The 139,574-nt window shown below is 31.8% G+C and overlaps 5 protein-coding genes and 1 long non-coding RNA gene across 7 annotated transcripts; 4 read left to right on the forward strand and 2 right to left on the reverse strand.

The window, feature by feature from the left end:
* The first annotated feature begins 20,747 nt into the window (after window positions 1-20,747).
* LOC123222641 (ATP-dependent RNA helicase DEAH11, chloroplastic-like) lies at window positions 20,748-28,905 on the forward strand. The gene is made up of 3 exons (XM_044645518.1): window positions 20,748-21,693; window positions 22,621-25,750; window positions 27,569-28,905. The coding sequence occupies exons 1-3, from the start codon at window positions 20,872-20,874 to the stop codon at window positions 28,774-28,776; spliced, it is 5,160 nt and encodes a 1,719-aa protein (XP_044501453.1). The 5' UTR covers window positions 20,748-20,871; the 3' UTR covers window positions 28,777-28,905.
* A 125-nt stretch (window positions 28,906-29,030) lies between these two features.
* On the reverse strand, window positions 29,031-29,603 carry LOC123219344. The gene has a single exon (XM_044641286.1). It carries the CDS (start codon window positions 29,601-29,603, stop codon window positions 29,031-29,033), a length of 573 nt encoding a protein of 190 aa, XP_044497221.1.
* Window positions 29,604-44,453: 14,850 nt separating this feature from the next.
* Window positions 44,454-46,167, forward strand: LOC123194888 (RING-H2 finger protein ATL52-like). The gene has a single exon (XM_044608387.1). It carries the CDS (start codon window positions 44,617-44,619, stop codon window positions 45,886-45,888), a length of 1,272 nt encoding a protein of 423 aa, XP_044464322.1. The 5' UTR covers window positions 44,454-44,616; the 3' UTR covers window positions 45,889-46,167.
* A 16,208-nt stretch (window positions 46,168-62,375) lies between these two features.
* Window positions 62,376-69,973, forward strand: LOC123192028. Of its 2 annotated transcripts, XR_006496815.1 has the most exons (8): window positions 62,376-62,434; window positions 63,479-63,575; window positions 63,715-63,732; window positions 63,995-64,094; window positions 64,312-64,408; window positions 64,613-64,698; window positions 68,032-68,133; window positions 69,743-69,973. It is a non-coding gene; the product is annotated as an uncharacterized LOC123192028 (long non-coding RNA). The 2 variants fall into 2 exon arrangements; XR_006496816.1 differs by lacking the exon at window positions 64,312-64,408.
* A 3,556-nt stretch (window positions 69,974-73,529) lies between these two features.
* LOC123230386 (transcription factor bHLH96-like) lies at window positions 73,530-74,799 on the reverse strand. The gene is made up of 3 exons (XM_044656575.1): window positions 74,265-74,799; window positions 73,787-74,179; window positions 73,530-73,666 (listed from the first exon to the last, which is right to left on the reverse strand). The coding sequence occupies exons 1-3, from the start codon at window positions 74,670-74,672 to the stop codon at window positions 73,538-73,540; spliced, it is 930 nt and encodes a 309-aa protein (XP_044512510.1). The 5' UTR covers window positions 74,673-74,799; the 3' UTR covers window positions 73,530-73,537.
* Window positions 74,800-115,213: 40,414 nt separating this feature from the next.
* Window positions 115,214-117,310, forward strand: LOC123194876 (nuclear transcription factor Y subunit B-9-like). Its single transcript, XM_044608361.1, has 2 exons — window positions 115,214-115,315; window positions 116,473-117,310. Exons 1-2 carry the CDS (start codon window positions 115,258-115,260, stop codon window positions 117,120-117,122), a joined length of 708 nt encoding a protein of 235 aa, XP_044464296.1. The 5' UTR covers window positions 115,214-115,257; the 3' UTR covers window positions 117,123-117,310.
* The last annotated feature ends 22,264 nt before the right edge of the window (window positions 117,311-139,574 follow it).

Raw genomic sequence — 139,574 nt, forward strand, 5'->3', positions numbered from 1 at the left:
GACAATGCATTTACAAATTATCACCAACCAAATGTCTGATGCATTTGTAGATTTGGTAAAAGTGACAAGATTACACATACCAGTTGTCAATGCACTAGCAAGAATTAATGTGACAACTAAACAATCCATTCGAGCTATAACTGATCAATCTACTACACGCCAAAAGCATGGTAGATCTACTAGATTGAAGGTTCCTCGAAAAAAAAAGATAAATAATCAAATAGATATCAATCATGATAATCCTAGAATGAATGAAAAATCTACATTCTCTAATGTTCTTCTAGAAGAGATTATGGTTCCTAAAGAGACTTAAGCCCTTCAAGTGGCACAAACCCCTGAAGTGGTATACAATCCTGAATAACAGAAAAATGATAATATTGAAATATCTTTAAATTACGCTTATACACAAGAGATGTGAAATCGTGAAATAGTTAACATTTATGATATATTCTCATTTGCAGTAGCTATTAAAACTATGAATGATGATGATTTTGAACCAAGTACTGTGGCTGAGTACAAACAAAGACATGATTATCTTAAATGGGGAGAAGTAATTCGAGCAAAATTAGCTTCTTTAGCAAAACATCAAGTGTTTGGACTGGTAGTTCTAACACCTCAGGATATACAACCCGTTAGATATAAATGGATATTTGTGAGAAAAAAGAAATAAAAAAATGAAATTGCTAGATATAAAGCTAGACTTGTAACCCAAGGCTTTTCCCAAAGACCAGGTATAAATTTTGATGAAACATATGCACCTGTTATAGATATAATCATTTGCAGATATTTAATCAGTCTAACAGTCTCTAAAAGATTGAATATCTATATAATAAATGTAGTTACTGTTTATTTATATAAAAATTTGGATACTGAAATTTATATAAAATTCCCTAAAGGATATAAATTGTTTGAAGCAAAAAGGGTCAATTCAAGAGGCATGTACTCGAATAAATTACAAAGATCATTATATGGATTAAAACAATCTAGAAGGATGTGGTACAATCACCTCAATGAATATTTGAAAACCCTATATGTCTATGTGTCTGTATCAAAAGGTCAGAATCGAAATTTGTCATTATAACAGTTTATGTTTATGACATAAATTTAATTAGGACTCTTGAAGAGCTCTAAAAACCATTGAATATCTGAAAAAAGAATTTGAGATGAAGGATTTAGGAAAAACAAAATATTGTTTTGGCCTACAGATCGAGCATAATTCAAATAGAATACTTATCTATCAATCAACGTATATTGAAAAATTATTAAAACACTTTAATATGGATAAGACTTATCTTTTGAGTACCCCAATGATTGTTTGGTCTCTTGATCTGAAAAAAAAAGACATGTTTTGTCCTAAATAAGAAAATGAAAAAGATATTCGATCCTGAATTACTGTATTTTAATGTCATTAGAGCCTTATTATATTTTGCCCAATGCATTAGACCGGATATATCCTTCACAGTCAATTTATTAGCTCTGCACCAACCCGTCACCACAGGAATAGGATCAAACATATATTTCATTACCTATGTGGAACTAGAGATTTGAGCTTATTCTATTCTCTTTAATCTCCTAAAAATCCTAGTTTAGTTAGATACAAATGTCAGTTATCTTTCTGACCCCCATGAGACTTATTCACAGACAGAATATGTTTTTACTTATAATGACATAGTGATATTTTAACACTCCACCAAACAAACTTTGGTTGCAATGTCTTCAAATCATTTAGAGATTTTAGCTCTCCATGAAGTCAGTCGTGAATACATATGGTTATGGTCTATCATCAATCATATCCGATATACATGCAATCTTCTTTTTACAACAGACACTCATTTCATATTATCTGAAGACAATACGACACATATTGCCCAAATTAGAGGTGGATACATTAAAGGAGACAGAACTAAACATATCTCACCAAAGTTATTTTACACTCATAAGCTCTAGCAAAGTAGAAAGATTGATGTCAAACAAATCCGATCTAGTGAGAATCTTACAGATTTGTTTACCAAGACATTATCGACATCAATATTTGAAAAATTAGTATATAACATCGGTATGCGGCGGCTGAACAAGCAACCAAATTAATCTCATTACAAATAGGGGAAACATTCATCAGGGAGAGAATTTATCAAGGGGAGCAAGTTTTTAAGTTAATCACATTTTGGAAAAATGTGCACTGTACTCTTTTTTCCTTTACTAAGTTTTGTCCCATTGGGTTTTCCTAGTAAGGTTTTTAATGAGGTAATTTAAGCACATCCAACTTTACTTTACAGGATATTAAATAATTACATTTTTCTGCTTTAGTTTTTATTCTATTGAGTTTTTTCCTTAACAAAGTTAATATAATTATCTATAAGTAGTAGAAATCCAAAGGTGAGTGTTACGTATATTAATGGATTTCCAAAAAAATTAGCTTACTTAAATGTGATTTCATTTAAGAAATGGTGGTTGCAAAATTATGCTAAAGAAAGAAAGTCTTAGTGAGGATGGAAAATTGAAGAAGAGCATTTAATGCTTTTTATGTGAGTAAGTTAAAGTGTGTAAATATCTTAGAATAGTTCGTGAAAATTCTTGTATAAATACCTCTTTATCCCTCATATTTATAGATACACTTCTCCGGGAAGGAAATTAAAGAAAATGTTCACTCAAAGATACACACTCCAAATTTGCATCTCTATTCTTCTTCTATTTAATCTTTCTTTGTTTATCTGCATATATTTTTCAATATATTTATAAAATGTTTAATATTAATCATGAGTACGGGTGGATTCGAGCCCAGCCTGTTCGAGCTCGATAGAGAGTTTGCCTCAAACGAGCCCAAAATGAGTCAGAAATTAATGAGCTCGAGCTTCATGAACCTATAAGACCTAGCTCGAGCCCGAGCCTGAGCTGTAAATCGAGTAGCTCAACTCGGCTTATGAGCCGTCTCTTTCTCACACTCAAACAGTGTGGTTTTTGGTTAAATGAAATTCTAACAAAATTTTGTGGCTTTCTTCAATTATTTTAGTCGTATCTTTCTCTAATCCAGTTTCTAGTTCCATAATACAACTGTCAAATCTTCAGTTCTAGCCTTTCTTCTCCGTCGACAAGGATTTCTCACAGTGGAACGGTTCGTCAATTCAAATGTAGTCACATGCCAATAGAAGATTTTAGTGTTGGAACAGCACACTTGTGTCTTCTATTTGTCTAGCGATCGGGAATTCGATGGTGACAAGTTTAGCGATGACAACGACGACGGACGACACAAGAACATTTCAGGTTTGTGTTTTTTCATTTTTTTTTACTTTAAACTTGTTAATTTTTGGCTCAAATTTACTGAACCCTAACTTTGGAATTAGGATTTCTGAATTGAGGGTTACTTTGAATTTGTTATTCAATCTGTTTTGTTGTTAAGGTTAAACTTTAAAGTAATTAAAATTAGTCTATATTGAATAAAATTCCTAAAAATAATTATTTTTAGTCATATAATTTATTTGGTGTTTGAATCTTGTAAGCATAACAAGCAAATTACAGATGGTTTGATTAAATATATTATCCTGCATAGGATAGCTATGTTATACCCATGCGATATCCTGAAGAGGTTCATATTTTTTATTTTAATTTTTTTTGAAAAAATCTATAAAGAAGAAGATGAGATTCAGGTGTGGAGTTCATGTTCATGTTTTAAAAAGAAAGGGTATGGTGGATGCTTTTGTGGATAATGCGTTGGTGAATATATATGCCAGTTGTGGGCGTATTGATGATGCTATTGCAGTTTTTGAAGGACCAGAGAAGCTGGACTTGGTTGCTTGGAGTTCCATTTTAAGTGGGTATAAAAAAAGGGGCTTGAAGAAGAAGTTGTTGAATGTGATGACTTCACTATAACTAACAACCTTAAGGGGGTGTTTGGTTCCAGTATTTAAAGATTACCTTGGTAATCTATCTTTTATTTTTTTGTTTGGTTTGTCAGTAATAAAAGATTACAGTAATCTTCTATTACCAATGTTGACATGACAGGTAATATAGGTGGTAATCTGATTACCTCATTCACCTTAGGTATTTAAAGATTACTAAGGTAATCTTGATTTTATTATAATTATATTATTATTTATTAATTTCTTGAAACAAAAATAAATTTATTTTTAATTAATATGCAAATAATATAAAAAATATTTAAAAATAATTATATTCAAGGGTATTTAAGTAAAATAATTTATTAGTAATCTTTTATTACCTTTAACAAAACACAATAATTATTTATACCTACCAAATTTTATCAAACATAGTAATCATTTATACTCAGTAATATTTTAAGTAATCTATCTTCAAGGTAATCTTTCTATTTTGGTAATAAAACATTACCCAAACCAAATGTCCCCTAAGGGTTTTAAGACAATTCTAATGCACTAGTAGTCGTATTGGAGGACTACGACTATAATTATTGTAAACAACATATTAGAGGAGTAGCAGATCATCCAGTCATCATGCCAAACCTGACATAATGACACATTTTAGAATCAAATCAGCCTGCTTCAATTCTAATGAACTAGTAGATCCAATGTGATGACTTCACTATAATTATTGTAGTTATAGTGAAGTTTCTTCAATTCTAATGCACTAGCAGTGCATTAAGACTACTAGCAGCCTTAAGGGCCTTAAGTTAAGGCAATTACAAGTTTAGGCAAATTGGATCTTGGCAGAGAGGTTCACAAGCATTTTATAAGAGTTGGTTTAGAATGAAATCAGTATATGGTTGGTTCTCTTTTAGATATGTACGTTGAATGTGTTAACTATGAGATCTTCGATACAGAGGTAGACCTTCCTCTGAGGTTATTCTGTCTTTTATCTAGTGGCTTCGATCATTACCACAAGGACTGCTGCCACATCATAACTACACAACCCACTCAGATGATTAGTCTATATCATACATACATTAGTAATTAAACTTATCCAATTAGAGTCTATACTTCTTGTAAATGACTTGTTAGCCATAATTTACAATAATCATCAAATTGCATAAAATGGAATTAATAGCAATACTTATTGTAAAATTGATTATCATCCAACATATATAAATGTAGTTTATGCAAGATTATGATATGAAGTCATTTAATTTGCTCTAATAGTTCTAATTCCACTAACTTAGAAAATAGTTAGTGCTATTTCTGCATTACCATGGTGCTGGTAGGTAACAAAACGTACAAAAATTGAGAGAAACTACACCTTTTCTTCACTAAAGAAACTGGTTTAATTTCATACTTTTTTAGTCATATTATGTATGCAACTTAAATGAAACCACATATCACCACTTTTATTTGTTGATTATGAATTAAAAATAACAATATCGATTGATAATTCAAAGTTTGAAAGTGAGTAACTTTACTATCTTAAATAACAGTTAGTTGATTCCCTGTCAATTACTTATAAAAATGAAAAAAATGGTACTTGATTCATATATTTAGATTAGGGTATAACGGTGATGACTGTTAATTGCCAAGTTGGGAATGAGAAGAAAAACATGAAATGAACATACACATAAAAATACTAATAGCAAATTAAACAAAGAGTATAAGATTATGTTTTGGTTTATATCTTATTTCAATCATCTTTGCAAGGATCTTCCATCAATATGTGTTTTGACAATAGGTCATACACCTAACCTAATTCAAAGAGAGACAAATGACCCTAACCAAACAAGAAACTTTCTTTCCATTCAATTAAACATTGATTACAACTCACTCATTATGCTTTGTGGTAATGTGCGTCGATCTAGGTGACGTAACCAGGAGAGTATCTTGTGGTAGCCAAAAGAGCAAAAATCTAGTCACAATGGTGTTATCACCGCATATATTGCAGAATCCCAACAAAAACCTCGTTTTATGTTGCACGAAGTCGCACTAAATTTGAGAATTAAGAAAATTTCAGAAGCAGAGAAAGGTTATAGAATAGGGGAGGGAAGCTTAACATGAGTTTTGCACCAAAAAACTGAATATTTTCATTATTCTTTCATTATTTAAGACACCAAAATCCACTAATGGAACGACATCGTATCAGCTAACAATTACAATCAACAAGCAAGACAACGACATCGTATCATGTAATTACGTACAATTGAAAAGCACCAAGTAATGAAACATAATTGCAAAACGACATTGTCCTTATACCCAGCTAACTTTTTTATTTACTTCATATTTCCATTTTCCCTCCATCACCCCATAAGTGCCTCTAAATTGTTCAGTCCGCAACAATTGCCCCCTCCCTAGCTTTCTTGTCCTCAAGGGAGAAGTCAGGAAAGCGTTGTCTAATCATGTTGGCAAATTCCCAAGTAGCAGCTTGAACAGGTTCCCCATGCCACTGAACCAACAATTTAACAGCTGGAGCATGGCCACGCTTGATAAACTTCCTATCAAGAACAGCCTAAGGAGATTTTGGAACTTGTTGAAATTGAGGAGGCAAAAAGAGAGAAGCCGATACTCGAGCATAAGCAGGTCGTAAAAGAGAAACATGAAATACATCATGAATCATGGCCTCTGGAGGAAGTTGCAGCTTGTAAGCAACTTTTCCTACAACATCCACAATTTGATAAGGGCCAAAGTATTTTGGCTGAAATTTGGAATTGCCCTGATGAACAGTAACTTGGCGATAAGGTTGTAGCTTGACATAGACAAAATTGCCAATCTGAAAATGACGATCAGTCCTCTTTTTATCTGCCAATAACTTCATACGATGCTGAGCTAGTGCTAGGTTCCGCTTAAGGATCTGGATGGTAGCTTCACGAATTCGCATCATTGTGTCAACCTTTGGCATGTTGGAATCCTTAGGGAAATAAGGAACATGGATTGGAGGAGCATAACCATATAAGGCCTCAAAAGGAGACATGTTTATACTGGAGTGATGATTGGTATTGTACCAATATTCTACCAAAGAAAGCCATCGAAACCAGCAACTAGGAAGTTCACCTGCCATGCATCTAAGGTACCCTTCTAAGCATCTATTCACCACTTCTGTCTGACCATCCGTTTGAGGATGGTAGGCAGTAGAGTACTGAAGAGAAACACATTGCAAACGGAAGAGTTTTTTCTAGAAATTACTGAGAAAAACCATACCACGATTACTAGTTATTGTAATTGGGTTGCCATGCAGCTTATACACATGATCTAAAAAGAGTTGAGCCACCATCTGTACTGAGAAGGGGTGACTCAGGCCAATAAAATGGCCATATTTTGTCAAACGATCAATAACAACAAAGATAACAAATTTCCCTACGACTTCGGTAAGCCTTCAATAAAGTCCATGGTTAAATCAGTGAATACTCCTGAAGGCATTGGAAGAGGTTGTAGCAGACCAGGAGAAGCCACATTTTCAGGCTTATATTATTGACAAGTGGAGCAACTACGAATGTAATTCCTTACAGCCTTCCACATCCCTTTCCAATAAACCACATGCGCTAATTTTTTCATAGTTATAGCGATCCCTGAATGCCCACTAATAGATGAATCATGAAACAATTGTAGTAGCTATTCTTGTAATTGTGGACAATTAGCTATCACCAGCTTGCCTTTCCGCTTAAGATGACCATTCTGCCACTCAAAATTGCTATAAGCCTGAGGATTCTACTCCTTAGTAGTGATAATATTTCGTAAGTGATCATCATGCTGCCAACCTTTTGTGATTTTTTCCATCAACTCAGCAGGTAAAATGGTAGCAGTTAAGCTATGAATTTCTAATGCAGGCACTTTGGACAATGCATCAGCGACTACGTTTTCTTTTCCCTTCTTGTATTCAATTGTGTAATCGAATTGCATTAACTTCACAACCCATGCTGGCTGCGAAGGAGTGGTCACTCTTTGTTCCAACAGATACTTTAAACTTTGGTGGTCAGTCTATATGACAAACTGTTGATTCTCGATATAATGCTCCCATTTTCGAATGGCAAACAAAATGGCAAGCATCTCCTTTTCGTAGGCTGAAAGAAGTTGGTTCTTGGGGGAAAAAACCTTGCTAATATACGCAATTGGATGACCATCTTGCATGAGGACTGCTCCAATGCCATTGTTGGAAGCATCTACTTCAATAAGGAATGGCTTGGTCATGTTAGGAAGGGCTAATACTGGTGCTGTACTCAAGGAACATTTTAGTTGCTCAAAAAAAGCTTGCGTTATTGCTGTCCAATGAAAGGAATCCTTCTTCAAGAGTTCCGTTAATGGTCTAGCAATCTGCCCATATCCTTTAATAAACCTTCTATAATAACCTGATAATCCCAAGAATCTTCTCAACTGCTTAAGAGTCCTAAGAACAAGCCATGCTTGCACAACTTCTACCTTTTTAGGGTCTGTTGTCACCCCTGCAGCACTAATAATATAGCCAAGATACTCCACATGTGATGCTCCAAAAATGCACTTACTTCTCTTAGCGTATAAGTGGTGCAACTCTAACAACTTCAACACCTCTTCTAAATGAAATAAGTGATCCTGATGGCTTCTACTATAGACCAATATATCATCAAAAAAAACTAAAACAAATTTCCGCAAGTGAGGCCTGAAAATCTCATTCATGATGTTTTGGAACATGGACGGAGCATTAGTGAGGCCAAAAGGCATCACTAAAAAGTCGAAATGGCCTTCCTGAGTCTTAAAGGCAATTTTGTCAATCGACGAAGGATGCATTCAAATCTGCCAATACCCCGAACGAAGGCCAATTTTAGAGAAAACAACAGCTCCTCCTAGCTCATCGAGTAGCTCTTATATAAGTGGAATAGGGTATTTATCTTTAATGGTAACTTGGTTGAGTGCTCTATAATCGATACACATTCTCCAAGTCTCATCTTTCTTCTTCACCAATACCACTGGACTTGAGTAAGGACTATTACTGTTTCGAATCACCCCCGATTCCAACATTTCTTGAACCAACTTTTCAATTACATCCTTCTGTATTCCACTGTACCTATATAGCCTCATGTTAATTGGTTGTGCTCCTTCTTGTAATAAAATTCTGTGATCCTGAAGCCGCACTGGTGGTAAACTTGTAGGCTCTTCAAAGATGACCTGATATTTATTCAACAATTGATCCAACTCTTGCCAAGTCCCAGCCTCATTTTCTTCACACGTCTGAAGGTTATAAATGTGCATTTCAGCTCCTTCATTACTAACTATTAACAACTGAATAAAGGCCAATTGTTGTTGCTTATGCAGTAGTTTGCCTAACTGCTCATCTCTTATAACACTAACCTCTCGATCTGTATAACCTTTTAAGAAGTATTGTTGCCCTCCTACAAAAAACCTCATTGTTAAGGCCTCAAAGTTCCAAACGATGTCACCAAGTCCGACTAACCATTATGCTCCAAGAATTAAATCATAACTACTCAACGGAAGGGTATAAATATCTATATAAAGAATTTTGCCTTGTACCTTAATCTCTAACTTTTCACATAGGCCTTTGCACTGGAGCTCTTGACCATTGGCAACAGTTACCTGAACACCTTTCACTTCTGTAATGACACATCCTAATTTATGAGCTGTGCATTCACTAAGGAAGTTATGAGTACTTCCTGAGTCTATAAGTATAAAAAGCTTCCTTCTACCATGCATACCACTAACCTTCATAGTTCGAAACCCCACTGAACCATCTAAAGCCTGGAGAGAAAGTTGCATCAGTCCAGGTTCTTCAATTTTGACTTCTGATTCCTTCATTTCATTTCCTTCTTCCTCATCAGGTTCGACATGCAATTGGATGACAAATGCTTGCCTCTTCTTACACTTATGGCCAGACACAAATCTTTCATCACACCAAAAGCATATTCCCTTAGCCCTTTTTTCATCAAACATTTTACTTGTTGCTGTCTTTTGAGAAACTGGTGATGGTAACTTAGGAATATTTGGTGTCGGTAACAAGCCTGCAGTTGTATTCTACTTTGGAGACAAGTTATTATTAGCCCAACCTTGGTACCCAGGTTTATTAGCATAAGGAACCTGAGGTGTCTTAATAAGCAGTTTAGGCTAGTTCTTGATGGCTACCACCGTAATCTCTTATAGTTTAGCAAGTGAATAAGCTTCGGATAATGTCCTCGGTTTAAACATCCTCACTAGCATCTGTAGCTCATCCACCAATCCAGACAAAAAAAAACTCAAAGTCTGGTCCTCTCTAATGCCAGTTCTTGGATATAATGCATCAAATTCATCAAGATACTTCTGCAATGAATTTACCTGCTTAAGATTCTTCAGGTCGGCCAAAGGATCGTCGTACGCAAAATTGCCAAACCTAGCCCTCATCGCTGTCGTATATTCTTCCCAAGAAAGAATCACATCACCTCTAGTTTTCATAAACCCTTGGTGCCATTGCATGACTCGTCCTTCCAAATGTAATGCTGCAATTTTAATTCGATCATTGGCCGGAGTATCATCTACCTCAAAATAATATTGTGCTCGCAATATCCAATGGTCAAACTCATCACCATTGAAGTGAGGGAAGTCCAATTTAGTTGCTCTTCCCCATGGATATCGTGATTCTTGAACCACTCGAGATGTGTCTTCATCTTGTCGTGGTGCTGATTAAGCAATTACCTCCGCTTGTTGAATGTTCAATCCACGTATTAAATTCTGCAAATTCTCCATTGATTGTTGAAGACGGTTTTGTGATTCCTTAAGTCGATCTTGTTGTCGTTGCTCAGATTCAGTCACCGTCTTAGAGATTACTTGTGTGAGCTCTCGTCGCAATTCCTGAAGACGAGTTCTGTTCGCCATGGCCAAGATGATGCTCTGATACCACTGTTGCACGAAGTCGCACTAAATTTGAGAATTAAGAAAATTCCAGAAGCAGAGAAAGGTTACAGAATAGGGGAGGGAAGCTTAACATGAGTTTTGCACCAAAAAATTGAATATTTTCATTATTCTTTCATTATTTAAGACACCAAAATCCACTAATGGAATGACATCGTATCAGCTAACAATGACAATCAACAAGCAAGACAACGACACCGTATCATGTAATTACATACAATTGAAAAACACCAAGTAATGAAACATAATTGTAAAACGACACTGTCCTTATGCCCAGCTAACTTTTTTATTTACTTCATATTTCCATTTTCCCTCCATCACCCCATAAGTGCCTCTAAATTATTCAGTCCGTAACATTTTGACCATGCAAGAAGTGTCGACTCGAGCTTCTTTAGCAGTGTTGATGGAGATGTTGCGGTAGTGGGATTGCAAACTGCTATAGCTTTGATTTAGATGTGAGAAAGAAACACAGAGGAAAGAAAGGAGAAGGATAGAGAAAATAATAGGAAAAAAAGTTGAAAGAGAAAGGGAGATAGAAGATGACGGAAAGAAGAAAGAGAACAGGATGGAGAGAAGGGAAAACACTAAAAAAAAAGGGAAATTATATTAAATGTTCAAATTATCCATCCATTAAGCAAAAATATTCAATTTCCCTATTCATAAGCAAAAATACCGAATTTTCCTATTCTTAAGTAAAAATGCCCTAATTTTTTTTAAAATATCAAAATTACCCTTTACCACATCTATATAAACTCTCTCTCTCACTCTTATTACACACATTTCTCATCTCACTCAAATACTCACTCTCACTCTCATTTTTACTCAATATCAATTAGTACAAGTTCGTTCGAATGGAAGAAGTTCGTATTTCTGAATTCAAATAAAAAAAATGTTATTCATGAAAAAAGGGTATTTATACGAATCTTAACCTAAAAACTTAATTTTATTTGTTAAATCTAGTTTATATGTCATGTAAAAGAGGTACTTGAATATTAGATAATAATATAGGGGTTAAATACAATGTTAGAGAAATATGGGGAGTATTTTGATAATAAACAGTATATAAAGGATTTAAATAACATGTTAAGAATAGATAGATATATTTTGATACAAGATAACATACAATAGTGTTAAATGAAGTGTTAGATAATTATGGTGGGTCAAATGAAATGTTATAAAAATATGATGGGCATTTTGATATTAAACATTATAAGAGCATTATAAATGAAATTTTAAGAATAGATAGATGTATTTTAATATGATAAATACAATGTTAAGTAATTATAGGGGGTAAAATAAATATTAAAAAAATATATGAGTATTTTTATATTACATAATACATGAAGGATTTAAATAATAGATAGATGTTTTTTTATACAAGAGAACATAAAATAGTGTTAAATGAAAGGTTAGATAATTATAGTGGGTTAAAAAATGTTAAGAAAAACATGGGGGTATTTTGATATTTCATAATATATGAAGGATTTAAAAATATATTAAGAATGAATAGATGTATTTTGATAATAAGAAACATACGAGAGTATTAAATGAAATATTAGATAAATATGAAGGGTTAAAAGAAATGTTAAAAAATATAGGGGGTATTTTGATAATAAATATTGTAAAAACGCTTTAAATAAAATATTAAGAATAGATAGATACATTTTGATACAAAGTAACATAAAAGGTTGTTAAAAAATTGTTAGATAATTATAGGGGGTTAAATGAAATATTAGAAAAACATAGAGGGTATTTTGATATTAAACATTGTAAGAACGTTTTTAATGAAATATTAAGAATAGATAAATACATTTTGATACAAAATATTATACAAGGGTGTTAAATAAAATATTAAAAAAATATAGGGGGTATTTTTTATTAAACATTGTAAAAACGTTTTAAATGGAATGTTAAGAATAGATAGATACATTTTGATATAAGATAACATACGAGGGTGTTACATAAATTGTTAAATAATTATAGGAGGTTAAATAAAATATTAAAAAAATATGAAGAGTTTTTTTATATTAATAATTATAAAACTGTTTTACATAACTATTATATATTTTTTGTTATAAATGAATAATTCTTTCCAAAAACTTGTCATTGTAAGATTGATAATTAAAATGGATGGTTATGCATCAGTTCGTTACCAAGAAGAATAGATTCAAGGTGACAACAACACAATGAAATATGTTAGAGGATCCAAACAATTTATTAAAATTCCTTATTGAACAACATTTGAGAGATTTATTGAGCTTTTGAAGGAGTTTTGCGGTATTAATCCAATAAAAAACTACCTTCAACTATCAATGAAGCTAAGAAAAATTGAACTCGACTGCCCCGTACAGATCCAAAATAATGAAGACAAGCTGGGGCTCGAGCTTTAGGTCAATTAATGAGGTCAAAAGTTTGTGTTAATTGATCGAATTTATCGGCCTAAGGAAATAATTGTGGACATCGTCAGCCGATATAAAATTGACATTTCATTAAAAGGCTCACCGGAGGAATCATTTATGCTCTTACTAGATTATTGTTATAATCTATAGTGTACTAATCCGAGCACTGTTACTACTATTGAAATGGACAATGACTATCGATTTAAGAATTTTTTCATGGTATTAGGATGTTCCATTCGTGCATTCAGAGAATATCTCCGATCTGTTATTTGCATTGACGTTGTTTTCCTTAAAGGTCGATATCTAGGACATTTATTCATTGTGGTGGTTCTTGACGGTAATAACTAGATATATCCCATTGGTTTCGGTGTTGATAAAAAAGAAGATCATGACACGTGGTGTTGGTTTCTCAGGAAGATTAAAGAATGCATCCATGACCTCTCTTAGTTGGCGATAATCTCATATCGACATCATGTTATATACTCTGCAATGGCTAAAGTCTTTCTAGATGTCCACTATAGATGTTGTTGTCATCATCTTTTGTGTAACATACGGGCAAAGTATAAACGAGACTCAAAGGTAAAATGTTTAAACAAGTTTTAAAATTTCTTCATGTTTATCTTTTTCATACATTTTGCTTATAAAGTTCTCATATTTTTTACCACCTTGCAGGTTGTAGGTGTATATTGGAAAGCCCAAAATCATACATAGAAGCAGAATTTGAGGCGATGATGCGATCTCTTGATTCGATGAACCCTCAAGCTAGAGCTTATCTACGTGAGGTCAGATTTGAGCGTTAGAGTAGAGCACACTTTTCGAGAATCGATACAACATCATGACAACTAATATTGCAGAATCATTTAATGCCCTTGTCAGACATGCATAGGGTCTGCCTATCACAATGCTCGTCGAGTTCATTCATGGTACCATGCAATGATGGTTTTACAAGAGGAGAAACCATGAAAGTAAGTATCCAATCATTAATAATTAAAAGTTTTTGATCATATACTTTTTCTCCTTAGTTTTGGTTATTAACAAATGTGTTGTTAATATTTTTTCAAATTATAGATGAATGCCCTAACTTTGTCACCCTTTGGATGAAGGAGAAGATCAACAGTCATCTATCAAAGTCTGTACACTTGGAGGTTCGGCCAATTATACCTACTCGGTATTAGGTTGTTGGTTTTGGTGGATACATGGATATTGTGGATTTCGGTGAAATGTCTTGTACGTGTAGAAAGTTTCAGCTTTCATGTATTCCATGCAAGCATGCCATTGTTGTTGTATAACACATGAGGCTCACAAATGTCAATGCATGGGTTCATCCATTCTTCCACACCGAATTTTACCGTGTAATATATCAGGAACCTATCAATCCTCTTGGAAACCAATCAGAATGGTTGCACTCACCAGAAGAAATAGTTATTCTACCCCCCGGTCCCTAATAGTCATCCTCCGAGTCATCCTTCCAATAGAAATCGACGTCCTTCATAAGGAGAAAATGTTACACCCAGGATTTGCAGTCGTTGCCATGAACCAGGACATATACAAACCCAATGTAAAAGCCTAGCACCTGTCCCGAGCTCCTCCCCATAGCATTCATCCAGAAAAGGCAAAGGGTCGAGATCTTAACAAGCTTATATTTAGTTTTGTTAGTTATATGATTCATCATTATTGTACTTCAATGATATGTAACCGATGTATTTTCATTATTGTTTCAAATGTGTAATTGTATTCACATGTAATGTAATAACTTTAGTGTGAATACTTTTTTCATTTCATATTTGTTGGAATGAGCTGTTTGAGTATTTTTTTATTTCATCTCATGTTTGATAGTAACATCATTCAAATCATATATAATTATTTTCATGACAAGATTATTTAAAAAGTAAAATCAAATACATATCCATATATAATGATAGATAAAATACATCTTACACATACGCACATACAATAGATATATACATAAGAACATATGAAGAACGATAAATAAACAATAAGCTAACTAAATATACACCCGTGATCTACTCAATATAGTGGAAATATAACTACGACACTAAACGTCAACGCATAGAGGTAGATGACTCTCGGGGAAAATCAACACTCCATGACAATGTCAAACACTAAAAAAAAAGTAATATAAACATGCTACAACACCGAAGCCTTCCCCTTGTTGAGGGACATCCATCGCTCGATGTAACACGAGGGGATCATGTAGTGGAGTCTGCCCAAAAGCTGTCTAGAAACTCGTCGCCTCTAATAATGCAAGTATAAATGTCGTGTATAGTCGCATTTGTCGCTCTAGAGACCCCATATTCCCTGAGTATGATACCTCCGAATCGTCCACCATAATTAACCATTCAAGAAAATCTATAACTCTAGCCACCCAATGTGCGTAGTCGAAGTTTATAGGAATGTAAACCTATAAGCAATGACAAATTAAAGTTGATTATAAACTAATTCAACGTAAAATGTAATGAAAAAACTATTATACTATACCTTATCGATCATTCCCCATGGTTTGTAAAACAACCTCGGGGTATAAGCTACCTTAACCATCCTCGTGAAGAGCCCCAAAAACAGAAACTCCTCATCCGATGTGGTCTGCTAACTCTTCCAGACCATTTCAACATGTCCTACAAAGAATGTGTGGGTAGTCATCCAGCGCTGTGAAATAGTCGAGTGGTGATCATCCTGGTACCGATGTAATATAGCAAAAAAGGAATCCATATGCTGAAATGGTATAAACAACTTCAAATGTGTTAGTTATTGATGAGTATATCAAACTTTTAACCAAATTATAAGTACTCTGCAGATACTTTCTTTCGTCGATCATTCCTTAACAGCATCATATGAAGACAGTACAACAAGGCCATCTTGACGACGTCAATGTCGTCATCCCCCCATAGCCTGACCAGAAAAACACGCTCTATATTATGATATTGCACCTTCAGATAACCTCGAAAGTATGTATCCTTGATCCTATGTTCGAAAGAGTAGGGAAATATATGATGAAATAGCAGTGACTCGACTAAATGAAAGCCCTGTAATCAAAGCAAATTCAAACGAGCTGAATCTCACGTCAACTGGATTAACCCTAAACCATAACTCGTCTCTGACGGAGGGCCGATGTAGCTGTCGTAAGAGAAATGTATAAACCAATATCCCAGAAAATTTGGTTTCGAGTAGATGAAGAAGATGTCCGAAACATGTTTTCTCAAACAGTCGGAGCTACTTCAGGGTCAGTGTAGATGTAATCTTGGATAATGTGGTGTACTGTGCACGACATATGACATCTGTCTGAAAGTGTTTGGACTTATCGGGGATTCGTAGCTCGTTTTCAATACATTTTCTTTTACGAGAAATATCATGCAAAAATTTTAAAAATTCGTAAGATATTCATACAAAAAAAAAAGTGTAAACAAATGTAGTAATGAAAAAAAACATAGAAAAATGAAAAACAGGAAACAATCAAAAAAGGAATGACAAAATTTAAAAAAATAAGATTTCATTATCTTAAAATGGTGAAAATAAAAAAACGAAACTGAAATTCGAATTCTATACGTTGAAATACCCTAGAATGTCAGTAATCAAAAAATCGTTCAGAAATCTGAAAAAATACGAGTCGATATATTCTAAAACTGTGAAAATAAAAAAAACGGAACTGAAATTCGAATTCTATACATTAAAATTCCCTAGAATGACATATGCTAAAAAATCGTTCGAAAATATGGAAAATACGAGTTGATATATCGTAAAACCGTGAAATTCGAAAAAATGGAACTCAAATTTGAATTCCAAATGTTGAAATACCCTAGAATGTCAATAATTGAAAAATCATTTGGAAATCTTCAAAATATGAGCCGATATTTTCTAAAACGGTGAAATTCAAAAAAACATAACTGAAATTTAAATTCTAAACGTTGAAATATCCTAGAAAGTTAATAATCAAAAAATCGTTCGAAAATCTGAAAAATACGAGTCGATATATCCTGAAAAGGTGAAAATTAAAAAAACGGAACTGAAATTCAAATTCTATACTTTGAAATACCCTAGAATGTTAATAATCGAAAAATCGTTCTTAAATCTTTAAAATATGAGTCGATATATCCTAAAACGGTAAAATTAAAAAAAACAGAACTGAAATTCAAATTCTAAACATTGAAATATCTTAGAATGTCAATAATCAAAAAATCGTTCGAAAATTTGGAAAATATGAGTCGATATATCCTAAAACGGTGAAATTCTAAAAAACAGAAATAAAATTTGAATTTTATACGTTGAAATATCCTAGAATATTAACAATCAGAAAATCAGTCGAAAATCTGAAAATACGAGTCGATATATCCTAAAAGGGCGAAAATCGAAAAAACGAAACTGAAATTCGAATTCTATACTTTGAAATACCCTAAAATGTTAATAATCGAAAAATCATTCGGAAATCTTCAAAATATGAATCGATATATTCTAAAACGATGAAATTCGAAAAAATGAAACTGAAATTCGAATTCCAAATGTTGAAATACCCTAGAATGTCAACAATCAAAAAATCGTTCGAAAATCTGGAAAATATGAGTCCAAAGTCGAGAAACCCTAGATATGAAAAATATCAATTTACCCCCTGAAGAAATTTCTACTACAAACAGGTTGAATATTTATCCCTTCCTTCCTCAACAATTTTCTAATCTTTTAGTGCCCCTGTAGTTTCAAAAAAGTAAAGTTCCCCCCAACCCACGGTATTCACGACATTAGCCCACTGTCACATGGCGAATTTCAGAAACACCCCCTGTGGACTAACCACTTTTCGTCAGCTCCCTAATGTTTTGAAAATGCTACTTAACCCCCTAACCCATGGTCAATCTCTCATGACTGTGGGAGAATTCATCCTGACCGTGGGATACACTGTTCCCACGGTCGGACTGCCGATCTCTTTAAACCCATTTTTTGACCAAAAATTCGTCATTTCGACCTCCAATTTTAACACAAATCAAATTTACATAGGTTATAACACAAAACCCCTCAAGAAATTCAATGAAAACAATCAAGAATCAAAACATTTTAAGCATTGTTCAAAATCGAAATCCTAAAGTTTCAAACCGTAAAATCTCACACAAATCTCAATAATATGAACAATAACTTGATTCAAACAAAAGTAGAGAAGATATGCTAACCTTCTTTGCCATTTTCGATTGCTAGAAAACACGAAAATTATCGGAAATCTCTTCGTTTGTGGGATGACCTTGGAGCAGAAAATTTATTTGAATTCGCACAGTGCTACCGTGGGAAAATAAGAAAATTTCTTTGTTTATATATAGGGACAGTTTGGTCATTTTACAACAATGAGACATTTTTGCTTAAACCTGATTATTTTGGGTAATTTTGTTTAGACATCCTTAATTTTGGCTATTTAATGTGATTTTCCAAAAAAAAAGGACGAGAGATGGGAGGGAGATGAAGAAAGAGAATATGGACACAAAACTGTCAAACTCCTTATAATAACCATACAGTGGCTGGGTGCCCAAGGCTTCCACAGTTACTTCAAAAATTGTTTTATTATTAAAATTAAAAAATTATTTTAAAATAAATTATTTAAAAAATTATTAAATATAAATAATTATTATATTTGAGAAAATTTAATAAATATAAATAATTATTATATTTAATTAAAAAATAAAAAATTAATAAATTATTTTATTTAAATATTACTAAATAAAATTATTTTAAAATATTTTTACATTAATTAAAAATAAAATTATTTGTATTTAAAAAATTATTAAATAAAAATATAATTATAATAAAATCAAAATTATTTTAAAAACTTTTTAATATTTAAAATGAAAATAATAATTAAATTATTATTAATATTATTTATTATATCATTATTAATAATAAAAAATTATTATAACTTTTTATTTATGATAAATCAAAATAAATAATATAATTAATAAAAAATATATTAACAAGAAAATATCAAATGATCCCTTAATTCTTTCTTAATCAAAATTAACAATGACCAGGGTGAGTTTGGAAGTTCGAGAAGGGAGTCCTTATGCCATCAGTGAAGCTCCAGAATTGTGTCGACCGCCAAGTAACCACACGTATGAACTCAAGTAATTTCAGTAGACTATCATGCAACAAATATTAAAGGGCTGACTGCTATGTTTAGGGCTAGATTCGAACCGAGTCAGCTCAAGCTCGAGCTCCAGCTTGGCTCGATCGAGCCGAAACGAGTTGATCTTAGTCGAGCTCGAGCTTGAACTTGAACTGCTCGTCAGATTTTTTAATTAAAATTTTTGATACAAAACGACGTCGTTTTGACCAATATGTATTAAAACGACGTCGTTTTGATAACGAAAAATAAATCGAATCGAATTTGAGCTTAGCTTTCATGAGCTCGACAAGTTCTAGCCAAGTATATGTGAACCGAGTCGAGCTCGGCTCGGCTCAGCTTAAATCCAGCCCTAGCTATGTTCCACCTAACTTTGATAGAATCACATTTTGACCCTTTATGTTTAAAAAGTTTATTTATTCATCCACTATTGACTTCCAATAACAAAAATTGTTTAGTTTTAGGATAACTTATTAATTTTTCTTTTTTAACAAAATTACAAAACTAACTTGAATATTTAATATAAATATCCATTATCAACCCCTTTTTTAAATTATGAAATTATCCTGAACTAATCTCAAATTTTAATTTTAATTTTAATTAATTATTATATTAATTTTTTCAATATCTTTATCTTTTTCTTCATTTCTTTTTTTTTTTCCCTTTAGGATTAGTGTTGTTCTGACTTTCAACTATAGCTAGGCTGCCACCTTGTCACCACTCACAAATCCAATGTCTGTTTATACAGAAGTATTGACTTTTTATAACACTGTTTTACCCACAACACCAAATTGACTATAGCTTAGCTAAGTCTTCCATATCATGTCAACCAAATAGTAAATTTTGAATGATTTAATCTGGTTTTATAATTTGAATTATTTTCACACACTTCTAACAACCCTTTTATTTTGGTATATCATTGATGCGAAACATTAGAAAGACGTGTGATGATCACTTCAAAACCTTTGTTTACTTTCAGGTATTTGGAGGATCACGGACCATAAATAACCAACTTAATCTTGATCTTAAAAATATTCGTTCACTTTGAGATATTTGGAAGAGGAGGAAGTTGAGGGTAAGGGGAAAAAACAGGAAGAGAGTAATGAGAAGAAGAATTGCTTGCATGAGGGTGACGATTGTGAGGAGGAAGAAGAAGAAGATGACTATGAGGAGGAAAACTGTTTGGATAACCTTTCATTCAATTGTATGCTTTTTAGGTTTGTTCTTTGCAAATTAGAATGTTTTTTTTTTTGAGTTTCTATCGGTTCATTAAATGCTACATATTTTTTCATTTTTGAACCACAAAAGCTTTTGTTTTTTTAGGTTTAACTTTTATTCCTTCAATTAGAAATCTGTTTTCATTAATGGTTTTGGGAAGCAACGATAGGTACACTTATTTCCATTAACAAAGTAGACGACAAAAATGTAGGAAAGATGATAGATCGACTATTCAATCTTTATGGGCAACAAATAATTTAATCAAATTACAGGAATCAGTCACCCGGCCACTATTAAACACTTTTAGCTCTCCCAATTTTCTAAATACCCTCTCTACTATTACTTCACTTTCTCAGTCTCTCTTTCCAAGTCAATTCGATTCTATGCCATGAAGAAATCTTTTCATCGTAACAATCCCTACAAGCCATTGCCCAATTGTAAGTACTACTATCGTCCCAAGTTACAGCCCACTTCCGGCCGTCCCCAACCCCCTCCGGCCGCCACTCCGAACTTTGTTATTCACCTTCCTTTTCCGTCCAATTTTTCCAGACGTCACGTCCAAAGTATTCTTTCCAAGCTCAATTTATGTCAACAAAACCCAGACGTTTCTCCTACGAGATGCTCTTTCATCTTCTGCCAGTGGGTCGACGCCCTAAACGCCATGGTGAGTCTGTGGGATTCCCGCCTCAACGGGGTCCACAACTTGACTCCCCAACTCGTCGCGAACGTCATCGTTCCTTCTGACAATGACGAGCTGGAGGAAAGGTTGAAGCTTTTGTTCTCTGGTTATATCAAGCGTTTGATGGAGGGGGAGAAGGTGAAAAAGTTGCAAAGGAAGAAGGATGAGAAATCGGATGAAATTGCCGCCATTTCGGCGAAGATGAATGGTAGAAATCGGATGAGTTTGAGTTTGTTTAATGAGTTGATTGAGGAGAAGAAAGTGTTGTTGCAAGAGAGGGACGTTATTGTGAGACGAGTGAGGGAGTTTAAGAATGCTATGAGATGTCTGTTGAAGTGTATTGGGTGTCAAAGTGTGGAGGATGAATGTGGTGAAGTGGGTTTCGGTTTTGAGTTGTTTAGACTTGAGGATGAACGATTTGATTGGGGGAAGATTCAAGCTTTAATATTTAGGGAGTGTAAAAGGCTTGAAGTTGGGCTGCCTATTTATGCTCACAGGCAGGAGCTTTTGAGGAGAATATATAATAAACAGGTATTTTATTTATTTTACGTTATCTTTTTTGTTGAGTGGTTAGTGGTGTTCTTGTGTTATGAGTGGTTGGTTTGTGTCTGGTGTGTTTGCTATAACTGTTAATTTGGCTATTAGTGCTAAGTTTCGGAAGTGAATATAACAAGGAAAAATGATTAAAAAAATAGATTTTATTCATCTTCTTGAGTTTTGGTTCAATTACTATTGACCCTGTTGTGTGGAGAATAGGCTGTGAACTATTTTTATGACAATGGGGTTTTGTGCAGTATTTGTGCACATGAACAATTGGAAAGTCACAAGAACCCTGTTTGTCCTCCATTCTTGCACATTTGTTTCTAGAAAGTTGCGTGAATCCCCTTTTGTGTGCTATTCATGCCTGCAGGAATGGGCACAAGTTGTTGTCTCCATGCAACGTTGCAGTTATCGGGCTTGTGCAATGTTGCACAAGTAGGCACAAGATCATCTGAAAATGCATTTTTTTTTTCTGCATAGATTCATTCAAAAACAAAGCAAAATGCTATTATAAACCTTAAACCATGCAAATCAGATATTGGTACATCTGTCAACAGGTGGTGGTTCAGAATTTACTGCATACTGTCTTTTGTGAATATAAGGGAATCTCTGCGTAGCTTTCCTCCACATATGGGCACTCATACGAAATTGAGTGCCCCTCAACTCCACCCTGTTTGCTCCTTACATTTCCATTTACATGCTATTCAACCTGTTTATCTGTCTGTGTTTCGTATTGTTTCTTTTATCATGAATCTTACATGCCTATCAGTAAGGTAGTGTTTTTTGTGATATTTGGTCAGTTGATCATCTTTTCACCATAGTAATTTGAGAACAAATCGATTCTCCAATATAAACATGCATCTGGACTTTTTTTCTCTTTGTGCTTCTTAATCTTTCTTCTGAATGTTTTCTGTACAGATAATGGTTTTGATTGGAGAGACTGGTTCTGGAAAGAGTACACAACTGGTTCAGTTCCTTGCTGATTCAGGAGTAGGTGCTGATCGGTCCATTGTTTGTACTCAGCCTCGGAAGATTGCTGCTGTTTCATTAGCACATAGGGTCAGAGAAGAAAGTAATGGGTGTTATGGGAATGATTCAGTCATATGTTATCCCACTTTTTCATCTGCGCAGCAATTTGATTCAAAGGTAATTTATATGACAGACCACTGTTTACTGCAGCACTATATGAATGATAGAAATTTATCTGGGATTTCATGCATCATTATTGACGAGGCTCATGAAAGAAGCTTGAACACTGATCTCCTTTTGGCATTAATTAAAGGTTTACTTGGCTGGAGGTCTGACCTAAGGCTTGTGATAATGTCTGCAACAGCAGATGCAAACCAGCTCTCAGATTACTTCTGTAATTGTGGGATCTCTCATGTGATGGGTAGAAATTTTCCAGTGGATGTCAGATACGTCCCTTGTACTACAGAGGGAACGTCGGGTTCTGGAATTGTCGCATCGTATGTTTCTGATGTTGTGAGGATGGCTACAGAGGTTCATAGAACAGAGAAAGAAGGAACAATTCTTGCCTTCCTAACTTCTAAAATGGAAGTAGAATGGGCTTGTGAGAAGTTTAATTCTCCTTCAGCTGTTGGTTTACCTTTGCATGGTAAGCTTTCTTTTGAAGAGCAGATTCATGTTTTCCAGAACTACCCTGGGAAACGAAAAGTTATATTTGCTACAAATGTTGCAGAAACATCATTAACAATTCCTGGGGTCAAGTATGTGATTGATTCTGGTGTGGTTAAAGAGAGTCGTTTTGAACCTGGCACTGGCATGAACGTTCTTGAAGTTCGCTGTATTAGCCAGAGTTCTGCTAATCAGCGAGCTGGTCGTGCTGGAAGAACGGAACCGGGAAGATGTTACCGACTATATAGCAAGTGGACTTTTGAATCAATGCCTTCCAATCAGGAGCCTGAGATCTGCAGAGTTCATCTTGGTGTTGCTGTTCTGAGGATACTTGCATTAGGAGTAAAAGATGTAGAGAGTTTTGATTTTGTGGATTCACCCACTCCCAAAGCCATTGAAATGGCAATTAGGAATCTTGTTCAATTAGGAGCTATTAAGCTGAACAATAATGTGTATGAATTAACAAAGGATGGTGTATCCATGGTGAAATTGGGCATTGAACCTCGACTTGGTAAATTGGTAGTCAGTTGCTTTGATAATCGCTTGGGCCGGGAAGGTGTTGTTCTTGCTGCTGTAATGGCAAATGCCAGTAGCATATTTTGTAGAGTGGGTAATGATGATGATAAGCTAAAGGCTGATTGCCTTAAAGTGCAATTTTGTCATCAAAATGGTGACCTCTTTACATTGCTCTCTGTATACAAGGAATGGGAGTCTCTCCCAAAAGAGGAGAGAAATAAATGGTGCTGGGAAAACAGCATTAATGCCAAATCCATGCGGAGATGTGAGGAAACAGTCAAGGAGTTGGAGATTTGCTTAAGAAGGGAACTTAATTATATTATTCCGAGTGACTGGCACTGGGATCCTCAAAAATTTACTGAGCATGATAAATCATTGAAAAAGATTATACTCTCTGCCCTCTCCGAAAATGTGGCTATGTACTCTGGGTATGATAAACTTGGATATGAAGTGGCATTGACCGGAAAATATGTTCAGATTCATCCATCAAGTTCATTGTTAATATTTGGTCAGAAGCCAAATTGGGTTGTTTTTGGTGAACTTCTTTCAGTAACTAATCAATATTTGGTTTGTGTTACTGCCTTTGATGTTGAAGGTTTGTCTACCCTCTGTTCTGTTCCTTTGTTTGATGTATCTAAGATGGAAAAGCATAAGTTGCAAGTCACTGTGATAACTGGTTTTGGAAGTATCCTCCTCAAGAAGTTTTGTGGGAAGTCTAGCAATAATGTTCATTCCCTTGTATCACGTCTTCAGACTTACTATATGGATAAAAGAATTGGTATTGAAGTCAATGTTGATCAGAATCAGATTCTTGTATTTGCCTCTTCACATGACATGGATAAAGTTGTTGACCATGTAAATGATCTGTTAGCCTATGAAAAAAGATGGTTGCATAATGAATGTGCAGAGAAGTTCTTATATCATGGAGCTGGTGTCTCACCATCTGTGGCATTGTTTGGAGCTGGTGCTGAAATCAAACATTTAGAACTTGAAAAGAGATTTTTAACTGTTGAAGTATTTCATTCAAATGTAAATATCCTGGATGATAAGGAGCTTCTGATGTTCCTTGAGAAAAATTCCTCTGGTTGTATCTGTGCTATCCGCAAGTTTGCGGGCGGTGGGCAAGAGAGTGATGAAAATGGAAAGTGGGGAAGGGTAACATTTCTTACCCCTGATGCTGCTAGAAAAGCTGCAGAGCTGAATGAAGTTGAATTCTGTGGTTCTCTGCTGAAGGTACTACCAACATGGACAACTTTTGGAGTTGATAAAACTTATTCATTCCCTGCTGTCAGGGCCAGAGTTTCTTGGCCTCGTAGGTATAGTAAGGGCATTGCAATTGCTAAATGCAACTTTCATGAAGTTAAATTTTTTATTAAAGATCTTGCTAATCGGGAAATTGGAGGAAGGTTTATTCAATCTGAAGCAAGCACAGAGCGTATGGATTCTGTTGTGATAAGTGGACTTAATAAAGAACTTTCTGAAGATGAAGTTTTAGATGAATTGAGGAAAGTTACTGCAAGGAGATTTCTTGATTTTTTCCTGGTGAGAGGAGCTTCTGTAGAATGTCCACCATGTGATGCTCTCGAAGAAGCACTACTAAGAGAGATATCTCAGTTTATGCCTAAAAGAAATCCTCAAAGTAACTGTGTTCAAGTCCAGGTTTTTGAGCCTGAATCAAAGGATGCTTACATCAGAGCTCTTATCACTTTCGATGGAAGATTACATTTGGAAGCAGCAAGAGCTTTGCAGCAACTGGAAGGCAAAACATTGCCGGGATGCCTTACATGGCAGAAAATAAAGTGCCAGCAGTTGTTTCATACCTCCTTATCCTGCCCTGCATCGGTTTATTCTGTAATCAAGGAGCAGCTGCATTCTCTGATTTCAGCCCCCAAAAAAGGTGCTTTTACTTGTTTTTATAGGTCCAGTTACACACTCACCCACATATGACTAGATGTCTGTAATATGTTGTATTTGTTTATCATTTTTCTTTAAATATTACATTTTTCCTCAAATTTTTTCATTCTGCTGGACTTAGCGGCAGAGCTAGGATTTTATTTTGGGGAGGTGGAGAGGGCAAGTTTTTATTTGTATAATGTAACATGCACACCTTGGCTGACAACAAACTATTTAAAAGAAATTATGAAATATATATATATATATATATCTAATTATGAGAGTAAAGCATAAAATTTTATGTATGATTTTGGACTATTAAAATAAATCAATTGATAATTAAGTTGGGGAAGTGATTCTTGGATAAGAAATTCAATAACAAGTGTTTTTATGAAGAATAATGACTAGTAACTGGTTATTGTATAAACTTCAAGCCAAGAATTAACAAAATCTTTCTTTTGTTGAGATTTTACCGTGCACAAACAAGCACTGCATAGATCATATAGTTATCTAGAAAGTGATTGTTTTGAGTTTAAATTTGTCTCATGAGTTAATTCAATCGGTGTAATTGTATTGTTATCTAATTCCCCTGTATTTGAGTCAAGTTTTCTCTCTTTTGGTTTATTAGTTTAAATTTTGAAAACTTTTACCTCCAGAACCCTTAGGCTACGACTATTGGATGGGATAGGACTACACATGATTATAGTCTTTGGACTGTTGTTTAGGAGACTGGGACTGAATTATATTTAGTTTTATTCTCTTCATACTGTTCCAAAAGACTGGGATTAGTAGGCCAATGGTAAGCATGGGTCTCCTAGTCCCTAAATTTTTTTGCATGTTACACTCAAAATATACATGTTATATTTAACTCAGAAGTTATATTATTAATATATTTTATTGATATTATAATATCATGATTGATCATATCTTAATGAATGATTCTACATGATTCATACTTCCCCTAGACATCTCTTGCACCAGTGACTGGAATGTAAAAAATCTTCTGCTTTCTTAGACAGTCATGTTCTTGAGCCTTTTAAGAAATGCAAAAGTTCAAAAATATGTATTCATATTACCTTACATTCCCTTTATATATACATTTGCCATAAATAGATGAGGTAGTTTAAGATATCTGTTACTCTCTGCTAATTTCCGTCCCCTTATGATGATATTTTATCTTTATGTACTATTTTAGTCTCTTACAAAATAAAAAAGAAAAAAGTTAGCTATCCTCTTAAAATTTTTGGGTAAAGATTCCAACGTCATCAACACAATAGAGGACTTTGTAGTTGGACTTGGGAATAGGTAAGTCTGTGTTGTCATAGCATTTTGAGTCCATGGTGGTTCATACGAACTTATACAGTAATGTTGGATAACTGGGTAACTTCATGGGAACTTGTAAGTTATCATCATTGATCCCCGATTGCCCTACTTTTGAGTTGCTGGGGATGTTCAAATTTTGTGTAGACTGAAGATCATGTTACTGGATAGGCTGGAATCCTTTTCTAACATTTTTCTAGTCCATTTTTGTTCAATATTAGCTTGATGGTTCAGGGAAATTCTTCTATCTGATCAAGTGCTGTATGGTACTATTACTGTTTGCCCTCTTTACGAGTTTAGTTTTTGAAGGTTTTTGTTAGGGCTTCAATTTGAGATTCATGTTTTGGTTAATTCCTATGAACAGACTTATTGGCTGACTGTTACATGGTTGTTCAATTGCCATCATTTTGATTTTATGCATATTTAAGCAACTTCACTTGATGGAATTCCATTAATGTTTCTGAAATATAGAGAGATGACGGTTGAACTTTTCTATTTGCAGGCGCAGAATGCCGATTAGATAGAAATGATAATGGTTCCTATCGAGTGAGAATATCTGCCAATGCCACTAAAACTGTCACAGATATAAGACGGCCTATAGAAGAGCTTATGAGAGGGAAGACCATAAATCATGCAGATCTTACACCATCCATTTTACAGCATCTGTTCTCAAGAGAGGGCATCATTCTGATGAAGTCACTTCAGCAAGAGACAAAAACTTGCATTATCTTTGATAGACATAACCTTAATGTAAGGATCTTCGGTTATTCAGAGAATATTGCTATTGCTGAGCAGAAATTGATTCGATCCCTTTTGGCTTTCCATGAAAGCAAGCAACTGGAAATTCATCTCCAAGGTGAAGTTCTTCCTCCTGACCTGATGAAAAGAGTTGTTAAGAAGTTTGGGCCAGACCTTCATGGTCTCAAAGAGAGGCTTCCAGAGGCAGAGTTTACTCTTAACAGCCGCTGCCAGGTCATTATCATGCAGGGTGACAACGAGTTGAAGCAGAAAGTGGAGGAGCTAGTTTATGAGATTGCCCAGAAGAGTGATGGCACAGCTGTGAGAGTTGACAATGAATATGCCTGCCCCATTTGCTTATGTGAGGTTGAGGAAAGTTACAAGCTTGAAGGTTGTGGGCATATATTTTGTCGTTCATGCCTGTTGGAGCAGTGTGACTCGGCAATAAAAAACTTGGATAGTTTTCCAATTTGCTGTACTCGTGAGTGTTGTAAGACTCCTATTCTACTCGTTGATATAAGGCGTCTCTTGTCTGGTGAGAAGTTGGAGGAGCTGTTCAGAGCTTCATTGCGGGCATATGTGGCATCAAGTGGGGGTACTTACAGGTTTTGTCCGTCTCCTGATTGCCCCTCGATATATCGAGTTGCAGATCCAGAAACAGAAGGGGAGCCATTCTTCTGTGGAGTGTGTTTCGCTGAGACTTGCACCAAATGTCAGTTGGAGCACCATCCATTCCTATCATGTGAAAAGTACATAGAATTTAAGGAAGATCCAGATGTATCACTGAAGGAGTGGTGCCAAGGGAAAGAAAATGTGAAGACTTGCCCTGTTTGTGGATACACGATTGAAAAGGTTGACGGCTGTAACCATATGGAGTGCAAGTGTGGGAAACATGTTTGCTGGGTGTGTTTAGATTACTATTCTACTGCTGCTGACTGCTATGGCCACCTGAGGACCATTCACAACTTATGAAATTAAACTCACCCCTCATTATATTGTGTAATCTATGTTTATATTTACTCATCTAGTCATTGTAAATATCAATTGCATGCTTGTGTTTATAAGATAGATAAAATTAGTGGAGAGTTTTAATTTCTACAAGCTTGTTTGATAGCATATACAAACATGTCTTTCTTTTTTTTTTTCAAATTGCCCCATAGAGTCTCGTCTTTGAAAAATGTTTATAATTACTCTGTCGAAGATTAACAAACAATCAAAAGCAAAATTCAGAACAAATATTTGCACCCAATTGCAAATCCAACACCAACTATGCCTAAACAAAATGCTAAAGCCATAAATAATGACACCCCAGCTCCATCTTTGCCATCATCATCTCCCTCTTTGGCGCCACAACAACACAACGAATGTCTCTCTGTTTTCTGCAACTTTGAAGCCTGAACTTCAAGCAATCTCACCCATTGTCGGTAAGCAAATATCCGCAATGAATCCTGCAAGAAAATACTGTACAGAGTGTCTCTCTCTTCTGCAAAACTTGCAGCTTTCTTCTCGGCTTCTCTCGCACGCGTCTGCGACAATCTCAACGCCTTCAAAATCTCCAGCTTTTCGCTTTCGCAACTTCTGCAAGCCTCAAAATCATATCTGTCTTCCTCTTCTCGGTCCACCATGCCACATATCCTATTCATAGAAGATATCACCATCTTATCCGACCCAGAAAAAACCTTGGTCGGAGGCGGCAAATCACAATTCTGCATGAATTCAGTTCCAGATTTTTGAGAAGGCAAATGAGCCGTCACCATATCATTGTGATTATTTGAAGATATTGATAGCCACTTAGCCATGGGAGATGGGTTCATGCATCAAGTACTAGGGGTGGAATTGTTAACAAAAGTTTTGATCAAACAGTTGACATAAGAGAAGTTAATTAAGTTTAAGCGTGGAAGACAAGGTAGTTGGTGAGTTGGGAGTAGTTGTTGGATTGAGAGAGAGAGAGAGAGTGGCGCAAGCAACGATTGCGTATTAAAAAACGATAAAATGGGAGGCATCGGGTAAGATTTAAAATGGTAAAAATGTCATAATGGAGAAGAAAGTCTTTCTCTTTTTGCTGAGGAAATTCGTTTCTTGAGTGTTTAGGCAAACTTAACCAGTGCTTTTATTGTTTCAACTTTCAAGACAAACTTAACAAATTCTTGTTGGACAGTCCTCATGCCTTTTGTGTAAATTATAGGGTGCACAAGCGAGGGTGGATACTTTTCCTAAACTTGATTGTCGTATAAATTGGCGAGATGGTAATTTTGATCTAAATTTAAACTCTTTGATCCTCTGACCCTAACAAGAAGATGATTTCTGATAGAAACATAGATCAGAATAAAAAAAATTCTTATAATCAAAGAAAAAAATATATGCATCTAATCCCCGCCCCTTCCCACCCCTGTCCTTATCTCTATTTTTACCTTTTTATATTAATATTTTTATATAAAATATTAACATATTTTGATAGTTTTAGATTATTTATGTTTTTAAAATTCATTTATGTTTTTTTTATGCATATTAAAATAGTTAATATATGATATTTGTGATATTTAAAATAGTAAGATGACTTTAATTTTACTTAATTTTGTTATTTAACATATTTATGTTATATTTAGAGGATATGAAGAGAAGATCTTTTTTCGCGGTATAGAGAGAGGACGAAGAATTCTTGTCATCTTTGTAATGGTGACTAAGATTGATATCCTGGGGATAAAGACAAAGATATTAATCCTCTCTCCGCCTCTCTCTATTGTCATCTCTAATAAATTGTGATAGTCCTTTAAGAGAAGATGACTTAGGTTTGATTCTTTACAAACCTTATCCGATTGTATCTTGTTTGTGTTGACCTTTAATTGGGTAAGTTACGCTGAGGCTACTCTCCGGCCTTCTTTGTGAGACTTGTGATTTTTTTGTTTATTAATATATTTGTTTATTTTAAAAAAAAAAATAAGACAACATTTTAGATTGATTTAAAAGAGTTTTTCGTTTGAAAGTAGATCTAACAATTTTGTGTTAAGAGTCTTTAATTCTAATGTGACCCGAATTAAAATTGTATCAAAATTTTTTAACCTTAACCTAACTTTTTAATATACAAGTTGACCTAACTGGATTTAAATTGATCTGAAATTATTTATTAATTTCACTTTTCAAAATATATTTATTGTTTTAATTTTTTCACCAAATTACCTTAACTTACTATTAAAAAAACACACAATATAATATTTTGTTTATTGTTTTCACTCTTCAAAATTTATCATGTTAATTTCTTCACCAAGTTACCCAAATCTACAATTAATAAAACACACAATATAACATTTTGTGTTATTAACAAATGGTTTAAAACACGTCAATGTTACATACTAAAACTTTAAAACACATCAATAATATGACTAATCAAATCGAATTCTTACTATTTAATAATAAAAAATATTTAAATAAAAATAAAAATAATATGAATAATTATAATTATACAAAGACACAATTATATACAATCTGCAAAGGTTTTAAATTTTTACTATAAAGATACAACATATAATTATAATATGAGTAAGACATTTAAAACACATCTATAATCTGAGTAATTGAATCAAATTCTTATTATTTAATAATAAAATAAAATATTAACATAAAAATAAATAATAATATGAATAATTATAAGTATATAAATATACAATTATATATGACCTAAAAAAAAATTCAATTGTTGTTGATATTGTCTTTTATCATATCTATAATTTATCTTTAACAAATTTTATTAAAGTAAATTTTTTTTAAAATATTCGAATTGATTCAGCTCATATTGAGTAACTTTTGTAGGAATTCTAACATTATCCAATTTAATTTTAACTCGTATCAAATTGATCTAAAATATATTTAGTATAAAAATACTCAATTTTATTTTAATATTTTTATATCCTATCATATTAAATTAATAAATCATATTAAAAATGGTTAACCCAAAGAAAGAGACAGGCTGGAAGTTTCTTTCTACTGTAAAAAGTTATTCTGTACGAAAATCTGAGGTAGGATGATTAATATATTAAATAATTTAAAAACATTAAAGTTTGATATTTGGTAAGATAGTTGAAAAATTGAAAAAAAAAATAGCAATTATTATTATGTTGTCTAGTCTACTCTTATGAGAATTACTTCAAGGGTGTCCATTAAAAGCCTCCAATTTTAATATAAAGCTCTCCTTTTTTTTTTTTTCATATGAATTTCAAAGTTTATTTTTTAAAATTTTAATGTCTTTTCCATTTAATTTTTAGTTAGTAAAATTTTAATGGTTTAAGTGGTCAAATTGCGTATCAGAGACTATAAATGATAATTTTTAACATGCCGTTATTCTAATAAGACACGATATAAAAAAAATCAGGGTAGAATTAAATTTTTCTGACATAAAATTTATTTTATGTCAACCTAATAGGATACTTAAATCAGATATAATTAGAATTCACACAAAAGTAATTCGATACAACACAAGTTAACACAAATATTTTAGAAAAATATTACTTTAATAGAATTTGTTATGAATAAATTACGAGTAATATTATATGTATATACTTTTGACACATAATTTGAGTATATAAATAATGTGTATGTGTCATCATGTGATTGATGTTACTTTATATTTAATTTAAAATTATCCAATCACATGATGACATATCATCTGTATACTAAAAATATATATGCATAGTTTTATTGATAAATTATATAAATATTGAAAGATAATATCAATAACAGTTAAAATCTTTATAAAATGTATATAGTTGCATCTTTATATAATTGTAATACTTATATTATTTTTATTTTTATTTAAATGTTTTATTTTATTATTAAGTAAAAAGAATGTGATTTAATTAGTGAAATTTTAACCTATTTAAAAAGTTTTAGTATGTAATTTTTAAATCATTTATAAAAAAATAAAATGTTATATTGTGTGTTTTATTAATAATAGGTTAAGATAATTTAGTGAATAAATTAATATGATAAAAAATTTAAAAAGTGAAAATAATTGATAATTTCGAATTAATTTGAGTTGGATCGGTTTAACTCGAATATTAAAAGATTGAGTTAAAATTAAAATTTTTTAATATAATTTTAATTCATATTGAATTAAAGTTACAAATCTTTTGATATAAAATTTGATTTTGTCAAATTTTAAATAAGAATTTGATTTTGTCAAAAATACTGAAATAATCATTTTGGTATATTGGTATGAATATTTTATATGATAATGATGAATAATTTTGTGTGTTGTTATAAATATTTATAACTTATAAAAACCTCAAATTATATTCTTTCTTCAAGTTTATTTTCAACAAACCCATAAAATAATAAATAAATCATACTTAGAATAAGAAATACACAATCAGAATTAATTTGTTGTACAAAATGTTACCGGAAAGGTGGTAGAGGGAGCTATGACATTGCAAGATAAAAAAATGTTGAACATCATGAAGATCACAATGAAGTAACAAGAGGGCTACAGTCAAATGACGAGCAATAGTTTAATGGAGATGTGAAACGCAACTTTGGGATACTACAAGATCAAAATAGTAGATTGTCATGAAGATATAAATGCAAAGAGATGAATATTTTTTTTTTGAATTTTGTTATTCAATGTTTGGTTATTTGAATTTGGTGATTTAAGTATGGACCAGTTTTACTTATTTTGGATACGTTTTGTTTATTTTGAGTGGATTTTATAGTTTTTATGAGGGAAAAGAACTATTTTTCATCCAAATTTTAGTCCAATCTCAAATCTATACCCACGGAAGATGAAAAACTCAAACTCTCACCCATAACCAAACTGCCAAAGCATAAAACATAAAAACTTTTGGATAAAAAAACTTTTAGTTTGATATTGCGAATATTTCAATTGCTTTTATGATTGTATAATACAATTTAAATGATAAAACAAATAATTTTTCTAATATAAGCCTTCTTTTGGAGGTATTACCATTGGTACAGATAAATTCTGTACCATTTTCACTAATAATTTCAATGTGATAACCATTATTTCTTATATCTTTAAAACTAAGTATATTTATTCTAGATATACTTTAATTTAATGTATTATTAATGTTTAATTTGGTCTTATTTTTTAACAAAATTGTGGCTTTTTCAAAGCCTTTAATAAGATTTATTAATCCTAATATAGTATTTACTTTAACTTTAATCGGTGTTGAAGTTAAGAAAAATTTCTTTTCTTTGATAATTATATGTATTGTTGCAATATTCATCAAACACATGTCTCCATCATCAGCTTTTGAAATTAACGCTTCAATTTTGGAGTCCATATTCTTTCATTTAAAAATTATGTTAGTCATAGCGTACATGAAATATTGAAAAGAAAAAGAACATGATAATAAAATACAAAATAATATTTATAACTCTAAAATACTTATATATGATGGATTTTAATTATAAAAATCTTGGATATTCATGTCACTAGTCAAGTGACTCATATTTTATTCTTGAAAGAAGTTTTGAAACATCAAGATTCATTAGATTGACAAGATCTAAATCGTTAAAAATTTAATTCTTATAAGTGCTTAATATAGATCCATCTAATGTTTGTGTATATTACAAGTACACAACTAATGACATTTATGACCACGTCTATTATTTTGTGGTTTACTCTGTATTATTCTTTATTTCATTTCTGTCATAGTCCACTTATAGTCATATGACTGAGATTTTCTATTGTATCCATCTTCAGATTGAAAATTATTTCATCTATGATCTTACTCACACCTATGATAACTACTTCTAATAGTTGTGTTTACTTCAAGGAATGATGCAATACTTATGGGGCAAGTTTAATCGTCTTCCTAAAATTTTTTCCAATCGCATAATCACCTAGGAAGAAAAGGAAATCGAGAGTTGCATAAGATTGTCAGTGTGCAAATTCTTGATCTACTTGAGGGAAGCAGAGTTTAAGTGTGGGAGAATTTGTTGCATATAGGGTCAAATTGGTGTCTAAATATTGCATTTAATAATAATTTAGATTAAGATTTTATTTATTGATTATTATTGATTAGATATTTTATTAGATTATATCCTTTATGCTTTTATTTTGTTTTGTAGGAAAATAATTTTGAAAAAGGAAAGACTGCTATAAAAAACTTGAAGAAATCAGGAAGCTCTTGAAAAAAGGTTTGTGGATTGCATACAAAGTAAACTGACATAGATAGAAGAGAAGAGGAAATAAATCTAGAGATATCAACATCAAATAATTATAAAACCCTGATTTGGTAGTAAAGAGGAATTAGGAAAAGATTTACAAGGATTCCTGAGTGCATAAGAAAAAAGGAGATATAAAAAGCACCTAGAAAAACATCTATAAGAAAGGAAGGTTCAACAAATTCGTAACTTGCATTCTAAGAACCATGAGGAACTTTTGACAGCAGAGGATAATAATAGAGATAATGATATCAACCTATTCAAAGCATGCATCAACACATAATACGAGTTTTATATTTTTGATATGATATTTCAAAATTGTTATCGTATGCCTATATTTGTCATGAGTGGCTAATTTTCCTTTATTCTAGGAACTAAGGAGGCCTCGTTAACCGTATAAGTCTATATTATGTTATATTATATTATTATTTAATAAATTGTTATAGCTTGCTTTATTGAATTGTTATTTCATACCTATGATAGAGATTTGGGCTCGTCTTTACACATGTTTTTAGACTCATGTAGATTATCGAAAGGTAGGTATTGAATTAGTTCATGCATTCTCTGAATTTGGATCATTGATACTAGAGATAGATTAGGCCATCACGAAATAATTAGAGTGACAGATGCAATGGCTAGTTGATGATTAGGTTATCACGAAAGTAGAAACTTATTTAGAAACTATACATTTAGTTGACCTTGCAAGAGGAATGAGGTTAAATTAGGATATCTAACTAACAAATTATGCCAATTATTTTAATAGTCTTAAATAAACTACAGGTTTATGCACACATTATCAGTAAACCTAAAATCCTAGAAATTTGATATATATGAATTCTTAAATCAATCTCGTTGCTTTACTTTTGCTTAGTTGTAGTTTAGATTTAGTAATTATTTCTTATATTCAAGCATACATTCAGTTTTAAAAACAAACTCCTTAGCTAAAATCTGAGCCCTATCTTATTTGGTGGTTGGTTTTCTAATCATTGTGGGATTAATATCTATTATACTACTTGTTGACTTGTGCACTATTGATTGGTACGTAACACTAAGCTTGAGGAAATGTCTAGGGTACATATCTTAACTCTTAGATTAAACTATGTGTTGCTCAGTCACTGAAGAACCGTTATTCAAATTCCTTTTTGGTATGAATATAACTTTGCTCATTTGAAGCACCATCATCTGAAAGTTATACTTGAAATTGTATACTAGGCCAATCGTACCAGATTGAATATATGGATTTGACACTTTAGCTATATGAGTTATCTCTTGATTCTACTATACCAATTAGGTCTCACTTGAGCTCTATTACGAGTAGGTACTATATTACAGGTATGATATCCTACTTTAGACTGTGTAGGGAATGTGTATTCATAATACCCTCTCATACTGATCTTATGATGTTTAGTATGTATACGTCTTGAGCCTAAACTCAACTTAGCTTACTCTTGCTTTCACTTAAAGTATATCTTGTGCCTTGCTAAAATTCATCTCTTTGGCACATAGGATATTACTATGTACCTGAGATTTTTATATTGTCTCGTAAGACAACCCTTAATCTTTAGCCTAATTCTTTTGCTCTTTTTCTTTCTTCTACCCTTTATACATAGGTGTGTGTTTTTTAATACATGGTTGTGTATCCCTTTTTACTCATACACAACCATCTTCCTCATGGCCTTTCCTCTTGTAAATCCTTTTTATATAAATGGTTGTGTGACCCTTTTGTAAATTAATGCACTTTATTTTCTATACTTATATCAACTGCATTACTTCTTAGGGGTATTCTGGTTATTTCACCCTATACATGATAGTGTTAAAGCTATACAAAGGTAGTCCATGTGTCTTAATTAACCACTCAATGGTCAATAACATCCAATGGTTATCGAACCAGTAAAAAATCCAACCTAAATTCTAGTATTCATGCACGTAATCATGTGTACTATACCACATAATCGTGTGTCAAACCTAGAAAATAGACTAAGTGGCCCAATTATGCACTCTTTTTAGATTTAACGTGATTTCACGTATATACACATATAATTTAATAATGTAACAACATAATATTGTCATCAAAATCATCATTATTGAAATATAATTAATCTAGCATGTGGAACGAGTTTGAAGGCACAAATTCCTCTATCATGATACCTAAAACATAAACCATAACATCCAACCTTTCAATCGCGTCAACATCATCTAACATTCTAACAATTCATAAACAACACTCATATCATCATTTTAAAACTGTCAAATGACAACTATAATCAGCTACAGTAGCAAATCAAAATAGGACATAATCTTGTTATAATAAAAACATTGCCTTATCAACATTCATGGCATAGATAAGATTCAATCCTTATAACATAACAATACATACAATCCTAAACAAAGGGTAATATTCTTCATTAATCACAAGAACTCACATCTCCTTTTTAATGCAATCCATCAAAGTAATAAAGGTAAGCCAACCCTATTTACCTCAATCTCACAATAAATAAAACACATAAGTAGGCCTTTTTCTTTCTAGCTTTTCTCCTTTCCACATCATTTGAAACAATTGCCAAAACTTCCATCAACAAGCTAGATTATTAAAACTTTAATTCTTTCTTTCTCAAAAGGAAAAGTGTGTGCGTTTGGATAGGGATTGTAATCTCTAAAATGCAGCCATGATGCCTTTTTAAAAGTTGAAACTGCATATGTCATATATAGACATGTACTTACTATACACGGTTATGTATCACTTAATTCAAATTTTATGGGAAATCACCTCATCTAGCTGATGTGGCAGCGATACATGAGCGTGACCTTCTCATACACAATTGTGTGTCCCCTAAAGTTCACATTTGAACTTTAAACTCACTTAATATCATGCATAAACATACAAAATGACTATTGTGCCCTTGAGATGTACTTGTGGGTATTATATTGTGGTAATGAAAAAACTTAATATGTTCTAAACAGAAAAAGTGTTTACATTGCAACTATTCTTGTCTAACTAAGTCTATGAAAAGTGAATTTGTCCTAATGGTTTGAACATCTTTTTCATTTAAAAACATATTAAGTTTTTTTCATTACCAAACTATTCTAAAGAAAAAAATAAGTAACAAAATTGTAAAAACAAAATGGAAATTAAGTTGTTAAATATTTAACAAATGGTGGAGTAGTAGATTAAGCAAAACAACGAGAAGTGACACTGTCTGACGATCACACACACGAGTTTCTTGGTTCTTCTTATTGGCAGAGCATATAAGCAAAACTATTGCGAATCAAACATTGGGTAAACCAAGAAGAAATAGTTAGAGAAAACAACTCCCAACGTAGTGTCATTGATAAAATAAATAGTTTCTTTTAATTAGAATACAAAAATAGGTAACCAAAAAATGATTTTACATCATTTAAAAATAAATATAGGATATGGTTTGAAGGATAGCCCACCATTTATGAAATATTGTCCTTGGTTGTATTAATTTGAAAGTAAATATAATAATTAATTTACTACTTTATTATTTGATTAACTCGTATACTTGTGAGTCATAGGCAACAGTAAAAGCATAAGACGCATAAAAACAAGAAATAACATAATGGCCCTTTGTTGCTCATGGTTGTTGAGACCTCACACCGCTACCACCACTTGGTCCTATTTTATGCAAAATAGATAAAATAGGAGATCATGGATGATAAACACTCAAAAAGTAGGAACATAAAATAAACTTTATTAAATTCTTATTTTGCCTTTATACTCAGTTCACCTGGATGACATAAACCCTTGACTATTTGAACCTCGTGATCTACTAGGCCCTTTATAATTGCCTCAGTAACTTGATCATCTTTTCACATATCTAATGATCCCTCGAGATTCTATTTTCATTTGAAACTTTACAAGTAAGAGCTCATTTAACTTTAAGCTAAACTATAACTGATTTACCGATCAGAGTAAGCTAAAGTAGGGATTTGACACCTTGTCCATATGAGTATTATAACTTTGTAGTCCACTCCCTACATCACTATTGATTGCAATCTATCTTGAGCCTACTATGACCTTCCACACCTTACAGTGGGTGATCGGGTTCTACTATGAACCATTGCCTTATTAGGGATACTGCCTTATTATGGGTAGTGTAAAAAGTATCTCACTGGTGCTCTTTCATAACGACTCATAAAACTCGTATCTTTGGCTATGATATGGTCATTCTATGCATGCATGCTAACTCCAGCTACCTGATTATGAACTCGTAATGCTTTCACCTTTGTTGTTCTATATCTTAGACTCTTGAGGTAGTGTACTATAATATAGATCTATTGTTATACCAATAGAGTTCTCAAGATTCATGTCTTGACTCATATCTTATCATTTGCATTAAATAAGTTTGTTTGTACCTAGTGAATAGTCATTCGCTACTTAGAGGTGATGAAGGGGCATTCATGATTTGGTGAATGGACGTTCATTCCCCATCAATGAATGACCATTCTTATACACCATAGTCATTCATAAGTCTTAAGGGGTATTTAGTCATTCTATGCTATGCACAATCATTTATATCTGATGAATGGTCATGACGCCTTTTCTAAAGTTGATGAATGACGAACAGTGCACATGCACGTTCATCTAACTCTATTCAAAAAATTTATAGGACATAAACAAGCATTCATTTCCAAGTGACATCTGGAATGTTTAACACTTACTATTTTCATAGCCCAAAGTAATCTAACTTTTTTCAATGTTACATCACTAATTTCTAACAATGTTGTGCATATCCAAACAAAATTTTAATTAAAAAAACAGACAGATAACATCATATATATTTAGACAACCCAAGTTTATGCAAATGCTCTTCATTTTATCTCATCCTTATGTCTCACATGTATAGATTATAAATCTTTGATTAAACACTTTTTCGCATCAATAGAACTTTATCACCATATGCGAACTTCATTAACAAGTAACATATTGTACTTGAATTGCATGAAGATATATTTTATGCCCTAAGTATGCTTTTAATAGATTCAATACCTAACTAAATCATGCTCATCATTGTATCAAATTAACAACACCGATCATCATCAAAATAACTCAATAAATGTGCTTGGACTTTGCAATAAGCATTACAACAAGAAATTATCACATACACACAAATAGTCAAGTATAAATTCATACACATAGAAGTCTTTACATATTTTAAATAAGCAGTACCACTCAATTAATTTGAAAATAATCATCATTATCATCACAACAACATGATCATAGCAAATTAATAAAAACCATAAGTGGAATTTCCTATTTACTTGATTAAATAAAAACGTAGAAAGTTTATTAGTGGATTTTCTTTCTCTCTCTATAGTTTTCTTCCTTCTATTCTTGTCGAAAGCTGCTACTTGAAACTAGAGTTCGAAGTGTTAAACTTCCTTTTTCTTACGCACACACCTTTTAGGGTTAAACTTTTGTGTGCGTTTAGATAATCCTCCTCAAAATAATGAAAACGTGTCCATTTAAAATGTAATTTCCATAACCACATGAATAAGTGTTCACCTTATGTAACACCCCGTGAGTACATCTCAAGGGCAAATTAGTCTTTATACATGAGTTTAATTAATACGATTTGAAAATCAAAGTATGAGTTTTCAGTGACACACGACTATGCATAGTAAGGCCATGCCTATGTGTTGTTGCCACGTTAGCCAAATAAGATGATTTCGTGTAAATTTCAAATTTAAGTGACACATAATCATACGCCTTAAACACATGCCTGTATGTGTTAAAAATGATTTCAGTTTATATATGACATTATCATGATTCATAATCTCTAAACACACAAAACCTCTTAAATAGAGAGAGAGAGAGAAAGAGAGAGAAGTCATATCATTTGGCTTGTGTGTAGTAGCTCTAACAACCTAATTTTAGTGACATGGCGACAAAGAAAGAGAAGAGAAAAAAGCCTTGTGTGATCAACTGGCAGCAAATTCTTCTAGGAGGTAAGTAAGGTTTATTTCACTCCTTATCTATATAAATTCTATGTGATTTGAGGAGGTCTTCCTCTATCATGAGATTGTTTATAGAATTATGTTAATATGAATCCATGGGATGAATGATGGAATTGGGGGATTGTGTTTGTTTATGTAATGATAAGTTGTATTATTTTTGTATTTTTAATAAGCTGATGATGAGACTTCTATTGATGATTGTATATATAAAAGTGTGTGTTTCAATTATTAGAAGTGGTGAATGGTATAGTGATATTGAGTAGAAGAACCTTGATATGTGTTTATACACTGTGATGTTACTCGTTAAGTTTTGAATTTCTTGGAATTAATGATTAATGATCACTTGGTTCCTTATTTGTGTATCAAGTATGATTATGATGAAGTGATGATCATGAATATGTGCCATTGAATGTTGAGGCAATGAATTCACGTATAAACATAACTTAGTGATCAAATTTTGGTCAATTCAGTCAATTTTCTAGGTTCACCATATGGTTGTGTGGTATGAAATACACATCCATGTGTGCAAATTCTAGATTTCAGGTTGAATTTTTTCAGTAATTTGATGATCGTTAACTAGCTAGTATGACTGTGCATGGGGAAAAATGATCGAAATACCCTTACAAAGTGATGCAGTTGAGGTAAGTGTTAGAAAAGAAAGTAAAATAAATACCTAAAGGGGCACATGCCCGTGTTAGTAAGAACATACATTTATGTTAGTAAGAACAAATGCTTGTGTATACAAAAAAATATTACACAAGAAGAGGCCATGAGGAGGTATAGGTGATCATGATAGTTACGAGATAAGTGGTGATCAACGGGCGTAAAGCTGCGAGGATATTTTAGTCATTTCTGTTTTATTAGTTTTTTTATTATGATTTTTATTTTGACTATACATATTATGATTTTTAGTTTATGTTTATGAGATTTGACATCTTTTGAATGCTTCTTGTTTAGTTTGACAAGGTTATTTCAATAATTTTATAAGTTTTAATAAATGAGGTTTTATTCAACTATTTCATGAATTTATTACATGTTTTAAATTAAATATATGCTCGAAATAGTAAATGTAGTAACCTTTCCCTTTAGAGGGTAGTACTTTTAAAGGGCGGTGTTACACCCTACAATTGAACAGTCATTCATTGGTTTAAAATTGTGTATGTGGCTTATCCAGCTTTACTAACATTGAGGATTATGCATGAACATTCATGGGCTCATGAATGGTCGTTCTTAAGCTAAACTTAAATGTTTTCATTTAAATTCAACCTTTTTGGGTCCACTGCCAACATGGATAAACCCAAAACATATAAAATAACTATTTATACTTATTCTTACTTATAGGTGTTGCAAATTTCCTTTGGCCATTACATATGATCAACCAATACAAACATCATCCTCAATATGTATTCTGAGTATCCATATGACACAGTTACAAGCAGTTATAACCTTCTAACCTTATCACTCGTGCATGCCATCTACATTGTTCATGGAGGCATTTGATCACCCATATAGAATTCATCAACTTATAAACTTTGTGTTGGTATCCATTCACTATAACATGTCATCTGAGTGCATCTTGCAAACAATTTTTTCTGAGAATATGTCAAAAAAAAAAACATTGTCTATCTTTCTTCACTCATAGGGTATTAAACTTGGACAACTGGTCAAAAAAAAAAAAAGGTAACCAATGAAATGAACCTCGAATATTGTAGACCTCATGTGGAACATTAACAAGCATTAGATTTGCATGTTGGAAAATACTCATACCTATTGTACCATAAGTAACAAGGGTCTTTTCTTCGAACTCAAGTTCCTTCATAGAAATATCATTCATTTCATCCTCATGATCAAAGGCACCCTAATATAGAATTTTTTTTTTTTATTGTCACGTGCCCATTCCTCTGTAGTTTCCAATACATCAATATCATACATATTTGTCAAGTCATCATCTTCAAACTCTTGTTTGGAATTGAACCCAACATTTTAAACCCCATGTAAACCTTCATCTTTTACATAATTATACAATTCCACTCCTTATAAACCATCATCATGTTGTATATCATTATGTAGCTCCAGCCTTTGTAAACCATTATCGTCTTGTAAATCATTATATGGTTGTTGAACATCATAGGTGGTGGTTTTTGAAGAGGCATTTATAGAACTATAGGTAGTTTTCACTAAAACTAGAATGCATTCTCTCAAGTGGACAAAAGACCAATAAAACAATAAAATTCTTGATCATCTACGATATTCATAAGCATGTTACTGTCAACACTTCTTGGTTTTATGTTTATTTGAATATTGTTTTGTTTTGATCGATATAGAAAAGTTTGCTCAACAATCGAATTAATTCCTAGAATGTAGTGTTTGTAGGGATTTTAACCACCTTCTGTTGGCCTCTAATATATTACTTTGTATTATTATCTTTTTGTATCAATTCCCCTCCATATTGAACCAAAGCATAACTAATCATTTTGATCAATTCTACAATAAAAATATTCATAATTAAATTTACTAAAAAATTTCAAAATTAAATGTACAAATGTAATCCCAAAAACTATCAATTTACCCCTTGGATGGCTAAAATATCAATTTTAGGGTTTTAAGAGTCTAGATTTAAGGTTTCTAGGTTTTACGATATCAATTTACACTTGGTATATTAAAATACCAATTTACTCTTGGATGATAAAATATAAATTAAACTGCCCCACCTGCATGGTAAATATCTATTACAATGATTCTAAAGTTTTTTATATATCACAATTAAAGGTACAAAATGTACTCTTAATTTGACACGAAATTTGACAAATATCAATTACGTCTCATATGATAAAATATTAATTCATTTCTACATGGTAAATATCAGTTTACCCTTGCCTAGTTAAATATTAATAACACTCCCATCACATAGTAAAATATCAATTTACTCCTCATATAGTAAAATATCAAAGAAGTTCCCATATGGTAAAATATAAAAAAACCATACATTTTTCTATCATTTTTTTTTTATTTTGAAACACAATTCAAAACTTTTTTGAGTCAATATTAATATGAATACCTTGATTTAATGTCCTTCCTTGAAATCTAAATCGTGATATTGGAATTTGAGTGAAAGTGTGAAAAAGTAAAATTTCAAAACTTATAGGGTGTGATTGTGATGCTATTATTGTTATTATAGTTATTGGGGTAATTAATATAAGTTTAGGGTTTATATAAGAAGAAGTGGATAGTAACTTTTGTATTAAATTAAGAGTTTTGATCACATCGATTTAACACAATAAAAGTTTATCAATTTAATTAATTTCCTTTGAAAAAAAATAAATCCCATTAATTTATTCGTTATAATTATAATTACTATTTTATTAGTGTTTTTGTCAAAATATGTTTTACATTTAACCCATTAAATAAACAAAAACTTTAACGATAAGAGATAACGCGTAAACCACACAAGACGGTAAGACTTTCAGTACCAAAGCAAGGCACGAAGCTACCAAGTAAATGCACCAGACTCTTAAGTCTTCCCTTTGAATTGACTCCTCTCACTCCCAAACAAAACCTACTGGAAATTAAAACTTCTTCTCCCATTCTCCTCCATCACACAACACATGGTGTGATTCTTAATCTCCATTTACATCTTTTTCCTCCGTCTTTCTGATGGCTTTCCCTCTTAGAAAATTGTTATTTAAACCAACTCTTGATCTTAGTGTCCACGGCAATCCTGTTGTCTTATGTTGTTGTGAATATGGTAATGAGCAAAGGTGTGTCGTTTCAGATCTTAAGAACTGCCCAAATTATATTAAGTGCTTTATTTTGCCTCCTTCTCCTCCGCTGCCACGAAGGCTTCCACCGGCGACTCCGCCTCCGCCACATGATCCCAACACAGGCCTTAGAGAATCAGCCATAGCCGCTCTCGCTATCTTGGCTTGTGTTATAATTGCTGTACTTTTTTTTTGTATTCTTTGTGCACTTGGAAGAGCTTTATACTTGAGGAGGAGCAGATCTAGAGGAAGAAGAGACCCCCCAATAATTTTTGATACACAGGAAGATTTTTTTGATGAAGATCTGGGACCTCAAGTGCATCATCATATTTGGCACATCACGACGGTTGGTTTACCGCAATCCGTAATCGATTCTATTGCAGTTTTTAAGTATAAAAATGAAGATGGGTTAATTGATGGAACAGAGTGCTCTGTTTGTTTGAATGAGTTTCAAGAAGATGAGAGTCTTAGGTTGTTACCAAAGTGTAGCCATGCCTTTCACATGCCTTGCATTGACACTTGGTTAACGTCACACAAGAATTGCCCTTTGTGCCGCGCTCCTATAATGTCCGGTGCAGTTGTTGCTCAAGGCAGCGAATCTGGGTCGAGTTCTAGCGGATTAGATTCGAGAAATGAAAATGTGGTGGAGAATTTGGGCGATTATAGTGGTGATGGAAGTATTGATGTGGGACAAGGTGAGACTAGTGATAATAGTGGTACAATATCGAGTGATGAAGATGCATCTGAAAATTCTAACAAGGATTTGCCTCTGAATATCAGAAATAATGAATTTGATGCTCGGGTACTTAGCGATTTGACTGAAAATAGTCGTGTGGTTGAAGACGATTTGCAACCAATGAGGAGGTCAATTTCTCTGGATTCATCTTCCGCCGCGATGATTTACAATGATGTGGCTGGTGATGTTGTTCAAAATAAGCAAAATTCTGGTCTAAACACTCGGATAGTGAACGCCAAGAACTTGAAATTGAAGAGTGTATCAAGACGGATCAGTGGAACTTCAGGCATATCCAAATTGATGAAGAGTTATTCGATTGGTATGGGTTCGTCATTGCAGAAGGGGTCGATTTCGATGAAAAGGTCAGGGTCATCTGGTGGAAAATCTTCATCATCAAGACATGGTAGACGCCACTCAATCCTTTCACTATGAAGGTTATGTTTTGATCGTTTCAAATTCAGAATTTCATGCCTGATTCTACAATCTAGGCAATCTGTAGGACCTTTATATTTTCACCAAATAAAATAAATATAAACCATGAGCTGAGGTAATTGTATAAATATCATAAGTAATTTTTGCATGAATCGTTGTAGACATAAAACTTCCTTCCAACTATGTATTTGAAATTAAGTCTGCTATTTGTGGTTTTACCTTACCAATTTGATACTTGAATACAGGTGTAAGATTTCATCATCAAAGTTTTTTGCTCAATCTTGCATTATATTTTCATTTATTCTGCTTGGTTTGGTTTGGCTTGTATGATATGATTATGAAAGAGTGAGAACTTCCGATAATACAAGTACTTGGAGGAAACAACATTTTTCATTACAATTTGAGTATTCACTGCATTCTAAATTCTGGGATATGGATTCAGAGATTTCAGTATTTAAGAATTTAGTAAACTAGTTGCTGGACAGCAATATCAATGAAACTATGATTACACGTTTGTTTTAGATATACAAATAAATTAAAGATAAAATAATATTTAATCACATGTTAATATATATTAATGTATATGTATCTATTAATATATTCAAAAGTGAACATGTATAAAATTAGGCTGAATTGTGTCAAAGGTACAGCTCAGGTTATCGTTGATTGATATTAATACACCCCTAATGGTGCTCTTCTCTCTGGTGTAGATCTTACACATTAAAAGCTGTATCATGATATGTACAACTTATAGTCAAACTTACTATGTTATATTACAATTCATGGCGTATATTAATTCAGTTGTTATGATTCACGGAACCAAACTAATGCACTCGGTTTGACAAAGTGCTTGTTGGAGAAAGGTAAAGAACATTCTGTCATCCACTTCGCATACCATTTCCTTCTCACCTCAATCAGTAACTATTTAACACTATAAAAGTATTACTGTTATGAATGATCCAAGTTAGTTATAATTAAGGTTAAATTCGAATCGAATCTAGTCTGAATATAATATGACTTGGTGTTGGCTCATCCTTTTAGCTTGTGAGCCTGAGCTTCGGCTCGAGTTCACCGACAAATAGTCCAATCAATTTTTAACTTGTCAAATTTTTTAAATTATTTAGTTTCATAATTATTTTCAATGAAATTATAATACTATATTTACCAAAAAAAAACTATCCTTAATACAAACATCAATTATTAATTTATCCTTTTTTTAATTAAAATTACAAAATACAAAATAGTAATTTTAAATATTAATTATAATTAGTTATTTTCACATAAAGTTGCAATCATATAAACAGTACTTCGTTGGGCGTGGTTCTCCACAAGGTGTTGGTTGAACTTGAATCCAACTCGCGGAAAAATCGTGGTCATATAGTCAACTGCGTGAAACTTCACTCGTCTCTCTTCCTTATTGGTTGGCCAAACTGGTCAAATCCCGAGAGAAACAATTCTTTGAAGTGAAATGAAATGAAATGAAGGAGCCTTTCGTCTCTCTTCCTGTTTTTTTAACCAACCAACTTATTCATCTTTTTATAGTACATGCGACCATTAAATTTCATTTTGGTGAAGTAGAGTTTGATGTGATACTAGGTCTGATTCATACCTAATGGATGAGATCTCGTCATCAGAGAAATGTAAGTATGGATCCCGGCATTAATTGCCACCAACGATTTATTTAACCATGAATACGCTATTGTGAAACTAAACCCCTTATCCAAAAACTCTTTCACTTGTGCAGTTGGATTTAAATTTGAAATATTGCCTTCCCTTGCTTATTATGTGGTGATTGTGACTTGGTTTTGTGAGTACAGGAGGTTAAATGGGATTTTTTGGTTGTGTTTGGTAAGGTGGGGAAGATATGGTAATGAAGAGGCCATAGTTTTAGGAGTTTTTGAGGGAGACAGAACCAAGCAAAGTTGAATAGATAGAAAAATGGATGCTACTATAGTTTGGCAAAAAAATGGAGGAAGAAGAAGACGAAGCAGTAGAAAGATAAAAAGAATATGTAAAAAGAAAATGAAAGAAAGAAGAGGAGAAAAGGAAAAAGGAAGGGAGAAACGTAGAATTTAAAAAAAAAAATGAAAAGGGAATTTTAGGAATTCTTTAAATGAAGTAAAATCATTATTATACCTTTATATATATATATTAGAGTTAAGCTTGTTAAAATTCTAGGTAAAATGGGTTTTTTTTCCTTTCATATAATAATTTATACTAACGAAATTAAAAGAGAGATAAAAAACAAATTTTTTAAATTTAAAGGGTGAAAAATTATTAATAAACAATTAACAATAATTAGGTTTCTAGTTAAGAAAGGTTAATTTGATCTAATAAATATTAAAATATTAGATCATAACTGTTTATTTAAGAGAATTTGAAAAATGTGTTATATTTCATTTCACACTAAAAATTAAAACTTAATGAAATATTTTAAATATAATTTTCAGATGAAATCATTCGATAATGACGAAACACATTTCTTAAAATCCAAATTAAGGATAACCTCACATGCGCGCCTAACAAACGTGGTGCCACTGAAGGAGAGCTTGGTCTTGAATTTCAAGGGTCAAATTCCTTTATAGCTGTATGCATGATTCTTATTAATTTTCCCTTGCGTGATACATACCCGCGACTGGATATTTGGTTGTAATTTTGGAAAGTTTGAATTTTCAACTTGCTTCTCAATACTTCTTCTCTTGTTATTATTTTAAGTAGTTGGCAAGCTAAGAATATTTGAGCTCACATTTAGTTCTTGTCTATACACATGTATCGTGCTATATATATGCACATGGTTACACTTTTGTGTAAACATTTGGACGTGATTTTTCATTTAAGTACAACCGATAGCTTCTTTTGCTTGTATTTGATATTATTTTTTGTTGTTAAAGTGTGTTGTTATGAATTTATAAGAGTGTCACTTTTAGGTTTACCCTTGTTGGATATACACTCTGCGTCCTTCTATGAGATATGTAACCTGAATTTCTCGAATTTTGGCATTGATTTTTAGGACCTTATTCGGTCAAAATCATATTATTTAATGCAGTCAATTATTGTGTCTATTCTCCCCCTTTTTTATTTGGTTCTTTATCTTGATCATAGGATGCTTATTTGTGACTGTTTTGAAAGGATTTTGAGACCAGAAACTTAAGAGATTTTAGTTTGACTATTCAACGGGAGCTGATACAACCAAGAGGGATACTTGAGGTATTTAACATCTGGGTAATAGCTACTTATTTTAAGAGAGTTGGGAAATTAATTTAGTATGTTAATTACTAATGTGTAACAATAAAAGTGTTTACTTTGTATGCAAATTTCATCCTTTTATCTAACAGTTGAATGTATTGTTTTGTGAATAGATTTAGTTGGACTTAGTCTAATGGATGTAGCCTAAGTTGAAAATTAGTTGAATTATGTAAAAACTGGGGTCTCCTTTGCTTTTTACACTTGTTTTTATATTTTCAAATGTGCTATGTGAGAGAGAAGTGAGCATGATTTCGTTAGCTCAGTCCAAGTCAAAATGACCAATTGCTTTTAGGTAACTCTTAACTCAACACTAAAGTAGCCACCCCTTGAATCACTTTGCAGGATCTTTATACTTTTTTCCAAATTGCTTCTCTATTTGGTTTTTTATTTTTTGAACTTATCAAAACATTCAGACTTGTGTTTTATAAAAAACACATAACCATATTTATAAAATTATCAATAAATGTGACAAATTATAAGTGTTTGTATCTAATTTGCACTATTAAAAGTCCATAAATATCACTATGAATGATGTCTAACAATGCAATCACCCTTTCATTGTGTCTAATGAAGAATGAGTGGATCATTTTGCCTAATAGGCACAATTCACATTCATCAAATCATTAGAAGTCAAGTGATTGCAAATCTGCATCCTTTTGGAGTTTTGATACGTAGATCATATTTATATGACCAAGTATGTAATGTCGTAGATACATGATGTTCAAATCTTGACATTTAATTCTTTTATCATTCACATTTAAAATTCTGTATTTAAGTCTAAAACATACAATTTATTATTCAAATGTGTAGTTCCATAGAGAATATTACTCAAGCTAATAGTTATAATGCCAAAACAATATCCCTCTTTTTCTAAAACAACCATAGAAAGTTCTTAGAAACATTTGGAAAGTAACAATATTTATTAAGTATTAATACAAGCCCAATGGGCAAACTTAAATAATAAATTTGTGCAACTAAGGCAACAACGTGTGCTATCTTTCCAACTTGTAGGTTGACTTATCCTTTGACAAGCTATCTAATGTGCTTCAGTTATTACACATTAGAACAAATATAAAAATCACATCTTATGGCTATAACCTAGGATTGAGAAGGAGAGAAGTTAACTCAATAACATGAATAACTGAAGTTGGTTGAAGAATCCAACTTCTTCTTCTTGCTTTATAGGAAGGTCTTGTTGTTAGTGTATACCCTAAAAACCATTCATGTTGTTAGTTTCAAGGGTTTTTCAACATGTATATGTATATTTATGATTTATTAAATAAAAAAAGTATTCTTTTATTCATATACGTAAATTACTTCCTTTATTTGTTTGAACAAAAATATGTACGTAAACTGTCCAGATAATTCTTTTAATTAGTAAAACAAGATTATTAAATTGTTCCCCATGGATGTGATATTGGTTAGACAACGATATCACACAGTAGACAGTTAATACCTCTGTTTAATATCATAAGATGATATTAGTGCAAGTGACAATGAAAGTGATGTCATTAGGGCATTAGTATAAATTAACACTCACTGAATTGTTTTATGAATGTGACCAATTATGATAAGACACATGATCATTGTAATGTAGTCAATGACTTAATGTATAATTGTACTAATATATAGAGTAATCATTTAGCTTGAGATATCATAATCGGATCCGATACGGATATGTATTGTTTATATAGTGTATAAATATAGAGTCACTCATGTTTAATACGATAAAGCCAAGTTAGTCATACATTGTTCGTATACAAAGACAAATAATGATCAAAAGAGGATTCGTTGACTTAGAGTTATTGGATTTAGAGTATCTACTGACTCAAGAATTATCTAGTTTCTAGTTTTAGCATGAGCATCGATAAATATTGAATACAAAATCTTTTGCTAGAGTGTTCAAGAATAAAGTAGAAAAACAATCTAAAAAGAATATTAAGACCTTACAATCAGATAGTTGAGGCAAATATTTGAGTATGAACTTTCGAGACTATTTAAAAGAAAATGAAATCATATCCCAATTGACTCCTTCATATACGTTACAACACAATGGTATATTAGAAAGAAGGAACTATACCTTATTAGATATAGTACAGTCTATGATAAGTTTTATGAACCTATTGGTGTCATTATAGGAATATGCCTTACTTTCTACTGTGCATATTTTGAATAGAGCACCATCCAAATCCATCTAAAATACACATATGAAATGTGGTATAGCAAGCCTCTTCGTATTAATTATCTTAAAGTCTGGGGATGTCCAATTTATGTCAAATTATTTAAAATTGATAAGTTGGATGTCAAATATGAAAAAGGTCAGTTTATAGGATATCCTAAAGATAGTTTATGATATTATTTATACTTCCAAGCTAATTAAAGAATTTTGATTACCAGATATGTGCACTTTTGGGAGAAAGAGTTCTTATAAGAAAGAGATGTACAAAGCAAAATAGAGCTCAAAGAAATGTTTGAAGAGTCTTAGATTGAACAAGTTGAGCTAGAAGAGTTCTCTTAACAAACCTCTTCATATGATACACCAATTCCAATTCAAAAATTTTCTATAGTATCGTGTCCTCTGGACACATATGGATTTGTTTGTGAGTAGGATTTTGAATCCTTTTTAGTTGAGAAATAGATTATGATGATGATCCTAGAAGTTATGAAAAGTTATACTAGACACTGAATCAAGTAAATGGTTGGAAGCTATGAACTTTGAAATAGAATCCATACATGTTAAACAAGTATAGATACTTATTGATCCACTAAAAGAAATAGTTTCTATAGGTTATAAGTATGTCTTCAAGAGAAAGACTGACAAAGATGGAAAGGTAGAGATCTACAAAGCTTGGCTATTAGCGACTGGTTATACTCAGAGAAAAATTGGCAAGGATGGGCGTGTATCTCTTTATACACGAGTGTGTGCTTTTCTCAAACATAGTCATTTTCACACACCTTGTAAGAAATGACTATTTTGCCCTTACCAACACACATGAGCATATGAACTCCTTCACACGATTGTGCACACCCTAAATCACATATACACAATTAAACAAGAATAATTAGATGAAAAATGATGAAATTAACCTTGGACATACATGCAAGTGTTATAGTCTAGTAGCCTCAAGTTGATGTATCACATGTATCACTATTTATTAGAAGATATATTCCACAGATACTAGAACAACCATTTATATGGACTCCTTATTGTGGGTCAATCTAGTGGACACGTTAACACAATGTGCATCTCATTTGTTGCACTAAGTTGTGTTTAGACAACTTTGACATATGAAATTTGTCACTACCTTTCATTGAATTTATTCAACACTATGTTAGTCCTAACTATATTATCTGTGTCTTTGGTTAGGATAGTATCAGGACTAAGAACTTTAATGGAATGACCAACTTATGTTAGCATAGGGTTCTCATAATCAATTGATATGCACTAATTCCTTTGTCATGAATCTACTATTCTAAGGATATTTATCTACTCAAAACATTATAGATAAACAAATAATACAGTTTTTTTATTATTTCAAAATTATTATGACAATTAATTTCAAGTTGTAATGATTGTTTTTAGAGCACCTACTCTAATAGCTACTATCCCACAAACCAAGAAAGAATAAGAGAAGACCAAGGATGTTCTTATGTATCAACTAGGAACAATACAAACCACAACTTCTAGGAGACCCTATACAAAGAAGAAAACTACTCCAATCCAATGGTCTAATGGAAACAAGTTTGTTAAACTAGAGAACAAAAAAAGGGAGGAGGTTTTAGTTGGGTAAGCCAACTAAGGAATTTGGGCATGGTTTTAGAAGTACTTGTTTGCAAGTTGCATATTGCAAAAGTTGTAGGGGAGTTTTTGGCATAACTGTTAAGTTTGTTTATTGATGAAACTTTTAATTTTGATGAACTATTTGTTTGCTAATTTGCTGAACTATTTCATTTAATTTGCTAAAATATTTGCTTGACCATTTGAATGTTTATGTGAAGTTGATCTACTTGTATAAATATGTAGGTGTCAATGAATATAAACTTTAAAGTTAAACATTTTATTGATGAATTTTCTTATTAAATAGTTGATCTAATTGTATTAATTGGAAGTGTTATTTGAACACAAATTGCTTTGAAACTGTATGAGCATAAGGGTTTGAATTATTATGCATGATTATCTTTTGAACTAACTTTTTAGCAATATTAGTCAAAATATTGAATTTTATTGACTATTTAACAAAGTTTTGATGGAAGTAGACTTTATAAGATCATTATTGTAAGTAGGGTATGATTTGCTAGAGAGGGAGTTTGTAAATTTTTTTTATTGGCAAACTATTAACATTTCTAGTGAACAACTTTTTTTCATGCACACATTTTATAGATTTTGTGATTACAATACTTTTAAAAAAATCTAAGTGAATTAGTTTTATAATACACTTAAAATACATCATACTTTGTATTTTTTCTATATAGGTGGCAAGTGTATTAATTCTGATTTAACAAGTGGCACAAATTTATGACATGAAGTTCACTATATAAACTAATCTTTTCCTACCATTTTATTGAACTTAAATATTATTCTTTATTCCCAAGCTTGTACCATTTTTGGGTTGTATTTACGCAACTTTCCTTGCTAATTTTGTTTCAAATTCTTCTTGAAAAGAACACTTTAATACAAAATCTAAAGTTGGACAATGACTAAAGGTTGAAGAGATTTAAACCTCACTTAACCAAAAGGATTTCAGTTGTACGTTTAAGGGGATCTCAAATATTTTCATCTAAGCTAAAAACTCAGTAGAAAATGAGGAGGATGTTTATATCTATCTTTGAATATGTATAACTTTATGTTAATTTTTTTTTTTTAATTTTTTAGTTTATGCTTTATTGCTTTTCTGTAGAAAAATTTGGTTATATTGATTAATTATGTTATAATGGGTCCGACAATTTTAGATTTGGTCCCATAAATGTAGGTTATGAGTATAACTAAACTATGTAAAAGTAGTTTTGTTCCTTTTATATTTATTGACTTCTTATATTTTCCATTGCATGAGTTATTGTATAAGTAATTAGTTTACTATGTATGCAAACTGTATTCACAAATTGTGACTATAACCAATATGTATCATTTACCAACATCATGTTTGACTTTTATTTTAAGTTGTCTTTTAAGATTTCCCTTGGCAATTAGACCCCCTCTATGCGTTATTCCTTAGTTAGACCTAATAGGGCATAGTTGTTGTATGCTATGGGTGAAAAGTAGAGGGTAGATGTGCGAAATCTCAATTATAAGTAGATTTATGAAAAGGAAGTGAGCTCTATAATAGTTGATGTAGATTCTAAGTTACTAAAGAATGAGATAGTGGTCCTTAATAAGGCTTTACAAAAGGTGTCTAAAGACCAAATGGAAAAGTAACAATGGACACCTCTACAAGCAACTATTGATCCTAAACAATAGATAAGCAACAAACTAGTTTCTACTTCTACAAAGAAGTCTTAACATCATACTTTTTAGCTTACATTAGACTTAACAACTTTTTAGCCTTCTTTATCATCTTCCTCTACAAATCTAGTAGTGTTATTTTTCCTCAAACTCTACAAAGTTTCTACCAATGGTAAGTTCAAATACATAAGAGATAAGGTTAAGACTTTGGCTAGAAGGTAAAGATTTGTTGAATTTAAAAGCTTAAATCAAAATAAGTATTGTTTATTAGTAAACATTGTTAATAAAGAAGGAGAGCAATTTATGGTAATAAGAGTAGTGTAACAGTAGCAACGTCATAGGAGTGTTGAAATAAGTAGCTTGGTGATCGTTGAAATAGGGAAAGCAAACCAAACTTGTTTACGTGACTTGACTTGTTTGCATCTTAGATACTTTTTCTTGATGGACTGATTTATTTGTTGGAAAATATTTATTCTCTGCCTTGACATTTTGATGCAAGATTGAACTTATTTTGATTGTAGATTAAATATTCTTCAATGATGATTTAATGCAAGATTTAACTTGGATGATTAAAGTTAATTGTAGGATTGAACTGCTTGAACTATTGTTTATTTTCAATTTTAATACCTTAACTATAGTTGTTTAGTATTGACTTATTGGATTTTTATGGACTTGTTGGTTGTTTGTATAATATGCGATTAGTATCACAGGTTTGTATGTTATTGTAGATTATTGTTTTAGAATGAACATGTTCATTGTTCATAAGTTTTCCAATAGGAGAGATTATCAATATTTGGCTAAATATGAACATTTGAATTGGTGTTTGTGTGCACTCATTTGTCTTACTTTATGTGTGCGCATTGTTACTATTAGAGCATTAAACCTTTAAGATTACATAATCAAATAAAGAACATGCAAAAGCAACACAATATTTACTTGTTTAAATTTCATGAAGGAAATGCTACATCTAAGGCAAATGATATCCTAAAGTCAATCCACTAATAAATGAAAAATATAAGCTTACAATATTTAATCACTCATTCTAATTAGCCAAAACTATACATTATAGACAACACTGAGAAATACAAGAAATTTACAGTAAGATTTTTTACCAAAACAACCAAGTCAATAGAGAATATGGAGAGAAACCAAAACCCTAAATTGAGAAAGGGAATAAGAGACAGGGATAGATGCATTCTCTTAAATTTCTCTTATCAAATAAACCTAGGTTTATATACCTAGGGTGAAAATGTATCTCACCCAAGGAAATGACTATGCTAAATATAGATCAAGTGTCACTATAACAGACAATATTAATTTCATAGAAAAATGTTTGACAACAAGTGAAAATACTTCATGATAATTAATACTGCTCTACGTATGAGAACCTTTGTTATTACTACTTTAGCATTAAATCTAACTATTTTAATACTAAGTATTCCTGGTTTTTCTCTTAAAAACCCATTTACATCGTATTACTTTTGGGTTATCATGTGTATTAACTAAGGACTAATTATGCTTCTTATCAAGTGAGCACATTTCATCTAACATAGCTCTTAGCCATTCATGCCTATATTTACTTTGACAAAGCCAGTTTAAAGTTAATTGGTTCATAGTCTTTAATAACATCGCTAGTCTGAAAGGCATGTGAAATCAAATCAACTTGTGCACACCTAAAGGATTAGGTGTCACACCCTTAACTATCGAGACCTAAATATGAGGCCAAATGTATGAGAAGTTAGTGTAAGGTGACAAGACAACGTGTGAGCAGGCATAAACATAAAGGTGCAGATATGTGCACGGGTGAGAAGTAAGTGTGTAGGAGTAATGCATAGCTTGGGGCATAAAGGCATGTAAGTGTGTGTGAAGTAAGCATACAAAACTTGAGTAAAAGCAATGAAGCTCCATGTATAGGCATGTCAGGATGATGTGTGAGATTTCGTCATTACAAGTTCGCAGATGAGTCAAGTGTGATGAAGAAATGCTTAAAATATTATTTTAGACATTTAGTATTGATAGAGATCTAACAAAGACTATATTGGTGAATTAGTATATAGGCGCTAAATAAACAAGAGCAGTTACATAGAACTAGGGGCATAAGATGTGCACAATATAGTGTGGTCGGCAAAAATGCGGAGCAACATAAAATAAAATGGAAATAAACCTTGTAAAAGGAAAAGTAAGCAACTGATTACATTATTAGAATGAATGGAATGAGTAAAGGGTCATTAGTCAAGTGCCATCAAAGTACGGTATATACAAGCAAACAGTGAAGTTTGTTGAATAATAGTTAGAGTTAGATAACCGTGAGAGTTATTGGATATTGATAAGCATAATATGATAAAAAGTTAGGCTAGGAAGTTGCATAAGTGATTGGCATTATTTTGGATAGGGGAGTTATTTGGACATAACTAACCAAGGGTGATTGTGAACGATTATGTAAGAAAATTACCTATTTGAATTCAAATTTTAGATGGTTGTAACTATTGCATCTTTGCAACTATCAAAAGGGTTAGAAACTTCCTTTGAATGATTGTGAACAAGAAAGGACATAAAGGCACAAGTGGGAGAATATATGTCATGAAGGTGCATCAAGGTGCATGTGGCAAGAGCATGCATTTGAGTTGGTAACATAAGGGAAGTGCAAACATGTGTAAGGGACAACATATACAAATGGGAAATGTGTATTTTTAAGTGTGTAATGTGATACATGTAAGAATATTGGGTGTGTGCATTAGTGACAGAAAATGCTTACAAAAGTGGGAAATGTATGCATGGGTGATTAATGCAATTACAAGGGTGTGTGGATGTGTGTAAATTACATTCATCTATAGGAATGTGTAAATATGTTGAGTGTACATAAAAGTGATATAAGTGAATGTGTCATATTGAGCGGATTAGGTGTTACATAGTGTGTGAATGAACATGTGCGGGAGTGTGTACATTGTCATTTGCAATTTCCTTTGTTGTTATAAATAAAGGTTAGAAGTATTTTCCTGTAATCAATATACACTGAATGTATGTTTGTATTACTTAAAATCAGGCTTGTCGAATTAAATAAAATGTTGAAGCATTGTGGTGATGATATGCGATAGTAACATGTAACAATGTTTGAGTCATGTTGAGTCAAGTAAGGTGCTTGGTTGCATCATGACAGTGTTTTTGCTTGACAAGCCTAGGGAAAAGTTACCCTTGTGATAGTTGTTATCAGAGAAAGGATTAGGTGAAGAGTTGGTATTAGAGCCTAAAAATTTATAAGAATTGGTATCAAAAGCCACAATGGAAAAACGTTATTTGGATTCAAATATTAAGGAGAAATCACAACCTTTTTGTGTGAGCGAGATGTTTGGAGTCGACGCAATGTCACACTCTAACGAAATGTTTGTGTGATGCTCATTAATCCGTTGTTTTTTAGAATTAGATGAAGGTTCAATTGCCTTGCATTTTTTCAATCATAGGTGCAAGCTAAATATTGGAGAAATTTTGCTGTGAGGGTAGTAGTTATGTGATACTTCAGTTGGTGCTAAAAAGAAGTGCAAGAAAAATCAAAATAAAGCAAAAGAAAATAGCAGAATATCCAAGATTAAGAATGTTTTCTATGATAAGTGGGACTTGACCTAAATGGAAAACTATTGTAGTGTTTGTTTGATATAATTCTCATAGACCTAAGAATTACTAAAGAGTTAATGTTTCTATTTTATTGTCGTTGAAGTTTTGATTAAATAAACAATATATGGATCAAGAATATTGGTGTTTATACATTCTAGAGGATGTGGTTCATAGATGTGAGTGTCCATGTATTGTGTTTTGGTAAAAAAAGTTATGGGGATTACAATTTGGTGGCTGAGTTGAAAGCCTGGTGCTAGATTTCCAGTATTGCCTCATTGATATTATGGTGCTTACTGCTATTTCTAAGTGTGGTGTTGGATTTGTCTAAAAGAACGGAGTAGGATCTTTTCAAGTGTAGGGAGGTACACTTCAAAAGGTTACAAAAGTGAATGTAACTTAGTTGAGTTGACTGATGGTTAAAGAAAGCATTCAAGTTTATTAAAATTGGCTTACAAGTCAACATTGCCAAAAAGGTTAAGAGTAACGTGACGATGGTGCTAGGTGTAGGATCCTAGTTGTGTTTTCTTGTCATTTAAGAGAAAAAAGAATTTTGGATTGTATGGTATCTAAGGTATACGAGACCTTGAGTGTACAAAGATATTGTGTTGATGTATGTGAGAATTGGGGCAAAGATGCATACAAAGGTCTAACGAAGCCATATTTGGGGTTCAGGTCCAAGAGGGACACCCAACTACTCAACTAAGCAGAAGGCTTTCCATGACAAAAGAGGTTAATTGACGTGGAAGATGAAACATGGCATAGAAAGAATGGGCAACATATGTTGGCTTAGACATGCATAGGTGCACACAGACGTTGGTCTAACTTGAGATAAATTAGAGTGTATGGTGACATCAACGAGGACGTTGATTCTTTTTGGTAGGTGAGGTTTGTCACACCCTTAATTATTGAGACTTAAAGATGAGGCCAAATGTGTGAGAGATTGGTGCAAAGTGACAAGACAATATGCAAGTAGGCACACGAGTAGAGGTACAGACTCACGCACGAGTGCAAAGTAAGTGCATAGGAGCAACACATAACTTGAGACTTAAAGGCATACAAAGTGCACAAAGTAGGCATGTGAAATTTGAGTAGAAGCATTGGAGTGGCATGTATAGGCATATTAGGACAATGTATGGGATTTTGTCATTACAGGTTTGCAAATAAGTCAAGTGTCGTGAAGAAATACTTTAAATATTATTTTAGCCATTTAGCATTGACGAAGGCTGAACAGAGTGACATTAAATAATCTAGTAACAAGCCTTGTGAATTGCAAAGTAAATAACTGATTGAGTTATTAGAGTGTATGGAATGAGCACGAGTTCATATAGCACGTATCATCAAAGTACAGTTTGTGTAGGCAAGTAGTGAAACTTACAAGACAATAGTTTGAGTTGGATGATTAAAAGAGTTGTTGGATAGTTGGACTTTGATAAGCATAATATGATAAAAAGTTAGGTTAGGAAGTTGCTTAAACAGTTGGCATTGTCTTGGATAGAGGAGCTATTTGGACATAAATAACCAAGGGTGGTTGAGAGAGGTTATGTAAGAAAACTACTTGTTTGAATTCAAATTTTGGATGGTTGTAACTGCTACGTTTTTGCAACTATAAAAAGGGTTGGTGACTTCCTTTGAACGATGATGCATAAGTGAAAGCATAAATTTCCAAATAAAGGAATATATGTCATAAGGGTGCATCAAGGTGCATGTGGCAAGGGCATGCATTTGAGTAGGCTGCATGAGGGAAGTACAAACATGTATAAGGGACAACATATACATATAGGAAATGTGTATGCTTTAGTGTGTACTGTGAGATGCACACAAGAATTATATTCATGTATAGGAATGCTTGAATGTGTTGAGTGTACATAAGAGTGATACAAATGAGTGTGTCATATTGAGTAAATTAAGTGTTTGAGTGATAATGTACACAATGTGCGAATGAGCATATGTGGGAGTGTGTGTATTGTCATTTGTAATTTTCATTGTTGTTATAAATAAAGGTTAGGAGTATTTTTCTGTAATAAATATGTATTGAATGTATGTTAGTGTTGCTTAAAATTGAGCTTGTTGAATTAAATAAAGTGTTGAAACATTGCAGTGATGATCCGCAGTAGTAGTGTATAGCAATGTTTGAGTAATGTTAAGTCAACTAAGGCACTTGGTTGCTTCATAGGGGTGTTTTGTCTGACTTTTACTTGGTAAAAAGTTACCTCGTGACAATAGTCTAATGTTTCTTTTAACTCTATCTCTAAATAGAAGATTATTTGAAAGATAAATGTTTTAATCTCATTCTATTCTGGATCCAACTAAAGCCTAAGATGATCCCTGATTATTATTTTTTCTTCATGCTTTGGAGTATAAACTTGATTTCAAATTGAATCAGGTTTATCATCCGACAACTTTATTTGGATTTGATTAAAGGATATTGATTTCTCCACCTCAATTTAGACTTGTCCAAAAATTTGCATACCTTTTATAGTTGTAAGAGATATTATAGAACATTAACTCCTTAAAAATAACTTTACTGATGAAGCTTTTTTCTCATTTATTAACCAAATTTTCTAACCCATTTGTACCCATAAGATACCTTAAAAATAGCTTGAAGAGCTTTAGGGTTCAGTTTTCCTTGGTTCAAATGAATATAAGTTTGATATCCAAAAGGTTTTAAATGATGTAACCGTGGAAGCCTATTTATCCTAAGTTTCATAGGTCTTTTGCAATTCAGAGATGAAGAGGGAGATCTATTTATTAGATATAAGCAATAGCAATTGCTTTTGCCCAAAATTTTTTACTCAATCTAGAAACAACTAACATATACCTAACTTTGTTTAAAATGATTTTACTCATTCTCTCAATGTTTATGTTGTTGAGGAGTACTAGTGAAAGTTTTATGTCTAAGGATTCCATGTTTACAAATGCCAGAAGATTGTTTGTTACAAAATTTCATATCATTGTTTGTTATTTAAACCTTTATATTTTTATTTGTTTAATTTTTAACTAGTGTTTTCTATTCTTTAAAATAATAAAAAACTTGATGTTTTTGTTTTAAAAAATAGACCTATATGCTCCCAAAATAATCTTCAACAAGTGTAAGAAAATAATTTGAGTTTAAGTGTTAATTTGGTATCTATGGAGAATCCTATAAATCTAAACAATAAATTTTAATATATGTGATTTATTTAAGATACAATTTTCATAGAAATCCATAATATTTACTCTCTTAGGATCTAATATTCTCTATTCACATAATTTTGTTAGGTCTACATTAATAATGTATCCTCATCTTTTATGCCAAAGATTTGTCTCATTAGTTTTATCTAAATTAGTTGCCATTGAATCCACTATTGTAGTACCTTCAAAAATGTATAAACCATGTAATTACTTCTTTTTCATTACAACTAAAGCCGCTCTCATTATTTGAGGAACTTCATTTTCTAACTTGTAATTATATCCACAAAAGTCTAACAATTATAACAAAAGTTAATGTGATTACTAAATAATTTATTCAAGTCAAACTTAATTAATCTACTACACGTCAAAAGCGTGATAAGTTTGTTGGATAAAAGGATATTGTTCCTTAAAAACAAAAGGTAAAAAATAAAATAGATATATATTAAGCTTTAGGCTACACTTAACTTAGCTATGGTTTTTAAGTTGTTGCTTAAAATAATATAAGCTACAATTTTAATACTGTTGTATTAAAAAATTAACAATAAACAATGGTTGAAAAAAATCGTAACATTATAATAAATAAAACAATGAATTTAATAGTATTGTAATAAAAAATTAACAATAAACAATGATTACAAAATAAACCATAACGTTATTAAATATAAAACAACAAATTAAACAGAATTATATTAGAAAATTAACAAATTCAATTTAATAATGTTATATTAAAAAATTAACATATTCAATTTAATAATATTATATTAGAAAATTAATAAAAAGCATAAGATTTAATAATATTGTATTAGAAAATTAATAACAGATTTTATACCGTTATGCAATATAAGTCCATTAGACAATATCATTAATTAATTTAAGTTTGATTTGAGATTAAATATAATAATATTATTAAAATAAATTAATAAATATGATATAATATAATAATATTATTAAAAAATATTATATTAATAATATTATTATTTTAAAAAATAAATATAATACTCATAAATCGGTAAAGTTAATCACTTAGGCACGTGGGTATAAAAACCCATCTTCCTCGGCAGCTCAACTCCTCCTCCTCGGGTACATCTTTGTCTTTTTGTTTTTTCTTATTTTGTCTACTCTATTCTTATGTGATTATATTCATTTCATTATATTTTGTCAATTAGTCATTATACTAATGTGGAATTAATTATTTGCATGAACCCTAGAATATCAATTAGGGGTTACAGGGTTTGTTTCAAATTTTCAGATTTAATTAATTTTTTCGGTTTTAGATGAATCGTTGTTTAGGTAGTTGAGTGTGTGTCAAATTGTACTACAGAAAAGAAAACCCATCTCCATGTTTTTGTGTTTGCTGCCTCAAAGTTGGAATCTGCGACTCAAATAGGACGTGGAAAAGACTGACAAAACTATAGGGTTAGAGATGGAACAAATGACACGTTTGAGGGAAAGTGTGTGCCAAAATAATTAAGCTTTCTTGGATTGGGTAAAGATGTTGGCAGGAATTGTTCTTTTCAGCATCAATAGTTAACGCACCTAAAACTTTTGTCTCTTGGATGATGTTAATGTTATACACACAAACAAAATCGCTGTGGTGGGTAAAAGAAAAATTTGCTTAAGATGTAGAGTGAGAATCATATACTTGAAATACAAAAAATGGACACCGAACAATGAAGATAGAGGTACATTTTCACACTGATCAATGAACAAAAAATGGACATAAAAAATGTTATACATATAAACGAGTGGAGGAGAATCATATACTTAAGATGTCTTACTCAGAAGCAGGTTCTATTTTGCTTGGTCCTATTTTAAAGAAGTTTACATTTTACATGTTTATGTTTAAGTTTGGTGAGTTGACTATGTTTTTTTCTATACTATGAAATATTAATCTCTTTTCTTGCATATCAATGCTTTATTCAGTTGACCATAACGACCTCTGTTTCATTCTTCTTACATCCTTTTGTTTTACTTTATAAATTTTAAAGCTTATTTTTGGGAATGAGTTATTAATCATTGTATTGACATCCTTGATCTTAAATATCTTTGATGTTTTGCTAAATTGTTATTATAAGTTAATTTGTACCATTTTTTCGCTATTATATATTGTGGGAAATCTGATAGATCTATCGTGAGAGGAGCTATCAATTGCAAAGTGGTATCCTGCACGTACGGCTTTGTGCAGATGGTTAGGAGTTTTGTTGTCTAGAGCATGAACCAGGTATTTATTTTGGAAAATGCCCTTCAGACTAATGTTTATCTTTGCAAATTGTGATAAATAATATAACATATGTCCATGAATATTCTTGAATGTGATGTTTCGGTGGCTGATGCTGATATGTCGGATACAACTAATGAAGACAAGGAGTTGGCATTGGGTAGGTTCTTTTCTATCATAGCATGCATCTTAAGTTACGTAGAATGTACAAGCCATTGGAAAATGCACAATTCGGCCTCCTTAGTGGATGTCCATAGTGTGAATTTATTTATTAATTTTATGCTTCTTTAATTTAATTTTTGTTTTTAGTATAAAGTTGCTAGTTACTTGTTCATCATTATTTAATGTCAGTCTAAAAAGTAGGAAATAAAAAATGAACTTTAGATTCAATTTTTCTCTAAATTCTTTGCTATATTATGTAGAAATTTAACATAGGTATTGGAGGCAGAACAAGAAGATTAAGGGACATTTCTAGCTGTACCATTCCATTACATTGAGATATCCAAACTTCTTTTTTGACCAGTAAGCATTAATACTTTTATTTTATGATTTCAGTGTAACATCATCCATTATATTAAACAATGTTGAACTAAACTGTAATTTTGTGGATGGTAGTGCAAGTGAAGACATTCCTGCAATATGTATGGACAGTTTTTCTTTTTTGTGTGAGTGGTTGAAGGTGAATGCTAGTGTTGATCTTTTCACTGGTTGCGGAATTTCATGTGTTTTGTTATTTTAGGTTCAAATTCTCATACCCTTTCTGGTGCGGGCCACCCACTTTTTCAGCATGTCATTCATTTGCTATGATGTCTGCAGTACTTGTGTCTATGGTTGAGGTATATATTTTCTTGCCTTAAGACACTGAAATTTTATATTGTCTAGTGTGCACCACGTTCTACAAGATGATTTTCATATGAATATCTCTTTGGTTGTGAGCCTTTGTTTTGTGTTTCTATACAAAGTATCATGCTAATAAATGCTTAATGGCGTGCTTCTGGCATTGACAAAATTTCATCTGAATCTTAAAACGCTTTACACAGTTAACATGGGCATTTAAAGCAACATCTCGATTGGCAACTGCCACTCCACCTCCCGCTTCTGTATTGACCCATGGTTTGCTGGGCAGGTGAGTGACTTGATGCACTTATAATAGCATCATGTTAGTGTGTTGAATTCATTTTTAATTGATTCTGAATATATCAAATTTAGTTGTTATTTGACAAATTGGGTTAGGGGAGTTAGTTTATTTTAAGGTGTTTCAAGTACACAAAATAACGAAAGGTAACAATATTATTTTCTTTAAAAGTTCGCATAATCTATCTTATAGAATAATTATGATAAACATGTTTGACGATTATTTAAATATTTTCTTATAAATTTTTTTCAATTACAATTTAACTTGAATGTACTTATGGAAAGATGTAATGCAATCGTATTTGTTTTTCAATTTTGTTATTTGTTGTAGTGAAATTTAACTATAATGGATCATATATATGAGGAGTTAGTTTTTATATTCTAATATTATGATAAATCTTAATTACTACTATTTTTTTGGTCATATGTGAGCACATAGTGGTCTGTTAATTTATATTCTAATATTTGATTAAATAACAATTTAATTGATTATTTTCTTTTTTGTTTAAGAATGGTGATTGATGATGGTAGAAAAAAGTGTGGGCATTTAACTTCATGATTATTGAGGAGATATGTGATTTAGGCATCTTTTGAAAATGTCTTTTATTAAGGACTAAAATCCTATTTTTGGATTATGTTAAGATGTGTTAAAATTGTATATGTTCAGTATCTATTATACAAATTTGGATTACTTGACTTTGAATTGAAAAATATTTTATTAAAATATATGACTTTGTTTTTTTATTTTTCTATCTCTTAGTTGATTATACCTATTTTAATTTCTTTAGGTTATTTATTCTTTATTTAAAATAGGGTAAAAGTAAAAAAATAAAACTAAACTATTGCATTATGTACACAAACTGTTGTATTAAATACATAAAACTGATGCAACAAATATACAATTGTTGCTTTAACCATTAAAATTGTTGACTTTATAAAACCACAAACCATGGCATTAGTTAAACAATCGTTACTTAAAAATGAGACAATATATTGCTTAAAATATGTAAAATTGTTGTCTAATATTCTTCATAACCGTTGTCTTAGCTAAATTGCTATTGTCTAAAAATGACACAAGTTATTACTTAAAATAGCTTATAATCATTGCTTAATGTTCCCGATAACTGTTGGCTTAACTAAATAGTCGTAGTTTGAAAATAACACAATTTGTTGTTTAAAATAATTTATAATTGTCATCTAATGTTTCTGATAACCATTGCCTTTACTAATTAAAATTGTTGCATTAGGGACTAAACAAACTGTTAGTTTAGATCACACCAAAATTGTTGTATTTGGGTTACTAATGTAGCGGTTATTTTTACCGTTAGCTAATCAAATATAAACCATTGTCTATTACCTAATGCAGAGGAGACATTTGTGACGGGTGTGATTTCATTAACTAAAGTCTAAAGTCGCAATTTTTTGGATCTTTAGCAACAAAAATCAATTGCTTTAGACAATCTATAGTGTAATACCAACCATGATGATACTAAAATGAATAAAAATCTATACCCAATGTTATTTCTCCAGAAGATATTATGATCCTTGAAGCAACTTAAGCTTTTAAAGAGGAACGAACCCCCGAAATACAGAAAAATGAGAATATAGAAATCTCTATAAATTATGCTTATATAAGAGAAATGTGGAACCTTGAAATGGTTAACATGGATGGTGTATTCTCATTTACAATAGCTACTAAATTATTAATGTTGATGATTACGAACCACATATTGTGGATGAAAGGAAATAAACACATGATTAGCCTAAATGGGAACAAGCAATTTAAGTACAATCAATCTCTTACAAACAACAAGTATTTGGGTCCATAGTCCAAATGTCTAAAAATGTCCAACCCGTTGATATAAATTGATATTTGTGATTTAAAAAAAAAAAAAAGAGAGAAAAATGAGATTGCTAGATATAAGGCAAGACTTGTGGCCTAAGGTTTTTTCTAAAGACCAAGTATAGCTTTTGATAAAACACACTCACTTGTGATGTATATAATAACATTTAGATATTTGATCAGTTTAATTGTCTCAGAAGGATTAAATATACTTCTATTGTATATAGTTACTACTTATTTGTATAAAAACGTAGATACTGAAATTTATATAAAATTCTTTGTAGGATTTAAATTGTCCAAAGCAAAAAAGATCACTCCAAGAGACACGTACTCAATCAAGTTACAAAGATCATTATATGGATTATCTTAGTGAATACTTGATAAAAGAAGACTATATGAATGATTCTATATGTCTATGTGTCTTTATAAAAAGATTTAAATCAAGATTTGCAATTGTAATAATATATGTTAATGACATAAATTTAATTGAAACTCTTGAAAAGCTTATAAAATTTGTTAAATACCTGAAAAAGAAATTTAAGATGAAAGATTTGAGGAATGAAATATTTTCTCAATTTATAGATCGAGTACGATTTAAATGGAATACATATCTATTAATCAACCTATATTGAAAAATTGTTAAAATATTTTAATATGGATAAAGTTTATCCTTTGAGCACCCAAATAGTTGTTCAATTTCTTGATTCTAAAAATAACCTCTTTCATCTTAAAGAAGATGAAAAGATATTTGGTCCAAAAGTATCTTATTTTATTACCATTGGTGTCCTATTATATTTGTCCCCGTGCACTAGACTAAATATACCTTTCCGAGTAAATTTATTGGCTCAATTTAGTTCTACACCAATCCATCAACCTTGGAATGGAATCAAATATATATTTCGTTATCTATATAAAACTAGATATTTGAGGTTATTCTATTCTGTTAAATCCTCTAACAATTCTAGTTTGGTTAGATATACAAATATTGGTTACCTTTTTAACCTTCATAAGACTCGCTCATAGGTGAAATGTGTCTTTACTTGCAGTGACACATCAATATCATGACGTTTTACCAAAGAAACTTGTACACCCATATATATGTTTAAAGTTATTTTCATCATTTGTCTCTTAATTTGTGCTTGTTTAATTTTATATATGTGATTTTGGGTGTGCATAGTCATGTGAGGGAGTTCACAGCTAGGGAAAAATTGTCATTTCCCATAAGGTGCATGAAAAATGGTTAAGTCTAGAAGAAACACACATGCGTGTATAAAAAGGTACACATTTATGTGTGTTCAATAATTTGAATTGTGGACAAGAATCAGTTTCACAGTGATTTCAAAAACTACCATTAAGGTGTAACAATCGGCACGTCTATGTGTTTGGTGACATAAAACCTTATGTCACATTTTTTTTGCAAAAATAAAAGAGTGTAGAGACATTTGGTTGAGTATTGTTTATCATATTTTCATGAATCCAAAGAGAAAGTTGAGAAAGTTTGAAGACCTTGAAGCTAGGGAACGCAAAGAGATGCTAGAAAATTCATCAAAGCCAAATGAAGACTTTCCAATTGCTATAAGTAAGGTAAATACGATGTCCATCCTTGCTTAGTTTGATTACTTGTTGATTTGACATATTTTGGAGATCTCTAACGGTTAACGGTAGGGATGATAGATTTCTTTTAAGTTTTCTAACTGGAATCTTGAATACAATAGTACATACGCGTGTTAGGGATTTATGTGTATATATATTCATCGATGAGATTAATACTATGTATATAAAGAGTTAAAAACCATGTGATCTGAAATCCTTAGGGTGCAATTGTTGATTTAACTGATTTAGCAATTTGCTAGCAAGGATTGTGAATGAATTAGTTGATGATATATTCCATAGTGCTTTTGAAATAAACTGGAATAATGTGAGTTGGCTTAATGATATACTCATGCACTGTTGGAATTGATGATATATTCCATAGTGCTTTAATCGATTTATTGAAAAGGTCCATATTTTGCTATTATTGATGTGTTATGAAACATGATAAGGGGTTTAGGACTCTGTTTGAATGATTTTATATGAGAAGTTTATAGTATGAATGTCGAAATTGGTAAAGCAGGCAAAGTTGGAACTCTGTATAAAGATAACACATACCTGTGTAAGGTTAGAAGCATGGTAGTGTGTCTTTACGTATAAATAGTCCTTATGTATTTTAGGCAAACGAGTATCTATAATTAGGGAAACACACACGTCTGTGTGGTATAGGACACATGATCATGTGTGAAGGTTTGGAATAACACACTCATGTAGGTTTTTAGCATGCCTATGTGTGTTGATTCATGATAACACGTCCATGTTAGAGGAAACACACAGTCATGTTTATTTAAGAAATTTGGAAGTAAGCATGCATGGATTTAGTCACACCTGTTTATGGACATAAAATGATTGTTCTACCCCTAAGAGAGGTGAATATGGGGAATGAGAATACTTTGGTTCTAACAAAGGCAATATGAGATAAAAAAAATTGTTTTAAAGGTACTTGATTGTGTGTATAATAACACAGAGGATATTTTAGGGTGCCCTAACTGTGTGGACAATGACACAAAACCCAATCAAAGTGATTTCGAGTTAAAAAATTGAAAATGATGCATTATCATATCTAGCCACAGAGTTGTGTGTGTTATGGTTATGAAAGTTTTATGGCTAGTCCATGTGATCTTGATACCCATTTGATTATTATACACTGTCATAGGGTCTCTTAGCATTTGAGATGCTCGTGTATACACTAACATTAGGCGTCTTAACATTTATGGTGCTTGTGCAATATTGGGAGAAGCTAGGGATCTTACTCCTCTTGTGATAGGTATCTATAACTCAAAGTCTGACCATAAGTGTACTGAGTGCACTTTATGTTTGACATATGGGATGTTGCATGTTTTCATTAGCCATTTGGAATATTAATATATATCATTTGACATTGGTCATCTCGGATGACATTATTATTATAGATTAGGCACTGAGTGCTCAAATATTCGAATGGATAATTGAGATGCTAGGAAAACATCCGAAAACACCACATTGTTTAAGAATGGAACACTTATATGATTATTTTTATTATTGATGTTATGTGCAGAGTGCCAAGAGGTTATTTACTTATTAAACGTTTATCACTCACAGTATTCTTTTTGTGATTTCGTAGGCAGGTATATGGAGTTGTGGGATAGTGGGGGCACTAATGGATCAACTCGAGACATTGCAAAAGAAAGGAGCATTCAGGTCATTTTAAACCTTGGCTATTATTTGTATTCCATTTGGGTTTTAATTCATGTTTTTCCACTTGAGATTTGTATTTGACACCCGTATACGTATAGATTTGATTTACTGTATAATATAGGTGCTCTTTGAAATAATGATAACACCTTTTTATGTACATGAAAGTTTATTTATTACTATGCATTTAATATCATTGTGTGTGCGTGTTTTGAAAGGTTTAAGTTAACATGTATCTTTGGGTGTATATTCTAGGTGGGGATATATATCTACAATGGGTATTACAAAACTTTGATTGCAATATTTTCGAAACATTCAAAGATTTTAGCTCTCCATAAAGCCAACTAAGAATGCATTTTATTACGATCTGTTATATATCATATCCAAAATGCATATAGTTTTTCTTCTACAACAGACAATTATTTTATAGTATATGAAGACAATGCAGCTTGAATTCCCCAAAATAAAGAAGGATACATTAAAGGAGACAGAGCTAAACATATCTTACCAAAGTTTTTACACTCATAGGCTTTCGTAGAGTTGATAGATTGATGTTAAGCAAATACGTTTTAATGACAACCTTGCGAATTTATTCACCAGAACATTATCGACATTAATATTTGAAAAATTAGTATATAACATTGGTATGTGATAGCTTAACAAGCAACCAAATCAATCTATATCATCCTACTATAGAGAGAGGGAGCAAATTTTTGAAATGTGTTATATATTGGACAAAATGTGGGCTTTACTCTTTTTTTTTTTAAACTAAATTTTGTCCCACTAGGTATTTATTGTAAAGTTTTAGTGAGATAGTTTAAGTTCATTCAATTCCACTTTACAAGACATTAAATAATTACGTTTATCTGTTTTGATTTTTTTAACAAAATTAATGTAATTATTCATAAGTATTGAAAATTTAAAGAGATGTTATAAAATTTTGGCTTTCCACCAAGTGAAGAAAGCTTAATATAATAGTCATTCAACAGCTGAAAACACTATAAAAGGCCCCCAAAACCCTGCTTCACTTGACACGATTTTTACACAGCCTTTACTCTTCCATTTCTTAAGCTTAAAGATTCTCATCATATTTATATTTTATCTCTCTCTTTTCAATCCTTAGTTATACAAATACATTTTAAACATCCTCGTCATTTAATTATATATTATTATTTTTCTTCAATTTAGCTAAGAAAAGATTTGACTAAAGTTGAAAACATTAAACCAATAAAACCTAGTGAGTTACATTTAAAAATGATTCTACTATTATTAACTATAGGTAGAAGACCCACTATGATATGTGCATCTAAAATCATTATTATATTCTTTTTTTAACTTCATCTTCAATTTCATGTTCTTTGTTATTCTTTCAAAAGGCTAGCAAATTCAAATACAAATTATTTAATATTTTGATTAATTTGATAATGTTTATTATCTAGAATATCTAAAACATATGTGGCATTTATTATAGTGCAAAATTATTTTGAAAGAATAGAGAGCTTTTGATATGATGGTGCTCATGGCTTGTACTACATTACTCAAAGATAACTTTATAGCTTTTTTATTGAATTTTGAAGCCTTTTCTTAGTACGTTTTTTTTACTCATTGTATCTATCCATATCTCTAAATCAAATCCTGTTGAAATTAGCTTTTCAGGCCATGCATGTGCATAACAAGCCTCACCTCCTTCTAATTATATATCCCTTGAAGAAACAACAATTAATTCCACATAATATATATTCTATTTCTACTTTCTGTCAAAATTTCAACTCATAATGAATCAAGATGTAGAAATATATATTCTCCCTTCAGCTTTATGTTCAGTCATGGAAACCAAACTATTCTGAGGAAAGACAGTTTATTTTTTTATAATGTAATAGCGGAACCCATTAAAATATTTTTGTTACTTTTTTTTTTTTTTTTCTCTCCAGGACTTCAAGCATGAGGGTCCTGTAAATTCAATACCGTTCAATAAACACGGTAAACATAATTAAATAGGGTAACTAAATTCCGCTTAAAACAGTTCATAATTATCTAACTTATTTCTTTACGATGCCAAAAAACCTTGCCAGCGGAAAGTCATAATTATTACATTGTTCCATTCGAAAGAATCTCATCAAATCAAACTAATAATCCAAGAAGAAAATAGTGGGCTATAATAATTCAGTTGTTGAATATTATATCTTCAGTGACCAACTCCCTGGATTCTACCGAGAGTCCCATGATAATGAGATGAGACACTCACCAGAAGGCTAGATTCTCAAAAGTTTTACATGCACAAACTGAACAAGATATTGAATAGGTAACATATTTTTTTCTGGGTTAATTTGATTTCACAATATTGGTGGGATGGCAAACTAGAAATGTGCAAAAAATCTGCAGAAGTACTATTATTTCTAAATGAGGAACTCTTAAGTGACGTTATTCCCAGTTGTCACTACCAAAAAATATTAGTTTTAGTGAAAAAAAAATAATAAAAATCATATTTCATTGTTATAAATATTTTTTTAATAATTTTATTGATTGATTATTTATACTGTGGTTAAAATTAAATAAATTTATAATTTTAACGATAAAAAATAGTTCATTGAAAAATTTTAATAACAAAAAATTTCGTTGTCAATCATTATTATAACGTCCGCCATTAAAAATATTAACACTGGAACAGGAGAAAATTTTCCCACTTAAAAGACCCAATTTTTTTTTTTATATAGTGTGTAAAGCAAAAGCTTGAAAATAAATGGGAGATTTCATGAATTTTGGGGTTTTGCTGCCACTTTATTTGAGATAGGCCCACATGGATGGTGAGTTAATTTTGAGTTACAGGTTCTCCTTTTCAGAAATATATACATAAAACAGAGTGATAGTGGGGTGGAGTACATTTCCTCCACTGCTCACCTTGGATCCTTCTCCAAGATTGAAGATGATCACCGTGACCAAGATCCAAGAGCCAAAAAGTAGAGGGAAGTATGATAGTGAGATATATACAAAGAATGCCTTTACTGTAGTCCATCAAATATATTTTGCTACATATTCGGACGTCAATTTTTCAAAACTGTATTGCATATAAAGAAAAATGGAGTTGTATCGTAAGTATTTATGCATAAATTTATATATTAAACAAATTAAATGGAATTTCAATAATCTTTTCTTTAAAATGAATAATGTTATACTTATTTTTATAAGTATTTCGAACTTGTATTCCTGTAAAATAACTACATGCATTACATTCTTTATTTGATGGAATAATCATTTTTAACTTATTATAAAATAATACAAACACTAAAACCATACATATTAATAATAAGTTTGATGTTTCATCATAAAATTTGAAAGATTTTGAATTAAAAATAAAGTAAACTCAAATTACAAAGGTCACATTATCATTAGTATATAAATTTATATTCATTATTAATATATATAATCATACCCTGAAACAAAAATAGGAGGCCATTAATTCAAAAATAATAATAATCATTATATCTAAAACTTTTTCAGCAATCAAAGTAATAGTAGAAAACGATTTTGAAACTTACATGCACAACAAATATATCTTTTAGATTTGAAATGTCGGATCGTATATGAGGCACAAATAATTTCCCACCATATAAAAAAAAGAAGAAACGCAATTAAGGTTCAATTGGTTACACTAATATATATATATATATATATATATATATATATATATATATATAAATTAAGTGTCCGAATAAGAGTTTACATTTTAGAAGATGAGATCATTAAGGTTGTGATCTAAGTTAAAGCTGCACAGATCTTCTTCAATTCTCCCCACCATCTCGTTTACTGCAGCTGCAATCTCATTCACCGATCTCAGTTGACAAATTTCTTCCACCTGCCATCTCAAACCATAGAACAAATTTATAAGAAACTTCATAATTAGTTAATAATATGTTTTGTGTTCTAAGAGAAAATGAAAACAAACAAATTACAAACTGTGTCATGCGCCAATTACCTTAAGACTGAAAGTGTATAGTATCTTGTGATCAGCAGTTGTGACATTCAGGTGAAGCACATGAAATCCAAGAGAATTTAACCCACTGATGATCTTCAAGAGCTGTTTCGGGCGTCGATTTGCCATTATTTTAAGGTTGGCATGACTGTCCACGAGCGTTACTTCAACATCTGCCACTGCATCGGAAGGATTCTCTGCCGTTGATTCATCCATTGACAAGTTGTGGAGGGTTGAGTACTGAGGAAACGAAAAGAAATTTGAGAAAATGAGAGTAGAGAAACCAACATCGGATAGTTTTTGTTGATTTCGCTTTTGAACTTCAAGAGATTGCAGAAGTTGCTCCAGTTCCTTCACATAGTTAATCGCCCCCCCAACAATTGACGCTTGGTCTCCCTACACAAAAACACTGGTGCAGTCAGTGAGAAGCATGAAAGAATAAATGTCTGTGTGTTCAAATGGGTAAATGTTTGATGTTTACCCTTTGGACATAAGAAGGCGGCATGAGAGATCGAAGAGCATTAAGATAGTCATTCATTTGCTTTCTCCGGTTGCGTTCAACAGTAATGTGAGTCATCCTTTGGTTCTCAAGTTCCTCTTTGTTCTTGTGGCTTCTGTTTACACGTCTTCTCTTTCTCCGCCCTGATGAGCTTTCCGCCGGAGCTTGAACTTCCACAGGCGGAAAGTCTCCGGTAAAGAAGCCGCCGTCACAAGTTTGCTGCATCACTGAAGAATAGCTGGAATTCAGATTATTAAAACCAAACCCTCCTCCATTTTGGACAAGGGTTTCATAATTTGCAGGAATTCCATCTTCAAAAGCAAAGGTATTTGAATTAATAAAGCCATAACTACACGGTTCTTGTTGGGAAACAACGGCTTCTAATGCCATTGTCTCTCTCAGTGTTTTAGCCAATTAAAACACAACTAACAACGGATAATCTAGAAAAAACGCAACCTTTTGGCTCTCGGTTTCTAGTCTTCTTCTCTTTAAAGTGTTTAATCTTCTGATACGCATTCACCAAGTTGCACTAGAGATCTTGTTTAGGTGTCAGGGAGAAAGATTCTCTTGTTATTTTATATGTATAAAATATATATTACATTTACTAAACTCCTTCAGTCCCATTGTGTTTTCTTGATAATAGATATATAAAATACAGCAACTAGTTGCATAGAAAAATATTCGTTTGTCTCAGATTATTACAAAAAATTGTCACACTTCGAAATTAGAGGTCAATCAAGTCTCATAGAATTGTTGATTGATCATTATGAGATAAAGATGATTAATTTCTTCTGGGTCTAATATTCTTTTCATTGGTAATAATGAGTATGTATGAATGTAGATTTTGAAAGCGCTGCTTTTTTCACAATTGGTGCATAGTAAGTTAACTGTTTAAATGCAACAGTGTGGAGGATGAAAGAGACTGGGGGAAAGAGACAAACTGGGAAAAGAAAAGCAGAGAATTGCAAGGAAAAACGCAACAGTCAGGAGGGTGTCTGGGTAGAGAATCCATGAAGCTACAATTACATTAACAAAATTCAAGGGGGTCACTCTCTGGAATCATATACCATAAAGACTAACTTACTCCCTTTCCAAGAAACTTAATACTGCCAACCTGTGTCTGTCCACTTTTCTCATATGTGTTTAGCACCATCCATGAATGCTATCTTCCTTTCTTTTTTATTTTTTTTAATCACTTTTATTATCATTATTTAATCTTTCTACGCTAAACTTAAACCCCCATTTCCATGAAAATATTCGTACCTCATTCTATCCCACACATTAATATGTGTTTTCGTGTTCAATTTTGGTGTAAAATCATTATCAACTCATCTTTATTAGTTATTAATTATGGTCTTCTTGCATTCACTCAAACCTCAACTGAAGATGGTGTAAAAGTTAAGTTTTGGTCAGTGTAAATAAAGATTAAATATCTTACACAATTAACAGAATCATGTTCTTGAAATATTATAGTTATTTGATATTTTTGTAAATTTACAACAATAACTTGAACATCATTTTACAAAGTTACAACAAGAGGGTTTTTCTTTGGGACTAGAATTCGTTATGAAATGAACCTTCATATAATAAAAAAATGATAAATAAATAAAATGAAGTGTATATGTGATGGCAATGGAGTGTTATTAACTGATTAAAGTATGAGATACAAATTGATCAATTTGTCAACTTCCTTTGTTTGAGAGTGATTTATTTTATTTAAGAAAGGAATTATTAATTCATTTATGTATTATTTAGAAACGATTTGTCACTAGAAAGAAATATTGTACATTGAAATTGCTAGGATTCGATTCTATAATGAGATATCTAGTCAAAGTTATGCAAAGACTGAATGATGGATTTAATTTTTCTCTGAGAATCAAGTGAACTACTTAATTTCAATTTCTTTTCTTTATATTCCCCAACTTCTTTGAAATTAATACCAAGTTTAATTATACGTCTACCTGCCAATCTTTGAATGTATCGTTTTATTCATAAATTATGAGATACGATCTATTGTTGAAGTCTTAATTAACTTTATATTTTGTAGAACAAATTAATAATAAGCATCTGGTCTAACTCATGCTTGCTGATTTCAAATGTTGAAATTGTTTTTCTTTAACAAAAAGATTCAGATCAAAGCAACTGTAACGGGTGATATGTTGCTTCAGCATACCTTGCAGGGAAATGCTTTTGCTGACTCTTAATTTGTAGTTACCAGCTAGTTTTCAAGTAGACATTGTCCGCAAAAATATGTACACATCTACAATTTTTTTTAATTTGGTCTTCAAAAACTTCATAGAAAACATAATTAGGAATTATAATGTTCTTCATAATTGATATAAAATTAGTGTAAGTTGTCATTAAATAAACTAGTGGCTCTGCATTTTTCTTCAATAATCAATAGGCCAAAGGACTTATTCCCACCCAAGTTTTGATATGTTCCCAAAGTCTCACTTACGGGATTTAAAAAACTCAAAATTTTACCTATGGACTAACTTTTGTTAGAATTTTTTATTAAAAGTAAAGGTAAAATTGTTATTTTACTAATAATATTAAAAATATAAAATCAGTATATTTTCTCTCCAAAGTTTTAAAAACTAATAACTTTTCCCCTACTTAAAGTTTTTTAACTTTGAAAAGTAATATTATCCTTTCTCAAACATAGAGTTTATTTTCTTCCTCTCTCCGACCACTATCTCTCGACGACGATGCATTCAATCGATGAAACACCAGCCAACATGTCTTCATCTTTCCATCGCTCTTTCTTGTTGATGAAGATGCCTCTTTGTCAATTCCAAATGAATCAACAAAGCAAGCATCTTCATCGATTCCAACATTCGTCTTTGTCGATTTAGACTAATCGACTGGAATTGATGAAGACATATCTTTGTTGACGAGAAAGCACACCAAAGAGGGTGTTTCATTGAAGACGCGTTGGCCGGTGTTTCGTCAGTTGAAAGTATCATCGCAAGTGGTCAGAGATGGTAGCTGGAGAAGAGAAGAAAATAAACCCTAGGTTTGAGGGAGAAAAATGTTTCTTTTCAAAATAAGAAAATTTTAGGTTAAAATGAAGTTGTTAGTTTTTAAAATTTTAGAGAAAAATAAATAAATTTTATATTTTTTAATATTATTGATAAAATAACAATTTTACTCTTATCTTTAATAAAATATTTTAACAGAAATTGACTCATGAGTAAATGTGTTTTTGTCTTGACATTAAAACTTGGTCGGGAAATACTCCTTTGGCCTGATCAATATGTCAAACTACTTTATAAAGATAAAAACTTAATGTTATAAATTTATGCGATGCCTTTTAACCAATGCTATTCTTAAGAGACACTAGGGCGACGAACAGAAGCGAAACCATGGATTTGTTTCCAGCTTTGGTTTAACTTAAAAATTCTAAGCCCGTACAAGCAAGACGGATTTTTATATCATCTTAATTGCAAATAAACCATGGATTGCGGCCCTTGGATTCTGGGTGGGTACCTGTCATTTTATTTTTCGTTTCCTTATTTGGTTCTATAAACTGGAATTTAATTTATTAACCCAAGGTTATTTGGTTGCTAGTTGTTTGCTACTGCTATTGCTTAGATTCTGAAGAGACATATGAGTATTAACTTGGATAGAAAAAAATTATCCCCAGTCATCAAGTCTTCTCAATGCACTATTATTTTACCATTGACAGTTCGATTTGCAAATTACCAAGGAAAAATTTTACAGTTATTTCGAATTTATGGACATGTATTTGTTAGCTTGTTGTATCTTGTTCAATAGAAGACAATTACTCTTTCACGAAGAATCTCCGTTACACTTGAAAGGTTAAAGAATAATTTGAAATTATTAGATAGGAATAAGATACATACATACATATATATATATATATATTAGAATTGTAGGAAGAATTTTTAGTAGATCGGACACATTTATTCTTATATGTACTTTTCATTGAAACTGTATTGGATGGTGAACATACCTACTGAAAGATTTTTCATACAACTGTAATGTTTCACTGTAAAAAACGTTGATTAAAGCAATGCCTTGTGTTATATAGTGGTCCATTTAATGGAGGAAAGTACTAGAGAGGGCGTCTTTTACGGTAAATTGCAGAATATGGTGACAGTGTTCACTGATTTTTCAAACAAAGGGAAACGCAAAACAATGAAATTATGCTTCGTTCATCAATTTTAGTCATTTGCGTTAACCAAGTAATGCCACATTTCTAAGTTTCTTTCTTAAGCGAGTACCCACGACAACACTCTCTTCAAAGTCATGGCTGCATTGAATTGCTCGAATCAGTTTCCCAACTTCAAGCAAAAATATATAATTTTATTGAATATTTTCTCCTTTTCTTCTCTACTGCATGCCTTGATTGGTCAGGTTGATCAACTATTCATGTGTACTTTTGAAGATATCTTTTAGTCAGAATTTTTTTTTCCTTCTGAAAAGAAAATTGGTTGACGGGAAATGTCAATAAAGTATCACTTCTTTTATGTCTTGCAAAGCTTTCAATTTTGCAAACTCAATTATGCAAACGTTTACCAATGCGTTGATGCACATTTTTTCAAATTCAAGGAAAAGAACACTCTGAGAGGAACGAAAAACGAGTGATGGTAAAAGATGGAATAAGAAAGAAAGATAAATAAAGACTTATAAAATTTCATTTGAGACAAGTAAAAAAATGCAGTAACACTTTTCTTTCCGGAATTTATCTCAGATTTTATATGTAAATTATGAGCATCATATATGTGATATTAACTTAATAAAAAGATATTGTATTGAATGATATGACAATGCCACATAAGGAAAGAGAAATGTTGGAATGAATTTTTGGAAGATTATTACTTGGAAAAATATTGCGCCAAACAGAACTCTATTTTTTAAGACCCAAAAATAAAATTAGACAAAATTAAGCAGCATCAGCTACAAAAATGTTTAGTAAGTAGAGGCTAAATCAAGTATCATAACATTTTCTCTGATAACTAAACGTAAACCTAACTCATTGGTAAGATTCTAAGATTGGCAGCAGCAGTTTTCATTGTTCTACTTTTTCTTTCTTTCCCTGACCGTAATAGACATGCATCTTCTTAAAGATTGAGCTAAAATCAGAAGACGTGGCTCCTAATAAATAGCAATAACGCGAACCATAATTCGGCTAATTAACTAGGTGTCTTAAGAGCAAACTCTGTTAATAAAATGCAGCAGTTCTTAATTATAGTGCAAATGAAGCTCCCTACTCAAATTACAATTCTATCTTAACCCCAACTCCAGAAATTAAAAATATAATAATGAGGCTAGGCATTCATGTCGCCACATGCAAAATATATGTGAAATCCAAATGCATGTGAGAGAGAGAGAAACGGAGACCGTAAAACAAAGTTAAACAGCAAATTTTAACTTCTCTTCTAATGAGTGTCCGTGAGTCATAAAAGCTTCGTAACTCCTAAATTTGATTTGAGCATGAGGGTCCCTCTTGTCTCACATCCATTTACACCTATGCTTATGCATACAACATTAAACAATATAAATTTTATTAAATTTTGTCTTGCTCCCTTGGACATAGCATCTCTTGTCAATGTCATATCTTCCTGGGGAGATACCTGCAATCTTATATTACTTGCATGCACAAATGTCCGAAAACCTCAAAACCATGGCCGACCCAAAAACCACGTTTAATTCGACTTGCAATTTCTACGGGTGCTTCAATTCGAATTGCATATTGTGAGAAATACAAGTTTTTTTATTTTTTAAAAAAAGAAGGTTTGTATTTTTTTTATTAAAATATCTATAAAAAAATCCAACCGTTTCAAGTAAAGGCAAAGAAGAGGTGTGATATTTGCCATTCTTCTCAAGTGTTCGGGAATTTTAGGGCTTCTTTATTATTTTTTTTTTCCCTCTCTAATCGGAAGATCTGAATTCGTTCAAGTCGGTAAAAATATTTGAATCTAATTGTAATTAGATGGGAGTTCCCTACTTCTTGATGATAGATCTGTGGTGAATATTTTCTTGATAAAAATTTACAGCTATATGAACTTTTAGTATAAGAACTTTGTAATCATACCTTCTATGTGTTGAATAAGTTTTAGTTCAATATTTAGTCATTTTTCTCTTGTATTTCTTAACTAAAATCAGTAGATTCAAAACTCATATCATGTTTGTTCCTTACAATATATATATATATATATATATATTATAAACAGTGTACTTGGGTTATGATCAAGATGAATGAGTGACAGTAAATTAAAAAGAAATTATAGTAGTGATCAGGCCGTTAAAGGTTAGCAGTGAATTATCCGACAATTTCATTTGAATTAACATCACATATTTTATTTTTATTTATTAATTTATTTTATAAATTCTTCTCAGTTTGAGTCAATAATTCTATTCGGAAAGTCATCTAATACTACTACTGCATGGCACTAGTTGATTGTCCTCACGGGGAGCTTGATGAAATAAAAAGGTTAAATGTAACATACGGTGGAAGAAGGTTTAACTTGTAAAAAAATCTCAAACTCTTATTATTCAGTTATCATCAGTAAAATTCTCTGTAAAACCACCTTTCACTGAAAGACTAATCTTTCAATAATATATAAACAGAGGGATCTTGTAATATTTGCTTGTTGTAAGAAGGCAAATCTCCATTTCCTGTTGATGGTTTTTGTCTGGAAAATAAACACAGTGAATTGTAACTGAGTAATTGGGACCCATTAAGGTTGGTGAAGCCTGTCCCTATATTCTTCTCGGAACACGTTTAGGCATTTTTTAAATTTGTTTATTTATTTACTTTTATATGGTAAATATATATATATATATATATATATATATATATATATATATATATATATATATATATGCGTGTGTATAATATTACTTTTTTTTTTATAAATTATTCTCTGTTATATTGTTGAATGTAGCAGCGTCACTTCCTAATGAATAGATGGATACAAGTAAACTTCCAAGTTTGTGCACTGTCAATTTTTAGCAATAAAACTATTGTCATTCTACAATGACATCTTTATATAAATATAATTCAAGGAATTACTGTTTTTTTCATACTTGTTAGTATAGCTAAAATTTCGTATCTAAATCAAGACAATTCAATTTTCACACTTGATTGATGTAGGGTACTATGGGTTGAGTTGGTTGACATTATTGAGAATATAGTTTATCAAAGTTCAATTATTTATAAAAAAAATCGTACAAAATAAAGTTCATAAGGACTGTTTAGTTGGATAATTATAACATAAAGTAAAATATACTAAAATACACATAATCAATAAATTATACATAAGGGTTGTGTATTTATTTTAGGTATATAATTATATATATATTTATATATATTATTATATAATTAAGTATTATTTTATCAATCATACAGTGATACATATTAAATATGTATCTATTTGTATATTTAAAATAAATATACTTCGTTTTATCCTAGCCAAAGAACTATTTCTCACCCAAGTCTTAATATAAATATAAATACACACTTACGGGGTTTCAAAAACCCAAACACCGAGCTAATTTATGTTAAATTTTTTACTATAGTTAAGGGTAAAATCGTTATTTTAACAATAATATTAAAATATATATAATTTTATCTCATTCCCCCTCCCTCTAAAGATTTTAGAAACTAACAACTTCATTCTTACCTAAACATTTCTAGTTTTGAAAAGTGTCTATTTCCTCCCACCTCTATTTTTTTCTCTCCTTTCTCCGGCCACCACCCATCTCTAACGAATCCTCTTTTTTCTTAGTTCAGTTGGTCGCTTTTCACCATTGAAATACTTGGTCGATACACAAGGTGCAACAAAGACACACCCTGAAGATCTCTTTGTCCGACGAAAAGATCATCTATTTGTGGAGATCTCCAGGGTGTGTATTAAGACATCACACTGTGTCGTCGCTAGAAGGTAGTTTGAACATCGGAGAGAAGCAAAGGTTGACATCGGCTTGATTGTCAGAGTAATCTAAAGTTGAAAAATGGGGGTTAAATTGAAGTTTTCAAAAGTTTAGGGGGCAACTAAAATGAAAAAAAAATGAAAACCTTAGGTTTGAGGGGAAAAATGTAATTTTTTAAAATCTAAGGGGAATAATATTGAATTATATATTTTTTAATATTATTATTAATATGATAATTTTACTCTTCATCCTAACTACAAATTTTAATAAAAATTGACTCATGAGTTGGTATTTGAATTTTAAAAATTTTTTAAAATTCTACAAATATATATTTATCTTTATACTAAAACTTGGACGAAAAATATTCTTTTGACGTTTATTATACAATAAAATACACATTTGATGAGTGGCTACAAACATTGAAGCCTAACCTGTTTTTGCCTTAATTTCCACGCACACTACTGGCAATAACGGCTTAAAGCCTAGGGCAAAACATGGGGTCCTATATATATTTATTTTATATTCATGTTTAAATTTTTAAATATATTTATTAAATATATCCTTGATAGCTAACTGTTCATATGATTTTTTTCACTCATCAATGTTTTCAAATCAAAATCTTCTACAAGATAAAGTCATGTTAAAAACGATTAGAACTTGTTAAGATTCTGGCATTTACTATGATACAATATAAATGTAAAAAAAATTGAGTTAGAAAATAAGGGTATTATATCACAAGATTTTAATGTGATTCCACTAAATAGCTAGAATTCTTGCGTGTACGATATATATCTTAGTTAACATATATCATGTTGAAGGTGTATACAATGAGCAGTATAAGTACCAATGTGTTTTGCAGATAATACTTAATCTCAATGTGTGTGTGTCTAGTATTGCTTTTTTTTTACCTTGGCTATCTTTTACATTTCTATCCAGTGAAATTATAATACTCAAAGGTTCCGTCATAGAATATAATTATAAAGGTTTATTCTTATTCAAATTGAACTATAATAAAATATTTACAAACTCTAAAATATCTTGATCAGGAAGCTGGAAATAACTTCCTTTTGCTATTACGTACAAGAAATAAGAAAATTCTAGGGATGTGTATGATCCAATTTTGTATGATTTCAAAGTTTTTCAAACCAAACTGAAAAAATGGTTTGAAAAATTTTCAACATACCAAACCAAATGAAAAATTATGATTTTGTTCAATTTAAATTATGGTTTGAACTATATTTATCAATATATTACGATATATGACACATATTTTATGATATTATATGGGTAAAAAACGATGTATATTATAAGATGTATTGAATTAATATGACATACTAAAAGTATTATATGACACAATACGATATATATTACTAATATGGATTGATACATTTTTTTAGAGAAAATGATAGTGTAATAGGGGTGTACATAAAAAATTTTTAAATATTAAAGGTGTTTGTGATATTTTCTAAAATGATAATGTGTCATTGTAATATTTTATTATTTTATTTTTCAAAAAGTATATTATACAATACGATACATGATATAAAAAATTAGATTTTTGATATGCGATACAATACATAATTCGACTACTGTGGTTTGAAACTTTTAAAATTATTCATTTCTAAATATATATATCATTTAATAAAATTAACTGAATTATAGTTTTCTAAAATATAATGTATACGTGTAAAATAAATATGAAATATATATATATATATATATATATATATATATATATATAAGGGAGGACTATTTCCCACCCATCTTTTGATGCTTTCTCAAAATGCCGCCCACGGCAGATGAAAATTCAGTTTTCCCACCCCTGAGCCGTTAACGTTACAAGAATCCGTTTGAGTGAAAGGGCATTTTAGTAATCTCAAATGTTATGTCGTTTTTATAAAAGGGGAGGAATAAAAAATTGTTTATAAACAATTTTTCGTAAAAATTAAATGCGGCCGACTTTTCTATCACACGCCATCCACCAATGCTCGACGCGTGGCGAAGCTTACGGTGGAAGGAAGTTTTATTTGGCGAGTTGGAGGGAAATAATCGGCGATATTTTTGTGATGGATGATATGGCGAAAGGAAATGAGGACACGTAGAAGGATAAAGAATATGGTGCCGATTTTAAAACGATGAGGCGGCGCATTTCTGGCCGTCCGTACGCAACGCCTGTAGAGAAATAAATGCGCACTGATTTCAAATCAACGGCTAAAAATGCTTAGATGGAAATCAACGGCTATGGGGAATTTCAAAATTGGTAAGCCAATCAAATATGGACACATGTTGGGGCATTTTTGTCATTTAACCGGGTTTTGAATAAATATCGGAGGAAAAAATAATTTTTTATTATATTGAGAGCGAATCAAAAAGTGACGCGTGGCCTGGAAATTTGAAACGCCATTTTGAACGAGGGAAAGAGAACAAAGGGTTTCATTTCGTTCTCAAACAACTGCGTTGCCTTCTGATAATTCTCTGAAGTGTAAGGGTCCTGTGAGTTCCAAAAACCGACAACGGCCAACGGCGACTGCAAAACGTTGACGACCACAGTAACGACAACGTCTTCAAGAGTGAACGAAATAGTGTTTCAAACAACTTTAACGTGAAGGGTTTTCTGCTACTACCTTTGAGCCCGTACGACAACGATAGTGGTTTTTCATGTTGTTTGAAGCAGCATCGACAACGAAGAGTACACCAACCAAGGGCTGTAGAAGTTCTTTGGCCTCGAGGTTTGATCTATCCATGTCTCATTGTTTTGTTCACAGTGTTTTAACGTTATATTGTTTATGATGGTCTGGTATGTTGGTAAAAAAGATTAAATGTGTTGGTGTTTGTTTATGTTAAATGGTTGGTTTTATGATTTTTCTGCTATGTTGGTTTAGGGTTAATGCTATGGTGATTCATTTTACGTATATAGTAGGCATAATAATTTTACGGGTGGGTTTTGCATGCTTCCCTAAGTACTATTGTGTACGTAGGGTTTGTTTTTCTTCATCGGATTCTTTAACTATTTTGTTGCTTTACATGAAAAATGGGGTAGTTCGAGATGGGTGTTTTAAGGTTTATCCTGTATATGTAGTTTTTATGTGGACTGCTGGATCTGATGTTTTTAATTAACTATTGATTGTAAATAAAATTTCTAATTAGGGTTCTTACTTATATTAATAATATGATTGATTACGGATTAGATATGCTTACATGAGGAGTTGTTATATTCATACTGTTATAGTATATATGGTTATATGTATACTGCCTACTGTATAATGTATTCATACTGTTAACATGTAATACGTATGTGCAAATTGTATTACATACTTTCATGCTTATTGTAACATGCTTATATAATGTATTATAACATATGAATTGAGCATGCATACTGTTAATCAATTGTATGTTGGAATATTGTTTGAGTGGTTGTGAACATGCATTATTTGGTATATTGGCTGGACATCCAAGAGTGCAGTGCTACTGGCGTGATAGGAAGGGATAATACCTTCAAGTCTCCTGGTTTAACAATGCCCCGTACCAATAATGTAAATAAATGTGTGTTGTTTGATGTTTGCATTATCACTGCATTTTGATCACATGATGGCTGAACAGTTCACCTGGTTGCATGTTGTTTACATTCTTCTGTAACATGATCACCTATGTACTGTTGGATTATGCATACTGTTCATCAATTGTATGTTGGAATATTGTTTGAGTGGTTGTGAACATGTATTATTTGGTATATTGGCTGGACATCCAAGAGTGCAGTGCTACTGGCGTGATAGGAAGGGGTAATACCTTCAAGTCTCCTGGTTTAACAATGCCCCGTACCAATAATGTAAATAAATGTGTGTTGTTTGATGTTTGCATTGTCACTGCATTTTGATCACATGATGGCTGAACAGTTCACCTGGTTGCATGTTGTTTACATTCTTCTATAACATGCTCATTTATGTACTGTTGGATTATGCATACTGTTAATCAATTGTATGTTGGAATATTGTTTGAGTGGTTGTGAACATGCATTATTTGGTATATTGGCTGGACATCCAGGAGTACAGTACTACTGGCGCGACAGGAAGGGGTAATACCTTCAAGTCTCCTGGTTTAACAATGTCCCGTACCAATAATGTAAATAAATGTATGTTGTTTGATGTTTGCATTGTCACTGCATTCTGATCACATGATGGCTGAACAGTTCACCTAGTTGCATGCTGTTTACATTCTGTTGTAACGTGTTCACTTATGTACTGTTGGATGCTTCATTATTTGTTTGATAGTTGTGAACATACATTATTTGGTTAATGGATGCTGTTTAATGGATGAACATGCATACTGGTTAATATATTCATACTGAACATGCAATATTTGGTATATTGGGGATATGTCAGACATAGGATGTTGCCCACGATGCGGTTTAATTTACGATTTGATGCCTGTGGTATTCCTTGTGAAATCAACAATGTTGATCCAGATGAGTATAACTATATTGTCTTCATCAAAGACTTGAAAAACTGTATAGCCAATGAAGATGAAATAGTGGAGTTGTATTTGAAGGAGAAAATAAAGGTTCAAGCAAAAAAACCTAATGGGGTGGGGAGATATATTATAGATTGTGATGAAGATTTATGTCATATTTTTGAAGAGTATGGTAGGGCTAGGCTGAAAGATATTGACATGTTTGTAGAGTTCCTTCCAATTGCGACAGTTGGAAATATGACTTCTTTGCCACTTGAACAATAGCCACCCCAACCCTTACAGAAGCCACCCAAATCCTCATAGTAGAGTGCAGAAGCCTCACACCAGCCACCCCAACCCTCACAGTAGCCTGCAGAACCCTCACAGCAGAGTGCAAAAGCCTCACAGTAGCCTACCCAACCACCACAACCCTCACACCAACCTGTACATCCCTCAAAACAGGTTTTTCATCCTTTACAGCACTATGGACAACCATCAGAACAGTCTCTCCAACAACTATCTGATTGGAGTAATGGATTTGATGAGTATGAAGGAGAAATCTCTGATATTGAATATAATGATGATGACTTTCATTGGAGTGATACCTCTCATGAAGATGCACAGTTTAACGATGCTAATGATGATGTGGAAAATATAAATGAAGATACACCTGTAGTACCTGTTCACAGTTCAGATGAAGAGACAGTTGAAGGTGTGAACAATGAGACAGTTGGGGGTCTATCTAATGATGAAGAAGGCAGTGGAGATGAAAGTTATGATTCATCGAGTTCTAAATGTGATGCTTCTACAAGGCTGTCTAGGTTTATGAAGGGAAAAACATTCACATATGGTGTAGATGGGAAAGTTAATTTTGAGGTGGGACAAATTTTTGAAAGTGTGGATTATTTTATGGAGGTTTTAAGTGATTACACAGTTCAAAGGGGTTTCGAATTGAGAAAGATATATAATGAAAGGAGGAGAATCAAATTAGTTTGTGCAACAGAGGGTTATCCATACCATCTATATGCAGCCATGATGGTCGATCGACAGTCTTTCCAAATAAGAATATATGTGCCCAGACACACTTGTTTGAGGGTTTAGAACAACTCAGCAACTACTGCTCCTTGGATAACAAAGAAAATTAGGTGTTTTATTCGGTCGCAAAGAGGGTCAACCATTAAGCCTTTGGCTGACCAACTGGAAAGGGATCATTTTTTGAAGATTAACAGTAAAAAACTATATAGGGTTAGGAAAATTACAACTGGGATGTCAGTAAAAGAGCACTCTGACTCATTCAATTGGTTGTTTGGGTATTATGACATTTTGATGGTTAGTAATCCGGGTTCAAGGGTTGTTTTGAAAATCATTAGGGAAGAAATCCCAACAACTCCAACATTCCATAGGTTTTTTGTGAGCTTTGTAGCACAGAAAAGGGGATTTATTGACGGATATCGTCATTTTGTGGGAGTAGATGGTTGCCATCTCAAGGGTCATTTTGGGGGAGTTCTTCTGTCTGCAGTTGCACTGGATGCCAATAGTGGGATATTCCCATTGGCTATTTGTGTGTGTGAGGTTGAGAATACTGACACATAGAGGTATTTTATCAATTTACTGCATGATTTTTTAGGGGATGTCGAGCCTATCACTTTCATGACTGATAGACAGAAAGGGTTAATAGATACTTTACAAACACAGTGGCTAAGCGCCAAAGGCAAATTCTGTGCAAGGCATGTTTATGCCAACTTTAGGAAAAATTTTCCCGGGATACGCATGAGGAACCTTTTTTGGGCTGTCTGTAGAGCATCTAATAAGGTTGATTTCCAGAATGCATTAACAAAAGTACGGGAGGTTGATCAGACAGCACATAAATGGATCATTGAAAATGAACCTGATTAGTGGTCTAGGTTTGGATTTGATACACATGTCAAATGTGATCATATCACCAACAACATGAGTGAATCCTTCAACAGCTGGCTTGGAGAAGATAGAGAGATGCCAATTTTGAGTTTGTTGGAACTTTATGGGAAGAGAATGATGACAAGAATTCATGATAGGCTCAAGGCAGCCAGAGGGTGGGTTACCCCACTGCCACCACTGTTGTTAGCCAAGCTGAATAAGAATATTGAATCTGCTAGAAATGTGAGGATTCTCCATGCTGGTCTGATGGAGTTCGAAGTCATTGACATGTCTGTTTTGCCAAGTAGAACATACACACTGGATCTTCAAAAGAGAAGATGTGATTGTGGCATATGGCAGATTTCTGGTATCCCATGTCAGCATGTAATGTGCTCCATACTGCATATGAATTTTTCTTCATTTCAATTATTTGTTGATAAGAAACTCAGAATTCCAGCATATATGACAACTTATCATGGAATAATTCATCCAGTTTCAGATAAAAGGAACTGGCCAACCTCTGAAAGCAAGCTGCTCCCACCCAATAGACATCCAACTTGTGGCAGACCAAGAAAAGCAAGAAGAAGAGACCCTGATGAAGGACCAAAGAGAAAATAAATGTCTACTGTCAGATGCAGTTTGTGCAAGGCAATTGGTCACAACAAAAGGTCATGTAAAAATAATCCTGATGCTGCAAATAAAAGAAATAAAAAGGTAATCATTATACATCATTTTTTATTATTTTATCATACTCTCTGGTTTATTATTCCTTAACTAATTCTCCAATTTTTTGTTTTGTTAACAGAGAAAAACAATACCAAGTATAACAACTCACTCGGCACAGGCACAATTTTCGCAATCTGCTTCCAGCCAATTGTAATATCCAGTCTTGCCAAATAGTTTTGGAGTAGAATGTTATAAATTTTTTGATATACTATTGTTGACATTTCATCTGATTGTAATTGCATGTATGATATTTGTTTTGGTAATGTTGTGTAGATTTACTGCATTGGTGCTTGCTTTTTTGGTTTATGCAGTAATATGTTAAAATTTATATTCTGGAATTCAATGGATTCTGTTGATAACTGCACTTGCATTGGTTTCTGATGATAATTGGTGTTGCATTGGTAATGTTGACATATGGTTTTTGCACTTAAAGGTTCCAATTTGGTTTTTTCGGTTTCTGAAAGTTTATTGTTTTCCAACTGACATGTCACAATTTAGTTTTCTGCATTTTCTTTTTGTTTCTGAAGAATTATTATTTTCCAGCTTATGGTCTCCTTGGTTTTCTGCATTTTCCTTTAGTTTCAGAAAGTATATTTGGTTTCTTCTGCATTTTATTGTTGAAAGCTGATTATTTTCCAGGGTTCTGTTTATCATTGGGTTTTTTTTGCATTTTCTTTAAGTTTCTCACAGATTAATTTATTTTCCTGGGTTCTGTTTATAATTTGGTTTCTTCATTTTCTTGTTTTTGGATTTTGGTTTCTGCATTCAGTTTAGAATTTGAAATGCAGAAAAGCATCATTCTCTTAACGTGATTGAAATGAAAAATGCACAATTTGGTTTCTTCATCTTCTTGTTTCTGGATTTTAGTTCTGCATTTTCAGTCTGGAATTTTGGATTTTGGTTTCTGCATTTTCAGTCTGCAATTTGAAATGCATAAAAGTACCATTCTGGAATTTGAATTACAGAAAAGCATCAGTTTGAAATCCCATTAAAATGAGCTTATCAATTGAACAAAAGCTATGAGCTTATGGATTGAGCAAAAGGTAATTCAAATCTTGAAGGCATAAAAGCGTCAGTCATTAAAATGAGCATATCAATTTAATGTAAATTGGTTGTTTCTGTCCTACGGGGTAAATTGGTAATTTCAGTCAATCCCTCAAGTCAATTTTAGGGGCGAATTTTACAGATTATCCATATTGAGGGGTATTTTTGTCATTTCATCAAATAAGGGTAAAATAGACATTTTACCCTTATGCAAACATATATCATCCATATTAACAGCTCATGGGTGGAAAAACTGGATTTTCATCTGTCATGGGTGACATTTTGAGAAAGCATCAAAAGATGGGTGGGAAATAGTCCTTCTCCCTATATAAAATATGTAAAGAAAATGAAAAAACAAATATGAAAAAAAAACAAGTTACACACATAATTGTTTATTAGAAAATTTCATTAAATATAGTTATATATATATATATATATATATATATATATATATATATATATATATTTCAAAAAAAATATAGTTTACGATTTGGTTCAGTTTGAAAATTGTCAAACCGCAACCTGAACAGAAAAAAATGATTCATTTTTAGAATTCAAATTAAATTATGTTTAGCAAAAAAAATCCATTTAAAATCTCCTAAATGGATTTCTTGTTGAGCGAAGATATTCCCATTGTCTTGAGTAGAAGACTGCATAGTCCAGTTTAAGAAAAATTTTCAAAACAAGTGTCATTAAAATGATTTGACAAAATCTCAAATAAAGCTAAACTATTTTGTGTTACAAACCAAACGACATCAAGCCAAAAATCACAATTTGGTTTGTTTTGGATTATGATTTTGACATTTTTTTTTTAAATATGCTAAATTAAGACAACAAATTTTTGGGTAACAAAGCAATTAATAAATAATTTGCGTAATTTCGCAGAAGGCTATGACCACCTAAAAAAAACTCGAGAAATTTTAGAGATGAAAAATCTATAACAAAAACAAGTAATGGTTTGAAGTTGCTTGAGCATTTTCCGAGCTGATATATCAACCAAAAACTCATTTCATATTTACACTATACAATTTAAAGTTAGAGCAATTTCTAGGGAAAAGGATGCAACATCCATCAATATGTTGAGGTGCCATTTTCTATCAATGCTTTTGATATAAAACCTGCTTATAACATGAAAGCTGATAAGTCCAAACACTTGAGGAATCATTTTACTTAAATAATACAATCAATATAACAAATCATGGAGCTAGTTTTACCTCCTTGATGGAAGTCCAATATATCTTGTTGGTCTTTTTCTCGAACTGACCTGGTTGATTTGCTTGGTGAGTCCCACCTGTCAAGCCTGTGTTACTGGAGATATATCGGTTTCTTTTGCTGGGTGGTCTCCTTTGCTTTTGGGCTAAGAGGTTTCATTGCATGATGTTGAGAAGCCACCAATTTAAGGTGGATGGGTTAAATTTACCTTAAAAAAAAGATGTTTTTGGTGTGTGCGTTAGTTGCCTTGGCTGTGTGTCCAGGTTCAAGTATGCTTGTGTGTTCAAAGGGCTTGGTGATGGAAGCAGCTCGAGTATGATCTGAGTTCAGTGGAGGCTACTGTTTTGCTTGGTTGGGTAACCTATGGTTATTTCTCTTGGGGTTTTTTTGGGGTATTATGAAAGGGTGGGGATGCACATGTTTTGGGATACTTGCTTGGTTGTTGTACATGATTTGAAAATTTTATCTTTTTTTTAACCGTGTATACAAATATACCACTTATCTCAAACCCTAAACAAAAATACCACAACGGTAATCCATTTTTCCAAAATATCCCTATTGATGTAACTCATTCAAAAAGAGAGAATATGACAACAATAATCATTCTCTTTTTCTTCAGCCTTCTAGCAAGAGAAGAAATCTCTTTAATTGAACAATAAAACCTGTGAGCAAAAGCCATTGAATTTGGACACAAAGGAGAGAGAGACAAAAATTGTCAAATTTCTTAAGAGAATTAATATTTGTTGCAAATATTTCATAGCAAAATCATCCACATTCAAGTCAGTATTGATTCAAGCCTGTATGTTATGTGTTTTCTTGATGAACAATTGAAAATCAAATAATGTATAGTAGATTCACGTTTATGACTTTATGTGAAATATAATTTTGTTGTGATTTTATATAATTTTATTGTTTAAAGTTGTTATAATGTTGTTTAAAATGGTTAAAAAAAAAAATTCAGGTATGAAAAAAAACCAGGTGAAGAGTTGGTTGGCGTTAATGCCAACCCCCCATAATTTTTTTTTTTTTATGTTTGTTTATCCACTTTCTTGTGTTTAGAGAGTGGTGGTGGAGTTCCAAGGTTGATAGATTTATCTTTTATGCCTTGGTTATACTTGTGTTTCAATTTGGTGTCATTTTAGTGTGTGTATTATTTTCCTTGTCTTGGCAGAAAGTTATAGAAAAAATTACAGAATTGCCACTACTGTTTTCTTCCATTTTTGATTGCCTTGCCTTGATCAATATTTGTACATCACTTGATGATATGATAGTTTAATGTGTTATAAATACATGTGCATAAAGCTTGACTGCATTGTTTTGCATTTGGGGTCTAATTTGAAGAAATTATAAAGTAGTGCAATTTGGAGTGAATAGTATTTTCTAGCTCACCCTTTTTGGATTTCTTACTCATATGGTGTTATGCATCAATTTGGTATCAGAGCATTGGTTATTTGTGTGAGCTAACTGTGATTTTCTTTACTTTGGAGTTACTGTTCTTTACCGAAAGATACTGTTCACTGGCGGGTATTGTTTATAGCACACAAACTTTGCCTAAACATAGGTGTTTTTATGTTTTTAGGTTTATTTTAAGTCAAGATGGGAAAAACTGCATTTAAGATTTGTTATGGAAGACAATGGATTAAAGGTGATGATAATGTGAAAAGATATGTTGGTGGAAATGAGAGAATGATGTGTATTGACACAAGTGTTGATTTTAAAAGATTCATTGCAAGAATAAGCTATCGTCTAAAACTCGATTGAAGTCAGTCAAATGTGCACGTATTTACCCTAGGTTATGTGGGTCTAATAGAGATTATAGATAATGATGATCTAAAGTTTTTGATGGTTGAAGCAAGAAGTTCACGAGGATCAACCAAACTTTATGTTATCGAGAGTCCAATTGATGGAGGAGACAATCAACAAGCCGAAGATGTTCATGAGAAAGAGGAGAATCATCCGACAGACGAGTGAGCATATCTATAAAGTTTCCAAGAGTTTGGTGGGAATTAAGGTGATAATGATAATGACGACGACGTGGATAAGAATTATGAAGTAGAGAGTGATAATGATGATGATGATGATAATGAATTCTTGAGGTTTGATGAGGACATGTACAATGTTTGGAGCCAAGACATTAGTAGAAGTCAAAGTCATACTTATAACAAAGGAGTCGAATGTAGCACGAGACGTCATGGTTTATAAATATTAGAGCATATTCATGTCTCATCTATAATCCAAATCCATTTCAATGGGTTTCTAAGCTTGCTGTTGATATTGATAATGCAAGTATTAGTGATTGGGCGACATGAAGGGACAACCATTTGCAAGTGATGAGTTTTTATAATTTGAAAATAGAATTGAAAGCATTATTTTGAACATATGCTTTAGAGACAAGAATTCAATAGAAGATCGATCACTCTGATAATATACAGTATGAGCTTAAATGCGTACATCCACAATGTAAATGGATGGCACGAGCAATAAGAAAGGAAGATGGAGATTATTAGGTGTTACAATGTATAGACGAGACACACACTTGTCCACGGGATCAAATATTGTCGCACCATAGACAAGTTGGTGTAGAGTCATTGGGAAACATACTTAAATCAATGTTTATGGTTGATCATCGCATTTATCGATTGAAATAAATTATTTCGACATGACAAACAAGTACAAAATCGATATTTCCTACACGCAAGCATAACGTGCTAAAACATATATATTAAATGCATTACAAGGATCTTCTGAAGAGTCTTTCATGTTATTGTTCGAGTATTGTCACAATTTGGAGCTTAAGAACCTAAGAACTGTGACATGTATTGATATCGACCCAAAAAATAGATTCAAGTTTTTTTTCATTTGTATAGGTTGTTTAATAAGACGGTTCCAATAATTTTATTGTCCAATGATATGCATTGATGTTTCACACTTAACGAGAAAGTATCTTGAGTCTCTTTTCATTACTATTGTGAAGGATAAGAATAATCAAATTTACCCGCTTGCCTTTGGTATTAGGCACAATGAGGGAATTGATTCATGGATGCCATTTTTGACATACCTAAGCATATGTATTGGTGATTTGCCAAATTTAGTCATTATTTTTTATCGTCATCAGTCAATAATTACGTCGATGGCAAACGTAATGTCTCATGCCCATCATAGGTTTTGTAATTACCATTTAAAAGGTAACATGAGTACGCAGTTCAAAAAAGCCAAACATATTAAAAGATTATTTTAGAAAGCTGCTAAGGCATATCGCTTCAAGGACTTCTAAGTTACCATGAGTAAATTCTGCTGTAGTAGCCTATTTGATCGATATTGGTTATAAAAGATGGGCGTATACCCATTTTGGAGGATGGCGGTACAACATCATAACGACCAATATTGTTGAGTCCTTCAATGTTTTGACACGGACTACTCACGTTTTACCTGTCACCATATTAGTTGAGTTTCTTAAAAGCACAACGCAACATTGGTTTTTCAATAGGTGAAATATGACTGATACGTATGACTAAAATTTTAATAATGTTTCTTTTTTTCATTGAGTTTATTAGTTGTTTTTACAGGTTAGAGATCTCACCCGTTAACACTGTAGGTTGAGGACAAACTTACTAGACATGTTCTCAATCTACTAATATAGTTGTTAAACCAATCAATATGCACCAATATGAAGTCAACGATTTACGACAACAGGTGCTCATTGTGAATATTCTCTACTGAACTTGTGACTTTGGGAAATTTCAACTTTTGCAGATCTCATGTGCATACGTCATAGCTATTGCATGGTATAATAACTTCTCAGACTGTGTAGGATGGGTCAGTGCATATTACTCGATGGAATATTTACGAGAAATGTATAGAGAAGATATTAATCCACTAGGTATCAATCAATTTGGGCACTATCAAATATGCTTACAATTTATCCTCCAGCGATGAAACAACGACGGTTTGGTCATCCTTCTAACCATGCAAGAGGACCTTCACAAAGAGAGGAAGTTAGACAACAAACTACAGTCGATTTCATCAACCTAGCAAAAATCACTTGAATTGTCTGAGTCTAGCACCGATGCGAGTGGTTGGCTCGTCCCACACATCAAGTAAAGAACAAGGACGAGATCATCGTAGTCATAGTGCAACCCACATGGTCGAATAGAGAATCATGGTTAATTTTCTTTATTGTCTAATATTGTAATTTTAAGTGCATATATATTACATGTTTTGTCCAAATTTTAATGTATTAATTTTTTATTTTCAAGGTCTTACATGTACGAAATAGTAGTGGATCAAAACAGTAGAATGGAATTACCATGACATTTATTTATTATTGTTCATTTTATGTATATATTTGATTTCATTGTATCACACCATGTATTTTGTATTAACATATTTTATTAATTCATTTCATTTCATGAATAAGCATTAATAAATCATCAAAAGGAATTTATGATATAAAATATGCAAATACATCACTGAAGCAATAGTAAAATAAACCACTTAAACAATAATATAATGAAATCCAAATTATATGCATGCCCACCCACGCCTTAAGTGAAATCCTTAAAACTTGCATTTTGACAATCTAATTGAAATTAATAAATACGACCAATTAAGTAAAGTTCAAAAACAAATAAACAAACCCTAAACCCTAAATACTTACTGATGGCCCTCCCTTGGAATATGGTTACGACCATACGCCTTCTTAGCCTTCTAAAATGTTTTAATATGAAGTTAAATGGACCATCTTGGGTAAGGTATTTGATAAACATAAGTAAAAAAATGTCACAGTCTTCATTTGCTACATCTTATTTTGGCATGTCACGAACACATTTGTATTGTAACATTAGTAGAGTCTCTAGCAGTTGGATTCCTTTTGATGCTAAAAAATTAGTTGCCTTCATTAGGTATGTCAATGTCCTATATGGCATCATCAACTTCTTCATTCTCTCTAAGCTAATGGTATATTTAGCAGATTCGCATACATATAACTTCCAATCGTTGAAATCAAATATGGCGCACACCCAATGTTAGTTGTCAAAGTTGGAAGGAATGAATACCTGCCAACCAATAAAGAGAAATAAATAACTTATGTTTGTAAACCACCTTGTTCACACTACTTTATGGCCAAAAGTATTCATTGGATTGTACACATGAGATGCCTTAATTTGATCTAGGAAAAATGAAAGCCACTTCATATTTGTACCCCAACATTTGAACTCATTGTAGCACTATAAGAGAAGTGCAATGAACTAGGTCGAAACAGTTATCTAATTACTATCTGGAAAAAATTTACGGAGTATTCCCATGAAAGTTTCAATGTGCAATGTACACAAATAAGTTAGACCATAAGTTAAAAGTGATAACCAATATGAACAAATACAAAAGAATGGTGCATATTGTGTTTTTCAACTATTGCTTCTGAGTTACAATTTGGGTTCACTAAGGTTTGCTCACATTGACTGTCATTCCATTTGGTCCCTTAGGGAAGACACATCGACTATCATTATCTGAAGCATTGCAGTACCACAATAAGAACTCTAAGTAGGTCTTAGCCAATCGCTAGTCAAGAGAATGATCCTCAAGTACGAGCTATTTGTTCTTTTGCGCCTTTATTGGATTTGTGAATGGACTAACCAATTAGTTTCCTTTTCTTAGCACATGTCCAAATATTGACACTTTTTTGGCTATCGGAGGCTTCTTAACAGTTATTAGTTGGTTCTTCTCTTGTTATTGCACATCATCGTCCAATGAGTCATTTAACTGGAAAAAAATTATGGTTTTTATTATTTTATAACACAACTTATTGAAGTAATAAAAAAAATATATAATAGATAATAGCTTGTACTAATCCTGATGCTTGAACATACGAATCCTCAAGTCTTGTAATTTGATGTTTTTACAAGGACTAGAGTTCCTACATCTCCCTACAATGCATTAATGCCTGCTATTGTTATCGCTTCTGTATCTCTCGATGAAACATTGATGCCTACTGTTGCCATTTTTCCTGTATCTCCTTATGAAACACCGATGTTTGCTATTGCCACTGCTTCTGCATCTCCCTATGAAACATCGATGCTTGTTACTATCACTACTCTTACATCTCCCTATGAAACATCAATGTTTGGTGCTGCATTTTTCACAAACCATCAATACATGTTGCTTCCACTTCGCACGTATCATCGCAATGTGTTAATCGAGTTGTTTCTGCATCTAAGAGTTGTTAAAGATAGTCATACGATACACCACTATACGAAGTCCTATGAAATGAATGTCTTGCAAGGGAAGCCCTTTGATACTCTTAAGAATGGGAGGCATGAGAGGTAAACATCTATAGAGGGAATGCGCGTATATTATAAGAGGCCCTGTGTGACTCTTGGAAGTACGCGGTATGAGAGGATGACACCTATGGAGGGGATACTTGTCTAGGACAAGAAGTGCAAAGAACAACGGGTCAGGGTCCTTGTGATGAAGATATTTGTACAAAAGCAATGAAAACCTAAAGGTTAGCAACATGGGTAAGGAAAATCTGTACTGAGGGGGATGATATGGGGATACAGAGGACTTCAGACCTAACAGTTAAAGATCACGAAAACCCTCTAAAGGCTACCTAAAAGGCAATAGGATGAATCGATTGGGTATCATCATCATCGTTTGAATTTGTTGACTTATCATCTGATGATGTCTATAGTGTTTGTTCTCTCATAAACTCCAGAGCCCGTATATACCACTTAGAGTTACACTCAATCTCAGTTGGATGCAATGCAGTTGTAATCTCCTCCTAAAACATGAAGAAAATTTATAAAAATTTATATGCCAAAGGACTATTTCCCACCTAAGGTATGTTGCATTCCCAAGTTTCCCCTATTTAACTTTGAAAATCTTAAATACCTACCCATGAACAGTTAAAATTAACAGTAGTAAAGGTAAAATCGTCATTTTATCTATAGTATTAAAAATAAACTAAAATATAATATATTCCTTTGCCTTTCTAAACTTTAAAAACTAAAAGTTTCCCCTAGCGTAAGTTTTAAAAAATAATAGTTTCCCCTGAGGGTTTTGTTTCCAGATCTCTGACGCTATTTCCGGCTCCATTGCCAGTGACCTCTCCCTCTCAAAGCTTCATCTTCCTCCGACGGTCTCTCTCCTCCAATTTGGACACCCAATCGACATTAGAGGAGCCATGGAAGATGAAGAGTTTCGTTTTCCCTAACAAAGCTTTTTGTTTTCCACGGCTCCTCTGATGCCGGTCGACAATGGAGCTAAAAATGGTACCAAAGATCTGGAAATGAAACCCTAGGGGGAAACTGTTATTTTTTAAAACTTAGGCTGAGGGAAATTTTTAGTTTTTTAAGTTTAAGGGGGCAAAAAGAGATAAAATTTTAAGGGGTTAGGGTTCCGTTAATTTTAACTGCTTATGGGTAGTTATTTGAGATTTTTAAAGTTAAAGGGGGAAAACTTGGGATTGCAGCATACCTTAGGTGGGAAATAGTCCTTTGGCCAAATTTATAAAATGAAAGATGGAATGATAAAATATAAATCTACCAATGAGTAATTTATCAGAGGAGCATCTCAAAGTATCAACATGTTATCCCAAATCGGTAGTACAATTGTCTTCCACTTTAAGATACAAGAGATTTGATCATTTTCTTCTAGATAGACATAAGATGATAGATTGTGGATAGTCTCATAAATTTAATACTACACAATGTACAATATTTATAGTTAGTATTTATAATTGTCGATATGAATGTTAACTTTATCCATTATGCGATATTTATCTAGAAAGTAATCGGATATCCAAAAATATTGTAACTAAGAAGTGGGAGCAGACTCATGTAGGACGGGTAGTATTGAACACAATAGTGATATTTGTTATGGATACCTTTCCGCATTGATTCAATTATTTTATTCTATGTCCCCATCCCTATGGGTACTGACTAAATGCATCTAAATTGTTGGCTAAATGCAAAAAGTGATTAGGCATTTTTGTTTTGTTGTCTGCCCCTAATAATCTCATAAATGCAAAATACAATACTGTGAACTTTATTGCATTTTCATCATTGTCTCCCCAAATTTGATTGCCAACTACTTGCTTGATCTCTTTATAGGATAACAACCTGTTAATGCTTGAAAATAATTCCTTTCTTAATCGAGGTGTCCCTGTGCAATCAACGTAGTTAGACACGTTCATGTTCTCCCTAAAAATCATACCAGTGACTAGTACAAACTTAACATGGTTGAATCGAAACTCGAGACCATTTAATCTGAACCACATTTCTCTATCTAGGTTCCCGCAATTAATTATATGAAGTAACATTGCATGCATAAAAATGACATTAAACCATGGCTCCGTCAAATCTAATAAGTATCCGAAATAAGTTGTCTGAAAAATCTCTCTCTGAGTAAGCATTAGTTTGTTCATAATTATAGTCACGGTGTCCATCTTTGTCCAAAATGACATATGCACTTGAAATTTGTATGCATCATGAATCTGTACGCCCTCTCCCAATAGTTGATTACAAATGTCTGAAAAATATATTAATTTGTTTATTATATTAATGAAAGACAATCATTTTTAATCAAAGATTAATCAAATAAACTGGATTATCATTATTAAATTAATATGGTTGGTATCAACTATTGTAACATTAGAATTAAAAAAATACAGGATTATCATTATAAAATGAAATTTTCATGAGTAACATTTTTATAAAAAAAAAAATGATAGGTGGCAAGCAAAATTGGAATCAAACCTGGCAGAAAAAAGGTTAGGGGGTCAAATTGGATTATCATTATTAAATTAATATGGTTGACATCAACTAATATAACATTGGAATAAAACAAATTGGATGATCATTATTAAATTATCATCATTAAAATGAATTTTTCATGAGTAACATTTAAAAAAAAAATGGATATGTGACAGACAAAATTGAAATCAAACTTGGCACAAAAACGGTTGGCACCGACAACCTATTCCCCATTGCAACATTTCATCTTTCAATTAGTTGAATTAACAATATTTCGAGATCAAATCAAGATTTACATGTACTTAATTGGTAATTTACTTGTTGGATTGAATTCAAATCGAATTAAATTTAATTAGTATTTGTAATTTATATTGAATTAAATTTGGTACAATACAATTATGTTTTCGTTTTTATAAGAAAACATCACCTGTCGTCCTGTCATTACATTGTCAATGCCAATCCAACAAGTTTCATTATCGGTTGATGATCGATGAAGCTACTCATTGAATTTTTTTCCTACATAAGAAAACAATTTGATAATTTGTTGTCTTGCCATTACGTCACCTGTCATCCTGTCGTTACATCATCAATGCCAATCCAACAAGTTTCATTATCGGCCGATGATCGATGAAGCTACTCATTGAATTTTTTTCATGCATAAGAAAACAATCCGATAATCTATGCTATATGTGTTAACTCTTATATTATATATAATATGATCTTCACGGAAAGCAGACAAAGACTATTGCAAAAAATAATTGCAAAAGTACGTACATTCATGTGAATGAAGCAAACAAGCATTATTTGAAAGTATTCCGTGCAATATTTTATGCTTCTCTGTACAAATATTCTTTGCAATGCGAATATGCTTTGCTTCTTGGGATATTATATTGTATTTTTTATATAATATATAAAAAGTATTCTTTGCGCTATTCTTTGTCAAGGCCTGAATTCTTTACAGTACATTGAATTCTTTGCATATTCAATGTCAAGGCCTTCAATGCATGCTCTTCATGGGTGGCTTATTGGATTATCTTTTCATGTTTTGTTTCAATATGAGATTAACACCAACCAAAATTTAGAGAGAGAAGATTAAATTAGCTTAAAATTTTTTCAAATTTAACCTAAAAAATTTAAATTCAAAAAATTTAAATTCATTTGATCTTATGTAACACATATATAAATTTCGTTTCAAACATTGATATTAAATATCTACACATGTTCTCTCTCTATAATGTATAAAACAAATAACAGTCTTGTCTGATTTCTCAAAATTGAAAATAAGAATAATTTAGATATTTTAATATATAAAATGGTAAAAATATTTAGAGAATAAAAAGTGTGATATAAATATATATGTGAACCCAAATTAGGATAAAAATGTTAGTATCTCGCTTCATATTTTGTATGGTTGGTAGGCATTCTTTTACTCCATGTTGTTGAGGCAAAGATAGAATTACAAAAGATGTGCCTAATTATCGTAAATGGAATGATACTTTTAAATTAGCGTGTAATTTTCGTTCTTTGTTTGTGGCCTACTTGGGCCCTTTGGACTTCGCTTTGGTTAAGGTGTTGTATATATATATATATATATATACACACACACACACTTAATTTATATATATACACACACACTTAATTATAAAAATATATAATAAAGAAAAGGATCATTGGATCAGAAATAATGATTGGAACTATTGTACAAATGCGGTAAAATTTAGTGAAGACAAACCTCATAGGTTTTTTCAATTGCAAGATTAAAAAATATATTAAGAACGCCTACATGTTCATCATGGGAGAATAGCTTGGAAGACTAATTATGTGAAGCTCTTTCTGCAACAGTATCCAATCTCATTGTACGTCGTTATATCAAATTTGTTAATTGTGTACATTGGAGGTATTCATAATTACTGATTTAAATATTGTAATTATTTTAAAATTTCACTACTAATTTTTCCTTCAATAATGAAGGAAATGACCATGAGCTAAGTAAAAAATCCCCTATGTAAAACCATGGAAGACGTCTCCTCATCACAAATGAGACAAACTTTTTATCCCTTAATAGTCTGAAATTTCATTTAAGTGTGAATGACATAGGATTGATTTAGAGAGCTTTGAAGATTCAACACACAAACAGTTAAAAATAATATCAAAAGCAGAAATATAAAGGGGGCACGATAATTTTGAATGGTTCGGCTGTAAACGCAATCTAAATCTATGGAAGATTACTCAAATCCGCTATGAAATCAAAACACAAGTCTGTGCAACATCTTCATCTACAAGTTTTGTCAACAAGAGAAATGTGCAACTTATTCTTAACTAATGCATCAAGTGACAATGAGCAAACAATATCTTTATATTACCAAAATGCCCTCATCATTAAAACCATGTGGAAAATTTTTTTTTAATAAAATCCCAATAAAATGTGTGTACAATCCAAATCAAACATATGAAATAAACATAAAACATTATGAAGAAAAATCATAGGAGAATCCCCTCATGTCTCGCTCTAAGCTTAATTGCTACCACTCAACTGCAAATTATCTCTCACTTACAAAATCTAAAGGAAATGAGTGAGTGATAAACAATCAATAAATAAAAGCAACCACCTTATAATCAATCAAATCTCATATCCCTTTTTCACAATGTTTATATTACATTCCTTAAGTTTTGATTTTTTGTAAAGTGCCATCTACTTAACCTTTGTCTTAAACACTTATTTGTGATATACAATATTCATATTTGATTGCAATGGTTCTAACTCCCATGTATGGTTATTCTACAATGCGATAAACTCACGTTTCATTACCTGAAACCAATGTGGTTTGTTTAATGCTTCAATAACATCCTTTGGCTCTAACAAATTAGAACTCATCAAGACCCTAAGAATTAACAAAATTGGTGGAGTATTAGAACTTTCAAGGTGAAAGTCTGGATTCGAGTCTCTACCACGCTTGTGAAATCTTAACTCACCTGATTCAATGGTTAGAACTCATCAAATTGCTTGCTAACACTCTCGATGAAGGTAGAGAACTAATTTTAGATCTGGTTATCATGTGATGAATGGACTTTATATTAATTAGTAAAGAATGATTCTCGTGTTGAGACAACAAGGCATTGTTTGCTTGTAAGACAACTTTAAGATGAATAGTAGGGAAACTATTACAGGAAGAATAATAAAGGAAAAGATTGACTAGGTAATTCAAGTAAGGATTTTTGTGTGTTAGAGAGTGAACTTTCTAGTAGATCAGAGGAGATATTGGAATGGTATGATCATCAATTGTAGAAACAATGACATTGGTTAATTTAAAGAACATATAGGTATTTGATTATTTGAGTTGAGTTTCAATCACAAATTATGTTTTATCATAGTCGAAACCAGTAATATTATACTTCAGGAAATTGCTACCAAAATTTATACCATTAGAAGAAATTAAGGTAACTTCATGATTAAAGAAGTTGTTTAAGGGATATTCCTTTACAATAGAAGAATTACTTTCATCAGTCTTATTCTAAACAAAGTTAGGATTGTCTTTAAATAAAAAATCACTCTCATCAAAAGTGACACTTGTTGATATAAATACTCTTCCAGATGGACTTAGACACTTATATTCCTCATATGGCAAACTATATCATATAAAGACACAGTTATGTGTATGAAAACTCAATTTGTGTTTGTTATAAGGTCTTAAGTGAGGATAACAAGCACACCCAAAAGTTTTTAAAAAACTATAATCAATGGACTTAAAAAAAAAATGTCTAGAATGGTGAAAAAATGTTAATTTATGAGGAAGGCAATTGTCTAGATGGCTAACCACCAATATGACAACGCAAGATGAGCATACGAAAGAAGAGTTAATCCTATTTCAGCAAGACAACTATGTTTTCTTTCTACCCTCTCATTTTGTTGATGAATATAAGGACAATGGTGTCTATAGTTTATACCTCCTTGCAAAATAGATACAAGACCTCTGAACTCAACCCCCAATCACTTTGCACAATCTTAATTTTTGTTTCTAACCATTTGTCCATTAACACATGAAACTTAACAAATACATCTTTAGTTCCTAACTTAGTTTTTAGAGGAAATATCTATAAGAATTATGACTCACATGATATTAAAAATTTATTTTATCAAGTATAATTATATTTTTTGATGAAACAATTAATTGTTAATAAATATTTTCTATACCTAAATTCGATTAGCTAATATAAAGATGTGAATCCTTATGATAAAAAGATGTGACTTTTTGTTAATGGTAAAATATAACTCTTTATAATGAAATGATGCGTCTCTCTATAAGTATGTGACTTTTGATGAAAAGTCACATTTAATGTTATAAATAAAGTTGGTCCTCTCTCTACCCCATACACATGTTTTTATAACACTTACATTACTATTACTAAAACAGACTAATAAAAACACACTAACATTAATAATTTACAGATAGGAAAACTTATTTTCTTTTATTTATCAACAAGTCAAGTGGTCAAGTAAGATAAATCAATATTCTCTAAATTCTTCATAAATTCTCTTTATGTTTAATACATTTCAAAATACTATAGATCAAGGTATATTTTTCTATCTTTAGTTTATATGAAAAACATGAAGTTTTAAAATTTATGACATAATAGTTTAATGTTTAATTGTTTATATTATGAATGTAATAATAACTTACTTTATGGGCATAATGACTTACATTATGAGCATAATTAATTATTTCTTCATGAATATAATTATGATTTCTATGAATGATAGTTTGATATTTAATTGTTTTCGCTTTAAGGTAATTATTATAGATTTCATATGGCATCGAAGATAGGTTTAGAAACTCATGTTTTCCATTAAAAATTGTTGATTTAATTTATAGTTTAAATTAAGTTTGTTTGATTGCATATAAAAGTAACAATATTGATGTAAATGTAAAGAATGAATCTTGGTATTGCAAAAACAAATGACATATTGATCTTCTTCTTTTCTTTTATGAAGAATACATATGATGTATGTAACACTTCACCAATAAATGCGTTATGATTGCTTTGTGAGAATTATGCATTAGTGTATATATTTGTTAAACATGACAAATAAATGAGTATGTTTAAATTTAATGATAGATGTAAATGGCATATGCATGACAAAAATAATTTTTAAGTTATGTGTCCACAAAAGCCATAAGATTATTTTCTCATTCATATGCACAATATTAAGGGAAATTTCACATAATCAAATTATTGCATTGAAGGGATGAGAAATGTTGCATGTTATTTAATTTCCTAACGGTTATTGTTATTGGTTCTTAAAATTTATTTTTCATTATGAATTTTATCTATATGAATGGTTTTTAATTTAAAAGTGACATATAAAATATTAGTAGTGGAAAAATATTAAAGAATTATTAGAAATTTATTATAATTTGAAATTTATATAATGAATAATTTGTTAGCTATCAAAGTGGTCAAATCTTAATGTAAATAAATTTCAAAATTATAAATGTTTCTAATAATTTGGATTTTATTGTGATTTGAAATTTATATTATGTATGATTTGTTAGTCACCAAAGTGACTGAATTTTAATGGAAATAAATTTCAAATTATAAATATTTGTAATGATTTGAAACTTATTATAATTTAAATTTTATATTTATAAATATTTGTTAGTTACCAAAATAGTCAAATCTTAATATAAATGAATTTTAAATTATAATTTATTCTTATTATTATTTTTCAATTATCCATAAACTTTTATATTCAAAGATGACATTAAAATTATGCAATGATGTCTGTTTATAAGTAAATTGAAGTTTGCATCATGAGACACTTTGGGATTAACCCAAAGGTTAATTATATATTCTTATAATTGACAAACATGATTGTGGTAATTAATATGTTTTATTAGCTTTATTTGCATATCCAAAGATAATAAATTGATCTAATTAATGCATAAGTGATTACCAATTATTGTTTCTATTTGTATATTTTTTTTTTATGGTAAGTAAGAGTGTATAACTAAAACCCAAGGAAAACAAACTAAGTTCATCTTGTTATACTATCTATACAAAAACCAGATAGGAAACAAGATAGCAAGAGCTAAAAAAAAAAACATATCACTAAACACTCTCAAAAATCTGACTATACAACAAGACCCCTTAAACAACTCACACACCACACCACAACAAAAACCCCAAAGCCAAAAGCACGCATCATTACCCATCTAGAACAAGCAAAACTTCATTTGCTAGACACAACATCCAATAACAAATCAACAAGCAAGAGAACAACTAACACAACAACAAAACAACTATAACAAAATTTACACTGCCTTGAAGACATAACACAAATAGTTTGAGAAGGAGAACATAGCAGATAATCTACTGGCACAACATCAAAACAAATATGGCAAGGGGCCAATTGGCAATGTAACAACCTTTTTCTATTTGTATATCTTGGTATCACCCAAAGGTGAACTTTGATGTACTTTATGTTATATTTTAAATTTGAATTTATGTGATAAATTTTATAACTCAAAGCAAAAGTGTATGAAATTTTAATTTTATTTGCAAGTATTTGTACCCATTTCAATTCATCCGCATGCTTCTTCTGTTCCTTTATTCAATTGATTTAATTTCACTTATTGGAGTAAGCAAGTTAAGTTTCACTTACATGTTTTAGGTCTTGATTTGACACTCTAAATTATGAATTTATTGCTATTATAAATGAAAGCAGCGATGATGAAAATATTTATATAGTTTGGAAAAGATTAAATAGATTAAGCATAATGTTTATGCAAATGATAACTGCAAATAACTGAAAGTCAACTCTTTCTAAAATTGATGATGCCAAGAAATTTAAGAATATTCTTAAACTACTGAAAAGTCAATTGTTGTTACATCAATAAGTACTTTGATCACCATGAAATATGATGTTCATGTACCATGCTTGAACATGTTCTTGAGATAATGAACTTATCAGAAAATTAAAGACTTTAGGAATGAATGTGGATAAGTACCATTAATGAATGTGGGAATCAATATACAAACTTAACAAGCCTTCTAAAAAATGGTATCTTAAGTTTAGTGATACCATTATTTTTGTTTTCAAGAAAATATTGTTGATCGGTGTATATAAATGAAGGTTAGTGGAAGCAAATTTATTTTGTATGTTGATGACATATGGTTTATTACATGAAACCAAGAAATATCTCTCTGAGAATTTTGAAATAAAAAAAATATTGGAGAGACAACTTATGTGATTGGAATAAAAATATTTTGTGATAGATTACAAATATTGTTAAAGTTGTTTCAAAAGTCTATATTAATAAAATTCTAGAAAAATTTAAGATGGATTAATGCTCAACAAGGGTAAATCCAATTCAGAAAGAGGATGAATTTAAACTTATATCATGTTTGAAAAATGAATTGAAACAAGTGCAAATGAAAAGTATTCCTTGTGCATCACTTGTTAGGAGTTTAATTTATGTTCAAACATAAATTAAACTAGACATTAATTTTTGCTAGGCAGGTATCAAAGTAATCTAAGTTTGGATCATTGGAAAGTTGTAAAGAAAGTTCTAAAACACTTGCAAGGAACAAAAGATCATATGTTCACTTATAGAAAATCTGATCATCTTAAGGTGATTGGATATTCAAATTCAGACTTTGTTGGATTTGTTGATAAAAGAATTGTTGAATATGGAAATGTTAGGTTCATTGAAAATGGTGACATTAGTGGGAGTGAAAGAATGCATGATGTTAGCATTCAAGTAGTTAGGGTGGAAATTGTACCCAAAACTTCTACAATTGTTGTTCCATAAGATCAAATAATGATCAAGAACAACAAATGAATGATTAAAAACTCTATTATAAAAATGTCAATAATGAACTAGTACTATTCATGAATTATGGTTGCAAAATTTTATTTTAGGACTTGTGGTTGTTGACAGTGTTGTGCTCTAAAAGTTAACTTTTTCATATTTTTCTTTTTTAGAAATGACAAGTATTTTAAAGGTGGTAAGCATATAGAAATAAAAGACTTTGTCGTTAATGAAAAAGTTTAGAAATACAAAGTGTCAATTGAATACATTAACACTAATCTTATAATTGCAAATCCTTTAACAAATAGATTACCTATCAAAACATTTAATAAAAATGTTGAAAGAATGAGAATTATTAGACGTCATTAATGATATTATATTAAGTTTATGCATTTAACACTCTGAGCTCACTTAAGAGCTTTTGATTTTTCCTGTTTTCTATTTGTATACATAATTGATATAGAATAATATTGATAAGAATACTCTTATAATAAAGATAGTAAAATTAACATACAAGCACCATGACTCACATTAATATTTTAGCTTAATAATGATATAATGTTATGGTCAATGTAAGAAAGGTTTTGGTATGAAATTTTGTGCATATTACGTCTTTCTTAGTAATATTATATAAGTTAAGTGGAAGAATATAAAAATTATTACTCACATGACATTGAAAATTTGTTTTATCAAGTATAATTACATTTTTTTTAATAAAACAATTAATCCTTATTAAAGATTTTCAATACCTAAATTCAATTGTCTAATGTAAAGATGTAATTCCTTATGATAAAAGATGTGACTCTTTGTTGGTAAGGTGTAACTCTCATAATGAAATGATGTGTCTCTCCATAAATAAGTATGTGTCTTTTGATGGGAAGTCACATGCAATGCTATAAATAGGAATTGATCCTCTCTCTACCCCTTACACATATTTTTACAACACTTACATTATTATTACTCCAACACACTAATAGTAAAACACTAACTACAGCAATTTACAAATAGAAAAACTTACGTTTTATCCATCATTAAATCAAGGGATCAAGTGAGGGAAATCAACAACTTCTAAATTCTTCATGAATTATGTTTATGTTTGATACATTTCAAAATATGATGGATCAATATATATTTTTCTATTTTAAGGTTATGTGAAAAACATGAAGTTTTAAGATTTATGGGCATAATAATTTAATGTTTAATTGTTTATATTATGAATGTAATAATAACTTACTTTATGAGCATAATGACTTACATTATAGGCATAAATAATTGTTTCTTCATGAATATAATTATGATTTACATGAATAATAGTTTGATGGTTAATTGCTTCCTCTTTAAGATAATTATTATGACTATATCAACACAAATCGTGAAACTTTATTCACAAAAACAATATAGTATCTAAACCCTTCTAGAAACATGATAGGAGTAGGTTCCCATATGTTTGTATGGATTAATTCAAGAGGAAATTTAACTTTGGATGTAGAACTAGGAAATGATTTAAAGTGATTTTTCCCAAGCTAACAATCAAAACAAACAAACATTTTATTCACATCACAATTATTTAATTACAACAAGTTGAATACATGACTAAGAACTTATGAGCAAAGATGTCCTAACCTTGTTATACACAAAATTTAATCAATTTTCCTAGTAGGTAATACTAAATTTCTAAGAAACTATTTATCTATAGACATGAAATCTTTATTCATAGACTGAAGAGACCTCGGAACACTAAAACTTAAGGTAGAAGTTGCTGGATTGGAGGTTGTAAAAGGTTGGTATAATCCACATCTTTCACAATTCCTTTAAGATGAACAATCATGGTTTTTTTTTTTAATCCTTAACAAAACAAAAATCAAAATTAAACTCTGCCACTACATTGTTATCTTTTGTCAACTTTGGTATATTTAATAGGTTTTCAGTTATGTTAGGGACACAAAATATTATATAGGTGTAAAGATTTATTAGTCAAAGGTGTAAGAAGGAAGCAATAGCTTGTATGAGAAATGTTTAGCACTCCTCATTCCCAACTTGAAGCCATTGTTTGCCTTCATATCCTACCTTATTATCTAGCTTACTTGAGTTTGAAGAGACATGATATATTGCTCTTAAGTCCAGTACTTATTCCTACCCAAAATATACTATTTTCTTAAGTTTTCATCCTTTAACTTTGAAAATCTCATCTACTCACCCGTAGGGGGTTAAAATTAACTAAAATTGTTAGTTATATCATTTTTCCTCTAAACTCTAAAAACTGACAATTTTTTTCAACCCAAGTTTTCAAAAATAGCATTTTGCTCTTAGGATTTTCAATTTTTCAAATTCAATTTCTTCAGTGATGAAGAGACTTCTCCGACGATCTCTAGGCAACATTTCTTCCTCTCTGACAAGTCCTTCTTTCCTTCTTCTAGCATTGTGTAATATCATCATTGTCAGAGAACGAAGACCTCGATGACAAAGACTTTTTGTCAATGAAGAGTTTTCATCGTCAAAGAAGAGTCTTCGTCATTGACAAAGACAAAGACGATTCATCTTCGTCAGAGACAAAGACGAGTCGCACTCATTCTCTAAAGACACTGATGTCGCACAATGTTAGAAGGAGGACGTGCTAGAAAGAGGACACGCCAAAGAGAAAAAGACGTTGCTTGAAGGTCACCAAGGAAGTCTCTTCGTTGTCAAAAAAATTACTCTAAAAAATTGAAAACTCTAAGGGAAAAATGCTACTTTTGAAAACTTGGGTTGGAAAAAAATTGTTACTTTTTAGGATTTAGAGAGGAAAAATGAAATCAAATTTAAGTTTATTTTTAATATTAAATATAAAATGACGATTTTGCCTTTAAAATTAACAGACTTAACAACTCATAGGTAGATAAATGAGATTTTCAAAATTAAAAATAAAATTTAGGAAAACAACATACCTTGGGTGGGAATAAGTCCTTTGGCCTGATTAAAACCCAAACCTCTTGGTTTCACAATAATATATCCAGTACTAGGAAAATGGTTATCATAAGCCTTTGATATAGAATGAGCCTCAACATACTTCATTTGACTAACATTTGTCTGTAAACTACCTTTATTTGCCTCAAATTGTGGTTGAAAACTACCTTGGTTACACTAGAACCTCTAATATTCCATACATCGGTTACATCAAACCTTTGATAACAATGCGATGCAACATGACCACTCTTCTGACATACTTGACAAATCACTTTGGATTTATCAAATTCTTTGCTCCAACCTCGCATTTTATTATTCTGCATTATATTTACAAATGACTGATACATATTTCTACGTTCAATAGTAATGCCTCTCTAAGCCACCAATTGAAAAATCATAGTATCTTTGATTTCTATCTCCCTAACTGCTAGAGTTTCTTTCTATTTTTCTATTAGTCACATTTATTGAACTTTCATGAATATAAAAAATATAAGCAGATTGTTTAGAAAGTCTCTACTCGTATTTTTACAAAACAAACCTTGCTTCTCATAATGTTATAACACCAAAAGCTTCATCTAGTCTTAAGGTAATATGGACAATAACATAATCGTATCCAAGTCCTATTCCATCCAATATAAAATCTACTAATTTACCTTCTGTCACATTTTGGCTGTTTACCATTAAGGCATCAACCACATCTTTCATTTTCCTAAAATGCTTATGTTTAGTCAAACTACTTTTTTCATTGTTTGCAATGTGTTTTTTATATTTAACACTCTAACTTTCGGACTCTACAACAAAAAAAGTTTCTAATGTGCTCCAAATTTTCTATGTTGTGGTACATCTAGCAACATAACTAAACATATTCTCAAATAAGGAAACAATTAACTAGCTCATCAACAATTTATCTAATTTCTTCCATTTATGATACTCATGATTCTGTTGCTTAAACTACTAAGACATGTGGTACGTGTTGTCATTGACACCCAAATTAAATCCTAAATTCTTGCAACAAAAATGTAGTAAAGGAAAATAGAGATCATTCCCTCGAAAAGCTTTGATTAGTATGTTGTCACAAATAAATCGAAACACGGAAACAAGGGGGGTTTTGAATTGAATGAAAATTCTAATTAAAAATAATAAATAAAAATTCAGTGAAATAATCTGAAAGTAAATAATCAATTAAACAAACTTTGGTCTACGGTCACATCCACCATTGGAACTACGATTGATCATCGAAACCAAAAATATCAAATTAATTATTCAAATATTCGTTGTGGTATTAAATTAACTTGTCCTTCTTTAAGATTAGTTAACCAAAAACATGTATTTCAATTAACCCTTATTGATTAATAATTCGGATACGATCTCGAATTTAATTAAACAATAGCATTACGAATTAGAAAGACCAACGAAGCAAGACAACACAAACGTACGACGTTGCATTTAATCCAATTGATTATTTTCCTAGGATTTACAGTTTTTGATGCAGCAAACGATAAACCTAGTTGCTACTTCAATTAGATGGATTGAACAATTACGGATTCAACACCTAAACTAGCAGTAGATTATATTAATTGATAAACTAATTGCACGCCTTAGAAATCAACCAACACAATCATGAAAAATAATTCAGAAAAATAATCAATACTCGAATAATTAAAAAAATGCATTAAAGAACAAAAATAAATCTCACAATCATTGTAGTTCCATGGTTTCAGATCCCTTCAACCAAGAGAAAATATTCAGCCACTGTAAACCATATTTTTCTCTCTAATCCTCCAATTACAATGGTTAATCATTCCCTAATAAAAATAAAAGTATATATATTATCTCCCTACTAAAAATCTGGAAAATAAAAGTCAATCCTAATCTCCTAATCCAACCAAGCAAAAGTAATACATATCTTCCCAAAAAGAAAGGAAAATATATGTATTTTAATGTATATCCTTACTCTAAAAATATTCTTCCTTATCTATCTCAATTAATCCTCTTTTCCAGTTAGTAATTATCCATTTTCTAGGAAGCAAATCTTGATATTTTGTGGACCTTTGCAGCTGATCTGGACGTCCAAATTTAATTTCCGAATTCTGCTTTCGTCATTTCACGTGCCCACGCCTAGTCAGCATCACAGAATTTGCAGATTAACAGGTTTGCTCCAATTTTTCATCTTTTTATTCCAACTTACTCCAAAAATGCTCAAAGCTTCTTAAATGCAAAAAGATAAGTAATTCCATTAGATTGAATTAAATTTCCACACAACATAAGAGAATTAGAAATCAAAATAATAACAATTAATTGCGTTATCAACATGCATCATTCTCAATATTAACAATAGGAGAGAGACATGACATGAGACCTGAGAGTTGACCAACAAGCCCATAAGCACTAATTGTGAATAATCCCTAAGCACAACAATTTTCATAATTTTCTTTTGCCAACTTTGGATTAATTGCTTGAAGAGTTAACATCTAAAATCCCCCTGACATCGACAAATCACTATTCAACAAAGGACCAAATTCTTTAGAACTTTCCAAAGTGTTTAGAACTACTAGCCATTGAGGCAAATCATGCAATGCTTTGATACCATAACAAATGAACACACAAAATCAAAACAGATATAACACATGCATAACTATTTTCTTGAATAATACCTCTCGATTTCATTTATCAAAGATTACACACATTTCTCATGAGTTTTCATCTATATTCATGGCACATTCCTGACAACTGTCATCAACTATACAATCTTACACATGAAAGTGACAACTCTTACATTAACTACCATTAAATCAATCTTCTCTTCCACCACAAGATCTCCACAACATATAAGACAATGGAGTAGTCGAAGAGATGAGAACGGATATTTTTTTTTTTTACAAACTTAACAAGATAATGTTTCAAAAATGACACCATGCAACTTTTAATTAATTCTTGAAACGCAACGTTTTAATTGAAAACATAAAACTACTCCAAAACACATCGTTTTTTGTGTTAATGGTTTTGACAATTATGAATTCACCTTAAATGTAAGCATAAATAAATCTATATATTTATGACTTTTAAAACGAACTATTATTGATATATATACATATATGTATATATATTAATCTTAACATTATTTTATAGTTACCACAGCTGTCAAAAAATTAATAATATGCCATTTTCATAGATATCCTAACATTTATGCTAAACAAGTGCTTACAATCAATTGTGATCAACAAACTTAGTGAACGCGTGGGTTGATTCGAGTATTTGGGTATGAGTTAAATAAGTACGGGTGGAAAATGGATCAAATTAGAATGGGTCGGGTCCAAGAGTTTGAGGATTCAATTGAAAGCTTTGGCATAAATGGAAGAGGAGCAAGAAAGAAAGTGTTTGCAGTGAAGGAAGAAGATTGGGAATGGGATGTGGTGGATTTTTGCATTTGGGTATGGTCGTGGCTACCTACGGGTATACCCGACCTGCCCAGAAAGTCTTAATACCTATGGGTATGTGTCTAAATGGATATGAGTTTAAACGGGTACGAGTTAAAATATTTTGAACCCGTATCTATTTTTTGAGCGCGTGTGCGTAGGTGAATGTAACTTGTCCATTTAACATGTCCAGTGATAAATAGAATTTTTATGCAAATAAGAATTCAATTTATCGCTTCTTTTTCTGAACTAAAAAGAATTTTATTTTCTCACAGTAAATTCGCAAATTTTCGATCGTAGATAATGACAAGTCAAACTTTTTGTCCCAAAATTTAGAAGAAAAAAGAATTTAATTAATCACTTGCATCTTTTGGTCATTACAAAATGGAATAAACTATATATATATATATATATATATATATATATATATATATATATATATATGCGCAAATTAATCTTATTAATTTACCCATAATAATTGAGTCATGTGGTTATTTAATGTTTTTCTTACTTCAAAAATTCAATGATATATTAAGGTTTTATCTCGAAATTTTACTCTTAAGTGATTGACAAATAAATAGTGCGATATGTTGTGTGAGAAATATAATATTGATGATAAAAATTTATAATTTACGTAAAGATTGCCATGTATAGAACATTGATATATAAAATGAAGGAAACCTGTTACAGCCCATTAAAGAAGCTGTTATCACCGGCAATACTAAGTTACCTGGATGAAAAGGCCACTTTGTCATGTCTATAAATTGACGGTGGTCGACAGTGGTGTAGTGCCCATTCAGAAAAAGAGAATTTCAATTAATAGTGAGAAGCTATGGAACGTGAAGATGGATTCAATCAGTTTCCCAACAAGCTTGCTAGAACAAGCTCTGGTAAATTAATCACATATATTTATCTATTGGCTTTTAGTATATGTTCCTTCATTATCCTCATTTTCTCTGTCAAGCTTCATATGCATGCCAATGTGATGTGAGATTTTTGAGCAATAATAATGTACTGCATGCGTAGATTGATTTTATGGGGAAAATTGCTTTCGTTCTTGAATTTTTCCCTATATCACTGTACTCATATAGTTGCATACAAATGATGGTTTCTGTCTTTTCGCCTTAGCTCTTTCATTTTAATTTGAACGTGATTTCAGCAGAGATGCAAATATAACATATATTTTGGCTACTTTTTTGAGCCTAATCTCTTTCTCTGCTGTTTTTTACCTCACTAGTAACGGTTGATGGGTTATCTGTTACTTTCTGTCTTATTCTTTTTTTCATAGCCTTAACATTCTATTTCTCTGTTACAATGATATATCTAACATTCTTTTTCTCTTTGTTCTTCACTAACCTTCCCTTCACGCAGGAGTTTATTCAGAGTAAAAATTCATTTAATTTCAAGAGTTATGTAGATTGTTTAATTTTTCGCTATCAAAGAATAAATTTGGTTTAAATCCCGCAGAGCAAAAAGGCTTTGACTTTTGTTCTTAACAGTTGTAGAGGAGGTAAGCAGAGGTTGCTGACAGGGCCCCATTTCAGGTGGATGGTGTTTGGCATGGCCTATAGTTGCCACCTTTGCTATGCATGCCTATGACGTGGCAGTTAACTTCTTTATTATATTTAATTTGTCTATATACTGAAAAAAAAAAAAACCAATTTTTCATAAAAATATATCATTAACTTATTTGTAAATATTTTGTAAGTCTGTCCACTTTAAGTATGCAATTATGGACTGGAGCCTTAAAAGCAAATTGACAGGAAATCATACCTTATTAGTAGAGATGTGACATTGAATTAATAACCATTTATAGAACTAATTAATAACATGAACTTTTTTTAATTATGTACATGCACTTAAATAGGTTGCCATATTTACCAGATTTCATTTTATGATACGTTTCTGTTAAGATGAATCAAAAGGAAGTAAACACCACCATTTTCTTGATATCAAGAAAACTTTATGATGTTGATGATGATAAATATGCATATAAAATAGGCTACATGTACTGATATTTTTACGTTATCATCTTGTTTGTTTTCAGCCTTGAACATTCATTCAGGAAATGACAACACTGCCACCGCCGCCATCAATACCGCCGCCGTCAATAATAATGTTGTCAACATTAACGACAACAATAACCCGGCTGAGCAAAAACCACCATGTGTTGTACGCGAACAAGATCAATTCATGCCCATTGCTAACGTTGTACGCATCATGCGCCGTGCGCTCCCTCCACATGCCAAGATATCTGATGATGCCAAAGAGACCGTTCAAGAATGTGTTTCTGAATTCATTGGCTTCCTCACTGGAGAAGCAAATGAACGCTGCCATAATGAGTTGCGTAAGACCATCACCGCTGAGGACGTCATTTGGTCTTTGAAAAAGTTAGGTTTCGACAACTACGTTGGGCCTCTCACTCTGTACATGAAGCGTTATCGTCAGAATGAGAATCAACGTAATTCTGCACCCAAAGAGCCGAATGTGGGGCCTCAAGTAGCGGAGTATCGACAGATTGGGATGCCTGGGGTTAATGAGCCTGTGCCTGTCTATGACAACATGGTTCCCGGTCAAAGCTTTTTCGATCCTTACTCTGGATTGTACTACGGGGACTCATCTGGTTCAAGCTCTGGGGGTGGACTCAGTTCTCAGAATAACATGCCTGATTCTGATCCATCCGCTCACTTCAACTGATTGTAGCAAAAGTTGAGCAATGGGATTTTGAATAAAGAAGTTATATTTCCGTTATTTTTACAATAATCTATAGGGAGTGCATATGGCCTCCCTACTTTATGTCTTTTGAAACAGATGATATAAAAGTCGGTTTCTCTTGAACTTTTCTCTTTGTTCTGCTTCAAAATATATTTTTTAGTTAGTTTGAATGAAGTGAGCCCATAATTAATTCCATATGTAAGCATTCAGGGACAGAACCACGCATTCACACTCGCTTCGGTTTCATGCTCAAACAACTTAAACTGAGATTTGGTCATTTAAAAAGAAAAAAGAAAACACTTAAAGTGAGATAGATGACTGTAGCCCATTAAGAAAGTCAAGGCCCTGTTCGTTCCTCTTCCTAAGACATGTATTCCTTTAACATTTTGTAAAGACTTAAATTTAAGACAGGCCGAATGTCTATTTTTCACCTTCTTTCTCCACTCTTGTTACTATTCTTAATAACAAACGATTTCAGCATATTTTTCAAAACCTTGCTGAAACCAGACCCACGACGATGCTGCCCTTGTGCTCCTACTTGAGAGTGTGCCTTTTGGTGCGACGTCCAATGAGCGAAACGGTGCTTGCAATTTGGCATGACCCTCCTTAAAAATTGTAAAATAAGTTATAATGACGTTTATAATATTCACGAAAGATTTCTTTCGTATATCATTTTTTATTATTGTTAAACTGTAAAACCATAAATATATATATATATATATGTGTGTGTGTGTGTGTGTGTGTGTGTGTGTATGTGTGTGTATATATATATGACAATGAATAACTTGATTCAAATTTCTAACAAAATTATACAGCTTCTCTAAAGTATATATCAACTAGTTAATATTAGAATTTTTCTTATATGGGCTAATATTAATAATATTTGCGGTATAATAAAACTGGATAATTGAATAATCTAATATCAGTTTATAAATGGACTTAAATGATTCATAAAAATAAACTGAATAAACTTAAATGTTATGATCTTGGTGAACAATATAAGTGTGAGTCTTGAAGTTTATTGAACTTTGATGGGAGTTAATTAACCTATTATAAATTGGCTAAATTTCTACTTAAAAAGCTGATGCAAAATGTCTACAATATAGTTTATCCCATTGGAAGTTGTTATTAAGGAAGATTCCTAGAATAGAAGAATAAGTTATGTTGGGAGGTAATCTCGCCAACCTTACGGATTAGTTGCATGGCGATCTAGGTATTTCTAGAAACTTACAGTATTTAATTTCGTTTTTTATAATCTATGCATAGATTCTATGAATTATAATTGCATGATTTTATGTTTGTTCATATGTATTAAATCTTACAAGTGATATCAGAGTGGTATGGGTGAGGTTATAGAATCTAAATTTTTCAAAATTGTAATCAAGATAATAAATCAAAAAAAAAAAAAGAAATCAGATTAACAATAATTTATATCTAATTCTAAATCATGTACTAGTCTTGATTTGACTGAAATCAAATATGAGTCTTATGGTGCCTTTTAAAGCCTAACATATACTCATCAATCTTTGACTCTTTTATGACTATCATAACTTGTTAGAGTCATACCACTTACAAAACGAGTATCTCCAATATTGTGAAATGTTTGACTAACATTAGTGACAAACTTCTTAACGCTTATGGTTTAATCTGATGGATGTACACACACTAATATGTTCAAATGATCCTTTATGGTTAATTACCTTCTCAGATCAAATCATTCGAATGAACGATATATGGGAATTTTGTCGTTGATGTTGTTAAAATCAAGTTTAGGGTTTTTTTTAGTCAAGGGTCAAAACGGGTTAGGAAACTTGAAAAACAGATCCAAAATGATAAGCCAACCAAATCGACTCGAAAGTCAAATCTTTATGTCAACTAGGTCAAAATTAGGTCAAGTCAACCCGATAACCCAACTGAACCTAACACAATACAAATGAATTACTCAACCAAAGGCACATGAGTTTATGTATAGAATAGTGAAGGCTAGCGCATGAGCCAAAGGGGTGCACGTAGGCAATGTGTGAATGACCTTGGAAGCACGTAAAAACATGAACATGTTTAATTAGAGTGCATGCAAGTGTATAGAGAGGTTTTAGACTTGCATGATTCACGAGAGTGTGCTCTAGAGGTGCATTCAGTCTGTGAAATTGTTTGTTTGGTGCCTTAACAATCTTTAAAGGTATTTGTAGGCTTATGGTAGGGTTGTGCAACAAGTAAAGTCTTTCAAAAGTGTGTTAATGAATGCAAATAGTGATTTATATCAAGCGGCTACACGTAATAGTGTGTGATCGATTCTAGTAGTGTGTGTGGGTGTAGGTGATAAAGTTGTAAAGTTTTCTAAGTCACGCTATTGTAGGTAATATGATTTTAAAGTTTTCCTAGGGCATACAAGCACACATGAAAAGGTATTCTAGGGTGTAATAAGGATTTGTGATGATGTGTGAGAGCATATTTGAAGGTTTAATAATGTACAAGTAAGGCAAACAATAACCTATGACATGCATTAAAGACTTATTAAAGCACATGAATAGCTTAGGGTGGCATATAAAGACATATTAGGCGCTTGTAAGTCTCTATTTAAAGGTAAATTGAATTTTAGGTTAAATATTGTGACATAAAATACATCTCCTATTACTAGGATTGATAATTTTAGGTATCAACTTTGTCATGTGTGATTAAGTTAGCACATAAATTTAAGATTATTATTTGCTAGGTTAGATACAACATTTTACGGAAGATTGTGCAAGACAATAAGGTATAGTGTTTCATAAAATCTTGATTAAGATAATAATATTTAGTATTAATGAAATATTTTGTGAGTTTTCATGATGTTAATCACTAAAGTAGTACGTTATTAATGTTATAAAATTTCCCCTTTAACAATGATACATTTTTCAGTTTTTTAATGGATAAGATTAATTTTGGAAATGGACTAGTCATGAAGAACTCAATACACCTAAAGATGGTTGTAATACCCATAAATTCGTTCAGGGTTATTATTGTCTTTTGGCTTTGAATATGACTAGTTATGTTAGATTATATTATGTGTGAAATCGGGCTTACATAGTCACTTGGGGAGACTACATGCCCGTGTGTTTGATAGCAAGGGTAAAATAGTTTTTTCTCATGAGAAGAGTGAAATTAGCTAAGTGTAGATGACATGCATGCCTATGACACATGTCTATGTATCATGCTTGTGCATGGTCAGTAGCTTTGAAATTAGCTAAGTGTTTTGCAAGGACTTTGGAAAATGTCATTAATGAGTAATGGCATGCACGCTCATGTGTGAATAGTATATACTCGTGTATCATGATTTTTAGTGAAAATAAAAAGAACCTGGATGCATTTGACTAGATATTCATACCATTTTTTTATAGAAAATAAAAAGAATTAGGAGAGATACGGAGATCTTTGGAGCCAAGGGAAACCTTATAGGATCAATTGAGGATTTCTATGCCACGAGAAAATTAGGTTATTGTCGGAGGAAAGGTAATTAGGAAAACCCACTTATTGATGTTCTATACTTTTGAGAATTATAGAAAGTGTTGGAAACATGTGTGAATGGATTATTATTAGTGTTGTTAAACTATGTTAAGGCTGAATGAAGGTATAATGATGAAATTGTGAAAGTACATTGAAAATATGTAAGTTGAGAGATTCATAATTTGTGTTCATTGAATTGAATTAGCTTGAATGTTTTCACTTTATATATGTCTATAATGTTTGATTGATCCTAATATATAGTTAATTGAAGTTATGATTATGGAGTGAATGTTACTATCCTTATATTAATTAATAGTGATACGAGAGTTCTTGTTCTTGGATGGATGATGAACCCTTATTTAGAGATATTGGTGTGTTTAAAAGGAATGGCAGTGGTTTGTTTGCGGTGATTAAAGAATACATAAATTGATTAGAACGTGTTTAATTGGCTATATTTGTGAAGCATGTGGGGTTACAAGATGGAATTGAGATTATACAATTTGGTTTAGCTTAACATAATTATTGGCATTACGTCATGTCTCGTTTTAGGTTAGTGATATTGGAATTAATCTATATGGTAAGTAGCATGAATCTTTTACTGTGCTTTTGTTAAATGAGTTTGGTTATTAGCTCTGAGATGATTTGGGTGAATATTTGCTTGTATTCATGTACTGAATTTTGTTATGTGTGTTATATTGATGTCAGTGTATTTGGCCATTATGAATAGTGTATATGAAATTCAATTGAGTTGATGTTATATTGGGTTTACGTTAACACATCTTTTTAGGTTTATATTTGAGATAGGGTATGTATCTGAAGAGAAGTGTTACAATCTTTATATAGTCTAAGTTAATGACATCTTCTTCAGAGGGCAATGCTTCTAGTAAGAAGTGTTACACATGTCTTGTTCCATCTCACAAGTAGTCTACTTGATCTTATGGTTCCTTTAAAGGACCTTAATTAGTATAATCTACTTATTACAAAGCTTTTTAACCCACTTGTCCAGTATTTGTATTCGTTTGTTCTCATAACTCAAGTCATGAGAAAGCACGATATCCTCAACTCTCATGTAAGACCTTCAAATATGTTCCTAGGGCATTTATATCTTTAAGCTTTGCTTTGAGACATTTCTAATCTTAAATATATATGTCCAAATGTATGTGGATATATATAGATAGATATAAAACAAAAAAAAAACAAAACAAAATGTTAAATCTTAATGTTTTCATGATGATAAAAATCTAAGTTTAATTTATTAATATTTCCAAAGAATGCTAAAATACATTACAAATGGACAAAAAATGAAATTTGCAGATAAATCTGGATCAAGAAAATATTGGTAAAAATTGATCATCCGTGCCCAAACTGGGATCAAACCTTGCATTAACCATTCAGCCTTCTGTAAATAAAATGATATCTTCCAGCCATGTCCCAAAATAAATATTCATGCTCTTTAAATATAAATTTAGTTGACCTAAATCAACTAAATTAGAATTTTTTTTCTTTAAGCATTAAATGTCCTAGGGGGGAACATTTGATAATTGTCCCACCCATAACCTCTTTCCTCACATTTTCTTGTCAAATGTCATCTCCAACAAATTGTTTACCGTCATGTGTCCAAGAAAGTTTTTTCTTCTAAATCCATTAAATGTCTCAACTGGGACATTTGAAAACCATCTTAATCGTAACATTTTCCTCTGAATTATTGACTGACTTGTCCAATTCATCACCGTCATGTGTCAAAATATTTATTGTCCCAGTTAGACCATTCTGAAAATTATCCTAGCTGTGATATCTTCATCTGAATTGTTGTCAGACTTGTCCAAAGCATCATTGTCATGTGTCAAACTATTTGTTGCGTTGTTGGACCATTCTGAAAATTATTCCAACTGTAACGTAGAATCTAGTATAAATGCGACAGGTGTAAAGTTTGTCACTCCCGTGTAGTTTTTTTTTTAAAGCTTTCCAGTCATGTCATTCTTAAAATTAAACTTATACTTCAACCGTGCGTAACCTATTATATACCTATTCAAGCTTCTGGATTATTTTATAAATGTAGAAATGATGCAAGCCACCCATGACACGATTTTGCTGCCCATACTGAAAGTTACCCGTTAAAGCATTTAAATCTCTCCTCTGAAAAAGAAGAAGAAGGATAAAAAGGAGAAGAGATTCAAGAAGACAGTGTTTGCCGCCACTTGGAGTGGAAACAACAACTCAAGTGATGAAAGTAAGTCGAAGGAAGAAAAGGCCAACATATGTTTCATGGCCAAGAGTGATTCAAAAGATGAGGTAAATGATTCAAACTTATACTCTTTGCATGAATTACAAGATGCATTTGAAAACTTGATGGATGAGTATGAAAACATAGAAACAAAGTTGATGGAGATCAAAGTGCTGATCAAATGCAACAAAGCAAGTATTCCCAAGATCCTTTGCAAGGAATCGGTGATCCAATGACTAGAGCAAGGACAAAGAAGATGAAAGAGGTTTTACAAGGCTTAATCATGGAGATGCATGACAAAGAGGTTGTTCTAGAAGTTTCCAATGCTATACCAAGGATAATCACTGATCTTTATGTGCAAGATAATTAACAAGGCTTAGAACTTGAAGAATAAAGATTGAGTTTATTTGGGCTTGTATGTTGGCCCATGTCTTGATATATTAGCTAGGGTTTTTATTTCTAACTTTTATGCCTAGAATTATGATGATTACATGCCTATATAAAGGCTACAACTATGAAAAATAAACATAGACATATCATTAATAATTTTGAGGTATTTTTAGCAAACTTTGCTTTGTTTCCTTGTGTTCTTGGAAGAATACATCATCTTGACTTATCAAATGAGTGATCAACCTTTGTGGCATCTTAAGATTGGGGTTTTAAGGACTTAGTTTTCTTAGGGTTCTAATCTGATTGATCAAATTTGTTTTTTAGTTTTTCTAGGGTGTGCATAACGGATTGATTCAAGGGTTCCTAGGGCAAGTCGCCTAACGGGTTCTTTTTCATTTGGTATTAGAGCCTTGGTTCTAGAAACAGGTTTACATCTCTTTTATCTATCTTTGTTTAGTACTTTTCTTTGTGCATTATTTGTTTCTTGTGTTCCTTTTTGCTTAGCTCTTCTTGTCCGTGCTAATCAGCTTCTTGATCTTGAAGTCGTATTAATTCTATTTGTGTTTGATTTGATTAGATATTTAAAAATAAATAAAAAAATCAAAATAAAAAAAAAAGAAAACCAAAAAAACAACAAAAAAAAAAGAAGAAGAAATTATGTTTGAGTTGAGTAGTGCATTTTGATTCTTGCTATCTATTGGTACAATTGCACTCTGACTTTAATTTTTTTCAAGCATCAAGAGGATATCTTAAAATTATAAGTTTCATATTCCTATTTGAATTATTCATAAGATCTTATTTCTTTCTTTTTTTGGATCTAGCTAGCTGACTAATTCAAAGCAAGTTGTATATTCCTTTTGATTAGGAATCTCTTTTCCTGAATTATATAACAGTTGTCCTCCTACATTAATTAGTCCTAATCTTTATCAAATAAGGAATTCTTGTGTCTAAATTATTTCAATTTTGTGCTTCATATTCTACTTAGCCTATTCTAGTTCAATTGTGCATATATAAAATTATTTTTGTTTCATTTTGCTCTACTCCTTAAGTCCTTGCATTTTAGTGATTTCCTTTACATGTCTTTTGCTTCCTTGTGGAGTTTTCTTATTTTCTTGGCTCTGTTAATTAATTTTTTATTTTATTTACTGTTTGCCTCAACTAAGTTTTTAAAGTTCTAATTTTGAGACTTGTTACCATCTAACTGATTGCTCCTTGTGATTTGTTGATCTTGATTCTTTTAAAAATATAAAAGGGGTTGGCTTAAGTGAAAAAAAAAAAGTAGTGAGATCATCATTGAGAATAGAGTGAAACACGAGCGATGATAATCTGGTTTAAGTGCCAACACATGAGGGAGTGTGTGAGTGACAAATTTCTTTTAATTACTAACGTGTTTTGTAGGTTGTAAACATGAGTAGTGAAGGAGAACAACACAATACGAACATGAAGTTTTGGATGAAGGTTGTTACCGAGCAATTTAAGCTAATAAATGCAAGGCTGGATGATTTGCAATCACCTAGCAAATCCACATCTTCTAAGAGATGGGTGATTGAAGAAGAGGAAGAGGAAGAATCAGATTATGAAGAATTAGGCTCAAGAAAAGGCAAGAAAGCTGTTTCCAAAAGAGATAACAATTTGGGCAGCATAAAAATGAAAATTCCAACATTCAAGAAAAGAATGATCCTGAGCTTTATTTGGAGTGGGAAAGAAAGGTTGAGCATATATTCGATTATCATAATTATTCTGAGGAAAAGAAATTAAAGCTGGCAGCTATGAAATTCATCGATTATGTAAGTATTTGGTAGGACCAATTAGTAATAAATAGGAGGAGGAATGGTGAGAGGCCAATTCGTTCATGGGAAAAGATGAAGTTGGTAATGCGTAAGAGATTTATACCTAGCCACTACTATAAAGACGTGCATAGGAAGTTGCAAAGGCTGGTTCAAAGGTCGATGAGTGTAGAGGACTATTATAAGGAGATGGAGATAATTATAATTAGAACTAATATAGAGGAAGACTAGGAGGCTACTATAGCAAGGTTTATTGGTGGCTTGAACAAGAAGATTACCGATATGATGGATTTGCAACACTATTAGGAGATGGAGGAGCTGTTACACAAGGCTATCAAGGTGGAGAAATAAATCAAGACCAAAGGGTCCAAATCTGGTTCAACTTCTAGTTCTACATGGAAGACAACTGGGAAAGACACCAAATTAGCCTCAAGGCCAAAAGAAGATGCAAAGCCAAAGGATTCGATTGTTGTTTCTAAAGGTAAAATCAAAACCAAATCTTCTTCTAAATCTTGTGATATTAAATGCTTTAGGTGTCAAGGGTATGGACATATTGCATCTCAATGTCCAAATAAAAGAGCTATGATTGTGTTAAAGAATGATGACATAGAAAATGTTAGTTCAAGTGATAATGACATGCCACCATTAGAGGATTGTTCTGATGTTGGTGTTGAAGAACTTGTTCATGCAAATATCTTGGTTGCAAGGCACGCACTAAATATTCAGCCTAAGGATAATAATGCTGATGAGCAACATGAACACATTTTCCATACAAGATGCCATGGTAAAGACAAGGTATGTAACATGATTATTGATAGTGGAAGTTGTACTAATGTTACTAGTACTTTGTTGGTAGATAAGCTCAATTTGGAAACCTTCAAGCATCCTAAGTCGTATAAGCTGCAATGGTTGAATGAGTGTAGAGAAATTAGAGTAACCAAGCAAGTTTTAGTTGCCTTCTCTATCGACAAGTACAAGGATAAAGCTCTTTGTGATGTGGCACCAATGCACACTGGTCATATACTTTTTTGCCGACCATGACAGTTTGATAAGAAGGTTACTCATAATGGCTACAAGAATAGATACTCTTTTGAATTTAATAATCTAATTGTTATACTAACTCCTCTCAAACCTTTTGAAGCATATAAAGATCAGATTAAGATAGCAAGAGAGTACAAAATGAGAGAAGAACAAATGAGAGAACAAGAGGAAAAGAAAAAGAAAGAAAGTGAGAGGTCAAAAGAAAAGAAAGGAAGTGAGGCTAAAAGGAAAAATTCAAGTGAAAAAAGTGAGGTCGAGAGAAAATTTAAAAAGAAATACGTGCAAAAAGTAGAGAAAAGTAAGAGAGCGAGTGTGTTTGCCAAAAAAGTGAGGTTAAGAGTGATATGATCACAAGGCGGCAACTACTTGTACTTATGTACAAAGATGTTTATTTTCTTACTAATGACCTTAACCCTTCTTTGCCTAGTGTGGTTGTTTCATTATTGCAGGAGTTTGAAGACTTGTTTCCCAAAGAGATTCCCTATGGATTACCTTCTTTAAGAGGTATTGAGCGCCAAATCGACTTTGTACCTAGGGCTATCATACCAAATCGAACTACCCATAAAACTAATCCTGAGGAGACAAAAGAGATACAAAGGCAAGTGGATGAGTTAGTGGAAAAGGGATTTGTCAGAGAGTCTTAGCTCATGCTCAGTTCCTGTCATTCTAGTCCCAAAGAAAGATAGAACATGGTGCATGTGTGTGGATTGTTGAGTCATCTATAAGATCATGGTAAAGTATAGACATCTTATCCCTATATTAGATGATACGTTTGATGTGTTGCATGGTTCATGTGTGTTTTCAAAAATTGATTTAAAGAATGGCTATTATCAAATTCACATGAAAGAGGGAGATGAATGGAAGACCGCATTTAAAACTAAATATAGATTGTATGAGTGGTTAGTAATGCCTTTTGGTTTAACTAATGCACCTAATACATTCATAAAGTTAATGAATCATGTCTTGCATGCTTTCATAGGTAAATTTATAGTAGTTTATTTTGATGATATTTTAGTTTATAGCAAGAATTTGGGTGAACATGTGAAACACTTGCATGTTGTTTTTAGTATGTTAAAAGAGAATCGATTGTATGCTAATCTCAAAAAGTGTACATTTTGCATGGAATTCGTTGTATTTCTTGGCTATGTTGTTAGTTTGCAAGGTATTAGTATGGATGAAGAGAAGGTAAAGGTGATAAGGGATTGGCCTACACCTAAGAACGTGAACAAGGTAAGACGTTTTCATGGTTTAGCAAGTTTTTATCGAAGGTTTGTTAAGAATTTTAGTTATATTGTTACACCTTTGAATGAACTTGTTAAAAAGAATGTTGTTTTTAAGTGGGAAGATGTGCATGATCAGGCTTTCAATACCTTGAAAGAAAAGCTTACTAATGCACCATTGTTATGTTTGCCTAACTTTGATAAAATTTTTAAGGTAGAATGTGACGCATCTGGAATAAGAATAGGGGCTGTTTTGATGCAAGATTCCAAACCAATTGCTTACTTTAGTGAAAAGCTAAGTGGGGCAGCTTTGAATTATCCACTTATGACAAGGAACTTTATGCATTGGTAAGAACTCTTCAAACATGGCAACATTATTTGTGGCCAAGGGAATTCATCATTCATTATGATCATGAGAGCTTAAAGTTCTTGAAATCCCAAGGTAAGTTTAATAAAAGACATGCTAAGTGGCTAGAGTTCATCGAAATATTTCCTTATGTGATCAAGTACGAACATGGAAAGGACAATGTTGTGTTCGATGCATTGTCTAAGAGGTACACATTACTTACTTCTTTGTAGACTAAATTACTTGGTTTTGAATTACTTAAGGACTTATATACTAATGATTCTAATTTTGGCCAAGTATGGAATGCATGTGATAAATGTGCATTTGGTGATTTTTATAGGCATGAAGGATTTCTATTTAGAAGAGATAAATTATGTGTGTCTATTTGTTCTATTCATGAGTTGCTTGTTAGGGGAACTCACGGGGGTAGGTTGATGGATCACTTTGGTGTGCAAAAACTCTAAATATATTACGTGAGCATTTTTATTGGCCTAATATAAAGCATGATGTGTAATCTGTTTGTGATAAGTGCATTACATGTAAGCAAGCAAAATCTAAGGTCAAACCGCATGGCTTGTATACCCCTTTACCTGTACTTAACCAACCTTAGATTGATATTTCTATGGATTTTGTCTTAGGATTACCGAGGTCTCAAAGTGGTAAGGACAAGATATTTGTAGTTGTTAATAGCTTTAGTAAAATGGCTCATTTTATTGTATGTTCTAAAACCAATGATGCAACACATATTGCTGATTTGTTCTTTAAGGAAGTGGTTCACTTGCATGGTCTGCCAAGAACCATTGTTAGTGATAGAGATGTTAAGTTTTTAAGTCATTTTTGGCATACTTTATATAATAAATTGGAAACTAAACTCTTATTTTCTACTGTTGCACATCCTCAAACAAATGGACAAACTGAAGTAGTTAATATGACACTCACTACTTTGTTACACGCTATCATTCAAAAAAACTTAAGGCAATAGGAGAAGTGTTTACCACATGTTGAATTTGCTTATAATAGATCTGTTCATTCTACTACTTCATTTTCACCTTTTGAAGTTGTTTATAGCTTTAATTCTTTAACTCCTTTGGATATTTTACCTTTGCCTACTAATGAACGTGTTAATATTGATGGTAAAAAAAAGACAGACTTTGTGAAGGATTTACATGCCAAGGTTTGTGCTAACATTGAAAGGAAGAATGAGCAAAATGTAATACAAGCTAATAAGGGGCGTGTGAAGGTTGTCTTTAAACCTAGTGATTAGGTATGGGTGTATATGAGGAAGGAACGTTTTCCCCCACAAAGAAAGTCTAAATTGTAGCCTAAAGGAGATAGACCTTTTCAAGTCTTGGAAAGGATTAATGACAATGCCTATAAATTAGATTTGCCAAACACTTATGATAATGTTAGTACTACTTTTGATGTTGCTAACTTATCTTTGTTTGATATAGGTGATTCAAAGATGAATCATTTCAAGAAGAGGGGGAATGATGAAGATCAAGGTGCTGATCAAGTGCAACAAAACAAGTATTACCAAGATCCTTTACAAGGAATCGGTGGTCCAATGACTAAAGCAAGGACAAAGAAGATGAAAGAGGTTTTACAAGGTTTAATCATGGAGATGCATGACAAAGAGGTTGTTCTAGAAGTTTCCAATGCTACACCAAGGATAATCACTTATCTTTATGTGCAAGATAATAGACAAGGCTTAGAACTTGAAGAATAAAGCTTGGAGTCCATGATATAATTTCGGGCCGCATGGCCCAAGCTAAAAAAAGGCTTAAATAAAATGATTAGGTGTTTTGGGTTGTTAGATTTTAAGTTAAGGCTAAATATACATGTAAAAGACTTAACTTCTTGGGTTTATTTGGGCTTGTAGGCTAGCCCATGTCTTGATATATTAGCTAGAGTTTTTACTTTGACTTTTATGTCTAGGATTATGATGATTACATGCCTATCTAAAGGCTACAACTATGAAAAACGAGCATAGACATATCGTTAATAATTTTGAGGTGTTTTCAGCAAACTTTGTTTTGTTTCCTTGCGTTCTTGGAAGAATACATCATCTTGACTTATCAAATGAGTGATCAACCTTTGTGGTATCTTAAGATTGAGGTTTTAAGGACTTAGTTTCCTTAGGGTTCTAATATGATTGATCAAATTTGTTTTCTAGCTTTTCTAGGGTGTGCATAACGGATTGATTCAAGGGTTCTTAAGGTAAGTCGCTAGCGGGTTCTTTATCAAAAGTATAAATCATTAAAGAAACAATTAATTTGCATTAAAAAGGAACATGATATACTTCTACATGATCATGATAAGTTGACTAAAAAATATGATATTGCTCGAAATGAAAAGGATTCAAGCCAAAAAAAATTAACATGCACGAAAAAGAAACATGAAGAATTAAAGAAAAACGCATCTAGTTCGAATGAATTATTTGAACAATTTTAAATAGGTACTATAAGGTTGGATGAGATGCTTGCATCTCAAAGTAGTGGTCTTAATAAGGAAGGATTAGGGTATAATGGAAGTAACCCTTTTTCAAACATATGTAGGCTTTTAAAGAAACCTCATGCAGTACGTATGAAATGCAAATTTTGTTCATTTATTGGGCATACTATTAGACATTGTCCAATTAGAAATGGTAAATCTCTTAAAGTAAAGAAGGTTTGGGTTCCTAAAAAGACACTTAAAACTAACGTTGTTGGACTTAAAACTATTTGAGTACCAAAAAGTAAATAGATAAATTTATCTTATAGGCTTGCTTACAATCTTTTTTGAGTCCTCTAGCAAGTGGTATTTAGATAGCGGATGCTCAAGACATATGACAAAAGATATAAGTTTATTCTCTTCTTTAAAGGTTAAAGATGGAGGTAATATCAACTTCGGAGATAACTCTAAAGGAAAAGTTATTGGCATTGGCATTATAGGTAACTTTTCTTTTTCAATAAATGATATTCTACTTGTTGAAGGTCTTAGGCATAATTTACTTAGTATAAGTCAATTGTGTGACAATGGCTATAAGATTAATTTTTACTCTTTATGTTGTGAAATTGTTGATGCTAGCACAAACGCAATCGCATTCATAGGGCATAGGCATTCAAATGTATATATTATAGATTTGCATGACATTACATCTAGAGATCTTTGTCTCATATCAACAAAAGAAGAGGACATGTGGTTATGGCATAAAAGGTTAAGACATGCAAGCATTAATGTTCTTCAAAAGCTTTCAAAAAGAAACTTAGTAAAAGGTTTGCCAAAATTCATTTTCAAAAAGGACCATGTGCATGATGCTTGCATGAAAGGAAAACAAACAATAATTTGTTTTAAGTCTATAGATTGTGTTTCAACTTCAAGACCTCTTCAACTTTTACATATGGATTTATGTGGACTATCTAGAACTATAAGCCTAGGTAGAAAGCATTATTGTTTTGTAATTGTTGTTAATTTTTCAAGATTTACTTGGGTCTTGCTTCTTGCAAATAAAAGTGATGCATTCCATGTATTTGTACCATTTGTTAGGAGATTGCAAAATCAAGTAGGTTATGCAATTGCATGCATTAGAAGTGATCATGGAAAAAAGTTTGAGAATTTAAATTTTGAAATGTTTTGTAATGAATATGGCATTAAACATAACTTTTCGGCATCTAAGACCCCTCAACAAAATAGAGTTGTTGAGAGAATAAATATGACACTTGTAGAAATGACTAAGACCATATTATGTGAAAATGATTTGTCTAAGTATTTTTGGGGTGAAATCATTAATACTTCATGTTACATTATAAATAGGGCCATGATTAGGCCAATTCTCAAGAAAACTCCTTATGAGTTATTCAAAGGAAGAAAGCCTAATATTAAATATTTTCATCTCTTTGGGTGTAAATGTTTTGTATTAAATAATGGTAAAGATAACTTAGGAAAATTTGATGCAAAGTCGGATGAAACAATTTTCCTAGGTTACTATTCTTCATCCAAAGCATATAGAGTCTTCAACAAGAGAACCATTTTAGTTGAAAAATCTATCCATATGGTATTTAATGAATCTTCTAAGTATGTAGAGAATATAGATGAAGATGAAGTCATTAAACTCATGGAAGATCTACAAATCAAGGACTCATCTCAACCAAAATAAGAGAAAAGAGATCATCAAGTTGAGGTTGAAGACCAAAATGATGAACTCATGCAACCTCAAGAACCATAAAGAGATATCACATATCCAAGGTGAAGGGTGAAGTGAAAGAAGATCAAATTATTGGAGATCCTACCTAAGGAGTATAAACCAGAGCTTCATTGAGAAACGCATGCCAATTTATGGCATTCTTGTCACAAATGGAGCCCAAGAAGGAAAAGGAAGTTTTTAAAGATGAAAGTTAAGTGCTTGCAATGCAAGAAGAGTTGAACCAATTTGAGAGAAGTAATGTTTGGGAACTAATTCCAAGGCCAACGAATCATCCTATCATCGACACAAAATGGGTATACTAAAACAAGGTAGATGAGTCTGGCATTGTTATTCGAAACAAGGCAAGACTAGTCACTCAAGGGTACTCTCAAGATGAAGGTATTGATTTTAATGAAACTTATGCACCCGTAGCTAGATTAGAAGCACTTAGGATGTTGCTTGCATATGCATGTCATTTTGATTTCAAATTATTTCAAATGGATGTTAAAAGTGCTTTTTTAAATGGTTTTATTCAAGAAGAGGTTTATGTTGAACAACCTCCTAGTTTCGAAAATCATGAATTTTCAAATCATGTATTTAGATTTAAAAAGGCTTTATATGGTTTAAAGCAAGCTCTAAGAGCTTAGTATGAAAGATTAAGTCTTTTCTTAATTGAAAATGGTTTTTCAAAAGGAAAAGCGGATACCACCTTATTTACAAAAAGGTATATGTAAGACATTTTGATTGTTCAAATTTATGTTGATGATATCATCTTCGATGCTACTAATGAGTCTCTTTGTAGAGAATTCTCTAAGATGATACAGAGTGAGTTTGAAATGAGCATGATAGGAAAGCTTAATTACTTCTTAGGACTTCAAATCAAACAAACAAAAGAAGGGATTTTGCTTAACCAAGCCAAATATGTCAAAGACCTTCTTAAAAGGTTTAACATGCAAGATGTCAAAGAGCAACCCACTCCCATAAGCACTTCTCTAAAATTAGATATGGATGAAAGAGGAAAAAGTATTAAAATCAAAACATATAGAAGCATGTTAGGTGCATTGTTATATTTAACCGTATCTAGACCTAATATCATGTTTAGTGTATGCATATGTGCACGTTTTCAAGCAAATCCTAAGGAATCACATCTAAACGTTGTGAAACGAATCATGAGATACCTTAAGGGAACCTAAAATGTTGGTTTATGGTACTTTAAGGGATCCTTATTCAAATTATGAGCATTTTCGGATGCCGATTTTGGAGGATATTGAATAGATAGAAAAATCACAAGTGGCACTTGTTATTTTTTAGGTAATATGCTTGTCTCTTGGTTTTCAAATAAACAAAATTCAGTGGCAACATTTACTACGGAAGCCAAATACGTTTCCGCGGCTAGTTGTTATGCACAACTTTTATGGATGAAACAACAACTAATGGATTTTTGTTTTAAAATGAAAAACATTCCAATATTTTGTGACAATACAAGTGCTATTCAACTTTATAAAAATCCTATCTTACATTTTAGGACAAAACACATAAATATTAGACATTATTTTTTGCATGATTATATTAGTAAGGGTGATATTCAAATTGAATTTATTGATACTAACAATCAACTTGCTGATATTTTTACTAAGCCTCTTGATAAGGATCGCTTTTGCTTTATTCGAAAAGAGCTTGATATGATTAATGCAAGTCAAGTAAGTGTTTAATGCCCTTATTTATATAAATTTGTGATTATGATATCTTGTTTGACTATGATATTAACTATGTGATGTTTGTGCTTGTTAAGATGAATGTGGATGATTTGTGATCATTTGAAAATGTTTTTCCATTCACATAGCATAAATGCATAATATAAATTTGAATCGAATCAATTCGAACCTGTGTTCAAAGTTGATCGAATCTCGAATAATATTAAATGTCCTTGATTCGATCAAAATATTCAAATTTCATATATTTTGTAATATTTTGATAAATATATATATATTTTATATATCTAATTTTTTTTGTCTTGTAGTGTCAATGCTTTATTACTTATACCTAATTTCTTTTTTCCTTACCATCACATGTTTTATTACTCTCATCTACTTTGTTTTATTCATTTGCCTAGTCAACACATGTTTTATTACTTTCACCTACTTCTTTCTACTCATTTTCTTTGCCGACATACACTTTCTTTATTTTCTTTCCTTGTTTCATTTTGGTCCAGTGTGTTTCATTTAGCTCCGATTTGCAATATTCTGCTTCATTTTTTTTTTAAAATATCTCACGAGGACAACACTCATAGCATACTCACATCACATTGCATTTCTTCACAGAAGATTTTTGTTGACAAGTTCTCACGGTTTACTCTCAGATTCATCTTGATTCTCATGAGACTTAACATATATAAAAATCTAGTTTATGAGTTTTACAATTCTCTGAAAGTAGGTATGGATGTTGAACATCACATTGTAGACTATACTATGAAATTCAGATTGCATGGACATGATTTTACTATTACTCTAGAAATGCTTGTTGAATGCTTGGAATGTGATTGTGATGGAATAATAAGTGCTCCAGAAAACTTTAATCATTTTGTAGCCTGGAATGAGCTACGAGGTCGAGAAGTTTATGATTCTCATCTGTCTAAGTCTAGAAAGTTAGATAATCTAGTTTATAGGGTACTTCATAAGATAATCACTTATACTCTAATGCCCGAATAGACTTCAATGGATTTGTATCAATTCATGGCTTACAATTGATGTTTGTTGCTCAACATGGAATTCGAGTTGATATTGTTCATTGGCTTATCCATCAAATGTACCTTATCAAACATGATGATCATGTAATTCAATTTGGCATGATCATATCCTTTATTGCAAGTAAACTTGGATTAAACCTATCAGATGAAGATTCAAAGTACCTTATACAATTCAGAGATCCAAACCTCCTTTTAGCTTAATCTTTGGTAAAAAAGGAATTGATCAAACGAACTAATCAAGGAGGCTACCGATTTTGAGCTTACCATCCAAGGCATCAAAGAATTATTGATGGTGAAGAAGAACAAATTCCTCATGAGTATCAAGTTCCTCCACCACCTCATAATCTTCCAAGATCGAGTTCTCGAACTAAAAGACGACCTCGAATGGGAGGTGAAGAAATGATGAACTCATTCCAAACTCAGTATGCTAATATGATGAACTTTATAAACGAAGGATTTCAGGCTCTCCATCTTCGTTTGGATGGCAGACATGAAAGGCACGATCATATCATGCTTGAACAACAACGCTTAAAAGAAGATCATAAGAATTTTCAACAAGAAGTTTGTGATTGGATGAATCGTCATCCGTGATCATGCATTTCATATTTTTTGCATTTCATAATCTTAGTTTCTTATTTTTGCTATGTTTTGATGATGACATTCATTTCTTATATATTAATATTGATATTGCTATTGCATGTTGCTGTTTATGCTTTTCTGATCTCATTCCTAGTGATGATATTATGGATGGTATGGATTAGCTTTATTATTGATGCTGATATTGTGCAGTTGGTTGATTGATGTCGATTGATATTGGAAGTGTGTTTCTTTTATTAGTCATTTTGAACTATTCGAAAAATCAAGGAAATTCTGTCAAGTTTTTTTTAACAGAGAAAGGGAAAGATTGGGCCAATAACTTACTTAATTTGCAAGAAATTTATCTGTTTAGTATTGCCTACTAATTTTGATATCCATTTTTTTTCTATTGCTAACAAAAAGGGGAGAAATTAGTAAACGAAATATTTTTATGGCTTAAAGTGAAAGGGAGTAATTGTGATTTATATTTAAATTATTTTATTATATATATATATATATATATATTTTTCTTTTAGACTAGATTTTTATCATCAATAAAAAATGGGGAGATTGTTGAATCTTAATGTTTTGATGATGATAAAAATCTAAGTTTAATTTATTAATATGTCAAAAGAATGCTGAAATGCATTACAAATAGACAAAATATGAAATTTGCAGATAAATCTGGATAAAAAAAATATTGGTAAAAATTGGTCGTCTATGACCAAACTAGGATCAAACTGTGCATAAACCATTCAGCCTTCTATAAATAAAATAATATCTTCCAACCATGTCCCAAAATAAATATTCATGCTCTTTAAATATAAATTTAGTTGACCCAAATCAACTAAATTAGAATTTTTTTTCTTTAAGCATTAAATGTCCCAGGGGGACATTTGATAATTGTCCCACCCATGACCTTTTTCCTCACATTTTCTTGCCAAGTGTCATCACCAACAAATTGCTTACTACCATGTGTCCAAGAAAGCTCTTTCTTCTAATTCCATTAAATGTCCCAACTGGCACATTTGAAAACCATCCCAACCGTGACATTTTCCTCTGAATTGTTGACAAACTTGTCTAATTCGTCATCGTCATGTGTCAAAATATTTATTGTCCCAGTCGAACCATTATGAAAATTATCCCAATCGTGACATCTTCATCTGAATTGTTGTCAGACTTGTCCAATGCGTCATTATCATGTGTCAAATTATTTAGTGCGTTTTCGGACCATTTTGAAAATTATCCTAATCGTAACACATAATCCAGTATAAGTGCGACAAGTGTAAAGTTTGTTGTCGTGCAGTTTCTTTTTTAAAAGTTTTCCAGTCGTGCCATTCTTAAAATCAAACATGTACTTCAACCGTGCACAACTTGGCATATACCCGTTCAAGCTTCTGGATTGGTTTTTAAACGCAGGAATAATGCAAGCCGCCCGTGACACGATTTTGCTGCTTGTGTTGAAAGTTATCCGTTAAAACATTTAAATCTATCCGTTGAGCTCTGATTGAGATCCTTTTTCTTTGCCGAATTTTTTTAGAAGACTATCGACGGGAACTTAACCCAGCGGAACCAAATATCTCTATAAATTTGGTTTGAAATTGAAGAACAGGGTGATGAGAAAAAGAGGAGAAGAAAAATCAAAAGAGGCAAAAAAAAAAAAAAAGGAAAAGCTAAAAACATTTTACTTTGATTTCTTTGAAACTCTCCATAAGCTTAAAACTTTTATTCTTTGAGAGTTCTGTTCACTTAAAGCTTATTCATATCTTGTAAGCAAATATTATGGGCGTAATCCCGTATCAACTAGTGTAGTGGATGAAATCCCGAATATACTACCTGTAGAAAATTTTTCAAGTGATAGTGAAACTCCAAGACGGTTTGCTTGGAGAAGTGGACGTAGGAAACTTGTAAGAGAAAACTCTGAACCACTCTAAATGAGCATTTCTTCAACTCTATCTTCCTAAATATTATCTATTATTATTAATATTTACTATTGTTATTTATTGTTGTTATTATTGATATTTATTTTTATTTATTGTTGTAGTTAATATTGACATTTATTGTTACTGTGTTATTAGTTATTTCAACTTGTTATTTGTCTCCATTGCTATTATTGTTTATTCCTGCTTTAAAGTTTATTACTGTTGAATTTATTGTTGGTATTTTGGTTGTGTAATTTGTAAAGTTTGTTCTAGAATTTGTTACAGTGTATCATTTAATTTATTTTTAAGAACCTATTCGCCCCCCCCCCCCCCCCCCCCTCTAAGTTCATATTAGCCATTACAAGAGTGTCTAACACGAAAAGAAGAAAACTACAAAAAAAAGATATATATATATATATATATAATAAGCCAAAAAAGCTAAAAGACAAACCAAAAGGCATTTTCATCTTTTTCTCCCATCCTTTCCAAATGCTCAGCCTTTTTCTTTGTTTTTTGAAGAAAATGGGAGGATTTGAAAGGATTTTGAAAGACAAAGTAAGAAAAGAAAAGAAAGCTTTCTTGGTATGTTTCATGTTTTACATTTTTGGTTCCTTTGCTCTATGTTATAAATGATGATTTTGAAGTTGAGAAATATTGTTTTGTCATTTGGGGTATCTATGTGTGTGATTTTCTTCGTGGCAGAATTGAAAAATATTTACAATTTTGCCACTAATTTTGTCCCACCTTTTGACTGCCCTATCTATTGAATCATAAGTGTTGTTATAGCTCATTGGAAAGCTCTTTGAATCCTTTTTTCAATGATATATAATTTTTATTACTTGGAGATGGTGTGGACTGTTAAATTTCCTAAACAAAAAGGCTGTCCTATTAAATGAACAGTGCAATAAGTAGTAACTACAGTTTTTGGAAAAAAAGAAAGAAAAGAAAGAAAGGAAAGGAAAGAAAAGAGAGAAAAAGAAAACAAAAGGAAAAGAAAGAAAAACAAGAAAGAGAATTTGGGGCTTAGGATTCAAGGGTCGTCCCAAGAGTATGGTCTGGTGGGTTATGGATATTTTAGATAAAAACAATATTAGTAAGAGATAACGCACGCATGCATGTTATAAACTATGAGAGGGCACTTTACACTACACCACCCACAGTAGACATATACCCGTAGTAGAGTTTGTTTATAGTAAAACATGCTCGTAATAAAGCATAATTCAGATTCAAAAATGGTGCAGTGAAAGAAAAGAAGAAAGCTCGAGCTTAGAAAAGTGTCAAATCCCTATAATCAGTTTCTAAAAATTATCAGATGAACAATAGATAGGACAAAGTGTGACAAATAGTTAATGATGAACTAGATTATCTCTTTTATTCCTTGAAGAGGTTATGATATGAAATTGAGTCCTGAGAGTGATTTAGAATAGGAAAGAAGGTAGTTTACTTAATTCTTTTCACTTACTAAGTGTTTTTATCTCTCACTTCCTTTTCTTTCATAATTACAAGTACAAGTGATCGAGATAGCTATAAGATAGGATCAGGTCAGTGAAGATAAATCTAGGGTGGAGCAAGTTATCTATGGTTTATGTTACATGCATACAGTCGTATGTTATTATCGACTTTTGGTCTTCTTTAGATGGTTCTACAGTTGTATATGATTACTTCATGTATTTAGATGTTTTCAAATGAGTTTTCATATGTGATCTATATATCTTTTGTTCACTTTTAGATTTTCAATTTTCTCAAAATAATTTCTAAACACTTTTAGTGAATAGTTTATTTTAAAGTTTTTTAAAATAGACTCTCCAGATATTAATTCGTAACATTTCTCCTTCGGAGGATAGTATTTTTGGAGAGGGATGTTATATCTCAACACCTCAATATACTTACGTAACAACAAAACATGAAACATATTATGGATACGATTTATGTTTGTTGATGATGCAAGTCTGTAAGCCACCTTCTAACTTGCTTAACTATCTCATATAGGTCGATAAACCTAAGAGCTAGTTTACCTTTTCTCTCAAGCCTCATGACATGTTTGAAAAAGGATATTTGAATGAAAACTTTATCACCCCTTTACATTGAACTATATCTCACGACGTCTTTGATTGACATAGCTTGGATGTTGATGTTAGGCCTATCTCATCCTCTATCGAATACTTCTACCATCCTTGATCATCTTTTAGGTCATCTCTAACCTAATTGATTAAACTAAAACATCTTTTTTACTTATCTCGTTCCAACGCAAAAGAGAATGACATCTCTAACCATATAAAGTCTCATAGGGTGTCATCTTAATAGTTGACTAATAACTATTATTATAAACAAACACAACCAATGGTAATAACTTAACCAACCACGTTATGATTTAAACAATAGGTTCTTAATATATCCTTTAATATATGATTAATCTTCTCTGTTTGACCATGGCCAGTATGTTATATTGAAGGTTAAATTTGTACTTGAGGATCTCTAAAGACTTTTCCAAAAAGTTGAGACAAACCTCATGTCCTTGTTTGAAACTATAGTCTTGG

This window comes from Mangifera indica, chromosome 1, assembly GCF_011075055.1.
Source record: "Mangifera indica cultivar Alphonso chromosome 1, CATAS_Mindica_2.1, whole genome shotgun sequence".
NCBI lineage: Eukaryota > Viridiplantae > Streptophyta > Magnoliopsida > Sapindales > Anacardiaceae > Mangifera > Mangifera indica.

Bases quoted from the DNA above. Each gene is read 5' to 3' on its own strand.
- LOC123219344 (XM_044641286.1), bottom strand. From the start codon at position 29,603: ATGGCTAAGTGGCTATCAATATCTTCAAATAATCACAATGATATGGTG.
- LOC123230386 (XM_044656575.1), bottom strand. From the start codon at position 74,672: ATGGCATTAGAAGCCGTTGTTTCCCAACAAGAACCGTGTAGTTATGGC. The intron at 74,180-74,264 runs GTAAACATCAAA...GTTTTTGTGTAG, and splicing joins CGCCTTCTTATGTCCAAAGG to GGAGACCAAGCGTCAATTGT. The intron at 73,667-73,786 runs GTAATTGGCGCA...TTGAGATGGCAG, and splicing joins TATACACTTTCAGTCTTAAG to GTGGAAGAAATTTGTCAACT.
- LOC123194888 (XM_044608387.1), top strand. From the start codon at position 44,617: ATGGCTTTCCCTCTTAGAAAATTGTTATTTAAACCAACTCTTGATCTT.
- LOC123194876 (XM_044608361.1), top strand. From the start codon at position 115,258: ATGGAACGTGAAGATGGATTCAATCAGTTTCCCAACAAGCTTGCTAGA. The intron at 115,316-116,472 runs GTAAATTAATCA...GTTTGTTTTCAG, and splicing joins GCTTGCTAGAACAAGCTCTG to CCTTGAACATTCATTCAGGA.
- LOC123222641 (XM_044645518.1), top strand. From the start codon at position 20,872: ATGAAGAAATCTTTTCATCGTAACAATCCCTACAAGCCATTGCCCAAT. The intron at 21,694-22,620 runs GTATTTTATTTA...TTTTCTGTACAG, and splicing joins GGAGAATATATAATAAACAG to ATAATGGTTTTGATTGGAGA. The intron at 25,751-27,568 runs GTGCTTTTACTT...TTCTATTTGCAG, and splicing joins GATTTCAGCCCCCAAAAAAG to GCGCAGAATGCCGATTAGAT.